Genomic DNA, 143,768 nt, shown 5'->3' with positions numbered 1-143,768 from the left:
CTTGTCATAGGATTATCTGAGATTGCCAGTAACATGTGCAGGTCATATTTAGTTTGAATTATAGTTTTCAAAGAGGAAGCTTCATTTGAATGGCTTCATATGAGCATGAAACCTGTTAACTATGAAAACAACCTATAACTAGTAAAGCCTGCCATGTGTGTAACTGAGTTTCATGACTATTTTGGGTGAAGTAAACAACACAACACATAAAAAATCACACTTTCCAATAGACTTTAGAAATGTATTCCTGTTTTCAATAAGCAGCTGTACTAAAATAAAAATGTCTTTGTAGTTGCATGGTTATTGGCCCTTACTCTTTCCTTTATTTCAAACAGTCATGTCCCATGAAAGTAAATTACTGTAAACACGTGAACACAAAGTAAATAACCGTATTGTGCTGCACAACTGTACTGTAAACAAGACTTTTCATCGTGCCTTTCTTCACTTAAATGGGCGCACATATTTTAATAGTTTTATTATCTGCAAGGATGTTGTCATGCATCCACAGTCGATCTTTGCAGGAGGAAAATTGTTTAGCAATAATTTCAGCGCCTTCATGTTTCATATTGTGTGTTTTTTTTTTACTGCTTCAAACATTAAAGTGGAAAAACTGTCTCTGCCTTTCAGACCATGAATCATCTTTTATATGCTCACATTTTTTTCTGATAAACTATGCTGTCATCTCTGGGAGGTAAAACCCGCTCATCTTCTTCACCCCTTTCTGGTGATTTCTTCCTCCCCTCCTGCTGTTGGACGGTAATCAGTTAACTCAAGACAGAATCTCATTTCCTTCTCTTTCCATCTTTTAGAATCCACTTTCAGGTTTTTTTTACAACTTTGGATCGGATCTCAGTTTGAATTTTCCATGGCTTTGTTTTGAGCGGCACACACACTAAATCCATAACAACCCGCTATGGCCAGCAGCTTTTTACCGAATGAGGTGTGTTTATCATGTGTATTTGTGGTTTTGTGACATCATTAAGAAAGTTCTATGTCATCGGACAGTGGTGCAATAATGGGTTTTGGTCATGACCCGAAGGGAAATGTTTCCTGTTGGTGGAATCTCCTCTATCTCAGTTTCTCAGGGAATTATTGTTGAGGAATTAGGCCACAGCCACTGCCGCTCAGTTTATCCTCCGATTGAAATAACATGTGTATAAACAAAGCTATCAGGGGAAGAGAAAGGCAGGGCAAGGGAGGGAGAAAAACTGTGGAAAGATCTGTGTTTGAAAAAAAATCTGTTTGTGTTTTCATGTGAAAGAAGGTCAGAATGTGAGAGAAACTATATTTTAAAGTAATGGATAAACAGTGTATAAAATATAAAAATAGCATAACTTTTCTCATGCTGAGTTTCTTAAAGACAACACTTCATTCACATCAGTTTAGTAATGAAACTAAACTATCTAAAACTAAATGATTTTCCAGGGCAATCTCTGATAAATACAACTACAAATCCACTCTAAATCTGTGTATCAACTGCCTCTCATTCCCTGCAGACTTAAAGCTGAGAAGATTGAGCCAAATAAGCAGTAAAGATTTTAAGTGATAAGACTCCGAGTTATCAGCAAGTAACTGAGGAAGCTTTCGTCTAACACCAAAAAGGAAACCGAGCTCTCAAACGCAGCTGTATCCATTTCCAGATGCCATGGCTATGCTTGAACTAAAACTTAAATATCCATATTTTCTCTATATAAGTTCAGTCTGTCTCACCCTGAATTACCCTTGTCCTCCTTATCACCCCCTCTCTATTTCTCTCTCTGACTAGCTTGCTTTGTCCCTCTCTCTCCTCGCTCTCTCCACAGATGTCTGCTCACCAGCTGTGCTCAGATGGCTGAGAGGAGCAGACAGGATGGGTTTTTAGAGAACGTGCACACACACAAACACCCACAAAGACACACACGCAAACACACGTGCACAGAGTCTCGCAGAGTGACCTTCTACAGCAGGGATCCGAGACTTTTGTCCCTAAGTTTAAAGATTTCTCTCTGTTCTCATTTTTCCACATCTTTTCGCTGTCTATGACCACATCAATATGAAACAGATGCCCCTAACTCACAAGTTACTGCAGACAAACACGGGCCATGGTCAGAGAAGGTCAGGAATTTGGCTGTTTGTCAGCTCTAATCGGATTAGTTTTGTGACTAATATGAAAGTGATTAGACTGTAGCTTTTGGCACAAAAGAATAAGAAAAGCTTGTGGTAAAAACAGGGTGAGATAAATGTGTATTAATGTCTTATTAGTATTTCTCTCTATTTCTAGAATCGAACATGATTTATCTTGGAGCTTGAGAGAAGTATAAGGTTAAAAGCTGTTGTTCATCTTCTGTATTCTGATGACATGCTAGTGAACTTTACAGCTGCTTCTTTCTCTGTTACACATTCACACACATTCACCATGTCTTTTTAAGTATCCCAATACTGCAGAGTTCATTTTATCACACTCACTGGTCACTAAGCCCTGCCCCCCTAAGTTACTGTTGCTATGTCTGTCAGGCTTTTCATTCTCACATGGCACATAAGAGGTTTACAAAGCTAACGCAGGCAGATTTACCTATCAAATTTCTTAGTGATTTTTCAAACAATGAATCCTTGATTTTATATAAGGAAGTACGATTAGACTCATATTTCACTCTAATATAACCGTTTTTGGATGCAACTTACTCGGACAGACAAGATAGAAGTTAGATCTATGCTCAGTTTTTTCACACAGTATGTTTTCACTTTTACTATTACAAGAGAAAGGGGTCTTAGAATGAAAACTAACTGGGGATGCCCCAATCAAGTTTTTTTGTGCCCCGATCTGAGTCCTTTAAAGCCCCTTTCACACATACAGTCCATCCCTGAAATATTCAAGAATATTTCCTGCATGGGGTCATGTGTGAATGGAAGCAGGGATTGATATTCAGGGAAATCTGTACCACCAATTTCCTACCTCAAGACATAGTATCATTTAAGAAAAAACAGTAATTTACTGGGAACTATATCTGAAAGAGGCTTAGGTCTTGAGGTGGGAAATTGGCGGTACAAATTTCCCTGAATGATGCCATGCAGGAAATGTTCCTGAATATTTCAGGGATAGACTGCATGTGTAAAAGGGGCTCTAGTAATATTTCGGGGAAAATGCCGGTACAACTGCAAAGGTTACATCCATCAGACAAAAGATGTTTTCATGTGGAGTGAGCAAACCAAGAGTTGGGCGGTGCTTTTCCATGGCATGTGTGAAAAGGCATAAGACGGAAATGTTACTGAATTCTTTATTTCACATTGAATATAACTGAAACTTTTTTTTGATTTACAACTTAACATATTATTTAATACAATAAAACAAATGAAAATAGCATGGGCAAAAATATTGGTACCCTTAACTTAATATTTTGTAGCACAGCCTTTGGAGGCAATAACTGCAGTCAAGCGCTCTCTGTAACTCTGAATAAGCTTTCTACACTTCTCCACTGGTGCTTCGGCCCACTCTTCTTGAGCAAACTGCTCCAGTTCTCTCAGGTTTGATGGGTGCCGACTCCCAACTGCAAGTTTCAACTCTTTCCACAGATGTTCAATGGGATTCAGATCAGGACTCATGGCAGGCCACTTCAGAATGGTCCAATATTTTCTTCTCATCCACTCTTGGGTGCTTTTTAATGTATGTTTGGGGTCATTATTCTGCTGGAAGACACATGACCTGTGACTGAGACACAGCTTTCTGACACTGGGCTGTATGTTTCACTCCAAATGCCTTGATAGTCAGATTCAAGGCACTCAGTGCCTGAGGCAGCAAAGCAACTCCAAAACATCACTGAGCCTCCGTGTTTCACGGTAGGCATGGTGTTCTTTTCTTTGAAGGCTTCATTTTTTTTCTTCTGTAAACATAGGGTTGGTGTGATTTACCAAAAAGCTCTAATTTTGTTTCATCTCTCCATCTGTTTCATCTTCTCCCAGAAGAACTGTGGCTTGTCAACATGCATTTTTGGCAAAAAACCAGTCTGCATTTTTGGCAAAAAACCAGTCTGCCTTTTTTGTGTCTCCCTCTTAGAAGTGGAGTCTTCTTGGGTCTTCTACCGTGGAGTCCATTTTCATTCAGACAGCGATGGATGACGCGACTTGAAACTATTGTAACTTGAACTTGAAGATCAGCTTGGATCTGTATTGAAGTTTTCCTTGGTTCTTTCTCAACCATTCGAGCAATCCTTCTGTTCAATCTCAGGCCAATGTTCCTCTTGCGACAACGTCCAGAGATGATGGCAGTAGTTCCATGGGCCTTAAACTTCCTAATAATATTGGCAACAGTGGTCACAGGAACATCAAGCTCTTTGGAGATGGTCTTGTAACCTTTACATTGGCCATGCTTGCCTATTACCTTTTTTCTAATGTCTGCAGACCACTCTCTAATTTTCCTTCTGTTTTTCATATTCAGTGTGATGCACACAGTGGCACAAAACAGCAGAGAGAGTAATTTACTCCTTTTAAACTGGCTGCATGAATTATTTTAAGATTGAAAACACTTGTGATAATAGTCTGCTTAAAGTCAAATGAAATCAATTATTTCTTACAAGTGCTAAAGGGTACCAATAACTTTCTCCAGGCCATTTTAGAACGTCTTTGTAGAATAAGCATAAGTTCAGTTAATTTCACAACTTTTTGTTTTGTTCCACTGCAAACCAAACATAGACATGTACTGATAATAAAATATCTTTTAATTTCAACACTGTTCAGGGTGAATGGTGCATTATTTTAATAAAATACAAGGGTACCAATAATTTCGGCCTCATCTGTAGCTGCATGTGTGAATAGTGAAAATCACTAGTGGTGCCTGAAAAGTTATCCCAGTAATTTACCAGGAACTATGAAAGAGGCTTAATATCGGGTATCTGTTGATCCCAAGTCTGAACTGATACCACAGTAAATATACATAGAGTCCATAAGCATAATGATTTGCAGTCTCTCTTTTTCAAGTCATTCATGAACCATAGGGACATAGATTAATCTTTCCCTGCTGAGTTCTTTGGTTCCATGTTTATAGCTTTACAAGAACAAAGGGATATTCTATGCCAACCTGCTGCTGAAAACACTACTGTCTCATTTCCTGTAATGGATAGCAACAAATGGGTTGCATACCTGTTTTCTGAAACAGGTAGTCCATGGTGAGGGGCCTAGGTAGGCCTAAGTAGGCCTGAAGCCTGACTGGAGCTACTTTAGTTTAGGAAATACACAGTGGATGTGTCATTGTTAACAGAGTTTTCTTTTAATGTAACCTGTAACCCCACAAAATATAATCTTCCCCTTGCCCTTGGACGTAACACGTGAAGTTGGGTTACTAATGTAGGTACTGTAGTAAACTAGATAGCTGGACATGCTAACATTTGCAACTTACATTTGAACAAATAAATACATTGTTTAATCAATTCTTTACATTTTTGTCCTTGTATTTTTTAGAAAGGCTGAAAAAAGAGACCACCCTCTAAACTCTACATACAAAGCTACATCCAAAGCTTGACAGGCACGAGGTGTCTAGTAATGGGGAGTGTGGCGAATGGTCATTTAGCCTTAGTTCTCACATTTTACTGCTAAAATAGTACTCTGTGTACCCAAACTGTAGTGTTTCCATGGTGACAGGGGAGGAGGGTGTGAGTGATGCCAGCCCTTCTAACCCTGGGTAAACTGTGACCAGACGTTCTGCAGGGTTTCCTTCTGGTCGACTTTTGATGGTGACATAACTGCTGGGGTCTTTTTCTTGACCTGCCAGCATCAAGGAGAATGTGTGTGTGTGTGTGTGTGTGTGTGTGTTGGGTAGGTTGGTAGGAGTAAATCAGGAACTGAAAGCGAGGAAAGGAAGGTTAAAGTGGGGTCATGAGGCGGATGGGATGAACAGGTTTCACAGGATGTGAAAGATGGTGGGCCTCATGTGTAAACATAGCTCCAGTGTGAGATGAGAGAATACTTCGAAGTATGTGTGCGTGTGTGTGTGTCTGTGCACATCAGGATTTTTTCCCACAATGCTCCAGTCCAGCTCATCTTGACTGTCAGTTTGGATTTCCCAACTTTAAGATGATAAGTAATCAGCCAAGATCATTAATCAGGACATGAGAGAGTTCTGGGCATGAAAGAATAAAGTGTTTGCTCAGATCTACACTTTTTTGCTGACTCTTTGCTCTTTCCTTCACGCCATCCTCTCAGCAGTCTGTCTCCCTTTGCTCTACCCTCACCCCTGACTTTTGACCTCAAAGCCCTTGCTGGGGTCATTTGAGAGCCCACAGTTGAAGGCCATAAATCTGTCATTAGGAAGACAAAGCAGATCAGTGAGTTTAGCTTCTGGACTTCACCTTCACTGACATCAGACTTCTCAGTCTTTAAAGGGTCACATTCATCAGTTGGTGGGAACCAGAGAATGGGCGAGAATAACTGTTTTTGTTATGAAAAGGATGATTATGAATTAGGATGCACAATAAATTATTTTTAACTTTTTGGACTGCTGCAGGTTTGAATTCAGAAAAATTACTTCATGATTTTCTTTGAACTTTCAAATAGACATTTGCTATTCAAGTCAAGTTAATTTATATAGCCCATTATCACAGTTAATGTCTCCCTTGGTTTCAAAGACAAAAAGAAGTAATTCCAGACCCAGATTGAGACCAAGCTCTCTATTAAAACAAGGAAAACTCCAACCAGGGACTAGGGATGTTGCATGTCATACCCATCCCCTGTCTTCACAAGTTTCCAGTATATTTCTACACTGTCAAATATTAAATAAAAAGGCAAAAAAACACAAAACTAACCCAAATTTTGATATGACAAATATTAATAAATAAAATAACAAATTTATAAAAATTCAGACTTGCTAGACACAGCACTGGTTTGAGCTACATGCTTACTCAATACACTCACAATGACAATGTTAACATGCCGATGTTGAGCAATGTTTACCATGTTCACCATCTTAGTTTAGCATGCTAACAGTTGCTAATTAACACTAAAAATTACAAAGCACTAAAACCATTACAAAGTCTTGTACAAATTTAAAGTTTGACCTGATGGTGGTGCTTAAATGAAAAGCCATGAGATCACCAAAGTTATTACAATTCATCCTGTGGAGAACATGAATGTCTGTACAAGCTTTGCTGGCAATCCAAATAATATTAGCGGAGTTGCAGAGGTATTTCAGTGTGGACTAAAGTGGGGGACCAACCGACAGATCGACCAACATTGCCATCCCTAGTGCCATACTGATAAGATGGCTAAAAATTGTTTTGGAATCAAAGATGGTGGAGGCTCAGCTTTTCTGAACAGTCAAGGAGAGAAGAGCAGCACAGAATCCTGGGAGGAGAGCTATTGCTAAAGCTACTCACAAATATGGTGAAACTACTTATGCCTGAGCTAAGCTTGAGCTGCACCTCCACTTCTCTGCACACTGAGTCTATTTAAATTGTGCATTCCCAAGACACCAATAAACGGGTAAATAGGCTTCAGTCCTGGATCTGAACATTGTATGGGAGCCAGCATCCCAGACTGCAGGTGGTAGTTTATTCCTGCCGATTTTTTAAAGTTCATGAGACAACAAGGAGGCCACTTGAGAACTTAAACCATACAAAAACATTAATACGTTAAGAGGAGCACTTTAGCAAGCCGATGCGGGGAGGTAAACACTGCAGTAAAGTTAGAATCCGCACTGTGCTATTTTGAACTGAGGATTTGCATGTCCTTTGTGTTTGTGCACATAACTCTCAGTAAAAACCCCAAACAACCGTTCTTTTAAATTTGCACAACAATTTTAGCTTCGGGCCAATTACTCTTGACATTTTACCTTCAAACCAGTATGAACCACGAAACATAGTTTCCTCTCCGCACATCAAGAAAGCCAATTTTCAGAAGGGAACACTTAATAAGCCAAACAAACACATACAGTTCTTTCTCTGTGATGCATACATGCCATGTGTGTGTAAAAGAAATTTACAAACCAACACAAAGCAAAAGAATAACTTTTTCGTAGATCTACTACCTTTCATTAGCCATAACCACCCATTAAATGACAGCGGGGAGGCAAAAGTGAGAGAAAAACAGGAATCCCCACAAAGTTAAATATAAGTGGATGGTGAGAACCAGAACCAGAAATAAAGAGTACAAGTTTGAGAGAAGAGAGTAAAAGAAAAAGAGGGGTGTTGAAATGTTATAGTCTGGGTAACTTTTCCTATTTTTACACAGAAATGCAAACATGTCGGTGAACTTGGTTTGAATGGCACAGTTGAATGGATATCTTCCGACCATTGCAGTCACACCATAGCTATGGTTTACTTGACTGCAATTGAAATGCACATTAGCATTCAATTAGTCTTTCTGTTTTTAAATATTTTGCTTTTTTAAATGCTTTGCAAACAACAAGTTACATCTGTTTCCTGAATTGGGTCAGTAACAGCACTGCATACAGACAAACATCTGACCAGACAATCAGAAAAGGAAACAAATTTTGTGCAGATTGGCAATGGCTGGATCAGAATAGCTGGTTTGTGTGACAGTTCAGAATGGGAATGTTGACATTGGCACCCTGCTCTTCTGTAACTAATTAATGGAAACTTCATGAATATAGGCTCAAAAATTGTTTTGGCATGATATCAACCAAAGAATAAAGGAAAAAAGAAAAAAAGAAACTGATTAAATATACTGACTGTACTGAATCAGGCATAGAAATATTTGTTTTGTAGCATGAAAATAGCTCTCAGCTATTACATATTAGTGTGTTTACAACATATTACTAATGTACAGTACTCAATGTGGCAATTATGTTTATCTTTCATCATGTTGAGCAACGTGTTTACACTGCTGGAAGTCTGCAGTTCCTAAAACTTAATTTGATTTATGAATAGGAATATTACCACCAACTTAGGATAATCACTTTGTTTGCTGTGCAAACATTACAGAGAACATGCACATGCAGTGGCAGCAACGTGTGCACACACAGCTCACAATCACACAAGAACATGCACACTGCAGGCTGTCCATGCATGCTGGTGCTTACCAAACACCAGGAAATGGGAGGTACATCCTCCTCTGTTCTGTGAAGGAAAACCATTACCTGTTCAGTTCTGCCTCTGCCTCAGCCTAAGTGATACTACAGCCCTGTTCCAACTGTCGTGACCATCGAAACACAAAGGAAAAAGTTGACAATAAATAGTTATGTCATTTATGTACCTTTTCCTTTGACTTTCTTTTCCTAAGGCAGAAAGAGGAAAAGATGAGAACACTGAAGGAAACTTTGAAGAAGATCTGAGATCGCCATGAGGTTAGCCAATACATTTCATTAATGGTAGATTAGGGAGAGTTGGAGTAAAAAAATAATGCCTTTGGCTGATTTTGGCTACACAGCGGACTACTCATATCCCAGTATTACCTCACTGTTGACAGATGAACTCTCTTTCAAACACATGTACACTAACAGACATAGTGATACAACAAAAGAGACACATATCCAAGGAGGCTGAGAGGGAGGTGTAAAATATATCAAAGCCTGCAGAAAAAATGCTTAAGCCTGGAATCCATGAAGTTTCTAATGAATTATAACTTTAAACCACAGCCCTTGTTCTCACCAGTGGTCTGTGCAACGTTTGATGTGTGACGTTTAACCTTTATTTATTTATTTTTAATTACAGTCCTTATCTAAACATATGAAGTGAACATGATATACTGTTGAGAAATGCTGTGTTCCATCTTTAGTTATTTGTGTTATTACAAATATCGATTTTAAATGAGGTTTTTCTACTTCTGGAACAGAACCTGGAAGCTTCAGTTTCACTTTGACTCTGTGTCGCCAAGTCTCAAGCACCGCCTATTTCACAAAGATGTTCGAATTAACTTTTGGTTAGTATGACACCTGGCTAGTATTGTGTCTCTTACCTACAATCAACGTTGGTTTCTTTGGTTGGTTTGGTTTTCTTTTAATGTGATCATGATCTTATCCAAATAGTTTCAGTTTCCTAAACGTAGTAAATGATTATGTGAACAGCTATTCATAAATGTTGTGGGTCATATTGGAGGGCACTGACAAATGATGTCATGGTTCCTTGTCCATCCATTGTTGGATGCAGCACATTTCACACCATGTTTGTATGTTTATACATGAAAGTTAAACACAAGCCCAGTAGTGTGACTTTGCTTCATGCATAATTTTCCAAGTCTTTGCAATGACTTATTCAGATCATTGCCAGGCCTCCACACAACAACTCAAAGAAAAGTTACAGAGGTCAGCTTTAGGTCTAAGATAAGTGATTTACACAGCTGGATCCAAGCTGTAAAAAAAGACACCAGAGATATAGGAGTTATCTTATAAGGGTCATGGGTCCATTTCCACACAGCATCAGTCCAGCACAAAGGCCTTCTACATTATATAAACACACCACACGTCAAGGTAAGTTAGCATTGGAGTGATAATATATATGGTTTTACTTTGTTTGTAAAGTATGCTCATGTTTCACAGGATAATTGCAAAGCATTTCTAGGATTGCTTTAGGAACATTAATTTTAGCTGTGGAATTTAGTTTTTATATGTAAAATATGTATTAGTAATATGTAATTTGCAGAAATCCTATTGCTACTGCAGCTGAACGTAATGCAGAACGAGCAGCTGTGTCAAACTGCAGAGCTTTGGATACGTTTGTTTTGCCTTTCCCCGGCCAGGAACATTGCTGTAAAACTGGTACAGACAAACCCCAACTCTGCAGACTTTGCAAAGTCTGCTCATGTTTTTCTGACCAGCAGCACTAATAATGCATAATTCCTCAAATCATTTGCTTGTGTTTCTGTTTGGAGACAAGCTGTTGTGACTAAGACTAAGTTTCTGTGATTAATTATACACAAGTCCTTCAATGCAGAGAAAAACAGCCACTAAAACATTTCTCTCCTTCTTAACAGTTCTATACAAGAAATTAAAAAAAATATTAATAATTTTATAGAACCTACAGAAAGTGATACCACATAAATTATCAATGTCATACAGATATATGTATATGTAGCTCTTATGATATATGAAGCTATAAAACTGAATACTATATGTATGCAGTCGTTTCTTGAGGCCAGTTATAACTTTCTGTTTTCCTTTATAGTGACAGAGCTATACTTAAACACATACAGGTGTGTTTTTGGCATGAGCAGCGAGCTGACAGGTGTGTTTGCTATTACAATGTGATAATGACTATCATTACAGGCCAGGTAAGAACAGGCGTGTAGCAGGAGGCTGGGAAGGAGACGAGAGGAAGGCAATAATGCTTTTACTAGGATGTGAGTGCACAACTGGCACTTCTGCACCTGACACACTAAACACATACACACATACACACACCAAAACAGAAAGAGATACACATATAGAAACTCACAAATTAGCACCTTGGTAATGTAAATTTAGCTCCAAATGAACCCTTCAGTGGGTATCTGTGCTGGAAATAAATGCCCATCACAGATTACCGTTATTTCATTGATGGAGGAAAGTGCAAACCAGTGTTTTAAACTATAATTGCTTGTAGATAATGTGCAGACTATGTGATAAGATGCTATGAACCCATGAACTGATTTATTTAAGTTTTCAGGAAACCACTTCATTCAAAAAAGATTTAAAAAAGATGAAAATGTAATGCAATGACCCCTATTACAATAATATATCCTCACACAGCACACACATACAGCACACACAAACACAGCCCACAGGACACACACACTTATATTTTCTCAGGCTTGCTCATTATTTCTGCTGCCTCACCATTTGGGGCAAATCCATCGCAGCATTTCAGTACCTCCTTGGGTGCTGTAAACAGGAACAACAGCAGATGTGTGCACACGTGCAAAAACACATATCTATGAATCACTATACTTGCGAGGGCCTTCGCTGACTATGTTGATGTCCTAACCACTCCCATGTTAGTCCTATTTCATGACTAACTTTAATCTTTTAAAACTAAATCCCACATTTAACATAAAACTAGTTTATAAATAAGTGGAGGTCAACAAAATGTCATAAGTTTTTCTTCTTCCTCTATAATTGCAAACACATTATTTTTCATAACTTAAGAGATGTACACACATGCACTTTAAGACCCGGGTATGTTGCAATCAGACTCCAAAGAAAATAATATTTTAAAAAGTGATGTTTTGATGAATGGACTCCGGGGCCAAGATAAATGAAATGGCACAATAAGCATCGATTACACCAGCGATAACAACAAAATTGTTTAATTTGATCACATTTATGGTAATGGTAATTGCAACAATTTCAATACCAATGTTTGTTATGAATATTTTAAGTGAGTATTATTGCTTACGCTTTGCACTCTTAGCAGCTTGTATTGTGTTTTGTTGCTGTTATGTTTTCAGAAAGTCATCATGAACTTTCATAGTAATACATCTGTGATGCATTGACATAGAATGTGACAATTTAAGGGTTTGCCCCATCGTCTACAGACAAACACAGAGAAAAATTAAAGGAAAAACCTGAATAAATGAGTGAAACATAACAAATGCTGATGCTTCCACACAGGTGCACTACATGGTACAATTAAGCAATTAACATCCAGTCATGCTCTGTGGCGTGTATAAAATGCTGAGCAGGCCCAGATGATTCTGGTTTTGTATCAAGATGGCAAGAGGAAAAGATCTAAGTGACTTTGAAAGAGGGTTCATAGTCAGGGCACAGATGGCAGGAGCTTCAGTAACAAAGACTACTCAACCGGCTGGTGTTTTAATAGGAACAGTGACCAAAGTGTCATCTGCATTTAAATCTGTGGGACAGACATCAGTAAATTGGGTCAGAAATAATGGTTGACAGTGCACATTCGATGACTGTGATGCTCGTGCATTAGTGCGATATGTAAGGAAAAACAGAAGAGCAACCCGTCCTCAGGTGACTGAGAATGTCAATGCAGGATGTGGTCAGGCTGTGTCAACAAGAACAGTCTGTCGACAATTACATAGAAAGGGATGTTACAGTAGGGTGGCGTTGCATAAACCCATCATTACAAAGATGAATGCATATTTGAGAGTTCACTGGTGCAAAAAGCATAGGTACTATAGGTATTCTTGACAAGTGGGCGAGTGCATGTGTGGCGTACACTAAGAGAATGGTACAGGTCTGAATGCTTGACCCCTACAGTGAGGGGATCCAGTGGCTCTGTTATGCTTTGGAGGGTATTTTGCTGGTATGATTTGGGTCCACTTCAATACAATCAATACAAAGTTGTCCTGAGTGATCCCCTTTATCCTATGATAAAATATTTCTATCTTGATGGGTCTCTTCCAGGATGACGATGCCCCCATCCATAGAGCACGAGGGATCACTGAATGGTTTGATGAGTATGAAAATGATGTGAATCATATGCTATGGCCTTCACAGTCACCAGATCTCAACCCAATTGAACATCTATGGAAGATTTTGGACCAAAACACCAAATAAGGGAATATCTTTTATAAGAATGGTTTTCATCACTCTAGTAGACTTCAGAGACTTGTAGAATCAATGCCAAGGCGAACTGAATCTGTTCTGGCAGCACATGGTGCCCCGACACCTTACTAAGACACTTTTCACCATCTGTATGTACTTTTATGCTCCGCCTTTTCTTCTCTTTACACTCTGACTATGTGCAACCTAAGTGCTACTTTAGTGGGGTTGTGTGGGATGGTGTGTGTGTACATTGGTGTGTGCATGTGTGTATATTTGGGAGCATTGTACCAGATGTTATTTTGCAGGAGAAAGGAGACTGGCCTGTCATTGCTAGTTGTAAAAAAAGAGTTGTTGCAACATTGATATGGTAAAATAAGACTATCTCTGAGGCTACAGTCAAGGAAAGTCTGTTTAAAAAAAACTGGCACATCTTTCTAATAAGAATTTTATAGGATTTTACAAGTTGTAACTATGGTTTTATTAATGGTTAATAAATAATTTAATAATGCTTCAGATGATATTATTAAGATCATCTTTTGAGTTGTCACATTGTTAAAAATCCCTTTGCCTGGTGTTTATTCATTTGGCAATACCAGTGAATAATGGCTTTATCAATGGCTTATTACAAAATGTGAAACTCAGGAGCATTTATTATTGGATTAGAAACAGCATTATTGCCAAACAGAAGGGATAGACACCAGTCAAAGGGATTTTTCACAACCTGGCAACCAGTAATTACAGAAGATTAAAAGTCTACAGCCATGCTAGCAGCTCTGTGAGGCTACACAGCAGTGCTTTGAGCTAAATGCTAACGCTAGCATGCAACATGTTTACAATAATACTGCAAACATACCAATGTATCACCATCTTAATTTAGCATGATGACATATGCCAATTATTAGCACTAAACAAAAAAGTCCAACTGAGGAACATGGGAATGCTATTAGTTTTGCAAATATTTGGTGAAAAACCAAAGTATTGGACAAATTCAAGCTATGACCTGATGGTGGTGGTAGAGGAAAAGTTAAGGGATCACCAAAGTAATTACAATTCATCCTGAAAGGGACATAAATGTCTCAAAAAAATATCCAATAGCTGTTAAGATATTTCACTCAAAACCACAAATGTGAATGCCATAGTGGTGCTAGAGGAAAAATCAGGGGATCACCAAAGTCTTTAGGATTTACGATCTGGGAAAAATGAGTGTCTGCACAAAATGTTGTGCCAAACAGTAGTTATTTAGAGATTTTTTCCCCTGAAAAAATCAGGGGATCACCAGAGTCATTAGGATTCATCCTCTGGGGACAATGAATTCAATCTATGTAGTAGTAGTAGTTGCAAAGATATTTCAGTTTGGACCAACAAACTGACGCTGCCATCCCTTGACCCCGGCTGCTAGCATGGCTGAACAGTGTGTTCTTAATAATGGCTTATAACTGATCTATAAAACATTAAAAAACTAAACAAAACATATATATATATATATATATATATATATATATATATATATATATATATATATATATATATTAACAAAGCAATTAGTTACTACTTACAAAGCCATGCCAAGCCAAGTGGCACCAAAAAGATTGATTAAACTTAACATAATCAAATTTAAAAGAATTTGCAACTTGTATTTTTTTGCAGTCACAGGCATGCGTACAATGAAGCAGTCATGGGAGAGATGCCGCTGATCTATTTATGGATTCATTACAGAGTGACTCCTGATCTTATCTAGAAAACAAGCCAATCATTTTCACTGCTGTGTGTCAAATTACCAGTCTGCCTGTCTCACTCTCTTTTTCAGTGACTGGCTTCTTCTCTTTAACAAGCCGATCTCTTTTCCAGCTCCGGCCCTGGTCCAGCTGGCCAAACTATTTACACTACCAGGCATAAACACTCAAGATTGGGGATCAATCTGATTTATTGCTACAGCCAGCCAATTGTTTGGCATCTGTTGTCTGTTGACTCTCTTGGTGATCGGTTTGTTCCACAAGAATGAATTATTATCATTGTGTTGCCTAATAATCAAGAGGATCAAGTTTTGCTTATGGCTGCTCTTTGTAATTTCTCAAAGCAACGGCGTCCACAGATGTCTCACGCTTAAAAGCTAGACGCTCACTCAAGTTTTACTGTAATAAAAATGTATAGACAGCAGACAGCACAAATACACAAATGCAGAAAAGCACACACTTTTCTTTTTCCATCTCACTTTATCTCTCTTGCTCTTTTCCACACACTCACACATAGACACACACACACACGTTTCTCACAGTCTCGTCTTGCTGTTGTTTAATTTACTCAGTGACCTCTGACCTTGGCTGGGCTGAGCTGGAAGGACTCTTGGCCCTGCTGCTGCTCCAACTGGTCCATCTCAAACATAACCCTGCATGTGTGCGTGCATGTATATGAGTGTGTTTGCACGTCTTGATACAGATCTTCACGTAGTTTCAATTTGCACTTGTAGCCAACATATGTCAACATATACATTTGCTGTGTCACTCTGTGGTTCAGAAAATAAAAGTATTATGTGTAATTTTTTAATTGTCTGTGCTTGATAAAACACGCTGTTATTCTATCATTTTTTGATTTAATATCCGTGCTAACTGCTACTTAAATTAAGTTTTCTCCATGCTTGTCTACACAAATGAAAACCTTTTGTCAGCACCGTGCCTATAATTCTATGTTTTACAAGCCGCTAACTGACCTTTTGGTGCTATTCATTTCCTGTTGTTGTGAAATCAATTAAAACGGCAACAGTGATGTGACTCCCTCTAACCTTTTCTTGTGAAAATACACACTGGCCCAAGAACATAACAGTGTGAAAGGAAAGGGTTTTATTCATCAAAACACTCAATGACTAAACACACAGTATATAATAATTTAATGCCTATAAAAATAACCAAAATAAATTAAAGAGCACTTTACACGGACTATTGCAATTTATTTTATCAAAAAAACTTGTTCAGTGAATTGAAAAACGATTGAGCTTCCTTTGTGCTTTACTTATCTGTCACACCACAACTAACCTACTTCAGATCTCAGTTCACATCTGTGTTATGTTTGCATTTGGTTAGATTTCTTTTTCATGGCCCTTACAAATGTGATTCACAATTGGGATAAAAAAAAAAAAACATGTCCTTCAAGAGCTTTAATTTTAACTCTATTTTTTTTTTAAGATAAGAATTTCAGGCTTTTCACATCTATTTGTCAGGCAGTGTAGAGACAGGAAACACAGGGAGGGAGAGAGGGATGTGACATGCAGCACTTGTCTCGCAGCTGGTGGTCGAGCCATGGACATTGCGGTTATGTGTTATGAATATAATATTAATTGGCTCCGACATGTCCTTCAATGCAACGTGGCTATTTATCATAGCGTCTGTGTATCTGTCTCTCCAACCTGAATTAATGCCTGGAGAGCTAAAATAAAGAGTGCAGTGATAGATATAATATCCTCCTGGACTATAAAACATAGAAAAAATCTGCAATAAATAAATCTGTCAGCACCTCTTTGTACAAAAGGAATCGTTCCTCAGATTTCTCTGATGGCGCTTCTGAAAGCCAATGCTGTGTTATTTTGCTAAACAAGTCTCATCTTTGAAGGCTGTCCATAGCTCTGAGTTTTTAAACAGATGTGGGATTCCTGCTGTTTTCTCCTTCACATGTAGGCTACAGGCCAAAATATTGAGTTGATAAAAACACTCATGGTGGGTTACAACTTCTCAAAGAAATAGTTAGACATTTTGGAGAGAGTTTGATGAGAAGGTCGAAGCACTCTCGTTAAGCTTAGCATGAAGACTGGAACTAGGGGCACCAGCTTGCTTGGCTCTGTTAACAAACTCCACCTACTAGCACCTCTAAAGCTCACAAACAACAAAATATACAAGATATACAACCACAAAAGACATTATGTGTTAATTAGTGAGCTTTGGTGGTGCTGGTAGGTGTATTTTGTCACCTTCAGACACAGCCAGGCTAGCTGTTTCCTTATTTCAGTCTTTGTACTAAGTTTAGTTAACTGCTGGCTGTAGCTTCATGTTAACAGTAACTCTCTAATGTTCCTCTCTTGCCTATAGGCAAAAATCTAACTATGCAAGAAAACAAATGAGTATATTTCCCAAAATGTCGAACTTCTTACATTTTTTTCCTAAATCACTTGATTTATTCCAACAAACTACTGTTTCCCTTCTGAAGACAATAGTGTACTTTCCATGACAGGAACCAGGACTTTTAAAAAATTTTCATTACGTTAATATAGAATCAATACTGAACACTATCTGATCACAAAAATTTGAGCAAAATTATTGTATAAGTTTTGTTTTAAAGGCATATTGAGAACCTATGAAGTTGTAACCCCAAAAGATGGTGCAAATCTCCCTTTTCTACAACGTTCTCTGTATGTGACCCTCCTCAAAAAATACATGACACTCTTCCTCGGTTGAGCCCACCTGTCTACACTACTTTCAAGCACTATAGTAACACACTTCCTAAGCTGCCTCTGTTATTGGGTTAGCTCTTTTCCTTGTTGTGCAACACACTAAACGCCTCAATCCCTTGTTCTCAGTTCCCTTTAAGCCCTTGATAAGGAAGTGGACTGAATTTTTGTTTTGTCCTTTCCAGCGAGAGTGACCTAAAAGACGGCAGGAGATGGGGGAGGTATGTGTTACAGTACAATAGCCAGCAAATCTCTCCACAGTAACCACACCAGAGCACCGAGTATGCTTATGGAGGGAGGGTAATCAGCTTTCTGCAGATGGGCTAATGTCCTTACAGTGGCTGAGAGGGGGGCCTATATTTAGTGTCCACTCTCTCCCTCTTAACAGGGGATAACATTGGCCCCGTTCTCTTCTCCATAGCTCATCTCTCTCTGCTTAAATTCATCAAGAAGCTCATGCAGGCAGTAATGAAAAGGAATCAATGGGGTAAAGAAAAACAGGGGTATAGATGGCATAAAGCTGTGTGTTCAAATGACACAGTGAGTAAACAGACCAACCAGATACAAGTAGTATCAGAGTTGCACATATCAGAAGCTTATTAAAGGCAGCGTGTTGGTCAAAGACAGAAGGTTAACCTCAAAGGTAGAGAGAAGACAAAATAAGCAGGGTGACAAAGAGACAGGCGGAAGAAAGAACAGAGATGAAAGTAAGTAAAATATTTTTTCTCAGCGTCAGCAGGGAAAATGACATCTGGAGGCTGAGGCCTCCGGGCATTAGAGTGATGCAGACCTGGAGCCAATCCACTCAGTCAGTTGCCATATGTCTCTGGAGACCATGGCGCTGCTGGTAGTGAAGTCTGAGCATATACATGATCTGCCTGCTGTTGCAAATAGACTCACTGCTAATGAGGTCTGGCAAACGGGCACAATGACGACAACTGACGGTTGTTGACGCCTGTCTGTGACGTCTCTTGGAAGGGAAACCCGTCACGTTCAGCTGTCACTTGTTGGCAGCACCAGTCGTGTCCACTGGGATTGTGCGGGCACCTACCACCTGATGAGGACTTTTCCTGTACCTGTCAAAGCCTGGGCACCAAATCTAAACGCCCAGGTTTTCTGTGGTTGTGCAAGGTAAAGTGTCAAAGAACCATCATGGAGATTGTTATTATAGATGGTAGCGTGTGTGATGAGAGTGATCAAGAAAAAAACTGACCAGATGAACTCTTGTCTGATAATCTTTTTTTTTTTACTTTTAATTATGAAGTCTGTCAACTTGAACACAATTATCAGATCATTATTTCCGTGTCCAAACAGGATGGCAGTTAAAAACACAATGTAACAGTGAAACAATCTCTTTAGAGCAACAGAAATCCATATGAAACAGCTCACATATGATGATCACAAAGTTAATCAGCATAGCCAAAATAAAACAAATTCGCACACATCACAAAAAATATTCTTTAGACTCAACAACACAGCTTTGGATCTGCATGCTACATCAGCCAAACACAAACTGTACAAAAATAGAGATTGGTAGAAAAATAGGAGATCTGACAACATGTTTGAGAGAATATGCTGAAGATCTTGCACTTAGAAAATATGACTCTTACACCTGTTATTTTCATGATAACACAAATCTCTCAACTCTGTCTTATTGCTGTTCAAATATCCGTGTGATTGTCTTTATCGGTATTTTACATTTTTAACATTATTTCCTCTCTATTTGGTACTTTTCCACACTGGGAGGAGATAAATTTCGACAGCTGTCAACTGCTCACGCAGCCCAAATTTCCACACATCTCAAACTTTGACTGCTTTCCATAGAAATATAAAAGAATGATGAAATATACATTGGCCAATATTCACATAATCGTTCAACCTTTCCTGGCTCAATGTAGAACATTTTTTTAACGTTCTCCTCTGCTGGGTATCTGACTCTTTCCATTCAAAAATTGCTCTGCTGCAACATCACTGCAAAGACAATCCAACCTCCACCCCTCTGACAAACAAACAGCTTGTTAGATCGCTGTGAGGTCTGCGGACAACAAAGATGCATGACAAACTCACTCTCTTGAACTATCCATCTTCCTCTCTTACAAATGGAAAGGAAAGATATTTTTCTTTTACATGAAGTACAATATGCCAACATCCCTTTCAACTGGGTACAAACTATGTAAAATATATATTTCAGATGAAGAAGAAGATATTAAATAAGTTTTTTAAAACTTTCCAGTGTAAATTTAGAGAATGGGTTGTTCCTGTTTCAAAATGCATTCCAAACACTGTCTGTCATATCTGCTTTACTTTCTGTTTAGCACATATTTGAAACTTAAAGGTGCCCTGTTGAGTTTTTGACCACTAGTATGCGCTATGGAGCAATATTTTTAACAGTAAGTGAGTTTGTATCATGAATGGTGGTAATGCACAAAGCGTTGTAATGCACCAACAAAGGCAGTAGAGAAGAAGACTGCAAGCTAGCAAACGAGGACGTAAACAATGTACAATTTATAATATTTTAAAAAAGGGACTTGCAAATGTCTTATGAGGAAGATAAGGAAGTGCTCTCTGCACTTTTTGTTAGACCTCAAGGAAACACACTATGTATTTTAGAGATGAGAAACCGAATGTAAACAGAACTTCTGTCAACAAGAAAACTCATCAGGGCACCTTTCAGTTACACTTCAGCATACAGCTCAAATGTTCTTCGATAAAGGTCAAGATGTAATGAAATAGCATTTTGAAATCAATTTTGGTCTTTTTTTTTTTTTTTTTTTTTTTACATGTTTCAAATTTCTATTCATCATTTCTATTTTTTTGCATGTCATCCACCGCAGATGATTGGATTATCTTCTGTATGTGATAAATTGCTTTTTGGTTATCAATAATTTCAATAAAACTGCAGATAAGAGCAGAGTTTCCATCCAAACTCTCCCATCTGCTCTCTTTCTGACAAACCTCTCTCTCTTCTTGTTTATTCTGTATACCTCATAATTACTCACCATCTATTTTACTGTTATAAGCATTTTTGATCCAACCACCATCTTCCCCCTTTCTCTCTCTACAGATGATGAGATTATGTTGTTACTTCCTCTTTGGTAATCAGGATGTGCTTTCGTCCAGCAGGACTGCAGATAAGAACGGAGTCTTCTACTAAACATTGTCAAAAAATAATTTGGTCCAAAAAAAATCCCTCAGTGTAAGAGACCTTACTCAGCAAAGGTAAACTCTCTGTTCCACAATACATTCATTATCACCTTGCAAACAGTATTGCCAATTAGACAACTTTACAGTTCTGTACAATAAACAATCACAAAAATATCTCTTCCCTTTCAGCTTTATCTAGGCACTTAAAAAAATTATTCCTGTACAGAAATAAAGCATGCATTGTTTTGTTGTTTCTTGTGTATTTTTTTTTTCAAAGTAGAACTTTGGATTTGTAAACAGTATCCAGTTCCTCATTCTGCATTGTCTGTGAGTCCTACATAACAGTGCACATCGAAAGGTCAGAAGAACACTGTTATTTGACCATGAATCAATATCTTCAGGACGTCATGTGGATTTTGTTTTGTCCTCGTATCTCTCTCTAATTCCTTGTGGCTTTATGTGAGTGTCTGTTTTGGTTTGTAATGTTTGGAGGTTTGTGGGTTTTTTAAATGTTCATCATTTGAAATGTGAGTGGCCAGTTTCTGTGAGCTGCAACTCTCAACACACGAGGAAAATATCATCATATCCAGACTGTTTGGTCTCTCCAAGGCTGAGCTCAACCTGCGGTTTGCTCTACCAAGAACCCTAAAACTGATGGGTCAGCCTCTCTCATTGGCATGTCTCCCTGTGTGCTCAGCTCCTCCTGCTGTGGCACCCTACCCTAGGGAAAAACCTTCCCCTGCATGGCCCACTGCCTTGATCCAGGTTCCTTGTCCTCATTTCCACTCCTTCCTTTCTTCTCCTTTTATCTGCACTCTTTGTCTAATTTTGACTCCTGTGTTTCCTTCTCTCGTTTCCCTCAATTTTCCATTTCAAAGAAGAAATGAAAAAAGATCTTGATTCATCCCTTTTAAGGGTGCATGAACTCCACCGGTTACACAAAAGTGCATGAATGTACACAAAGTTTAGTTACAGGGTAACCAAGTGGCATACATGGGATGTTGCGAAGGAGGAAGGTACTGCTGAGGAGGCGAGGGAGGACAGGAGTAGACAGGCTGAACCTGCGCTACATAATAGTTGCTGAAGTTGCCATTTGAGACATAAGGAGCCGGCTGGTAGAAGCAGGTGACATTGGCAGCATTGGGGATGGCGTTCTGCTCAGCCAGGACCCGCAATGCCAGCGACGAGATGAGGCTGAGCGTCTGGCGCCTCTCGTGGCCCATCAGGCACACCGTGCTCTCCTGCACCACATCATACAGCGTAGCCAGATAGTCATACTTCCTGTCCTCCAGGTCCACAAAGTGATTCTGCAAGTAGGACTCTAGCTTTCTCCTCTGCTCACCCACGTCAGGAAAGTCTATGAAGAAGCGTGAGCACATGTATCGCTGCAGCAGTTTCATCTCAGTGTCAGAGGCTGCACGGAAACCTCGCACCAGCAAGTGACAGTACTTCAGCAAGCCCCCACCTCGGATCTCCTCGGGGCTCCTTGTGCAGATGAGGCGCTTGCGAAGGTGATCCAGGGCGGTAGGGAAGTCGCCATAGACACTCTCCCCAAGGATTGTAGGGTGGAAAGTGGCAGCCATCGGGTGCTCCGAGCACTCATAAAACAGTAGAAGTGAGTCCAGGCGAATCTGGAAGGAGTCCACGCTGAACTCAAACTGCCGTCGAAGAGAGTCCACAAACTTGAGCTCCACGTTCTTGCCACGGTTGTTAGAGAGTGAGATGAGACTCCAGCGGTCTGAGTCATTGCACACTTTCACCATCTTTTGCACATAGGCCTCCTGAAAAACACAGTTTAAACATTAGTTGTCATTCCAAACTGGTAATAAAAGTGTTTATCTACATATGTCCATTGTATCTCATGTTTTTGCAGGTTTTAAATTCAAGTGTCTATCAGTGAAAACTGAAGTCAAAAACATTGGACACTGTTGTAACAGAGAGCATTAACACCTTGATGTAAACCCTTTATATTCATACTCACAACCATAGAACACACAAAATCATTATATTAAAAACATTTTACCTACCTACACTATACATACAAAGAGCAGTAATAAATACCATAAGAGCAAATAATAGGCTATATTTGACTGGAACTATTTTTACATTTTTAAGAAGAATATGTCACTTTTTTCTCATATTATACAGAGGCCTTCTCTTGTTATGTTACCCAACTCTGCTTTTTTCTCCTTTCAGAACTGTAGTGGAAGAATAGAATATAATGTTAGTTCTTGCTGCAATAGCCTATAAAAGACACCTCTTTATCTTATTCTTCTGAAAAGCATATCACAGCTTGTTATCAGAGAGAGATGTCTTACATGGTGATCCTCTAGATAAAAAATTAGTCTTGGTTTAAGCAGGCTTCAACAACCAGGCATTCATGCTAATTTGCACCAGATAAACATCTTGATTTTGTCTCTAGTCATGATGTTTTGCTGGTCACATCTGTCGGAGGGCCATTAGTAGCCTGGATAGTCTTCGGTATCCAGGTAACTGAGGGCCGACTGATTAATGTGGATCCGACTCCAATTGGATTAGACTGAATCCTCTTTGAATTGGAAACCAACCTTTTTACTATTTGAAGGCTTATATCCCTGTGCTATTTGGATGTATTGAGGGCAGATCTTAGTCTGCTTTTTCTAAATTGCAGCCTATTTATAAAAGTTGCACTTTTTATGAGTGCATTTTACCCACTGGGAATGTGTACACTGACTGGAAAATGCACAAACTTCAGCAGTGTGCGATATATAAGTAAGTAAATTTAAGGAAGATGATGAGGAAGTTCTACAGCATGTGCTCTGTCTTTCCTGGTTTGAAAGTTTGAGACAACATGTAAATTTCTTTTTGAAAATCATATAATATTCAAATGATAAAATGTCATATACTACCTTTAAGGTCACTGGTGTGATCTTTTCTTTGTTCACTCCCTCTGGCAAGAAGTCTAGAAGAGAGTCCAGAACTATATCTTTCACTATCTGAAACTCCATCTCTCCTTTCAGGTCGGCGCAGAATATTAAGTCCAGATCTTTCCATCCTAGACCGCTGTCCTCATGCAGCACGTAGCTGGCCGCGGAGCCGTTCAGTCGCACCTCCCGGACATGTATCCGCTTCTCCTCCATGCGGCTCCGGACCACCTTGACGATATCCCGTGGCTTCACCTCCAGAGTGGGGAAGCTCCACCGGCCGTGGATGGGAATGGAGCCGGTGAGGATGGCGTCCAGCCGCTGCACTTGCTCCCAGTTGAGCACGCTGAGGTTGATGCTCTCCCCGTCCGAGCAGCTGTCGGTCGCAGGAGAAACAACATTCTCGTCCATCTTGATGAGAGGTAGACAGTAGAATGTAAACGACCAAACTTTCCACTAACTCCTTCTGGAGTTGTGGCATCAGCTAGTTCTAACTTTCTGTAGAATTGACCCTTCAGCGCTGATGTCTGTCATAACAACAAGATGTTGGACGGCAAAGCGTCTTCACGCATGACGGAAAGTACTAGTTGGGCGGCGTTATACTTGTCCTACTTCTTACATAAAGTCTGCAGTCCAGACAAATTAAATTCTTGAGCTTCCCAGCCGTAAGGCTTACACTGTCCAGCATCTGCTGCCCCTCTGCGCGCTCCGCTCCGACCCTGTCGCCAAACTCCGGAAAGCAGACATCAACTTTTAAAGTCGAATGCTTGTTCCCCACAGTGTCAGCTTTTCGTAACGCCCCAAAAGCTCACTGACTCATCCATTACATCCGAAAAAAACGTTTCATCCACCGCAAAAGTTTTACTTCTTCTGTCCTCTTTGGCTCACTTTTACGCACAGACGATTGCGCGTCCCTGCTGCGTAACAACAACTTTTCTCGCCGTTTTAGGACTGCTACGCTTTTCCACTGCACACCTACTTTGAGAAAGTGGTGTATGGTTGCTTATCACTCACATTTTGGCCGCTTGTCTCTCGCTGATATTGCGTGATGCCACAGAGGTCCCATTCCATAGCTGCTGGAGAAGTTATGGTCAGTATGCTTCCCGTCTGAGAAGCGTTGGGGCGGGTCGGTTTGATTGACAGCCCACGCCTACTAATAGCTGCCGCTGCTTCCCATAGTTACAATGAGTGGCTGCAAATTTTGGAGACTGAGGCGTGTCTGTAGAATAGGCGTTACGAGAGAAGAGACGGATTAGACGCTGAATCTAAACTGCAACCCGTCCTCGCTCTGAATCGATGTCCATATTCTTCCGGAACGCCCACTTGTGTGAACACTCCCATTTCCGCGGGGATGCAAATACCCGCACTTGCCCTACATTGTGCATTATCAATAGGGATAGGTAGACCAACTAATCCTCATTGTCAGTTCACTTTGATCATTGCAACGAGGATCAACTCACTCAGACATCTGTGCGTGTTATTTTAATGCCACCAATATGTTCTAAAGTTAAGAAGAGTGTCATGAGCTTCATTCACAAGATTTGGTTGCTGCGCAGTCTTCACTTAACTATATAGTGCTGTCTTGTCAGAATCATGAATAACAACCAGTTAGTCTGTTATAATTTACTCTGTATAACAGAATCACAAATGTCACAAATATAAATCATTTCCCCCTTATATTACAGGTATTTGTTACAGAGTTTTGAACATATACAGGTGAGGCATGCATGTAAAGCCAACGCCCCCTGGGGGTGGTTTTTCACCCCTCATTACCTGGCCCTGTAGACATGTATGAGTGTGCAACAACTTTTCTGAGGTAACTTTGCAAACTTGCAGCAAAAGTGCAGAACACATGTACAAGTGTAGTACCTGTACTGTACATCTAATAATCTGTATCTGATTAACAATTAAAGTGATCCCCCCACTCTGTGTGACTGTGATGACCACTTCTGTCTTGCATGACCTATCTGTCAGTATGTAGGGTATAGGCCATACAGCCTTTGCAGGTTAGTTGTCATGGAGAATCTATCAGTGCAGAGCTTGGCGCGTATACCTGCGTCACTGCAGACGAGCCCATAAACCAGCTTACCACAGATTACCCTGTATGTGCAGTGACACACACATTCACACAGACATACACCCACACAAGCATGCTCAGAGAGACATGCATGCACACTCACACGTCTGCAGATAACGCACTGCTTATGCTATTTTATGGTGGTATTGACTCCATGTTCTGTGCATGCTCAGATCTTAAAACATTCACCGTCTGAAAGACTGTAAAACGAAAAGTTTTAATTGAAGCAATGCCAAAACCAGTCCAAACCACAAAATGACAAACAACTGTCAGTTGTCATTTATTGTAAATATTTTAACACATTATTGTAATAACTGAGCTGCACACTAACTTTTTTTCAAAAATTCACTCCACCCATTCACATATGGTGTGAAAGCTGAAAGCCAATTTTGAGTAGGAGATACATGACTGCTGGTTATTTGTCTGAATGTATTTTTGATAAAACATCACCTACTGTATTGTATACACAAAGCATAAACATCACACGCATCACTGTGGACATTTTCATTTCAATACGGCAGGATGCATGACGGTCAGTTTCACTGTAACCAATATTAGTTACAATAAACTGTCTATGGCATTTCTGTTTTCAATGAAGTGAGTGGGGGCTGCTTTCAGTTCTTGATATTGCTTCAGTTCTGAGTGTCATGGGCCAAACAGGAGCCAAAGCAGCAGCTTCAAGTGTTACTATAAATTTAAGTCACTCTAATAAATTTCAAATTAATGATACATTTCAGAAGAACTCAAACTTGAAACTTAATCAGAGCTAAGTTACGGACAATCTGGTATCAATATTTCCACACTTAAGATTCAGACCATGCAGCTCTGTAGATAGACACAAGACAGCAGGTCAGTCACAGGCCTCACTTTCCCCATTCACCAACTGGCTCAATGTCAGGCTTACTGCCTGGGATTCTTACCATGAAGCAGCTACTTACCTGACCTCTGACTTGTCAAGTGGATGACACCGGCTTGGTTTCCAACGTCTGACGACATCAGAGGATTGGCGAGGGGATTTCAGACAGACCCCTTGTCAGGCTGCCAAAGCGATCTCCACATACTGAAACAAATTAGTGTGTGTGTGTGTGCATGCTGGACTTCACTTTTATGTCTTCAATGTTTATGTGAGTGTGTGTACAGCTTATGTTTGTGTAGTTATTCATTGTGCAATTCAATTCCTTTTTGCATATCATGTGCAGACTTTCCTCTTTCTACACAGGACCATGACAGTATTGAAACCAAGTGCTTCATTCAAAAACTGGAAGAGAAGTCAGACATTTTTGTCAGCAACTTTCTGACAACAGTACATCCGTGAACCCCCCGTCTTTCACTTTTAAACCCTTATTTCCTCCCTCCATCCCATCCCACTCTTCCTCTCTTTTTGCTCATCCTCTTTTCCATCTCCTTTTTCACCATTCCTACACGTGGAAGTTCATTAAGAGATTACAGTGAGCCCGTTAGCCGAACATGTTTCCGCGCTCTTCATCCTCCTCTTTCCCACCTCGCTGCTCGTACCTCTACCATTTTTATTCTTTTGTCTGGATTTCCTTTAAGTGGGAAAAAATCCTTCTAAATCTTAGATTACATGTTGACCTGTCATGCACTATACACTTACTATAACTCTTCCAATTGTTGTAGACTCAAAAAATTATTTTACAGCTGATGAAGGGAAATAGAGACCTTTTTTTCATTTTTGAGCTACCTATCAAACTAATAGTTATAAATAGAAATACAATTTCTTGTGAAACCATCCCCCATACTTCCTCCATCCTCAAAGTACATGGTTCAGCCTTGCTGTTACTGCTGCCCTGTAGCTCTACTGTCCCTATTGCTCCATACCTTGACTCCTGTGAGAGGAAAATCAGGAAAACCAGGACAACAGATATGATTCCTGTCTTTCATATTAAAACAATGGCTCCTTTAAAGGAATCAGTTTGACATTTTGAGAAATACACTTTTTGGCTTTCATGCTGAGAGCTAGATGGGAAGATTGACACCATTCTCATGTCTGTAAATACGATGCTAGCATCAGAAAAAAGTTATCTTAGCGTAGCATAAAGATGGGAAACAGCTAGCCTGGCTCTGTACAAAGGTAAAGGTTGCACTCATACTGATTCATGCTTTTGAACTGTTAACTTACACTTTCTGTAAGCACAAGTAATGAATCATCTGCAAGCTATTACTGACCTTCCTGTTTCTGCAACTGTGCATGAAATTGACATTCTCAGTGTCCGGCCGACAGCCCTTTGACACATATACAGTAGATGCAAAGCACATAGTAGTTAATGACACTATATCCAGCCAAAGACAAACCTCAACAGTATTTCCAATCAGTTTTAACCCTGACCTTAGTAAGAGACCTTGTTGACCCCAAACAACCTTGAAGAGTGCACTCAATAGTGTAAGCCCCCACTAAAGTCTTCCACAGCCTCTAATGAGATTCGCTGACGTGCCCTGCACTGTAAGCCATGCTGCAGCGCTCCTAGAAGGTGCTCCGTGTGTGAGCATGTTAGTGGCAGCTGTAAACTGTAAGAATATTGTATTTAAAGGGAGACAGAACAATGAAAGCAAGATTAAACTGTTGCTTCTTGTATCTCATTCTTCATCAAAACTTTAAACTGCAGTTTCAGGGAGACACACACTTGTAGACAAAATAGACAAAATGTCCGTCCCTGAATTCAACTTTCACAAGATGTTGTTTCTGCAATTATCAGCAATAAACATGCTGATAATTGTCTGATTGCACTTTACTTTGCACACAAGTTCATAGACATGTATTGCTCAAGAAGAAACAGACACATACACACATGTATTGCTCAAGAAGAAACACACACATACACACATGTACTGTATATTTAATAAATATGTTAATAGAACATTTTAGTCATAGAATAAACAGGTTTAATTAATCTATCATTAAATCATCTAATGTATTATATGAACAAAAACACTTCATAAAACGAACTTAGTCAACTCAGTACCCTTTCCCCCAATTTTTATCAGAATGCTCTGCTGAACTGTTATGACTTAGAACAGCAAATGCAGCGACAAACACAAACAGGAAATGAATCGCTCTATCTGTGACCCAACTTCCTGCATGATAACTGTGGCCAGCCAGAGACCACACTGATACATACTGTGATCTCTGTCACATGTAAACAGACATGCAGACCTACAAATGCACAATGAGAACTTACTCCTGGCCCACAGCTGTGGCTAGATGTGACTTTTGTAAGCAGTCATGTTGGCGACAAGTTGGTTAAAGACTGGCAGATCATCAGATCATTATCAGACAGAGCCACTCACTAAACCAGCTGTTCTCAACCTGGGGTCGGAGCCTCTGCAAGGAGTTGCAAGTTAATTCTGAAGGATCCTGAGATTATTAACGGGATAGACATTCTTTTTATTTACTTTCTTCTTGCAAATTACTTTTAATTTACTAATTTACTAATTCTAGACATCTCAAGCCTTTTATTCCAACAAAACACGGAGTAAAGTATAAACCTGGTTACATCTGATAAGGAATTCAGCTGGGCAAAGTGAGCAACTTCTATGGGACCCAAAAGCTCCAGGTTTTCTGTGTCAACTGGTTTGTGTCTATTTAGTTTTTAAAAAATGAATGTTCCTCTGTGAATGTACCACATCAAGTTTAAGAGTCTTAAGTCAAATCTGTATTACTAAGTTTCATTCTCTTTTCAAAAACAGGTTCTGTGTCAAAATCTAGTTTTAATATATTCACTCTTTCAGTTTTATGTGTATATGCTGCATATTCTTAAGTTAATTTGGTTAAGCAAATTACCACACAGCAAATACTGGCCCAGCTAGTATTCTAGCATAGAAATATTGTACACAGTTCAAAAGATGAGATACTAAAAATATAGATACTATTTCAATAGATTGTGAGTAAATTGTAGTAACTTATTCTTGGGAGATTTACTTTCACCGTCATTAGACATTCTTCCAGTTTCATGGAGAAGCTGGAAAACCCCTGAATAGTCTCAACAAAGGTCACACTCACAACAAGAAGGAACCGTAGTGCCACCTGCTGGATTACAGCAAACAGTCTGTGTTGTACTTGGACACACTGACTGTAAAAAAGTTCCTCTTCCATCTCACTAGGTGGCGCTCTTTTCCTACTGCATATAGTTCATTACACACACACACACACACACACACACACACACACACACACACACACACACACACACACACACACTTTCCATCTCTCCTCTCCTTTATTCTCACTTTCCCACACTTCAGACTGTACAGAAATATTAACACAAGTATTGGTACAGCTGTGTTGGGTAAACAGTGTCATTGGAGAGCCAGGTTAGGTCATTTTATCCATAAATATGCGGTATTATGATTCATTTATAAAAAGCTGAATTGGTTAAAAAAAAATGCACTAAATAGATACAGCATGTGCAACTATGACAAAATCAGCAAACTTGTTATCAATTACTCAGAGTATCTCCTATGTGCACATATGTGCAGAGTGATTTAGGGTGACACACAACCTTTGTTCGGTTTGAAATAATGCTGACATCAGAGTTCTTGTATGTGTCTGCTGTGGGAAACCTTTGCGTCATGCAGGCTGTATGACCTTTGTGTCTCAGCAATTAAACATTTCTGTTCTCTGCATTTTTTGTTTGTTTGTTTAACTGTTTTTAGTAAGCTCTGTGTCATCATTATTATGTATCCACAGCAACCGCTCACAACTTTGTCTGTTCCTTGTCTGTGGGATAATGATGACTCAAATAGCTTGTTGCATGCTGTGAAGCAGAGGTGAGTGCTTAGACTCAGCTTTGTTTTGACTCTCCAGAATGCTTTATGTCTATAAATGATTCAGAAGTAGAAATGAATGCTTTTGAAAGTTGAGTGAGAGCACATTTCAGAGACCACCGTTAGTGTTATTGATTATTCACATCATCTTACAGTCTTTGTCTTCTGCATGTACAAAATGGCTTCTACTGTGCTTCCTCTGAAGCATCTGCAACCTGTTAGCTACCATAATGAGTGAGAAAACATACTCTCCAGCTGCAGTCGCACAGAATGTTGAAATGGCACAGCAACAACAACAAGATTAAAGCAGTATAGACACAAACACACACGTGCAGTCACACCCTCCTGGTGATGGCAATTAATCTTCCAATGGGATCAACATATCACAGTTTACAGCTCAGGTCAGGTTAAGGCCGGTTTTTGTAAGAGCAGCAAGTGTCTGGCTCCAGAATAACAAAGAGGATCTTAGCGGTGAGATCTTGAAGGAAATCCACCCCAGTGTGGTTTAGTGAAACCCTGTGCGAGCTGCAGCTGCAGGTGATGTGGCAGTAATTTTGCACTGTGGTCATTCATTTGGCTCTTCGCTCTATCATGAAAGGTTTAGGGTGGAGCTCAACTCCTCTTCTGTCTCTACACGTCTTTTACAGAATGACCTTGGTGAATGGTGATTTAGGGTAAGGTGTGCTTCTATTACTCCCACCAACAGCAGTGACTGTGAGTGTTGGGAGGGAAGAGGAATGAGAGATGAAAAGAAAAAAAAATGCTGTCTGGTGTATAATTGAGGTGCTGGACAAAGAGACAGAAGAGTGAAATTAAGAATAGAATAAGTCTGCATGGAGAGATGATGAGCTGGACATCAGGGAAGGGTGGGGAAGAGAAGGGAAGGAGATGGGGTTGGAAGGCATAAACAAAACATTAGAAGTAAAAGTGGATAGATGATGAAGAGCCTGAAATAAAATAGCTAACTCAAGCCCCAGAGGACCACATCAGCATGCAGCATCCAGCCAGCAACACGGGCCCATCCAACCCCGATGTCACATACCACAGCTTTCTCTATTTACCTCACATGAAAGTGCTTTGCTTCCACGGCCTACTTCTCACACAGGCCTGTGCTTCGTCTTGACTTTGTTTGCCTTTTTTTTTTTGAGCACTCTCAACGCTTTTCTCTCTCCTCAGTTCCTGCCTGTATTTCCTCTGTTGTTTACTCAGAGAGGTATTTATTGAGTCAGTAAATAATGTGATTAAAGGAACGTCCAAAACAGCTGAGGGATACGATGCAGGTTTAACAACTTATATAACACACATATGGCACATAATAATTGAAAACCCAGAATCCTCAAAGACACTTTTAACCATCTGGATGAAATAATATTCCATCTGTTTCACTATAAAAACGGTTATAAACTTGTTTCTCAAGTTGTGATTCTATTTCCTATCAAGGTAGCTGGAAATGGCATATCTCCTTGCTCTTTTTGTGAAAAAAAAAAAAAAAAAGTAAAAAAAAAGGTGCAACTTTTTGTGTCAAGCTGCAGAGCATTTTTTTAACCAAATGGTTAGAGTCTTTGAGGATTTTGGAAAAGTTCAAAGATCTTTTTCAGAAAATCAGATGCTCTGTTACTCAGATGTAACAGTTAGAAGTGAGAGACCCAAACTGCTTGTATTAGCCAGTTATTTCCTGTGTTAACAGGTTTGTGTCATTATTTCAAAGTGTGTTTGTGTGACTGTTTGTGTGAGACTGTAGGATTGTAGCCTAATTGCAAGTTGCAAATTTTATTTTTTAAAATATACACTAGGGTCCAAAAGTCTGAGACCACTTTCCAATGGGAAAGTGGTCTCAGACTTTGGGACCCTAGTGAATATTTTTACATTGAAATTGGGACCAAAATTTGACAGGACCAATTGTTAGAAATTGTTATGGCTCAGTTGTTAGAAACGTTTGTTTCTGGACTGTGTTATAGGGAAAGTATTTATTGGACTGGATTGCTGTTGCCTCATAAATAATTCTTGTGTGTTTATAATCACAACCTTTCCTTTTTGGGGCAGAGAGAGAAGAGACTTTAAGGAATATTGTGGTCAGAGAGAAGTGTGTCTATGGGTTAGGATCGGACAAGAAGTGGTTAGCGTTAGAGGAAGTCTCCAGGATGTTAATGTAAGTCAATGTTAACTCCTAGTCAATGGAAACACAAATCTGTGTGTGTGTGTGTGTGTATTGTTGTCTTTGCATGTGTGTGGTGAGTAAGTCACCAGATGGCATATCTTTCATCAAAAATAATTAGTTGATGACTTTGGCATATGTTTACCAGTGCATGTTGAATTGGCCTTGAATTTCCTTGAATCAGTTCCAGTTCAAACAGCTGATTTAAAATGTGACTTAGTGATTCACACTCTAAGTATCACCTGGCAAGTATTTATGCCATGAGAGATGAGAACTCCAGCAACACTTGTAGTATGAAGAACAACTTTATTAGTTGACCGACGCGTTTCGGCTTGTGGCCTTCATCAGGGTCATCAGTATTTATGCCATCACACCTTTGTCAAGCTACAAAACATTTAGGGCAATATCAATATCTCAAAATTCAATCAATCAAAATGTCCTGCCAGCTGGCGGATGGTGTTTTTGTGAAACCCGATCATAGGAATGTGAAAAGCCAGATTAAAATCAACAGCTGCATGTTATTTCACTTCATTATTATTCTTTCTACAAAGCTTCGGCCAGCTACAGTTCATGTATGTGTAACTGGTGTAAAGAACATGTTGTTTTGTTCTCTCTCTGCTGTAATTTCATTCCTTCTCCCTCTGTACAATCTAGTAAAGATTACAGTTTGTCTTTTCAAAGTTGACAGCCACACTGAACTTGGGCACAGCGTGCTTTGAGCTAAATGCTAACATGTTCATGTTGACAATGCTGCAACAGACTGTCCTGTGTTTACTATGTGTTTCTGTATGCAAGGTACTGCGTCCTTCTGAGTTGCTGTAGGGCAGGAGTTGTTGGCGGACTTCTGCTTAAAGCATGTGTTTAAAATAAAGAAGCGGTTGTTGCTGGACATGCTACTACATCTCTGTGTAACATTTATCATTTTCAAACACTAGCTGATAGTTGATGGAAATGCCATTAGTTCTACAGGTATTTAGTCATGAACTAAAGTATTGGACAATCTGAAAGTTTGATCTGATGATGGCACTACATGAATAGTCAAAGGGTCACCAAACATAATACGATTCATTCTGAGGGGACAATACATCCTGTAATTGTCGAGACATCTCACTCAAAACCATAAATGTGAATCTCATGGGGGTTTATTCTCTGGGGACCATGAATGTTTGTACAAAATTTCATGTCAATCTATCCAGTAGTTGTTGAGATAATTTGGACAAAAGTGATTGACTGACCAACGGACCGAGTGACTGACCGGCTAATGCTGCGATCCATAGAGCCATGCCTCTAAAGCTTATTAGTAGGTTTAATATGAATTGTGAGAGGTTGAGGCTCAATGATGATTCACATGGAAGAAGATAACAAGGGGAGGACATAGAGAGGTCATACAGGGACGCATAAAAATGAAGTGGTAAACTGACATAATCCCTGGCTGTAGATCCAGTTGTTTGTGTGTTGTTCAAATTGGCAACAGAGCTAACTATCTTTTCCATACAGATGGATCCAGATGGAGACAAAGACAATGAAGAAAGAGGAAAAACATAATGTAGATACCGTAGGTGGATGATTTATCCATGTGTCATTATGTATTCAGTATGATGTCTTTGTGTTGCCAAACTGTCTCACACTATCTCAAATGACGGAGTGGAGTTCTCTGCTCTCTCAAAAACAGTGAATCCCCCTATTTAACAAGCTGGAACGCTGTCAAAGTCTACAGCATGGTCGGAAAAAAGTGCAAAACACAAAGAGAGGGGAAAATGTCAAAAAAAGAAAAGAGAGGGTCTAAATTTGGTCACATAGATCATAGATCGTTAGTCATATATAATGTAAAATATTTATATTTTAGCCATCTGCTAACAGAACACAACTCACAGAAACCATGAGATGTGCCAAATCTTCCACAACCCAGTTTAAAAGCACACTCTCTTGTTAATAGACACAGGAAACAGACACGTGGCAATGCTTTAAACATTAAAATTAATTGTAAATGGAAACGCTTCCACAGCAGTTGGTTGAAATCGTCAGCCATCCACTCTGTGTTTAACATGTCTTTTGATAGAGTTGAAACAGAAGCAACATGCTCTGGAAATACAAAGGGGTGTGTGTGTGTGTGTGTATGTGTGTGTGTGTGTGTGTGTGTGTAACTTCTGCTAAATCGCCTCCTTATCTGAGAGATTCACCGCAGCAGCTAGAAGGCGTCAAGTCTGAAGCGAGATTACTGTGCACCAAAATTGCACTTGATTTACACTGATGCATGTTTAGCATAGATTATATGAGGTAGTGTCACTTTTCAAGGCTCTAAATTCTCATAATCCTGTTCACAACATGTGTTATTTAGTGCCGCACCCTAGACAAAACGCAGTTTAGCAAGAATCTCTCTAAGACAAATATTGGATGAAAGGCCTCCAACTCTCTAACAAGAAACAGTAACCAAAAGTAACCGGTTTTCATCCTGGATTAGTTTCTAAAGAAAGTCCGAACAGACTCTTGTTTTTCCTCAAAGATTCAACTTATGGAATGCATTTAGCGCATATGGTTTTAATGTAATGCACCGACTTTATTTTCCAAGATGTCAGATATTGTAATTACACCAAAACTACAACTCCATGGCTGATGAATTTTAGCTATAGACAAATATGGATTCAATTAACTCTCCATTCTTGCAGGGCAGGAGTTAGCAAATTGCCTGTGACTCCAGTGAATAACAGTGCTGATGGCTTAATCAACTTTTTAAGCTTTTAGCAAACATCCAGAGAACCATAACTAGCAAGGTGGAAGAGAGAGGACATGTGGACATGCAACATTTCACCAACACAGCATGTGATTATTGAACAAATCTTTTCAAAACCATGGGCATTTATTTGCTGCCATAACAGCCTCCGCCCTGCTGGGAAGGCTTTCCGTAAGATTTTGGAGCCAGGCTGTGAGGATTTGCTCCTATTCAGTCACAACAGCATTAGTGAGTTTGGCCAATGATGTTGGGTGATAAGGCCTCGCAGTCTGTGTTCCTCCACATCTGACTGGTAAAACCATTTGTCATTAGACCTGTCTTTGTGCACAAAACCACTGTCATGCTACCCAAACTGTTGTAAAAACATCATCAGACAGGGGTGTCCCCACATTTTTGGCTGTATAGTTTAGAACAAAAAACATAGTTCAATTTATTAGGACTGACAGTTTAGCACTGTATTGGAAAAACAGCCTCTTGTCAACCTTCGGTTACTCTTCATGGATTGAAAAATAGGCTTTTTTGCAGTCTTTTTTCTGTCTTTCTCTTTTTTTAAAAAAGCCAAAACTCTCTCAAGGTCAAACAATGTAGTGTCAGCTTGCATCTGTAACCAGAAAAGAAGCATTGTGTTTGAGTACTGTCTTGACACTAGGCTTAAACCCATTTTTCTGGTCAAGGAATACCTGGACAAATCAATATCCAGGTTCATGTAAGGATTACAGGTCCTCATAACTGTTCACCTGGTAGACACATGGTGTTCTGTGTCAGATTTGTGAAGTTGAGTGATAGAAGAGAGTAAACACAACAATAACACAAACAACCCTCATCATGGCAGAAAGTCTTAACAGAAAATTTGGACCACACACATGTGTACTAGAACAGAGGGCAGAAAAACACACACACACACACTTCAACAACAGACCAACAGCAGGACAGACGTCCAAGCCCCACAAACACACGCCTGCCTCCACAGACACACATCTGTTTTGATTTGGCATAAATCCTCCTGTTGGAGTGATAACATGATGACAGATCAGCGCACACGTTGGCTTGTTTATCAGAATTTTATCAGAACTGAAGGCTCTGCAGATGTTTTTTTGAATGAAACGTCATCATATGTTTTGATTGTTAATTTTATTTTAAGTCACCTTCATGTGTATGAAGACTAAATCACCTTAAGGAGGATAGCGAGTTCACAGCATCTTGATCTAGTATGCACCAGGCATACATGAAGGCAACTGCAATTACACTGTATTTCATTAAAGTTTGAAAATATCTTTTATGTCCTTTTGTGACCTCAAGATTAGAAAATATAAAATTAATTACCAAGACAGAATTGCAGAACTATCAATAATTGATACCTAAATAACTAACCAAAACGATGGCATGTATTGGTCAGAAAATAAAGCTCTTATAAATGATTAAAACATATAAATAACTTGCCAGTGTTGGAAACTGTCGTACCCAGTCCCATGTAAAATAAGCTCTGCTTTTTAATAATAACATAATCAGGTTATGATTAGAAGTAATACTTCTTTTATCCATAATATGTCAGTAACATAATTCACTACCTAAAATCATACAGGTATGACTTGTAACATCTTAAAGCCTTTGTTAAGTAGTGTTGTCTGTAAGACTCTTCCACCCCAGTGTAGTCCACACAGCACACCATCATATTACCAGCTAAGTAAACATTCACCAGAATTTCTACAAAACAGCCCTTCCCTTGGCCTGCAATATAAATCCTCCACCGAGAGTGCAGAAAGCAAAAAACAGTGAGCTCAAATTGTCCATAACACTGATGTTCTTCATTAATTTCAGAGCTGTGTGAGATGTTGTTTATCTCTTTTGAAGATATCTGTGAAGTCAGCTAATGTGGGAAATGCACTGTTAGATCTTATTCAGGAAGTCAAGCTGAAGTGATGTTTCAGAAATGTCAGATCTCATTCAAATGAAAACAAGAGGTTTTGGCAAGCTGTGTTACAGTACATTGTGCTGTTGCCTGGACTACTTCAGGCTAATGCATACTGGCTTTTCAGCTACATGTAGGGCTGTTTGTACTTCCTTTCTATCAGCCAGTCTGAGGTTTACAGATGTACCTAAGCTGAGTTAAACAATTTAAGTTAAATTAAGTGCTGAACCTTCTCAGCTGAATAACCTCACTATTACTTAGTGTAACAGGAGCAGGTGGTTCAAAATAGAGATTCACAGCCGTAATGAGATAATACTGTGGGCTTATATCACACTGAAAAGGGTGCACATGTTTGAGTGTAATTATGGCCCACATGCATGTATACAAATGCATGCACATGTGCATTCTTTGTTGTGCATCAAATGTGTTTTCTTAATGCAAGCGCATAAAAGCCTGTAAGACATTTCCACAGCCTGCAAGTTGAAATTCAGGGAGATAGTTTTATGCATGCAATGTGCAGCATGCTGTCATCCAGAGCATTCCCTTGCACCACTATTTGAGTTACTTGCATTGGCACCTGCTTGAGGCCATCATCTGTTACAACACGTGTGTGCATTATGTCTTGCTTCATTTGAGAAGCTATCGTAGTAATATACTTGTTATAATTACTCAATGTGGAAGTGCAAGAATGTTGTAATTGTGTCTCAAACAAAACTGTGGTGTCTTCTGTTTGGCACATAATGTTATGGTATAATTATAGCTTTCAGTGCATACACTTTAATAGTTGGTAGTATCAATGACTTTGCAGCAAATCACTAGGAAAACTGTATAAGACAACTCACCCAACAACGTGTTTGCAGGTGAAGAATCAACCAGCTTGTTGCAGCTCACAAATGTTTTCTCTCAAACAAATGTTCAAAAAGAAAAAAAGGCATGACCTGATCTAAACACTACTGATCTACAGTCAGTCACTATATTTATATAACTGTGTTGATTTGTACTTGCAGCTGGAGATCTCAGAGCATCCCAAGACCAACATCACAAAACTGACTCGGTAACACTGAGCCTGAATATTCTAATTAGATTGATGTCGAGGGAGGAACTTTCCACTTATCTGCAGAATTCCTCTAAAACAAGACTTACTGTTGGATAGGAACCAGTAAGGCTCCATTACAAGATACAGGGAGGTTGTAGAGAGCCAAGATAAACCAGCTCCCCTCCTCACTCATGTGTCTGCACCAAGCATCTCTGTGACTACTGCTAGCTGGAATAAAAACTTGGAGGAGTGGAGAGAGAGAGAGAAAGAGAGAGAGAGAGTATGAAATTAAGAAAAGACACACATGTCTTTTAATAAAACACGCAACTTATAGTGACAGGGAGAAACTAGATGTATTAAAAGAAAGGACAGGACAGGACACATTGTTGTAGGATGAGTAAAAGGGAAAGAGACAGCAAATCCGAGATGCGTGAGAAGAGAGGAATGAGCAAGCAACAATGAGTCATCTACCATCTCAGGGCAATAACATACTGTTATCACTAGTTCTCCATAGACTTGACCCAACTTTAAGAAATTCTTATTATGTTCCATTATCAGCCTTTTTCCCATTGCCTGTTTCCCACATCTTCAGTTTAATTTAATTATATTGATCATAATACTACCAATTTTGAAATTTAAGTTGAAAGTATTCTAATTTGGATGTATTAAAACCAATATTTTGTACCCCAAAGGAACACAGATAAGCCCTATTAAAAGGATAGTTTGACATTTTGGAAAATGGGCTTATTTGCTTTCTTACTGAGGCTTAGATGAGAAGATTGATACCACTCTCATCTATTTTTTTGTAAAGTGAATCAGTATTTTTCCCAAAATTCTGAACATTTAACATCAAAGATAAGGTTTATTTAAGAAGTAGAGCAAAAACAAAAATAAGCTTTGTGTGTATTAATATAAATAAACATTCCCTGATTATACGGCTTCATCAGTGAGTTGGAATTTATCGCGGTGCAATCTGAGTGAATAAATTCTCATTATAATTTGCACAAAGTGTTGGATGTGATTCATAGACATCATAATAATTACACCATAATTCATGCTTTGCATAAAAAAAATAAACATCTGCATCTCTTCACCAGGTTGCATCTGGTGGGCCACACTGACACAGGAGTGATAAAAAATAAAAATCACCCCTTTAGATAAGATAAAGTTTTAATTTGTTTTCATGCTGACACACGCACACAAACCAGCCTCTCAACACGCATACACTTAAAGTTAGTCAGCCTCAGATGCTCTCTCCCTTTGTCTGCCAAGGGTCATGATAACCCCCTTCTGATGACAAACTGTGTGTTACAGATCTTGAAATATGTAACCGAGCATCTTGGCAGGAGAACATACACTGAATGTAGAGGAGAAGTCATCCTTGCATGGGAAAGGGATGCTGTCTTTGTTGAGAACTAGCCAGAGAAAACCCTGCCTGGGCCCAAAGGAGCAGCTGGGGGAAATACTGAGGCACAAATAGACAAAGTACACATGCTCTCCCACAGCAGTCCTGGCCCCTTGTTGTATTGTTTTTTTTATTAACAGCGGTGTCTAGACAGAGTTCAGCACAAAAAGGGTTATACATCGACCCAGACTGCTGTCCACACAGCCTGAGGAGACTTGGTGTTTCCTTGGCAATTGAGGGCATGACCAGCAGAGTTACTACAGGAAAAAGCTTCGCTTGTCAGCCACACAGCAGAGGAAGGACCTCCTGTTTCACCAAACATATCAAAGTCTATCCGGAAATTAATGAAAAAGAAAGCACAAAAGGTGAAGGCCTGAAAGAAGAAAAAGACAATAAAAACCGCAGTGATGAATGTAACACCATGTAACTACCATGAGACACTTCAGTAGAAGAGCATCACTGAGCTTTCCTAAGAATTATCTGACCAAGTATCGTCACACAGGCAGCTAAAAACATGAAGTGAAACCTTATATGAAAAAGAGAAGTTCATAAAAAGTTATCTTTGGATTAATGTCACAACCGTGCAGGATGTGAAAGATATGCCATCGATAAGACATTACGATGACCAATTTATGAGCACCCCCCCCACACACACACACACACACACACACACACACACACACACACACCAAGACATTGAAAAGTAGATTAAGACAAACTTCAGCATGTTATGAAGGCTGTTAAAATAAAAAGGCCCATTTCTCATCCTTTTCACGAGAGAGATAATGCATCATATCACTTTATCATGCTGTTGTATGTAATGTGATGTGTGTGTGACTGTAGTGTGTAATGAGTTGTTAAGATCTAAAATTAGAGTAATATCAGTAGTTCAGCATTATACATACAGTCATAAATTTTTGAAAACAAGTAAAGAATCTTTTTCTGACCAATTTCTATTTGTTTCTATTTGTTGTTTTGTTTACTAAGATAAAGGGCCAGTTCTGCCTGTCCAAAAAGGATGTTAATTGATCACTAAAAACATCCTAGTACTTCCCTCAATAAGTGAAATGAGAGTAACAATCTACAAAAATGAGTAATGGTGAAAAAAAGAAAGAATGGATTGATGGATGGATGAATAAACACTCTTTCTTCTGTCTTTCTGTCTGTTCCTATCTGCCAAACAAATGGAGACACACGGTCACTCCTCTCATTGGATGTACTCCAACATAAACATTTATTTAATCTTTTCATTAATTGTTATTTCCTCTGACCGGATTCCTCCCACAAAAGCTAAGATCCCAAGACAGGCAATGTCATTATCAGACATGACACAGTGAAAACTTTTTTAAAAATTTATTATTTAACAGTGTAGAATAACACACACACAAATGACATATGATATATGTGAAAGTAAATAGTAAAGATTATAAGCTTAAGATCATAAAAACATGACCAAACCTTAATATAAAGGAAACAAGAAATCAGTATGTATTGTAAATTCAATAGAATATAACATTTCCAGATAGTTGGATCTTTTGACCTTTTGTCTGATTCATTTTCAGCAAACTTCTCTTTTTACAGCTCTGGCTGAGGACCCGCTGATTGCTTAACCTCAGAATTCATCATTAAACCACAAGTCATCTGCAGCTCTCTGTGAGAAATAAAAGCACCACACCCTCAAACTCTGTATCAGCAGGGGAGATGATTCAGAGTGACTGGAAACACCTTTTTCAGGTTTCTTACACAGTCACAAAAGCAAAAATAATGTCTTTAATCATAATCATTGAGCACTTTGCACTGATATCTGGTGGCTTTTATTTAACATATGACAAATGATTTGACAGACTTGCTGGAACTGTGAGCTTTTGCATTAACAACAGCATTTATATTCAGAGTTCTGGCACGCACACGTTATGCACATGTTTTGAGAAGTAAACGCATAAAGGAATGGATTCAGGCAGCTATGCACAAATGTCAGTGCTCTAACAATGTCCCAGCTGTCCTTACAGAACTTCAACAGGCCTTCATTTCCAAGTGAAACAGCTGCCACAGCAAGCACATTAATTGTATAATATGGAATCCATAGGACAAAAAAGACAACAACGATGCTGGTGATCAGTCGGGTTGTCTGTCGATTGTTGAAGAAAGCTGCCTGGTTCACCTTTCTGTGGAGGCGGATGTATGCAAATGCCACGACAGACAACGAACCAAATCCCATCAAGGACTCTGTCAGCAGCACAGCCATCTGCTGGGCGTTGGAAGAGTAGTGACCTTTACACTTAGTTATACAGTCCTTATCTTTGATCAGCTGTCGAACCACTAAAACAGGGCTGGACAGGGTCATTGCAACGAGCCACAGCAGAATCAGCATCTTCCTCTTTACCACCTGATCCAGACACTGCTGCAGGTACACCACCTGCAGGCAGCGCTGGACACTCAGCGCTGTGACTGTCAGCAGGCTACCATGAATACTGCAGTACACCACATACGTAAGGATCTTGCAGGTCACCAGGCCGAGGGTCCAGCTGTAAAGTAAAGTATAAATCCAGAGGGGCACGGTAAGCAGGCAGAGCAGGTCTGAAATGTTCAAATTCATCATCAGACACTGACTCAGTCTGCACAGGTGCTGCCAGTTTGGTCTGAGGATGATCACGGCGATGTTTCCAGGAACTCCCAGCAAGAAGCAGATGCACAGCATCACCACAGGAAGCAGGTTGCTGCTGTCCCAGGAGACAGGAGATGGATTCTGAAGAGTGGGGGAGTTGTTGTAAGTGTCGTTAGTGCAACTGAGTTGTTCCATCTTGCTGTCACTGAGCAGGCAATGGTGGTGTGCAGACAGAACAAAGTGCTCCCCACTGATGTACTCAAAGAGGAACAAATAACAAACATACACAAATTTTTCATGCAAATGATCTGATATCCTGCACAAATGTTATGGTACATCATGGTAATTTTGTTTTATCTGATTCATTTGCCCATATTCTATGTCCCACAGAGGAAACAGATCACCTTTTCACCTCAGCACTTCTGTATAAATAAATGTAACATTTATAAAACCTGAGCACCAGTTTTGTACTGCGGCAGTTAAGACGCCACGTATTTGGATGACAGATTTGTCAAACTTGATGTCATAGTAAAAGCATTTTTCACACAGTAATCCCTCTATCATATTTATAACAGTAATATATATAATGATATAAGACAAGTGTATTTTTATATATATCCTTCTTCCTATGTTTTTTTTTGCTAAAAGTTCAACTTGATAATGATAATTAGCAAGTATTCTGATAAAACCTTGCATTTTTTGACAAAATAATCTCACCATGAGGTTCATTTCTGGAACTTTTGATCATAGCACAGTTAGCACAGTTGTAAATTGTAAATGTTCAAATTTCCAAGGATATGTCATTCATGTTGGAGATTCAAAGTTCATTCTCGACCTCGGAAACAACAGCTGACACAATAAAGACTTTTTTGTGACTTTTGAGAAGCTCTGAACATGCTCTTTAAATTTGATCATCTCCAATCCCATGAAAACTCGGCAAACTCCATCTACTGATGAAGATCATGTGATCTCCAGAAAGAATTATTATCTAAGCTTTCATTAGTGTGTGTGTGTGTGTGTGTGTGTGTGTGTGTGTGTGTGTGTGTGTGTGTGTGTGTGTGTGTGTGTGTGTGTGTGTGTTAGAGCATCTAATCAAGGAGGAGTTCTTGCACTGAATGAAAGGCAGCAGCACTGAGCAGAGAGGTTAAAATACAGGTTCCTCAGATCTGCAGGACTTGAACTGTGTGTGTGTGTGTGTGTGTGTGTGTGTGGGTGGGTGGGTGGGTGGGTGGGTGTGTGTATGAATGTGAATTTGTGTGTGTGTATGCGCACTTCAAACGCCACCTGTCCTAAATCTAAACTTACACTTTAGACCGCGAAAGCACCGGATAAACACGAACTCAAAGGCAACATTTTCTCTCTGTAAATAGCGTCACATCTAAATTAATTTATTTTTAGTTGAAGGCATCGCTGTCCTGTACTGTGCGTTTTTTCTCCACATAATAAAAATATTTGCGGAATCCGAGAGAAAAAAAAATCTCTCCACGTGGCTCCACTTTTAAAATGTCATCAGATGCTTCATTCATGCACCTTCACAGGCTCCCCCCTCTGTCTGGTTGGTCATCACTGTGTTTATTCTGCATCAGAGTGGGATGTAGATCCCGCACACAGCTTCTCCTTGCGGTTTTTTTTTTTTTTGTTTTTTTTTTTTTTGAGCCCAGGAAATGATGGAGTCCAGTCTGCTGGAAGTCGTTTGGATGGAGTGTCTTTTTTATTAATGAGAAGGAGAGCGTATTCTGGAGGTTGTTGGGGTGTTTTGTGAATGTTTGCAGGTAGGAACGTCTTTTGACTTTGTATATTGTAGATATATTTGCCAAATGACACTTTATTATCAGTTTATGCACGGAATGACTATGCTTTTAAAATAAGATCACCCATTCTTCCCTCTTAATCTATATCTATAAAATCTACGTTTTCTCAATGTATTCTTTTTTTAACCAATGCTGTATCTTAATTATCAGGAGTTGCAGACTTGGCTGATTTATTTTACATGGTGTAAGATCCTTTATATAGGCTAACAGAAAAATATCAGTCTCATAGTTATCTGACACGCTATTTTCTTGTTTGTGTTTTTAAAAAATGACATATAAATTATAACTTTACTTGCATTTGAACTATTTATTCAATCTCAGACACCTCAAGTCAATTTTAAATGTATATATCTGAGGGATAACTCAACGCTGCTCAGTGATTGTTTAGAAATTGGGCTTTTGCGCCCTCTGCTGGCCAGATAATCTATGGAAGCAACTTGAAAACTACTAATGGGAGTTCAGAGATCATGCACAGGGTTTCTCTCTCGTCATTTCTTGCCAGTCTTAATTGCCATTTCATTCCCACTTCACTATTTTAACCACTGATAATTTCTCTCTTTGTCTTTTATCTTATCAGTGGGATGGGCCTCAAACATCTCCTGTGTTTGCTGCTCTGTGCGGCTGCCCTGACAGTTTCAGGAGTTTTTGGTGAAGATGAGAGTGACGAGGCGTTCAGGTGGAGCAGTCAGAGCCTCCCGATGCTGCTGGACACAAACACCGAACTTTTAAGCAAACCTTTGTTCAGAGGGCAGGAGGAGGATGAGGAGAGAGGGGGGAAGAAGACACTCTGTGGGATAGAGTGTCAAAGCGGCCTACCGCCTATAGACCAGGCTGAGCAAGAGAGGATTCTGGGATATGAGACCATGTATGAGAATGGCACACGCACACGTACAGAAATCACTTTGCTTGGCTTTAACAAGACATCTACGACTATGACTGCCCACGCTCAGTCACGTTCTCGCAGGAAACGGCAAATTTACGGAGCAGATGGCCGCTTTGTGATCTCCGACTCGCACTTCGTTGCCAACTACCCTTTCTCCACTGCAGTCCGCATCTCCACAGGCTGCTCTGGAATTCTAGTTTCCCCAAAACATGTGCTAACAGCAGCTCACTGCATCCATGATGGCAAGGACTACCTGGAGGGTGCCAGAAGGATCAGAGTAGGAGTGCTGCAACTCAAGTCCAAAGGAAGAAGATTGGGTAGAAGGAGAGGATTCCGGAAGAGGGTTGGGAGGAAAGGAGAGGGGGAGACAGGTGCGGAGCAGAATAGTATAGATGGAGTTGTAGTGAGAGGGAGAAAGAGAGGCAGGAAGCACAGAGGAAGAAAAGAGGACAATCAATTGGCAGGTGATGATGAAAACACAAATGAGTTAGAAAGAGGTAGAGGGAAGCGAAAAAAGGCCGGTCTCAACCGCACACGACGCAGTGCTGAACCCAAGAAGCAGACTGTCTTTCGTTGGTCATCAGTCAAACAAACCCACATCCCTCAAGGATGGATCCTCCCCGCAAGCTCCACCAACTCTGTGGCCACCAACTCTGTGGCCACCGACTACGATTATGCTCTTCTGGAGCTGAGACGACCTGTCAATAAAAAGCACATGGAACTCGGAGTGGCACCCTCTACAACGCCCCTGGCCCGTATCCATCTCTCAGGCTATGACGCTGACAAAAGCCTGCTGGACGGGCGTGGAGACGAGAAGGTGGTCTACCGCTTTTGCTCAGTGGCAAAGGAGTCTGACGATTTGATGTACCAGCACTGTGACGCGCAGCCAGGCGCTACAGGCGCAGGTGTTTACGTTCGACTGAGACAGAAAGCGGGAGATGCAGGCAGGAGAGGGAAGTGGCAGCGGAGGGTGATAGGGGTGTACTCAGGCCATCAGTGGGTGGACGTGGAGGGGGGCGAGCAGAGGGACTTTAATGTTGCAGTGAGGATCACTCCTCCCAAATATGCGCAGATCTGCCACTGGATCCATGGAGATCCCAAGCGTTGTAAAGAGGTTTGAACTACAGAGCAACACATATACAAAAGAAAATGATCTGTTGTCTCTTAGGAGGCTCAAAGATCAGAGCAGATATGTGTAAAACTTCTAAGAAACGGTCTTAAGTATCATAAATTTTGATTTATGAGTCAAAAAATTCTTGGTGCAAGTAGGACTTACAGTAGACGCTTTGTATAAAGAAGCTGAAAGTAACTTTTAGTAAAGTAATTGTGAAAAGTGTAATTCCCACAGTAAGTGTAGACTGCAGTGACTCTTGAGGACTACAATTGTAATGCCCTTCCTCTAGCACTGAAACAGCCAATAGCACGCCTCCATAGGTGACATGTCATCATATTAGTCATCACAGCTTCATTGCCATCCTTAAGACTACACATCATTCATTCAATCTAACATTTTATACACTTCAGTATTTTGCAGCATACAAGACGTTCAGTTATGACTATTTGGGACATTATTCATAAGAATCTTATATGAGTTCAAGAATGATATAGTAAACATTTTCAGTGATGCTCATCTATGGAGGTCATATAAAAAGTTTGTATATTATTTAAATACATGTTTAATTGACCTAGAAATAAAGCATTTCCTTCATAAGTTTATTGGCATGTTTATGTATTCAGGAACAGTTTAATTTGTTATTTCTGTGTTTTGCTATTCATTGTCTTGGTATTCACTCCTTGTACTCACAGCTTAGCTAATATAGTAATTATTGCACTTTTTTGTGATTAATTTACAGTAAATGGGGGTAATATGAACATTAGGAAGAATCAGACTAATAAGTGAACATTTGATTGTATTCATGCTGGATCCATCATGTCATGAACTTTTTCATGTAATATAAGAGTGTGAGAATTAGGACAGGTGTATCTTTCATTAATTTATCATCATACATTTCCAGAATATGGTAAATTTGTAGCCTCTGCATCTGCAGCTCTGGAATAATTGGACAACAGAGATCAAGACTTTTTATTCTTAATTGTAAGAATTACAGCAACATTTTTGAATTTCAAGATTCAGTATTTATTTTACTTTGTTTATTTAGTATAAATAAAGTATTTAAGACCAACATTTTATCCTGAACAGCTTTATACATACCGGCTCAGGAATGCTGATCTGAACCAGTCTATTTTGTCATTTACTGTTTGATTTAGAGACTGTAGGAAACCACAGGAAGCTCTAATTACATGTAAAAGATGCAAATCCATTGTCACCTCTTCTAGATACCACAGTGGTTTGTATGTCTCTGAAACACTTAAGTTATATGCATCTGTAAGTGTAATAATTATCTAAAGGAAAAACAAAACCCTTCTCACGTAAACACCTTGCTGTGTAGTGTAGCCTGTTAGTCCTCATTTCACTTCATATTTAAAGGGAATAATGTGTCCAAACAACATATGTATGTGTTTTCTGATGTTTGAAAACTGTTAAAATACAAATCTGTTAATGTCTGAGTAACAGTACCTTGTTTTGTGACTTTTGTGCGTTATTAGGAGTGTCTGTGCCACAAACACATTTACTCTCAAAATATACAATTCATGCTGATAGCAAATAAAAATGAAATTGAACAGTCTGACAAAAGCAGGACAGAGATAAGTGATGAGCCGTGAGGGTAGTTTGTATCAGTGTATTTGTATTTTATTGCATCTCATTTGGACTCACATGCAGGTGGGGGCGAGGGAGGGAGGACGATGCCATCCATTATAACCCCCCGAAAAAAAAACAACAACACAGCCTTCATATGAATACTTAGCAAACATTATTTATCCACATTCTTTTTGTTTTTATGTGTCATAGTCATCTTTATTTTTCTTTCAACACTTTGCAATGCCACAATGGATTAAGATACAGTCACTTTTGGAAATAAACAACACACAGAACATCCAGCGTATACTTCAGTGCTTTACAGTGAGAGTCCTCAAGACTTTCCAGTGACAGCACACGAGCAAAATGTACCGATCGCTGCGTCACAAATGACCCACAGAGGACTGAGGCCAATCACATACACAGATGCCTCCTTGTGTCTTTGATTTCCACCTGAACATTAAGTCAAATGTCAGCATGTGTGGAGACAGACAAGGAAAGGAGCTCTTTGAGAGTATTAGAATGCATTCCAGATTGACCTGTGTTGCATGCTACGATGCAGCGTCACTCCACACCAGCAGAGGGCGCAACCGTAAACACTCATGGCCAAGTTTCCTTTCAATACTGCCTCTGATAACAGACTGAGAGGTATGTACAAAGAAGGCGGGAAATTTTTGAATCTACTTGCCTTTTTTTTTTCCAACTATATAAGTTGACATAACTAAAAATATATGATACATTTTTTTTCTTTGAAAATAAAGATTAAAGAAAATATGTAATCTATCATCAAAAATGCATATGTTTGAACACAGTTTTTGCATGTTTCATACAATCCCTAAAAAAAAGATAAAGTAAAAACAAAACTGAACAACTGTTTGAGGTGTTCGATGATAAGTCCAGATTTGCAGTGCAAGTTATTTTCAGGTAACGTTTTGATTGAAAGTTGTTCTCCAAAAAAGTAGACAGGCGGGAGGATGGACGGCCAAGCAGATATAGGTACAACCAAGTTTTAAATGGCATAAACATAGCTCAGTATTAGTTCGGACAACAGGGATAGAGGAGTCGGAGTGGGGGTTGGCCAGTGAAGTTACACACACCGAACACAGTCCACATTTAACAACACAGTCCTTGTCTGGGAGATGCGCAAAGAAACCAACACATATCCATCATTCCAAGTCAGCTGATATGCGGAAATCCAGAATGAATCTAAATACACATTTATTAATTTTTTTTGTTCATTTTTCAATAGTATATTAAGTAAAGGTTAACACTGATTTACACGCACACCCACACACACATAAACGGAATTTTGTTTTTCTGTATCTAGGGTTCACATTCACAGTTGTGCTACAACATTAGATAAGGAGGGCAGATTGTTTCAGGGGCTGCGGCTGGTAGGAGGTCGGAGGGTAAAGGTCGTAGAGATGATGGCTGAATGGCTGAAGGGCTGGGGCATGACTGAGGGAAGGCAGTGGGGAAGTGCAGACATCCACATCCACAGAGCTCCAGACACAATGACAAACCTGCAGAGAGAGGTGATAGTGATAGTGATAGTGGGGGGAAAGAAAATTAGACTTGATGTTGAACAATTAGTCTCAACAGAAATAGATGAAGTCTGATTATATATATATACTCCTACAAGACAAACAGAGAAGGAGATTCATAAACATAGAGACAAATATGTTCAGACTGGCAGTCTAAGTCAGGTTTTTTTTGTCATGCAGCTTGTTGTCAAATGTCTTTTCTTGAAAGAAAAGGCAAAAACAGCAAAAATCCCTAAGGAGTTACAATAATAAATGGTGATATCGTCATTAAAATCCAAGTTCTAAACATGTGTCTTCACATCATTTGCATTGCAACACATAACTCGAAAGCAGTGGTTCCCAACCTTTTTAGCTTGTGATCAGTGCATTGTCAACTCTATTTTCACAGGTTATGGCTTTAGTGTGAACATGGCCTGTGAAATAATTTTTCATTCTCACATTGTTTAATTTGTAGGCTTGAAAAAGTAAAAAATATCCAGTATTTCACATGAAAAGAAATAAAAATTCAAGAAAAGTCAGTCCCCTTTGTTAGCTGTCCATGACTGCAGCATCAAAGTTGTCTGATGCAACAAACTATTCTGCACAATGACCTTTGCTATGGCATGACAAGTGGAAAGTATATTAATTCTTAATTCTTGCTTGAAGTTTTCTGTTTTGGATCAATAAAGACCAGACAGGTTAGTCTGTGCATGTAAGCATGTCTACTTACCTGCCACAGCAACCAATACAGTACACCAATAGTACTGTGGGCTGGTATTGCAAATCCAAACCTGGTCACTTAAAATGAAACTGATCTGAACATACTTTCAACAAAGTGATTGCACATGTACCTTGGGGGTTTACGGGTCAGTCAGTCTACATGAAGTCCTTAATGTTAAGGTCATCCAGAGCGTTCCTGGGTGGTGGAGGCTTTCTGGGGCTCTGGGCCACTCCAGGAGACATCTGCAGACACATCCATTCTTAGCACTCAAACTCTCTTTGTCACAGCAGCTGTCAACTTTATGTATGAATGTGTAAATCCATGTGATAATCCATTTAAGAATGAGCGAATTACCGGTGCTCCAGGGGTCGCTCCGGTGGCAGGGAAGCCTGGCCTAACCATGGGCATCATGGGAGCTCCAACGCCTGGTGCCCCGGGCTTACACAGAGACAGACAGAAAGAAAAAGAGACAATAAGACACAATCTCAGCCATCAGAAGGATGTGTTTGTGTGTGGGACACCTAAAGGGGTCATTGTCCATCACTTTCCAGTAATGTCCAGACTGGTTCAGGGACATTACTGGACTGGACTGGTGGTCTTACCATGCCGAAGCTGGGGTGAGTCCCCATAAAAGGAGGAACACCCATGGGTACGGTCTAAAGGTGTGGAGGGGAGGGAGAGGAGGAGTTGGGATCACTACATATAAGACAGACATACACAATGCAAGACAATGCAAACACATGTAAAAACAAAAAATACACAATGCATTAATGTTTTCTACAACACAAAGTAATGGACAGACACACTGATATTGGACAATAAAAGGTTGGAACACAACATATAACACATAAAGAAACAAACACGGCACAACAAAAACCCCTAATTTAACCTATAATTCTTATAACTGATTTACTCATGCACAAGGACTAAGAGAGAAAGGGGAAGCTTGTTGCAGACAGCCTTAGAGGTGAGACAATTCCTCTGTATGAAACTACAACTAGATCTGTTGTTGCCAAAAACACGAACTGAAATATCCATAAAAAAAGCAAATGTGTCAATGATAGGGGTGAATTTAGCTATGATGGGGAGAAGTTAGTGGCTTGCCTTAACTCTATCAGGTTTAGAGTCTATCAGACTTAGAAACTTCAGAGAGGAAGAAGCTGTTTCCAAGCAACAGCTTCTTAATTTGGCACTATCATTTGTCACTTCATCACTCTCCAGTAGATATTCCAGAAATACTTTGAACCAGACTGCATGTTGAAAGCACCAGGTTTTGGTAATTTTCCACTCGTTTATAACCAGCACATGAGTTCTGAGCATGATTAGAGGTTCTATGAGATCCGTCGGCTGACTTAGACAATGAAGTGTCTTGTCTCCTTTCTTTCTTTCCTCACTCTCAGTTTCCTATAGCTCTATGATTGGACCTGGAACCTGGAGAGCCAGATGAAGTTAATGCATGTGATTGCTGTTATGCCCTGTCTGTCGCTGCCATGCCAGGCTCCACTCCATGCTATAAAACACAGACAACATTTACCATGGGAGCACCCCAACTGGGGGGAGCTACCTGTGGGGCCGCTGAGGTTCCCATTGTGAGATCTGAGACAGATAAAGAGAGAGAGAGACACAAAGAGAGGTTCTGCAAAATTACTGTTTCCTTTAACAAAAAAGTTGAGGGTTAGAGGGTGAATTAAAGCAATAGTTCAAAATTTTGGGAATGCACTCACTGGCCAGCAGTAGCCTCACTGTGGCAACAAGACTATTTATAACACATAACTCCCCGTAAAGACACAAATTGTTGTTTTTACATGCATGTTCAGTGGCAAGGTTTTTAAAAATTAGGTACAATGTGTTAATTAGCAAACGTTAGAGGTGCTTGTAGGCTAACAGTTTCCCTCTGCCTCCACTCTTTATGCTAAGCTAAGCTAATTGCCTCATGGCCCCAGCTCTGAATTCAACAGCATGGCCCCAGTCTTGTGTATTTCCCACAAAGTTGAACTATTCTTTTAAATTGATATCTATGGCATTGCTTTAGCTAGTGTGAGTGACTACTTACTACTTGCCATGTTAGCCATGGAGGTGTCAACGTCACCCGCCTGAGGGGTCACAGTGGGCTTCATTACATCCCCTAGTCCATCAAATACTACAGGGAGGGAGGGAAGTGGGGAGGAAACATAGATGGAGAAGGAGGGGAGAGGAAGATATTAGCTATCCTCACACTCTACCAGAACCCAGTAGCAGACCTCCTTACTACTGGGGATTGCCATGACAACCAACAGATGTCTCCATGACAACAGAGAGAGGAGAGAATGTGAGCTATAGAGTAGATTAATATAAAATAAGACATTAAATGACAACTATAGTAGCAAAATAGCCATTTTCAACACATTTAGATCAATAAGAATGTTTTGTGATTTTAGTACAGAATCAGCATACAGACTCTGCTACAGGAGACATCTGTCAGTCTTACTACTACTAATACTACTACTAATTACTACTAATAGTAATGTGCAATCTTTGCATAGGGAATAAGAACCAGACCAACTTTAAAAGACATGTATGAGGGGTGAACAGTATTTTGAGCAAAAACACTGTATTTTACATCTTAAAATCATATACAGTGTCAAGAATATATTTCCAGTGCTTATTGATATAATTCATGATGAGAGCAGAAGCTGGGATATTTGTTAAAGAAGCACTATAATACTACTACTACTACTTTGCACTCTTTGTAACCATCAAGCATCTGGTGGTGGAAGGGACAGTGCAGCTGAGCTTGCACCACTGCAATGCAGCAGTGCACTGTGGGAAATTAGCGTGTTAAAGAGCAAGGAAACTCACCGAATCAAATGGCAGGAAGCAAGCAATGAGCCAGCCCAAGAGCCAGATGGAGAGAGAGAGAGAGAGAGGAAAGTAAAAAAAGCACAGATGCCAGAGAGAGAGAAAAAAAGATGCGATGAGGTTTTAAAGGAGCGGGTGACAGTGAAACCATTAGAGGTTATTGCGTGAATGAGAGAGAGAGAGGGGAAAGAAAGAGTTAAGCCTCGAAGCAGTAGTATTGCAGACCGTCAGTTACATAACATGAAGACCAACGGCACAGGAGATGACCAGGAACCAGGTGAGGAGGGGCCCATGTTGCTATGGTTACAGTTACCACGGATACCAGTTGCACAGTCGGGAAAGGTGGGAAATATTGAAGGAATTCCCTGAAGACTAATAACTATGCACATGATCCAATGATGACATTACCATGGCTTTATATGGACTTTGATACTGAATCAACAGCAAGCAACAGTCAAAAAACAAGACAACACCCAAGTTTAGTGTATAAAGCATCTGTATTCTGTACAATGAGTGAATAAATGATATAAAAAGAGCAGCTAACAGCAGACTATTTCATTAACCATTACCAAAGTTAATAGAAACAGTGACTGATAAATCCATTGCCACAAAACAACCATCTTCAGCGGCAAACACTGTTGTAATTAATGGAAGATGTCACCAAAGTGGCTCTAACAGTATTAGTAGGACTAAAATTAGACAGCATGCAATTACTGAGTTAACAACACAGCTACCGTACAATGTGCTGGGATGAAATGGAAATCTGCAACATGTCCATATGCCCTCCAGCATGCAGAGTGGCTCCTCACATTTCAGAGGTTTTACCTGACATGAGCTCTGTGCCGGGGGCAGCAGGAGCAGCAGCGGCAGCAGCAGCTGGGGCATCTCCTCCTGTGGACTCTGACGGGTCAACCAAACACATACCAAACAGTATCGTGCCAGGTCAAAGCGGGCCGAGGCGTTTCCATCGCAGCATGAGGGCAAAGAAGGGGTAATAGTCAGCCTTCGGCTTCTCACTGCTAATGCCAAACAAAGTGCTTAGAGTTAGACGCGGAAGGTGAAAGTATGAATACACAATCGCATATATGTAAGTTAACTGGCAAACATTGCTTTTAAATTTTAAGGCACACATACACACATCTTATCATACTGCCAAACACATTGAACAGTTGCAATCAAAGCATCCACACATTTTCCAATACACCTATGATCATACAATATCCATTGGAAACATACATGCAAGCTTATTTGATGCAATAATACTGTAGAAACGTTGGATAAAAACGCTAAAGCCGGGAAGAAAGAGGAAAATCTCCAGGTCTTAAGTCGTAGCTTGCAATTCATAAATAATTTGGCAATTTCAACATGACCAAGCTTCATCTATATCTGCTTGTAATACTCCCACGAAATAACCACAAAGAAACATGATATCATGATATCATGATATCTATGAGAACATGATATCTATGAGTGTAAATTGACAACACAAAATGACTAATGTGTAGGAGAAGTACAATATGCAATAACAAACCCATCAGTTATGACCATTAAAAATGCTGTACTGGTATTGTAATATCAATTGTTTAATTTGATGTTTTTCACAGATACAACTCCTCTTCTTTGATGATGCTTTCATGAACAGGGGGAGACAGAGTGAGAGCAGGCAGTCATGTGAATTACCCACCACCAAACAGGTTCATGATGGCTCCTGTGTCAATTTTGGGTGGGGGTGCGGAGGTGAGGATGGGGGCAGGGGAGCTGAATACATCTGCTGGGGAGGGCAAGGTGGAGATGATGTTTAGATCACACATACATACATAAACACTCACATGCACACACAGACACACACATTGGTATTGACTGTGATTCATTATAATGCATGTTTATCACATGCAGTTGCAGTGCACGCAGAACATGCTGGAATGGGAAAGATGTAAGAGTGATTTAGTAAATGTTTCAGACAGCTCAAGAGCTTTTAGCTGACCAATAGGAGAGCAATCTCATTTCCTTTTTTTCCTTCCCTCATCAAAGCCAAGGGCAAAGCTGAAAAACAGACACGGCAAGACAGGATATGAGAGTGCGAGCACACAAGAGATGGCAGAATGGATGCAATGGGGGTAGCTACCTGCTGTAAACAAGTCAACACTGGAAGCGGGCTCTGCTTTGGTGAAGCTTGTGTCTGGCATTGAATCAAAGAGGTCTACAAACACATACGCATCCAGAGACAGGAATATTAAAATGTTCAAACACTATGAAATGGTGATCACACACAGCAGCCAAGTCGAAGTGAAAGATGCCTTCAATATGTGCACATTAAGGTCAATATGAATAAGAGCGCAAGATAATAAGATTAATGTTGAACCACACACATCTCTAATGTTTACCACTGAAAAGGTCAGTTGCAGGGTTTGTGGCGCTGGGGGCTACTGGAGCTGAAATGGTTGCAGTGGTGATGATGGTGCTGGATGCGGAGGTGAAGAGCGGTGAAGGGGAAGCAGAAGGGGAAGGCTGGGGCACCACAGAGCTAAAACAGGCATCCAGCGAACTACCCGGGTTATTATTCTCCACTGTCATCATGCTGAAAAGGTCTAGACCTGAAGATGTCGCGTTGGTGCTACCATCTGAGGAAGCGAAGGGGTCTTTTGGGGAAGAGGTGGGGTGGTGGTGAGGAAGAAATGTAACACATGGAAGGGAAGGGAGGATGTTAGATAATGATGTTAACACAAGACAGAGTAGACACATATGTTTCATGCGATGATGTGATAAAAATACTGCTGTAATCATAAAAGATGAGATGAAGGAATGAAAAAGCATCTGGGAGTTTTGATAGTAGAGACAGTGCAGCTCCAACCCACTCCTGTTGTCAGTGGAAATGGTAAAAGACACAAAATAGTATCTGTTATGGTAAAAAAAAAAAAAAAAGCCAAACAACTGAAGGGAATATTGTACAAATTTGCACTACAAACCTCTGGAACAAACCACAACTGAGTCTACTCTTAGAAAATATAACTAGTCTGCAACAGAAAACCTAACCAAACGATAAAAGAGAAGCAAGAGTATTGTCCTCAATCACCATGGCAACAACAATAGCACTGTCCAGACACCAGCAGTAATAAAGAGTGAATCTCTACGCCTACTGTCCGCACAAAGCCTCGAGATGAAACCCCGATTAAAGCTTGAGACCAACAATAAATGTACAGGTATACACATGTACACAAACTGAAACATCTTTTCATCCACAGCAGTGGAAACAAGTATTCAGATTCTTTAAGTTTAAAGTAGCAATACACACAATATAAAAATACTACATTTCACTTAAAAGTCCTTAATTTTAAGTCTTATTTAAGTGAAAGTACAGAAGTATTGTCAGAGTGGTATTCATTTTCTCATCTAGCTCTTGGCAAGAAACCAAATAAGCATATTTCCCAAAATGTAGAACTGCTCCTTTTTAAGTATCAAAGGTAAACGTACTCATTATTACGCCATGTTATGAGCCTTTTTTCACAGCAGATATTTTGACTTGTCAGATAGGAAAGAGACAAGTGTGCTTTAAGGTGTAACGTTAACGATGGCTCTGTTCTCTTCAAGTGTCCTGGTGAGCTGTTACAGTTAGCTATAAGTAATTTGAGCATTTACACCTGTGCTTTATCTACTGTGACATGTCATATTGTCCTCTGTGAAAAAGGCCTGCTGGGTGATTGCTACAGATTCAATTATTAGCATAATCTTAATGTTGTAGGGTTGACTTAATTTTAACTACTTTATATCCTTTTAGGTAGTTGAATCTATAAAAAATCTTATATTCTAAATCTAATATTTTATAATATGATCATGTGTTTTGCATGTATGATCTTAATCTATAAAGTAGTAACTAAAGCTGTCAAACAAATGTGGAGTAAAAAGTTACAGTGGAGTAAAAGTAGGCCTATAAAGTAGCATAAAATGGAGATAGTCAAGTAAAGTGCAAATACCCAAAAGTTGTACTTAAATACTATGACTTAGTACATGTTTAGCGACTTTCCACTACTGACTCACACACACACACACACACACACACACACACACACACACACACACATACACAGATTTTCAGTCACCCACCAGCTCCAGTGTTGGCGGCTGGGGCGGACGTAGCGGCAGCCCCACCTTCAGCTGCTGCTGCAGAGGCCTCAGTGGCAGGAGCAGGTGTTGCAAAGGCATCTGAGGTTCACACAAACCCCAGTAGAAGACAGAGAAGTCCAGAGAGACACACAGACAGGTGCAGAAATGAAAAAAAGAAAAAAAAACGAGAGAGAAAACGGAATCAGAAATATGAGGAGGAAAAGAGAATATCAGAAAAAAGCAGGTAAGCTGAGAGTGTTTTAGCAGAAAACAGAAGATAATCAGCCCATGTTGTTACACTAAGTATTCATCTGTAAAATAAAATGCAGCTTACAGCATTGATATGTGATATTAATGACTGACAGGTGGATGGACAAATGGGAATACAGACAGGAGGCACTACAGCAAGGTTTTACTGACTGCACAAAGAACAGAATAAGCCTAAAATCTACATAAGTAAGCAGTGACTACAAGTGTTACAGCTCCCATCTGTAGCTGTAGCCATGTGACAGGGTTTGATAGAATTGCTTTTCACTGCGGTCACGAAAAGCATGTCTGCCTATCAAACAAGACGCATGTGGAGAATGAGTGTACAGCAGTATGTTCATGTGCAAGCCGAAGGTGAGAGTGTGGCTGTGCATACTTACATAATGAAGAAATATCTGTGTGAGTATTTGTGGAGGAATATTATATGTGAGGGTATGTGAGTTATTGTGTATCATCAATGACCTGCAAGACTTATTTTACGGCAGCTGAGAATGATGGAGATGTGTATCAATGCGTCACTAAGGCTTCATTGTTCTTGATGATGCAACTTTGCTTGCAGTATATAGACAATATAAGTGATATATCAGCAAAGTTTGGTGGTAACGCTTTAGATTACAGCCATGAACTACAATGTAATTCTTTAGTGCATCAAAAAATACTTAGTGTACTTAAGTATAAGGGGAAAATACAAAGGTTAAGGAGTACAACTTTCTGCTTAAAGATCCCCTCCAGAAATGTATTAAGACATGTAAAAGTACTCTGCTTGGAAAATAATGTATATCTGATATAGTTTTTACACAAAAAAAGTACAATTACCATGTTAAAATCCTTAACATGACATCTACTCTTCTTCCTCTTTAAAAGTTCCAAAATCTATGAATATGCAAATATTTTTCATCTCAACAGCTGCGCACAAGATGTCTGTCCATTCTCAGTGTATGTGGAGGCTTGCACTGCACTTGCACTGGAGGCTTCAAGGTTCCACATCACACTTGCGTAAGTTGCATACTGGACCACGATTGGCTACAAACTAGTTGTGATGTCACAAATCATGCTCATATGCCCACCCCTTAAACTCAGGTTTGAGCTCAGAGAAACCTTTCACTTGCAGCAGATGAAGTGAAAACAGCCTTCTAGTGTCAAACTCTGTACATACATCATTCTGCACAGTGACGCTCAAACATCCAACTGAAGTAACAAGAAGAAAAACATATTTATGCGTGGAGAGGGACTTTAATAAATACTCAGTATAATAATGTTATTACTGGGTGACGAGACAAGAAAAATGGAGAAAACGGGGCAACAGTGTTGATATTGCAATGAAATAAGTTGTGATTATGATATATTTACAAAATTCTTTAGGAAATTATAATGGCAGAAAATTTTAAATATGGAGAACTTACATTTCATTATCATTCCTGCTGCTGATGATGTTAGAGAACAACCTACAGCAGCTTTTAGGTCCTGTCATATCATAACCAGTTGAGGTAAGTACCATCACTTTTAAGTAACACCAGTACAAAGCATTGAAAATGTGGGAAAAAGTAGCCCCTTGTTCACTTTTTTTATACTCTAAATACAGTTTGCTGCCAGTATTTCATTGGTAACCCCATATGTATAAAATATTTACACTATAATTTGCAGGCTGTGATATAAAGCGTTATCAGTTTGGTCTGCATACTGTATGTGTTTGAGCATGCAGTCATCTGTGTTATCATATTGTGTGATGGGTTTTAGGGTTGAGCTTCCCAGAGTGATTCTGTCGTAGAGAATCCTCTGGAAGCCCACTGACCTCCCAACAGATCCATATTGGTGGCGCCGGGGGAGGCGGCGGCTGCTGTGCTAGTGGGAGGAGCTAGAGAGACTCCAGGCTCTGCCGCTGCAGGAGTGGGCGTTGCTGCTGCAGAGGAGGGGGCGGGCTCTGCCGTGAGGGTGGGTTCGGATAGCAAGGAATCGCCCATTTCTGCGAGTACCAACGGGGTGTTTGAAATCCCCAAATAAAGGTACCAAAATAAACCCCAAAAGAGCAACCAAAAGAACCAGTTGAGTCACCATAAGAAGAAAGCAAGCGAAAAAACAAAGGTCCAATTCAAATTAAAGCCCAATGAAGATCATTTGGAATCGACAGACAAAAGCAAAATCCAAATTTTAATCAAATTAAAGTTGTAAAATTATCCAGCGCCATCCGGTCATAATCAATAAATAAAAACCAACCAACCAAAATAGCCCACGTTGTAAACCAAAAACAGACAATGGAGTATGTGGAGGGAGGGGAGAGAGAAGGCAGAGAGAAACAAAGAGACTACTCAGACTAAAGAGAACAGCTTGAGGAGACAAACAGGGAGGTAACCATGTGATATTGCTATTTTCTAGTTTATCTGCAAGGATTAAAACATTGACATTGTTTCCAGGTCAGCTCGATTCCAGATTACAGTTTTTTGTTAGAAAAGAAAGTCAATGACATCGAGGTAACCTGGAGGAGGATTTAAGACTACACTAGTCTAGAGTAGAGCCAAGGGGTGACGTAAAGAGCAGGGAAACACTCACCTGATCCAAGAAGGTCTGTGGAAGCAGAAAGTGAAGGAAGACGGAAAAGAACTTAATTCATGAGCAGCAGATCAAGAGTCAATAGATAAAATAATTCATGATAGAGTTGATTAGCTTACTCTCAAAAACTGAAAAGTTGATTCTTTTACTTTAGATGTAATACGTTCTGTTGTTTACTTATTTTCTTGCCAGTCACAGTCATGGCTAAATATACTGTACATGCTGGTAAATGGATGTGCGTTTTGGTTCTTACAGATCAACCAGCAGGTGATTTGACAAAGAAGGAGAGAAACTTACCTCCCCAGGACGTGGGGGCAGCTGATGTTACAGAGGGACCCGAGGAGGAGAGTGGATCCAGGTCCAACAAAGAACTGGAGACAGAAACAGAGACAATGAATCCATCATCCTTTGCAGAAGATAATATTCCTTTACATTTGTTGTTCTAAACACCCAGTTGTAGGGTGGTTTTTCCAGTTAAAAATCCTATGCTGCATATGTGTTGCATATATGACATTGGCTGATGTCTTGCTGTGAAAAGAAATATTAAGCATGCTTTTCAAAGTGACCACTTATTACCAACAATTTCTGATTTTCAGATGATTTGCTGCAACACTGTGTAGCATACTCAGGTATTTTAGGTCAAAATCAATCACAGAGAGGCTACATGAGGCGGTCACTTACTCTTCCGCTGGCTCTGGGGCAGCTGCAGCAGCAGCAGCACTCTCCCCAGGAGGAGGCTGCAGTGCAGGAACAGCATTTGAAGATTTGGCTGGAGTCGACGTTGGAGACACATTGTTTGTCGGAGACCCCTGGAAGGTAGACAAGGAGGCCTCTGATCAGCGGTGCATCAGACTGGAAGAGCTTTGCAAAAATATAGACTATTTCAAATGTGTGTCTTACCTTTGTTGGAGACCTGAAGGAGCAGGAGAGAAGGAGGAATTGTAAGTTATTTTGAATGAAATAGGCAGATCGGCTTGACTCAGACTGAAAAATATTTGATGGTTCTACTTTTTAAGGTTAAGAAATCAAATAAATATGTGAGACAGGTTGCATCATATGTGATCATATGAAGAGTTAATCCCCAAAGCAATACAGTGTGTTGCTTCTAATTGATTAAAATACTTAAGTAATATTTAAATTTTGCGCTAATGATCAATTTATAAGAAATAATTTCACTTTGGAGCAAAAACCCTTCATATTCTGATTCACATTGCGTGTCGGGATGTGACGATACACATGTGGTGACTTACTGTTTTATTGAAACATGTGTCTCTTGCAGAATGCACACATGTATTCAAATCAACACGCACAAATTCCCACATGTAAACCTGCATAATGTTTCTATTCACATGGGGATCACCTGTATAATTCACATGTGAATAAAGTGTTACCTGGAGGGAAATGACAGCAAATATATCTACACTAAGAAGTTAGTAAACTCCAAACAAAACATACAGTATATGCTCACCCTTCACTGGTGATTCCAAATGAACATAAAGGGGGATAAAAGAGAGGAAGGGTTAAAGGAAATTATATAAATATACCACCTGCTTATGCCTGTTTCTACCAACATTTCTCTTCCTTTAGATTCTAAGTGACACAAGTCATAATAAACAAAAAGGGAGTTTCTCAGATTTCAGCCTCTTTTTCTTTTGTTATATGATCCTAGTTCTTCTATTCTAGCTCATAAGGGTTTTGTGTGTCATACTACAATGAAGCAGTTGAACTGACATTTTAAAAAAATGCCATTAAACAATCTCTTACCCCTTCTTTCCACCTTTTACATCCTCCAAACCGTTCATGTGTGTTTCCAGAGACTCCAGGATACTGCTGGGAGCCTGACAAAAAAATCAAAACTGGAGTAATCAATAAAAAATCCTTTCCACGTGTCTCCTGAATCGTATCATCAGTCTGTGCATTATTACGTCAGTGTTTACATTTCAATTCAAGCCGGAAAGCACTGAGAGTGACAGGGCTTTGGAAAATCTCACTACAACACACATCACACACACACACGCTTTTGTCTGGCGTGTTTGTCAAACTGAATTAAGCTCAACATGCCGACACTCCATCCCGCAAACAGGCACTCAGCCAGGGCACCCTGTGTTTCTGCGGTTACCGGCTCCTCAAGAGGTTTAAAAGGACAGTCCTCGTCGTCTGAGTCTGCTAGATCCACCACTACCCCCGGGTGGAGACACTGGGTGGGGAGATGGTGGTGGGTGAGGCATGGGTGCTTCTGTGCGTGCATATATATGTGTTTGGGATGGGTGGCATTCATGTGCATTATATTGACCATCTTCAAATCTCTTTTAGGAGAGATATAAAGAAAATGACAGCCACAATGTGTGGCAACTTACATAGTTGATGTCAGGAATGTCGTTTTTGTCAACTCCAACTGTCTGTTGAATGAAACAGAGTTAAAAAATCAGCATTGCAACGTTGCTCTGTCATGATGCATTATGACAGCCATGCTAAGGACTGGCAGGTGACCCTTACCTCAGCCAGCTTCATGAATTCCCCAATCTTTGTCACCCTGGTCAGGAACCTCTTGTAGATCTCCAAGGCCTCCTTACAATCACTCTTCTTCATCTTGAAGTATTTCTCTGCACACAAAAATAGGAAGTTTGCAGATTCAGATTCACTGTGATCTACAGTAATCTGCAATTTATACATGTTTATTTGTTCATGGCCTACTGACCTAATAGGTTGATGATTCCGTCATTGTAGGATGCAAACAGTTTGACCAGATCCTTGAAGAGAAGCAAGAATGCAGCATTGATGATCCCATTGTTCAGCTCCTTGGGATGAACCTGAGAGGAGAAAAGAAAGAGCTTGCCGGTCATCTTATCATCAGTTTAAAGTGAAATCACCGGAAAACAAATAAATGTACAAATCAAGCCAATGCTGGACTCACATCAAACTCCAGGAGTGTGTCAATCTGAGTCTGCAGAACAGGCATCCCTTTCAACAGCTTCTCAGTGGTCATGGTCCTCATCACACCCTCAGCACTGAATGGACACAACAGAGAGAGCATTAGATGCTTCACAGACACAAGACGTAGCACAAGATAAGTGACAATAACTTAAAAACTGCATTTGGCCAAAGTCTTGGATAAATACAACCTCTGAATGACAAGGATGAACTGTGTAGAAGGCAGTGTGTAGAGTTACAAGGCCTCTTTAAAACACCATGTTTGACGTACCCCTTCTTGACTCTGGTGAAGTCAAAAGCCATCTGGCGGTAAGCGAAGGCTTTCTCGTTCAGGTATCGTCCATACCGTCTGATGAATGTAGACATGTCGTAGCCTAAACAGAATAGATTTCTGTCAGAGAATACTCAGAGGAAGACTAGCAGTGTCAGCTTTAGTCTTTATTTTTCCTTATGTGATACATATTACAAACTTTCCTTGTCCCAAAAGCACAATGTTTTCTGCAAGCTGGGGTGAACGGTGTCTTCTTGCAAAAGGAAAAATAACACATTGTGGATGCATGAGAACATAAAATCTGGCTAAAAATCTGTTTAAACTCATCTGTTCCTCTAAAATCTGCATATTTATTCATGGAAAAAACATTTTAAAAAATCCCCAAATGAGTCTTAAAATCAATATAAAACAGATCACAGAAGACATCTATCCCAAACTTCATGAAATTCAGCAGAAACCTTGGCATTTGTGACAATCTCTGTAAATATTTTGCAGGTGCTGGGTAACAGTTTTCAGCACAGAAAAAAAACAAAAAAAACAAATCTTGTTCCCCATTTCTTCTTTTAATCTACAAGGACAATATTTCAATAACAAATGGTAATTTTCATGAGAGGCAACACCTTTGTGTCATTTTCTTCAGCAGATCTGAAATTAGGTTGAACAGTAGATTAATGTCTTGTATATTTGTCTAAACATGCTGTTTCTTGTTTAGCTTGCAAACGTGTCTGTGATTAACACAGAAAAAGACACAGCAACACAATACAGCTCTGTTGACCAAGAATGCAAAAACAAATAATGTGTGTGTGTAATTTGTGCCATTGGCTCTATTTGCCAGATGGCTCTCTTTGTGTTTGTCTCTTCCTGTTTCTTTTTGCATTGTGAGATATTGAGAAAGTTCAGTAATGTGCCAGTATTCTCACCTGGAAGACAGATGATCTACATATATAATTTACAGAAAAAACATATCATCATCATCAAACTCAGGTGCTCTTACCGTGAGAGCCCGTTTTGTCAATGAAATTGCTGAGGTTGAACAGGGAGGTCCTGGAAGCCAAGTACTGAATAAACCTCTGAAGAAGAGAGAGAAAACACAAAAATCTGTCTCACAGGCAGTGGTGGAAAGAAATTAAATTAAAGGTAAACAAACACTTCAACATCTATAGCTGGGACTTGTCTTGCTGTACTTGCTGAACATTTTATTCCATTAAATAGCACTTCCAGCAGGTCTGAATCCATGGTTGACTGCTCGTACACTGGACCCACAGGACTCCTTTCATTCATTTGAGGAAATTGTGGTCAAAGTCTCTATTTATCTGTGAGACATCAAGCCTTTCTCAGCACCACACAGAACCCTCACTTCACTCAAAAAGACCAATTATAGCTCTCCAAAGTCATAACCTCACAAATTAATTGTCAAGACACATTTGGACAGGATGATAATTTGACAAACAATTGAATCCCACTAAAATACACTTTGTATTTAAATAAAGCTGGCATAAAATGAAGCTCGAATTAAAGATGATACCAGGGTCCCACCCATGTACCTCATTGCCGTGGACACACATGTGATGACTGGTGACAAGGGCCTTGAAGACGACCACCCAGCTGGCATTGGTGGCCCGTTCAAACAGCGTGTCAGCCATCTGAGGGATGTTCACGTTGGTGGTATTGGTGGCTGACACCAGGTCTGTAACACAACCACAAAGACAACCACAGACTTGTTAGATCAATCCATCAAAAGCTTCCCTCTCATTAAGCACCACAAGACCCTCTAAGGTCTGAGGAAATTTCATACTTTATGGTTCACTATATGAGAAGAGTCATGGTTAGTTTATTCTCAGACAAATGTCGACATAATTTGACTCACTCTGATTAAAGTTTGATTAAGTGAGCAGACTAAGTGTTCGCTGCAGAGCTGCTCTAGACACCCATGAGAATATTAAGCTGGGAAGAAGACCTGATGTACATACAAAATTATATCAGTGCTCCCACACACACACACACACACACATACTGACGATGCACAGAGAAAGAATAATGCTGTCTCATCTTCCCTCCCATGGATGCCAGGTCAGAAAGGCAAACAGGGAGGTCTCAAACAGTAAAAGTGACGAGATTTTTGTCTAAATACAAGATGGAATACAATAACTTGTTTTGTGTTACATTACTTTAGCAGTAATCATACAGATAAATACAGTGTTAGTGCAAAGGAAAAGTGTGATGCATATGACATCTCCTGACAAACTCTCCTGCTCTAGCAGTAAACCAATGACTAAATAATCTCTTTAATTTCTTATTTCATTATATAAACTACACATTAGGAAGCAACCTACATTTTTTATTCTGTGGGCACTACTTTTTATGGCTAGCATATACACGATTTGAGTGTACCCATACCAATTGCAACATGAACTCATTTCCTCTCGCTCATATTGACACAATTCAGTTATGAAAGGAAACACCCATTTGAGAGTTCCTGTGGGACATTTGTGTGTAAGAAGTGCACACAAATTGCTTTTGTAATTTACCCGATTACCTGAGTGTGCTGTCTTAGCATCAAAAAAAAAAAAAAGAAAGAAACAATCAAAATATCTAACATTTTCCGTATTATTTGTCTGATGAGGATGGGTGTTTTTTTTTATTAGATACTGGGGTTACTTCTGCAGGGAGCCAGAGAGAGTCAGGCAGGCAGACAGGCATACAAATATAACGAGATAGAGATTTGGACAGAAACTGCAGGAAAGAAAGTGACATTGTGAGAAAGGATGGATGATATTTTTCGAATGAAGTACATCACTGAATGTTTGCCAGCCCTGCAGTACACTAGAGGCCCTAAAATGTTGACATTCATTGCACATAAGGAACAGTTTGGTTACTTTTCTGTCCAGCACTCTGACATTGATGACTCAACAACAAGGGCAGGACTGAGTCTATCCACGGAGAGTGCCAGAGAGGAATGCAGCAAATATTGGCAGGCATCTCAGATAATGGAAGTAGAGGAAGGCCGTTATATTGAACGGGCCTTGGCTTTGCCTTGAGCTGGTAGATACCAAATTATAGACCAGACCAAAAATGCAACAGGAAGGAAGAGAAAGAACAATACACTCAAAAGAACAGCAGTTGAGAAGCACAAAGGTGGACATGAATGTGTAAGAAATGAGGAGACATGCGGGTGAGAGCAGGGAAGCTGTTCAAGGTCATAACAGGGTGGCCGGCTGGACGTGGGGGTTGGGGTTTAGGGTGGCTGGGGGGTTGTAAACAGATTATTACTAATCACTGTTCCTGGTCTTTCTATGGTAGCTGTCTCGCTGCCCATCCCCCAAACTGCACACACACCTGTCTCGACACAACCTGTTTTACACCATCTAACACATCTCCATTATCAGCTTCCTGTCGCCCGTGTTGTAGGTTGTAGATTCAGTTTTATCCAATTATCTTTATGACACATCCTGACAACTGAGTAGACAGGAACTGTGTCCCAGTTCAGTGGCTGCATCCTTCAAAGACTGCATTTGAAGACTGAATGTGTCACAGCAGCGCAACAAGGCTGTCCCATTTTGAAGGTTCCTTCAAATGCAGCTAGATCCTTCTGCCTAACCTATCCCAGAATGATTTTGCACCAACCGGCAGCCATCACCGGGCTAAAAGCTGTTGTAATTTTTAACTGTAGGACTGTTCATATGTCACTTTATTACGTTTTAATATTTTTTAAAGCGAGAAAGTAACCATTTAGATTCCCATTATGTGGTCAGTTTATCCAAATAACACCTGTTTGGAAATTTGCTCTGACATTTTCGGACATGTGAGGAGCAGCTGGCCAGGTGAGACCAGCCAGTCATCTCAGCTGCTAGCAGCCCGACTCCTGAGACGACTGGCCGGTCAGTGTCCGTTGCCATCCCGAGGAGAACATGATCCGATGAACTGATCTGTGCAGCTCTTTGGTAATTTACCACCGGCTCTAATGTAACATTTCATATATGATATAATTCCTTTTGGAAGATAAATGTTGGTCTCACAGATGAAATCAAACAATCGTAGCTGCCACATTAGTTTGTCTGAATGTAAAGGTTATTTTTTGTGAGAGAAAAAGTGTGAGTGGAGCTTCGAGTTGATATTTTGTCATAGTACAGTCAGGTAGGTGTGTTGAGGCTGAGCTGCTGCTGTCAGCAAGTACACTGCTGCAGAGAGAGTTAGAGGAGAGGAAAGCAGAGAGAGAATGGACAGGCTCTTCTCTCTACTCGAGAGATTAGTTGAAAAATAAAAAATATTGAATGAATGAATTAAAGTAATTGTTTAATACATCGTTTATTTCATTTACAGTGGTCTCAAGTGGTGGGTGTCAGGGTCCTTAAAAAGTCTTAAATTATTAAGTCTTAAATAAATATTAGGCCTCATAAAATGTGTTTATGTATATTTTGGTTGGCTGAGCAGGGAGTCCCTGGTGGTGCTGTTGGACCTAGATGCCGCCATAATAATAAAATTAAAATTCCTGGCTCCATTTCTAGTAGCTGTGTCCCAATCGTCAACTGCAGCTGTCAAGATTGCTAGGCTACAGGTAAGGGCGGGAACAGATGATGACGCAAATAGGAAATCCTCCGTAGACCAGACCGTCTCATTTAACAACACTCGGTTTGGCCTTTGCAGTCTTTATAGACCGGGTCCTTCAAAGGACACAGCCCCTTAATTGGGACACAGCTAATATCAGCTTTAATGATTAAAATGAGGATTAAAAGCAAATGCTTTTTTTCCCTGGTTTTAAGTTAATCACTGGTCTTCCTCTGATCTTTATGTAATTAATTATGCTGCAGTCTGTACAACTTGACCAGACTGAACCACACTGATGATGTCTGATGTTTTTATATTTATAAAGGCTGACGTCACATTAATGACTTTTCATCTATGGCTCTTGTTTGCATTTATATTATTTAATAAAGCTTTATATGGGCTATTGCTGCACAATATTCTATCTCTACTACTGCATTTTTTTATTCTAAAGATTAATTTTCTTCCTTTCACGTATTTCAATCATTTCCATTTGCTATCCATCCGCTGTTTTTTATTTTACGGACTTTATTCTGTTCCTCATTTAGCCTCACTGTAATATGGCTGAACATTACACCCGCCTGCAGCCTTTCTAAATCACACACACACACACACACACACACACACACACACACACACACACACACACACAAACACACAGAGAGAGACAAGGTCCACAATGGCTGAAATGTGATTATATAATATTATCATGTCACCAGTGGCAAAGCTACGAGTTCATATTCATTCACTCATTCAGAAATCTTATCGTATGTGTTTACTGGTGTTTAATGTGTTGCCATACGGGCCATGTCACAGGCTATAATCCATGCTTTCTGTTGTGATATCATTACCTGAAGCAAACACACACTGACATACAAGTAGTGTGTGTATGTGTCTATATGTGTGTCTAATGAGGATTGGCCGAGCTAAATAAAGACTCTTACGGTAATCCACGGCCAACAGGAGCGTTCAAGGAATGAACTGTGAGGCCTCACACTGTGCAAGTGTATGTTTGTGTGTGTCTAGTGTCTGTGTAAGTGTCTTTTTCCGGTCCGTCTGCTATAATTGTGATTCGTAATTACACAACAAGCACTCTAGCGGTAGCCAGAATATTAGACGGAACACACACACACACACACACGCTAACATTTCATCCAGGTTATTCTCGTCAGCTACTGTATGAGCTATTTGCGGTGACTTCCTGACAGCTTTAATCGGGTGATTTCACACCAATTCACACCTTAATTCATGTGACTCTAACAGCTCTCACGTGACTGCCATGTGACCTCACTGATTCTCATGTAACATTGTGGTGTAAATGACTCGCAGGTGTTTAAAAATCCAATTAGCAGAACTGATGAAGACTCTTGTATGAGTTGTTTTCAGTTCTAGGGGGGGGGGTTAATTTCAACTTGACATCCAGTGATACCAGTTCTGGCTCCAGCAGCTGTGACTCACACATAAACCCCATAATATATGTGGACTGGACTCATAATCTAGAGCTAGTTCCCAGTCTTTTTGGCTTGTGATCCCCTTTCACAGAATACATTTGTTTACCGGTTCAACCAAAGGGTGTTTGAATATTTTTAGCAGAAAAATTATCCAGTAGCTCAAATTTATATGAACATATTAAAACTTTTTGTCAACTTTTTTCTCTTTTCTTGTCCTGTTGATCATGTAGCAACCCCTCATATTTGTCTTGAGGCCCCTTGTGAGAGTCTTGTTGTGAGAGTAATTGAAATCACTCTTCTAGAGGTCACGTGACATATCTATATGTGAATTCCACTCTTCAAAACAGCCATTTCTTCACCAAGTGTATTTTCAACATGACCTCAGATGAATTTAAACCTATCGCCTTCGGTGTTGAGTGAACTCTTTCAGCTGACATAGAGAGGACCACATGCTCTGTAAAAATTCCCTCCAGTGCCCATTTTACTACCATTTTACTACAACATGGTGTCCAAATACGTGACTAATAACAGGGATGTGAAATTCAATGAACAGAGGAGGAATAATGACACCTGGGTTTCATTCCCTGCAGTGTGGGCTTCAAATACAGGCATCAACGAAACTAAATCATTTCATCCTGCACACATATTGAAACTTATTAGTTTTCATTTTGAGGATCGAATCATGGTTTAAAAAGCCATTTCTCAATGCAGGCGCACCTGTGATTGTGACACACCCATATTCACACACCTGCACCTTCCTCACATGCTCATCTTTTACCATTACAGAGGTTTTATAACTGATCAGAAATGCTTTTATAGCCAGTTATCTTTTTCCATATTCTAAAAGAAAACAATAATTTGTCCTCCTCAAACACACATCCATTGGAAAAGATAACAAACACCGATAAAAATACATTCAGAAATACTCGTCATTCAGTGTGTGAGAAAATACACATTCATCTGTGCACTCTGGAGGTGATAAGCCTGTCATTTGTCCTCTTCCTTATCACAGTCTTCCTTTGTCATTACAGTGCCATCCCCTGACACTCTCAATCTGTTACCACGGCAACTGCACTGCACCACCACCAACACACACCCACTTCCACCCCAAGGGTCACACACTGTGTCACCATGACAAAGGAATAAGACCACCGATTTATATATCTAGTGTTAAATACTTATATATCCAACATGGTGAAAGGTGGCCAATTACTTTAACGGCCTTCTGTCGCACTTATTTGACTTATTTGTTACTATTTTCAGTCGAAACTGTTTCAAGACACAGAAAAATAATTACTATTTGAATATATCTTGTTATGAATGGAGATGGTTTTCAGTTTTTTGAGGTTAGGTATTGCCTCCTGCTGAGATACACTTGCATGAGAGGCACAGTGGCCTACATACACGAAGCTGGTTGAATTGCCCTAGAAATGGATACAGCATAACCTAAAACTTGCAGGAAGACCACATGTTCATATGTAGCCTATGTCTTGTTGAATCATCTTTGAATTAAAGCATATAAGAATCCTTCCACGTGCCACGTGGTTAACAGAAGCAGTCTGATCCTTAGAGAAAAAGCTCAAGACTTGAACTAACGATGGTTAAACTGTCACACTGATGTGTTGCTCGACAGCCACACAAGTCAACGTTCACAGTTAAAGTGAAAGACACACACACAAAGACTCGGACAAAGCAGAGAATGAGGAAGCAATGGTCCCTAGGGCATGCTAGCATTAGCATTGTCACCTTTGGCTGTGTAAATAATGCAAGGCAGTCATTGGCTGATTATTAAATTATTCAGCAGGGGAGCGGATCACAAGATATAACGTCCTAGCCCAAGACACAGGACCAGCCCTGCCCAGCGACCACACACAGACACACACACACACACACAGACAACCAAAAGACAACCAGACCATCCATCATCTGTATGCAGTGCCACGCCACTGCTTTGGTCTGACACAGTATTTGTGGTTGGTGACAGTGATTAATCATGATTTGTCACTGCTGTCATCTATAGATGTGTCAATAAAACTGTGACTTTGATAATTTTATTCAGATGTGACTTTCCAGCCCTAGCAGATGAGCCAAAACTCGCTGATAGCTAATGTAAAACCCAGATGGGTGTCTACTGTATGTGCTGCAAGTTGTTCAGACAGCATGCATGCTTCGAGTTCACATTTTCACAAGTATTTGCACATGACATGTAAAGTTCCTGCTCTATCCAGACTTGCAGGGCTTCAGCACCTCTGTTGCAATAATAAGAAGTTAAAAAATGTCGCTTTTGCAGGAGTAGAGAAGGGAAATTAAATGGGCTGGTTGACTTGTCAGTCTACCTTAAAATATGACCTTTTCTCCCTCCCTCTCCCTCTATCCTACACTCTCTCTCTCTCTGGGTGTCCATCATCTCTACTGGAGGCTGACATAAAGGGTCAAAGAGGGGTCATCACCATGGCTACATCAATTCATTAAGGCACCACACCCATTTAAGCAAAGTGAATTAAGAAAACGACTGGTCATTGTATCACAGCTCTTGTGGTTGTGGTGGCATGTGGCCTGTGAGCGTGACTGCATGTGTGCATGAGGCCTATAGGCCTGTAAAACCATCCCATGCGGTGTGAAAGAAGAGGAAGAAGGGCTACACTTACACTCCAGGTGCTTTTTCTTGGGCGCCATCACTTCATGAGTGGTGGCTTTGCAGACAGCTCGGGCCATATCTGATCCCGTTAGCTGGTATTGCGCAGCGGCAATGCGATCCGTGAGCGTTTGCCCCGACATTTTCTCTCCGTTGAATCGACCACCTCAGGAATGTATTTCACCACGGGGCGACTTTAAAAAAAATGAATAAAACCCAGCTGCTTCCCGGTGGTTCAGTGAGCGGATCCTGGTGCTTTCCCCCGATTGATAGGCCTGTGACCTTCTGTGTGGGCGGAAAAAAAGCACAGAAAATGAGATCAAACCACTACATAAATGTTATTTTCGCATCAAATCGTGCGGTCACGTTGATAATGTGCGCTGTGACATGAGTAGACTTACGCAAGGCTGTGAATTCCCTTCGGCTCGTCCCGTTATAGCTGTCAGTTCAGCACCTTGGACAGCTAAAGCCACACGGTTATGTAACACTCAACTGGCAATGAAAGCTATTTCCTTGCCCCGCAGCAATATTTTAAAAAACAAGCTAATTAAAAAATGCTGAGCAAGCGAGGCTCCTCTGATTGTCCAAATATATTTTTTGCAAAATTAAGGGATGTAAATCAACTCTCCATAGGTCGGTCAAATATCCCGTTTGGAGAGGGCACCGGGTTTGACTGCCTCCCTCAAGCGCCTGTGCATGAAAAAATATTACTTTCAGAGAGAAAAAAACCCCCACAGTATCCCCTTGGTCTGTCAGACTGCGGTGTTTCTGTCCGCTTTGATCTGTTCGTTTGGGCTCAGAAGTGCCGCTTCAGATAGGCTACTGTCGTCCTCTCCTCGGATTGACAGAAAAAATGCGCACCGCTCCCCGTTGGTGTCGCCAATACTGCGCAGCGCAAGATGCTCGGGAAGAGGAAAAGACAGAATTTCCTATTCTCCTTCCCCCCTCCTCCTGTCGCTTGTTTATTTATTTGCCTATCTATATGTCCATCTAGACTCTCCTCCCCCCAGCGGGTGCTTGGACAGGGTTGGGTGACAGACCACGTCCCATCTCACGTCTCTTAAAGGGGAGTCGACATGGGGTCAATGTGCAGAAACTCATATCGCTGTGCATTAAAGGGTTAATATACGAGCGTGACTGTGGCTTATGCGCTGCTGCATGTAGGCTATGCATCACACAGGGTTGCACGCACAGCATGCAGAATGACAGATGAAGGAGGTGAAGAATATTCGTGCAGATAACTCTAATTTCCCAAATTGTTTGTGGTTAATCAACTGAGATAATAGATCTGGGTTATTTTGGCCCACATTAGGACGGGAAGGAAAAACAGAACATTAAATAAACGTGTCCAGACTCCATATTTGCTCTATATGAACCTATAACAGAGTTATTGTGGATATTTTTGCTTAAATTGATCTATCCAAATATGCTCTGAAAACAAGACGCCTTGTATTTTTTTTTATGAAAGTGCATGTAAAAAATAAAATTAAATAATGAGATGCCATATTTATATGTTCATTTGGCGTGGTTGCAGTATTGAGAACGTCCCCTTATCAGGGTATAACAGGAGACAATCATCCATGAGGAAAGGCGCACTGACAGGCACGCTGAGCGTAATCGCGTCACTTGACGTATCCGGAACTGTGGCCACGTCGTCAATCAAGCCTATTTTTTTCCCCAGGATGGCGAAGTCATGACCCGCCCTACGCTGCCTCTGATTGGCTAGCACTCATTTCCTTCATTGGTTGGGTTGGTTAGGTTTAGGAAGGAATATCAGGATAAGCCAATCAGGGGCAGAGTAGGGCGGGTTATGACTTCGCCGTCCTAGGATAAAAACATATCGCGGACCGGACAGGGACCAGAAAACCAGGAAGCTTTTCATTTGTTTTATTACTCTGCGGTACTCATCCCTCAGAAAACCAAACAGTAAGTGAATTAAAGACAACTTAATCCGCTAACAATGATAACGTTGGTTTGTTAGCAGTGTCTGTAACATTTAGCTGTGAAATCACCAGTTTGTGACGTGTGTTAATATAATTTAAGACAGTTAAAGTGAGTCAGAGTTAGTTAGGTTTGTCATTCAATGATATGCTTCAGTTTATTGAGCTTATCGTTGTACTAGACAGCTGTACATGTGGCTGCTGTAATTTGCTGCAAACTTTGCCCTCTTCTTGCTCTTTGGCATTTTATGGAAAAGTTTAGTCAATTCGTTGCTTTCAGCTGCTGTTTTCACACCGAGGAAAGACATATGTAAATGTTTTCATTCATATGTATTCTTAAAACAGCTGTGTTTTCTCTGGCAGAAATACAACTTCTATCTCTGCTTTGAGTGTATTTTAGTGACCATTCAGGGAGAAGATTTATCCCAAAACATTACAAAGCTCTTTCTGTCAGTCATAATATATCATATAAATCAATATACCCTCACTGGATGTGTGCAGAACAATTACATTATACTTCATATGTCTGTTTCAGTGAATCGGGTGTAGGACACGTAAAATAAACTTCCCAATAGTATATAAACTAGTTAGCTCTTCCTCAACCAGCTAAAACATCACACATTTATGCATCAATAATAATAACCCTATAACATGATAATATACTCTAACTTTGCTGTATGATGAATTCTTTTACATGTCAAAGTGGATGTATATTTTGCTGATAATACCAATGTGCTTTTGAGATTTTGAATGCAGGACTTGTACTACTTATGAAGTGTTTTTACATTGTGATAGTGATGAGGGCAAACAAAGCTTTCTGAAACACTGGATCAATATGAAGCAACTGCATTGAAAATGGTTCACTGTTTCGAAGCATTTGATACAGTCAAAATGACATCATCTGCTGGGCCGCTGTCGGTATTGCATTTGTATGGATAAATTAAATCTGAGACCGAGATGAAACCGTCAGAATATAAATTGTCTTACTGCTTTCTTTATAGTTATTTTGTTCAATAAATTCTATATTATTAGAAGTGATCACCTTTAAACATAGTCTACAGCTCTGTTCTTAAATACTGTGGTAGACTGAGAAGCACCCTGTATCTTCTTTTTTGATGGACAGCTTTATTGAAGCAATTATACAACAAGTTTACAACGCCTTATGTAGGCTATACAATTTGAGTTTACAATCATAAGTACGCCCGACGAGACTAAAGGTTGTTGTAAAAACAATAATAAAGAAAAGTTAAATAAATATCTTGTAAAGTTTACTGTGGTTATAAGTTTTAACAGCATTTTTGTTTGTACACTCAGATAATGAAGAAATGTATTGTTCGATATGGACAGTCAGCACTAAAAAGTTTGGCTTTTTACTTAAGAATTTAGATTTATGAACATAAAATATGGTCAAAATAATAAAAGTAAATTAATCAGATCGCACTTTGAACAGAGACTCCTGTCATATTCAGTGAATCACATCCTCTATCCAAAACCAGTGCCACACCTGTCTGATAAGAATGTGATATAACAAGGTCTCGTTTGGGATGGTCACTTGATTTTTAGCGTGGTGAAGCAAGACATTGAAACATCTTTGCTGCGATACTTTTGCTAATACATCCATGCTTTGGCTTTTAAAGGTCAATAGTCCGCTTCAATTGTAACATCACTACATTGTGGTACTGCTAGTTTTACTTAAATAAAGGACCTGAGCTCTTCCACCACTGACTGTTGCGTGTGTTTTGTTTTTATGATGTGTTTCAGCGATGGCCCAGTTTCAGGAAGTATCAAGACAGTCCAGCCTGCACCCTAAGCCTGCAGGGTTGGTTTTGCAGTATGGCACCGCTGGTTTCAGGACTAACGCCAAACAGCTGGACCACATCATGTTCAGGATGGGACTGCTGGCAACACTCCGCTCCAAAAAGACAAAAGCCACCATCGGAGTTATGGTCACTGCATCTCACAACCCAGAGGTGTGAGAGTAATACTAACTTCTCCTTCTGTCTCACCTATGATGGTCTATGATACATATTATGATAAGACATATTTTGGAATTCATGATGAACCTTTCTAGTTAAAATCTTTTGGCCTCATGATGTTTAAAATAGGCAGGATTCACCTCTAGCTGTCTAATCTTATGTGTCTTTCCTCCTCCAAGTAATTTTACATGATCCTACCAGTTTAGACTGTCATCATGTAATACTCAGACTCTACCTTTTCCTGTCTCTCTCTTTTATTTTTGGACTTGTGTAGGAGGACAACGGGGTGAAGCTCATTGACCCCATGGGGGAGATGGTGACACCGGCATGGGAGGGCTACGCCACCCAGCTGGCCAACGCAGAGCAGGAAGAATTGCTTAATGCTCTGAAGGACGTTATAGAGAAGGAGGCCATAAACATGAGCCAGGAAGCGAACGTGTTTGTAGGCAAAGACACCAGGTAATATGATGATTACTAATATTTTTTTCTAATTTAATCGATATACACAAATGACATTCAGGTAAAGGGTAAGACTAAAAAAAAACAACAGGTAGACTTTTTAAAAATGTTGTTGTACTGGCTCTCCTAAAACTTGAATGCTCTTCTTGACTAACTTGACTTTTGAATCTAGCGGAAATATAGATTTTTTTGCCATAACAGGCTGTTAAACCTACAGATTTTCCTCTCTTGGCATATGTCCTTATGATTAACTATGATGTGTATTCTCTAACAACAGGAGCAGCAGCGCCAGCCTTTCACAAGCAGTACTGGATGGAGTGTCTGCTCTCAGTGGTCACAGCAAAGGTTTGGTTTATTAAACTGAGTGTATCCTCTAAATTTTGTTGTTTGCTTGTCTAGTTTTATTAATTTCTCAGTTGCTCTCTTCTCACTATTTACCTGTCTTTTCATTCAATCAGACTATGGATTGGTAACCACCCCACAGCTCCACTTCATGGTCTGTTGTCAGAACACTCTGGGCAAATATGGAGAGGCCACAGTGGACGGATACTACAACAAACTCTGCCAAGCTTTCATTCAGCTCACCAAGAGTGTAAGAAATCATGGCGTGTCATTATTGTGTTCTTGTGCCTTCAATCATGTACTGTATGTTTGTGTGGGTGTGTGTGTGTGTTTTTGGAATTTATCCATCCACCAAGCAAGCAATTACTTCTTCCTTTCTCCTTTCATCCGTCTTTTGCTCTCTGGTAGGCGTCCAACCGTACAGACGACCAGAAGCACCTCTGTGTGGACGGTGCTAATGGCATCGGGGCTCTGAAGGTGCGTGAGATGGAGAGACACCTAAAGACGGAGCTGCAAATTTCCCTCTTCAATGACGGCAGCAAAGGGAAGCTAAATCACGAGTGTGGTGCCGACTTTGTCAAAGTGCAGCAGAAACCTCCAACAGGTGGGAGCGAGCTTTTTAGACACATGTAGAGGAAGTTTTTGATAAGCAGGTGCAGATGGAGGTGAACAATGTGTTAAAGTAGGTTTTTATCACCAACATCCTTTATGTGCTGACTAAGTATGGACTCATGAACAAACTATCAACAACAGCAAATATGATAACTGTTTGTGTGGTTTTCTTATTTAAAATCATAGATGCAGTACTTGACCACAAGTAATAATTTTTTTTTTTGGCATTTTCTCTCTCTCTCCCCCCTCCTCCTTCTGTCTGTGTGAAGGCATTAAGACAAACGCGGGTGAGCGATGCTGCTCATTTGACGGTGATGCTGACCGAATAATTTATTACTACACCGACTCTGAAGGACGATTTCACTTGCTGGATGGAGACAAGATCGCCACACTCATCAGCACTTTCCTTAAAGAGACGCTCACAGAGGTGCACACTCTCACATACCAACATGTAAACAATAAATAGGCACACACACAAATATTAAATTGTGTTTGTGCTCATACAGGCGGGCCTAGACTTGAAGATAGCAGTGGTGCAAACCGCTTATGCTAACGGAAGCTCGACACACTATCTGGAGGACACTATGAAAGTGAGAAAACACACACAAACCTGTATCTTTATATTTATTGAAAGAAGTCAGTGCTAACATACCTTCATGTGTCTTAGGTAATAGTGAGGTGCACTAAGACTGGAGTGAAGCACCTTCATCATGCAGCGCAGGAGTTTGACACTGGTGTCTACTTCGAGGCAAATGGCCACGGGACTGTGAGTAAACAGACACACTCAGACAAATGATGTCAAGCACCTATCATCACCATTCTAGCACCAAAACAATAGCCCTTTCTTTCTGTGTCTAAGCTGCGGTACAGTGTGTCTGTTGTCATTATTAAATTATTAATTAAGTTTTAACATTACAGCGTTTGATCGTGTGTTTGTGTTGTGGTCAGGTGTTGTTCAGCAAGGCGGCTGAAGAGAAGATCCAACAGCTGGCTGAAAATCCCAACACCGATGACAAGAGGAAGAGAGCAGCTCTCCTGCTGCAGAACACGATTAATGTCATCAACCAGGTAAACACACTCACACACACATCGAACCAAGGTATGAAAAGAAGCAAAATCATGTAAAGACTGTGTCTCTTTGTTATGCTGAGTAATATTTTGTGTTTTTATCTTCCAAAGACTGTAGGTGATGCAATTTCTGACATGCTGCTGATTGAAGCTATATTAGCCATCAAAGGTATGACTGTCCAGCAGTGGGATGCCATCTACAGTGACCTGCCGAACAGGCAGCTCAAAGTCAAGGTACATACACATTTATGGATCATTGTCACTTTTTTGTTTTTCTTTGCCCTTCACAACAAAACAGCATCACTCAAAGTTCTAACAGCCTTAATAGTCCATTTTTTACAGAGGATGTTGAGAATTTCAGCTTGAATTCTTTGTAAAACTATTGCACTAAATGAATCAATCAGCTTTCTCTAACCTTGGATCAGAACTTCACATCCTGAAGAAATACTTCTGAAACTGATACAGTGGCAGTTTTGAAATTATATTATTCTAGCGTAATAAGGCCTCTTTCTCTGACTTTGATCAACAGCATATCTTACTTAAAATATTATTTAAGATGAGTTCTCGAAATGTTCCAAACAAGTCCTTAATAGACAAAAAAAAGTACTTAGCACTGACTGCGATAACCTTCTTTCTTAGATCTAGTGCGGTTTCACTTCAGGGAACTGTAGGAGAGCAGATTTTTACAGCTTTTATGTGTGACTTTGAAGACTTTTATTGTACTGAACTTATCTGTACTCATCTTCAATGTCAACTGTGACTTTGTTCTGCAGGTGTCAGACCGCAGGGTGATCGACACAACAGATGCAGAGAGACGGGCAGTGAGCCCAGCAGGACTACAGGAGGCCATTGACAGCTTAGTGAAGAAATACAGACTGGCCCGCTCCTTTGTGAGACCCTCTGGCACAGAGGACGTGGTCAGAGTTTATGCCGAAGCAGAAACTCAGGTGAGAATTCCTCTTCTTCTGTGTTCTGGAAAATTTTCTGTGCTTGGCCTTTATTCTCTGACATATGCAGCTATAACCAATAACAAAAAAATACCTCTGAATAGAAGTTCAGTTGCTCTCATATTGTGTTTTTTGTTTCAGGAGAGTGCTGATGCCCTGGCACATGAAGTCAGCCTTGCAGTATATCGCATGGCAGGTGGAGTGGGAGATGAACCCAGGCCGCTGCACTAGAAACACTTATGCACACAATGTTGACCCATCAATATGTGATTTTTTTAAAAAAATGCAATTCCAGTTGATAACATCATTTTCTACAGTCATAATATATCAAAATATCATGGTTTTTATTTTGGTAAGGTGCCAAATCATTTTGTACTGTTAATTGCACTTAGTTCTTCACTCCGATTTCTATTTTTCTGTATTTCTATGTCAAGATATGGGGGACACTGGAACACAATGAAAAGGTTTTATGTTACATTAAGTAATGGTACTCTTGGCTTGTTATTGCATCTCAAACAGGCTATCATGTGCCTAAAAATAATGAGTTAATTTGTAACATAAATAAGCTGCTATACTGGATACATATATCATAATTATTAATTTCCATTCCTGGGAGGTTTTAATGGGGGTTTCAATAAACATTTTATCATACTGTAACTTCCTACTATAGTTGAAGTAAGGAATTTTCAAATTAAAATGGTGAAATTGAAGGTTTACATGAATGTTGGGTAGATTATTAAATAAATAATGCAAAAAGAGAATACAACACTTATGACTGCACGCATCTTTTGATTGAAATGAAAACCATAACCATGATTGCTTGTTGTTTATTTTTCGTTACTTTGAAAGACACATTCCTGACACACAGGAGGAGTTAAAGAGTAGAGAGGCTGACAAAGAGTTAGGCGCAGGCAGAGCAGAGCGACGGGACACAGTGCTTATCTATCTTAGTGAAAAGTCTCAGTGGAAAATGCAAAATTTCTTAAAATGGGTGTATGTTATTTGTGTACAAGTTGGAAATTCCTCTCATTGCTGCACAATGTGTTTTTTTTCTTAAAATCAATATTGAATTCTAAGATTTAAAAGCACTGGAAAAAACCTAAATAACATGACATGAAACGTGTACAGTATGTAGTCAGTACGGGTTGCTCAGGTCTATTCTTCTATATCGTCAGCTGCTCCAGAAATGGTGATGGTGCGCTCCTGTGTGTTGCTCTCATAAGTGTCCTCTTCTGTCTTAACTGTTCTGGGAGGATGGGTAACAGGTAGAGAAATAAGATTAAGACAGATTACTGTATCGGTTGGCTACTAATATTCAACTGAAAAGTGTTACAAATGAGTTGTTATAGACATTCTCTACCTGATGAGCAAAGTCTTCCTCTCAGATGTCTCAGTTGCCTGCTTCTCTAAGTTACCGTCTGTCTGGGTGTCTCTACTTGCACTTGGAGCTTTCTCTGCCCCTTTTCTGGCTGTGTCACCAACGGCGGAGACTGAAGCTGAAGCAGCATGCAGATTGACAGTGGAAGTCAGAGGCAGGGCTCCAGTCAAGGAAAGGTGACGGACCGTGGTGCTCAGACGGCTGTCCTCTCCCTCGATCAGTTTCCTGCCAAATAAAGAGAAGCGAGTGAAGTTAAAAAGAATGTGGTATACAAAACTAAAAATACCCTGTTTGCAGTCCGAGCTTATATTTTCTACTAAATGTAAAACAATCAGGATACCTTCTGGATATGGCATTATGATCTGCTTACAACCTGAGGCTGTGGTTTGTTTACCTGTAGGTGGTGATCTCAATCTCCAGAGCCATCTTGACATTCAGTAGGTCCTGGTATTCACGCAGCAACAGAGCAATCTTCTCCTTGGTCATCCTCAGATCCAGATTAATCACGTCTATACGCTCCTGTAGCAATAGAATAAGTTTTAGGATGAGAAAATGTTCAAAAATCATCCTTTATATTCATTAAGAAAATGTGATATGCAACCTACTGTGAAAACTGAATTGCATCAGTGCACCACCACATCAAGTCAGTTTACTTGCCTCCAGGTCTTCCTCCTTCTTCTTGTATTTCTCCACCATGTCATGGATCTGAGCTTTCAAATACTCATTCCTTGTCGTCAGTGTATCCAATTCGCGTTCCTTGTTGAGGATCTACAGACACATACACACTCATTTTTAGGTTAGGAAGAGGTATTACTATCCATGAACGAGAACAGGAAATTCTCACAATACTCACATCCTTCTTATAGCTTGCGATTTCCTCTCTCACACTGCGAACACTTTGGATGTGTTTGGTGGAGGCGTTGCTCAGGTCCTGAAACTTTGTCTTGTACCAAGTGTCCATTTCCTGAAGAAAAATAGTTTAATAATCTTATGTTAACTCCTATGAGTAACCTTGCGTATTCTGTCTTGCATGTTGTTTGTAGAGATTCAAGATTCAATACTTTGTTGCCATAAAACTTAGTTGTTCAGAATTTGCCTCATCGTGCTCATGACAGAACAACAATCACAGCATAACAGTTAAGACACATAATAATAAAATAAAAAACACATAACTCCCATCCCATAAAACATTACACACAGTCCAAGAGGAAAGTCTAGTGCAAAAAATAAAATGTCAGGTGCTTTAAAATACAGTTAGTGTTTTGATTTCATTAAGTGCTGATGCAGAATTGGGGAGCCATTTAGTAATTGAATGGTTCTGCAGTAAGTGCTGTTAAGGAAATGGGATGTCTCAGTTTTAATGGCCCAGAGCCTTTTTCCTGAGGGGAAAGTTATTAAGAGGGGGTTGGCAGGGTGTGTGGAGTCCTGTCGTCCTTTTAGACCTTTGCACTGTATGCGGGTCTTGTATATGTCAGAGATGGGAGTGAGTTTGCAGATGATGAATTTTGAGGCAGAGCAAACAGTTCTGTCTGGCTGCTTCCACTGCTGAGCTGTGGAGTTGCAATACCACAGAGATGTAGGAAAGGTGAGATCGCATCGCATTCCCTCTCAGGACACCCTAAACTTTTTGAGCTGGTGCAGAAAAGTCTTTGGTGGGCTTTCTTCATGATGCAGATTGAGTTGTCATCAGATTTTAGAGAGGAGAAGATTGTTGTTCCGAGAAACTTAAGGCATCAATGGTTCAAGATGTGTGAGCAAAGAAGAAGATTTGAAGTGAACATGATGTGGCTTCAAGGTTGTGCCATACCTGTAGGTTTTTGGCAGCGATGCTGTCGTACTGAGATTGGATCTGTTTGAGAGAAGAGGAGAGGTCTGGGAGACCAAAGCTCAGGGCCACTTTGGAGTTTGCTGAATAGATCTCCTGCATCAGCTCCTCAATTTCCTTTCAGTGGATCACAAACCACAGAGAGAGAAAGATGATGTTTTATACAACTTCAGTAATATAACTCAAAAGGTATAAAAGATGATTTTAAAACCACATGGGCACAGTAATTAAGCTGGAATGGGGTTAAGTAATGGAAACGTTGCTATATATTGTTAGGAAAGGTTCACTTCACCAATCTGCACTACAGGTTAATCACAGGTTTCCCCATTAGCTTCCTATGTGCCCTTCACACTATGCTGATAATTGCCATGTTTACAGTGTTACTCACTCTATCCATCAACAAGGTCTTGGTTTAAGTAAAACCTGTCATAACGATAATTACCAGCTCATTAAACCATTAATGACAAAATGAATGGCATGCCAGCCACCAGCCACTGACTCATATACACAGTGTGCTGATGGTCAGACAGGTGGACAGACACATGTTACCTCCTTATGAACTCTCTGTAGGAAGGCCAGCTCAACCTCCAGGTTTTCCAGCTGCTTCTCCAGCGCAATCTGTACTGAGGTGGCTTTATCCACATCCTAGGACATAAGGTTTGGGTTATGTGACATAAAAAATAAGCCTTCTCCTAAATTACAACTTTAGTTAACTTTTTGATTCAAAGTTGGGGAAATGCTAGACTTTCCACTGAGCCTTACCGGACGGAGAGCCTCAATCTCCTGCTCCATCTTCTTCCTCGCCTCAACAGCCTCATCATATTTGATCTTCAGCGTGTCCAACTGGCCCAACATAGCCTCCTTGGCTGCCAAAGACACATCCTGTATAGACCCGGTTGTTACAAGGAAAAATTAAGTCGATAATGGGGTGAAATGTTACCACAGAGACTGGCTTCTCAACTAGTCAGAACAACATGCCATGATCTAAATGTGTTGTAGTCATGATATACAGTCTTCCTCACCCTCTGGACTCTTATTTGCTCAGCATCCCTGTGGAGTTCCTTCAGCTGTGATTCGTATAGCTGCATGAGGCCTGATGGCCTGACATAGCGGCTCTTCATGTCCTCAATCTCAGCCTCCAGTCGCTTGTTTTGTGACTCCAGTGTACGGACCTACAGGAGGAAAGATATAGGTCTACCTAATGATTACAAGTTCATGTCATTATGGGCTAAAGACCCAAAGAGGTCACAGTGGGAAAAGCCAAAAAAGGAGTCAGATTTCAAAGTTAGGATGTCAAGTAATGAAAATAATGATGATTAATGTGATATTTAAGAAGTGATATATGACAGCAAATGTATAAATGTGTGCCTGTGTGTGTGGTTGGGGCTTCTTGCCTTTTCAATATACGCTGCCAGGCGGTCATTGAGAGCTACCATCTCCTGCCTCTCATTGGTTCGAGTCATCATAAAAGCCTGGTTCTCTGCTGCAGCCGCATCCAAGTCCAGCTTTGGCTCGAGCCCCATGGACATACCAACGCACAACGCTCCCATACTCACACTGCTGTAGACAGGACCAGAAAAGGATATTTAGACAATAAATTATTGTTTTCATTTTATGCATTTTTTTTCCATTTCAAGTAGAGTTTATTACTCAATGCGCTGCTTCACACACATTCACAACTTGGCGTTGCCATCTGAGCAGCTTAACTGTGGGTTCATGTGCCTTGCTCAAGAGCGGCAATTAACTAGTCTAGTCCAGGTTTTCCTGGCCAGTCTGTGATTAAAATTTCCTATATTATCCTCCCATAATTTCACTACCTTTTACATCAGTTGCTCATCACTCATTACTCTGTGCACCCAAACTTTACCAATATGAATCATCTTTCATTAAAGCTGAATAGTGAACCAAAACCTGATCACAAATGTAGTGATTTTCAATTAAGTAATTAATTGTTGCATAAGTTTTACATTCTAACATATATACCTTCACACCCTGCAAAGCTTTAATGATATAGGTGACCCACCTGGTCATGCCAGACTTGGAGGTGGCCCTGAGCCCCATTGTTTTGTCACTTCGGGTGAAGCTGGCCGACCGACGACGGGTCTCCCTGCGAGTGGGAGACGGACTAGACACCCGGATCTGGTAGGCAGGAAGAGCCTCCAGGGTGCCTTCGAAATGACGGCGGTATGAAGACATCCTCTCTGGACTGCGGCTCATGTTGACGCTTCTGTATCTGCTGTTACTGTAACTGGAGGCTGGGAACTGGTCACTTCCACTTTCAAGGGGTCTTTATAAGCTCAGCCCTTCCCTCAACACTACTTGAGAGGAATGTTGAACCTTCCCAACCCCAGAGTGACGGTCCTTGCAAACATCTATCAAGGTCACGTCAAGAAATGAACTTACTGCAAAGACGACTGCAAGAATCTTAATTTTACGGCGTAATTAAATTTAACAGGGGTTTACGAATGTTTACATAATTAAGCTGCACATTCACGTACAGTGGTGCGTGTGCATTAAGTCAGTGGTTCTTAAAGTGGGGTCCAGGGACCCCCAGGGGTCCTTGAGGGGGTTCCAAGGAGCCCCCAGCAAAAAGGGGAATCATTTATTGCCACTATAATTCCATCCATAAGTAACACAATGACAAAATGCATGACTATTTTGATCATGGGTTTCATACACTTACTGTAATAAAACCTTTAAAAGCAAAAACCTTATCAAATGGGGGTCCGTGGTCTTATTTGTGTCGGTTTAGGGGTCCTTGTCGTGCAAAAGTTCGAGAGCCACTGCATTAATATAAATGGAGCGGGGGATGGGGGTGATCTCATCTCATAGTATGTCCATTATTTTATCGATGAAATTATGAAAACGTGTCTTACGGGATTTAAAACAAAAGCAGACGTGTAAATATTTCTTTTGCGATAGTTTGACTGGCGGAAACAAAATTCCGGAACCATGCTATTAAGGCCGCTATCATTCACCGGAAGGTTTTTTATGTTACTCTAGTGTCTGCTTAGCATAACTACTTTATCTGTGATATCCACTACTTCTTTGTAGGAAAGTAATATAGATTTTAAGTGTAGTTCTCTACCTCAACTGCTACGATATGGCGGGAAACTTCTGGCAAAGCTCTCATTAGTAAGTTTTAATTAAAAATATGACGTGTTACATCTTTATTTTATAGACGATCATCTTTGTTGTGAGGCCTAGCGTTAGCCTCTGCGATGAACTCTTGCTACGATTAAAATGGTTATATAGATAAAAAGACAACTAAAAAGCCTTTAAAAATAAACACAATGTTTAAAACATCAACTACACTAGTTTTTGATTTACTTGTCATGCTTCGCGACAGCAAAATAGTTGGCGTACACAAACTAGAGGTCTGAATATCCTGTTGTGCTACCCGCTAGCTTGGATGTTTTCAGTTTCACTAACCAGCGTTAGGAGTGGGATAACTGATAATTACCATTATTTTATCTTTCAAAGTCTCCAGTGGGTGCTGGATAAGCAGGACCTAATGAAAGAGCGCCAGAAGGACCTGAAGTTTCTCTCAGAAGAGGAATACTGGAAGCTGCAAATCTTCTTTGCTAATGGTATTTACATTTGTCTAACTGTGTACATACTTGAGATTCTGCACTCATCAGTTCCAATACCTGTTACTTCCTTTATATTTAATAAAACAGTGCCATGATGTGTACTAGTCCAACTGGTAATTGATCAAGTGTATTATTAAGTGTGAGAGAAATGTAAAATATTCTGTGCTTGTACCTTGTTGACATTCTGTCGTTATTATAATCAAACAAAAATTATAGTTTAAACAAGTCAGTCTGTGTTATGTTAAATTATTCTCTTCCATCTCTCTCAGTCATTCAGGCTTTGGGGGAACACTTGAAGCTGCGGCAGCAGGTTATTGCTACTGCAACTGTGTACTTCAAACGCTTCTATGCCAGGTAAAGAAACAGAAGAGCATCAATGTGTCAATGTAATATTAAAATCTAATAATTTATAATATTAATATATGGAGTGGTGTCAGACTAGCCCCCTTTTGCCATTGCAGCTGCACTACATTTAGGTGATCTGACATATATCTGACTTTTTTGTTTGAATAGGTGAACATAAGTTCTACATTACTATGATTTTTTTCCTAAAACATTATCATCCACACCTACTTTAGATTAGAACATCATATAAATGCACTATTATATTGTCCAAAATATATGACATTATTGATTTTGAGGTATTTGATAATGTAAACATAACACAGGCCAAGTTGATGCTTTGAGCTAGTAGGCCCTTTTCCTTCAGTCAGTGTTAGATTATTGTAGCTCTGAGTATGTAGTAGGATCTTTATTGTGCATTTTTTTTCCTGACATTCCTAAATTTTACTCGTAGAATCCAACGGAAAATCAGACAAAAGCTTTATCTCTTTATGTTTGCAGGTATTCCCTGAAAAGCATAGATCCGGTGCTCATGGCTCCTACCTGTGTGTTCCTGGCTTCAAAAGTTGAGGTATGGACGCAAAACAAGAATTTTACGGTCGCACATTTTTAGCATCTGAAATGAATAAATTGTGAACAAAATACAAATCCATAGAGAGCCTGTGGTTTCCGTTTCTTTTACCTATTTGAATTAATTCCCTTGCTGCTGTATTTATCTGATCTGAGCTCAAACGTGTCCCTTTAGGAATTTGGAGTTGTGTCCAATACCAGACTGATCTCTGCTGCAACATCTGTGTGTAAGTGACATTCATTAATGTATTTTCCTAGACATGAAGACAGCACCAGTGTAACCCTAAGTACAAATCTCCCAAATTGTATTATTATAATATTATAATGTTTTGTTTTTCTCAAACAGTGAAAACAAGATTTTCCTATGCCTTCCCAAAGGAGTTCCCTTACAGAATGAATCATGTAAGTAAAATGCCTTTGTAACAGTTTAAATTATAGGCATTTAGATGCTGTTGTCCATATGAACTTACACTAAATGCAAAGTGTAAATAAGCATTAAAAGTAACATTTATGAAAAAGTAAATGCAACAACATACTGAAGACAAGTAAAGTAAAATCACACAGCTAGAAGTCATAATAATACAATGACAAGGACAAGTGCCTTATTAGAGTGTTCAGATGTGTGTTTGAGGAGTGCGTGTGACGACACTAATTGATTATTTTCTCAATTAATCGATCACTCATAAAATGGCACCATTTCCCAAAGAAAGACACAACCTAAAATGTCTCGTTTTGTCCCGATCAACAGTCCACAACCCAAAGGTATTCAGTTTTCTATCATAGAGGACTAAAGAAACCAGAAAATATTCATATTAAAGAAACTGGAACCAGAGAATTTTGGCATTTTTTCTTAAAAAATAACCCAAAGCAATTAATCAATTATCAAAGTAGTTTGCGATTAATTTTCTTTCAAATCTAAATCAAATTGTTGACGCTTTAAACTCAAGTACAGTGCACCCATGCTAAAACAGTAAAAGAAAAGTAGACATAATTCATTTGCTCAAATAAACCATATGTCAGTGAATCGAATGTGCTAGACGTTAAACACGTAACTGTTTTCCTGCTTCCTCTGCAGTTATTTATGCACTGCAGTGCCACATTACAGCATGCCAAGATCCCCTTACACTGTATCACAATGTTGCCACGTCGGTGTCTACCAATACGAGAGATTCCACAACTATTGTTCACACACCTACGATAAAATCTCTGTTGCTGTGGAGGATGGTTTCGGCCATGGCTGTCATCCAGCGTGAACGTATTAGTTCTGCGCAGCATCTCTCACTGTAGTATGAAGTGGTGTGCGCCGCCAGTATTTTATTTATCCCCCATTTCCACATAGTTGCTAGGACGTCACCAGGGCTGTTCTGACACACTGTCCAGAAAGCTGTGCAAATTATTATTTATAGTGAGCCACCTCGGAGCGATAAAAAGGAGGGAGGGGTTCACACAGAAGAGAATGAGTTAGCGGGGTGCTGCGACTCTCAAACATATTTCATGTCTACTCTCTGGAGACATAGTAATTGGGGTGGTGGCACCGAGACAGATGAGGGCCACGATAACAGCCGCAGTGTTTAAAAGGTTAATTCAATTTGTGTCAAAGAAGGAGGGAAATTATGTTGTCTTTCTTTTAGCAGTAGCAGACAACATATGTGACTGGGAAATGTTGTATCTGTGCTCCTTTTATTGATGTAAAAAGAAATTAAAAGCAAAATATAGATTTTAGTAGATCTGAATATTTGATATAATATGATTTAATGAAGTAGTGTTAGTGACACATGTTGTCACATGAAAATAGGAGACACTCTAAAGGAGACATCATAAACTGCCCAAAGAAACATATCATATATGAAACACTATTTTCTGACTGACAAGAGTGTATTTTTATGTGAGAGAGCTCAATAAGAAGCGGTCGTCTGTGTTTTCTTTCAAAGCTCGTAGAAATAGGGTCTGTTTAAACGTTCTGACATGTTGGATGTTGAGTATAATCCTGCTTTGTATCTTTGCAGATATTAGAGTGTGAGTTCTACCTTTTGGAGTTGATGGTGAGCGGAGAGAGCTTTCTACATCTGTTACCGTACTGTCGGCCGCATTTTCACTTGATTGATTGAAAGATTACTTGATTGTTGATGTGGTTTATATTTCAGGACTGCTGCCTGATAGTGTACCACCCCTACAGACCGCTGCTGCAGTACGTGCAAGATATGGGACAGGAGGACATGCTGCTGCCTCTGGCCTGGTAGGTTTTGTCTGTGTACTTTTTATCCATGTGTCTCTTTTGTGAGTAGAAATGACCTGGTAACATGAAAAATAATTAGAAGCAATTTAGCTATTTTTGTAGCCTTACTCTCTGGTGTCATCTGTCTATACCAGGCGAATAGTGAATGACACATACAGGACAGATCTGTGCCTGCTCTACCCTCCCTTCATGATCGCCCTAGGTAAGATTTGTTCCCATGTATTTCTCATTGCGGCTTCACATAAAATTTATCAGATGTAACGTGATCAGTTCTTCCGCTTTTTCCTCCCACAGCCTGTCTGCATGTCGCCTGTGTGGTGCAGCAGAAAGATGCCAGACAGTGGTTCGCAGAGCTCTCTGTTGACATGGACAAAGTAAGATTGGTCACTACTGCACATTTAGCTTCACTATACCTTCTTTACAACATAGATCACTGTTGTTATCGGTCTACTTTCCTGCATTGTAACTGCACTTTGTAGTCAAGGTTTTGCTTACAGCTGACTTCAGACATGAAGCTCATAGTGTCATACATGCACAGATTGAGCATTTATAATAAATAATGGGTATGTATAAATATTTTAACATGAGAAAAGTTGAATAATGACTGAATTGAAGAACATTGCGTTCCAGCCACACAAGCCAATTCACTATGACAGATTCATTAAACTAGTGGTGAAATTGTAGTGGAGGTGATGTGATGTGCCTCTGAAAATATGCAGTTAGAGCACTTGAAGATTTTTTATTGTTTATAGTCCAACTGAATTGGACTGAATATAGTTGAATTTCAACAAATAAAGTAGGTTGCTAAGTGAGACATGAGTATTGGCAGTAAAGGAAACATATTTTCACTATTATGTAGACAAGAGTGGAATTTTGTGTTTTTACAACAGTTTAAAAAGCAGCTGAGTCACTTAAACCTTAGCTGTTTTAGAAAAATTCATCTCTTTAAATGAATATGTTAATCTAAAGCATAAAGTTAGTGCATATTTATTATATAACATGTTATAGAAAGGGATCAATTTTGCTTTACATTTTCGAACTTCTTTTGTATGGAGCAGCGGCGGGTAAACCTGAATTAACTTTATGTGTTTTCTATTAAGATCCTGGAGATTATCCGAGTCATTCTGAAGCTCTATGACCAGTGGAAAAATTTTGATGACAGGAAGGAGATAGCTGCTGTGCTAAACAAGATGCCTAAACCCAAACCACCTCCAAACAGGTAAATCTGACTTGGTTGTGTACGAAAAGCCGGTCATCACATACAGTATATATGATTTCTTTGATAGATTCTGTCTTTTTCGAGTAAAATATACAGTAAATCAAGTCTAGTAATTTGTTTTAACCATATATAAACAGCATAAAGTTGTATTTACCTGATGTCAGACTGAATCAAACTTTAACCTACTTGCAGACAACCAGACTGGGTTTTTATCATGTTTTCCCAAACATGATAAATGTGACACATTTACAATTTATTCCCGACAGCTAAATTAATGTTATGACAACCAAAAAAAGACCCACTAAATATTGTGTACTGCACTGATGTGTCGTAATATAATGTGCATAAAGTTTTTCAAGAGAGAAATAAAGAAATAGTCTCTTTTAGCACTTTTTTCAAATTATATTTTACTATAAATGTGTAAGTGGCCGATTTAGTGAGGAAGTGTGCCACATCAGAGTCTGTTAATAGGTCTCGGGGAGTAACGCTGCATATATGACCAGGCTGTGGCATAAATTGCCTGAAATGATGTAAATTGAGACCTGTATCACGCTCCTCATCTCTGGTTGAGCTGCATTGTGGGTAATGTAGGCGTTATGACAAGAAGGAAGAACACATGGAATAAATAAAGGTTCTGTCTGGTTCTGCTGCATCAATTCTGTTTTTAAATTGTTCATCTTGAGTCCAACAATATTATGGTGCAACACTAAATCGATGGAGTACTCTTGTAAGAGCTCTCCCAGCACTATGTCGCTTATTTTGGGGAAACCTGACACTCTGTCATATATCTCAGTGAAATGTGTGTAATCATTTTCTCCATCTGTCTCGCTGTCCTGTCTCCAGTGAGAGTGACCAGAGCTCCAACGGGAACCAAAGCAACTCCTACAGCCAGTCTTAGCACGGCGCCTGTATTTCCCCTGGATTCCATAATGTCGATGCAGAGAGAGGTTGATCATTTTTTAAAACGTCACACAGCACAACCTTCGTGATGCCATCTTCGACTTACATCCCCTCCCCCCCCACCACCACCACCAACCAACTCTTGAGAGTCATGTCTTCACTTTTACCCTTCTCTGATCATTATGGGTTCATGGATTTAGGAAGCAGCCACACAAATGCCTGCAGTGAACGGCAGATCAGGCAGTTGTGTTGTCTCGATGAGGCCACTCTACTCTGCTCCAGACTTGAAATGAACTAAAACTGAGGAACAAAAGGGGGAAGAGGGGAGCTGGGAGTGTGGGGTAAACTGATGGGAGAACTGTGGGGGTGGTGGTGGTGGTGGTGGGGGGTTTACAGATGTGATGAATCAGTAGAAACATGTCATTGTGATGATCCTGACATCCTTGAACAGCCCAGAGGAGCAAGTCGTTTCTCATGGAGCTCCGCGGGATTCGAGAAAACTTGATCACAAGTACTGTGTGTGTGTGTGTGCGTGCGTGCGCGTGTGTGTGTGTACAACATGTGAGAGGCCAGTCTGGGTGGGTTTTCATTCCTCAGGGACCATAGTAGTCTTCTCTACTCGTGTCTGTACGTAAAAATGATTTGATACTGTGCTGTTTTAAAGAGTGGTTTTGATTGGATATCACCCCCGTACAACTGTGACGTGATTGGATATCCCTGCCCTCTGCGGTCTGCGCTGGTTGATCATGAACGGTGCGAGGAAAAATCCCAAGAGAGGCTCTTCGTTTAAGGTTTATATTAGCTCTTTGAATTCAAGATTTTACTGTTTTTGAATCATGACGACTCCACCTCCTCCCTCCCCGTTCGCTCTTTCATTTTGTAAATAGCCTTCCGCTTCTATTCATTTATTTTTATCGTTCATGTTTTTGCTTAATTAAGGAAAAATTCAATGGAAATCATGAGCTGGTTCTGCTTTGAACTCTGCGCTTCAGATGAAAGTGCCCCTGTTTGTTTCACTGTCATGATGCTGTTCGCCTGCTGCAAAGCTTTTTCTTCATTTTATTGTATTTTCTTTTTCATTTATTCCACTTTAGTTGTAGAATATGTATTGTGTAAATCTATTTTTTTGAAAACTTTTATTTCAGTTTGTCAGTAAAGGCAAATAACAATCGTTCTAAATTAGTCTGCTCTGGTTGTACATTCTTATTTGTATGTACCTCCTGCCATCTCTTAAATCAGTGAATTGTGGCAATATGTGTGTCTATATTTTTGTGATGTAACACGGTGAGATCTGTGTGTGTGTGTGTGTATGTATGTGTGTGTGGCTGTACTAAAAACAAGGTGCTTGAAAGCCTAACAGAATAATAGCTGCTGGTTACAGAGAAAACCCCTCATGCAAGCACATCGTCCCATTCAGGTGTAACATGTATCTTAGGGGTGGATTTTATTGCAGTACTTGGATGCATCTTGGATCTTTTTTTGTTTTCCTCAGTGGCTTCATATACTGTACACTTAAGTTCTATCACTGTTGAAAAAGCAAGCCGAATAGGTACATAAACATCTTGTTAACGGCCACTTTTTCATACTAAAGTGGAAGCCACTGAGGCGAGTTTGAAGCGTCCTCGTTCAGCTCTGCCTTCTGGCGTTTTCCTGCCCTTCAGCAGGCTCCATCTGTTACATGACTGTTCACATGAGCGGGAATACAAATAAAAGGGCTTCACCCCACTTAAATATTCCTTCTAGTTTTGATCAAAAAAATCACCCAACATTGTTTTATCAAATACTACTTGAAAGTCTATGTTTATCATTTTATCAATTATGGTAATAAAATGTATGGTGTGCGAAACAAAGCGGCTTACTGCTGTTGTGTTCATATAGTGTATGTAATGGACCTCATGGGAAACCTCAAGCCTGTTACAAAAGTCTCATACAGTTCGTTTACCTAACTTCAATGTCAACTCAATGTAGTGGCAGTGGTGGGACCCCTAGTGGTAAATATAAAGGACATGTCACAGATTACATATATTAGTTTTGATAGAAAAAACTCTGCATATGTTTAATAACAGAGAGCTTGTAGATGATATTATGCAAAATCTATTACAAAATGTGCTATTTTTACAGTTAAGAAATCTCAAGTACTTAATTCTCTGAACGGTATCTGAGGATGTATTTTCCAGTAGTTGCCTCTAGGTGTTGGTACCAAGAGGTACAGTCAGTCCCCGTGACGTCACTTTAGCTGTGTAAAGTCAGCTGAAAAAAACATTACTGCTTACTGCTGGAGCATTTCTCCATCAAAATAAAACCCGCTCTTTTAATGGTGTAGGACTTTCATCAAATGTCTTATAGATGGCAAAACGTATGGTAAAAATAATATCCGCAACAGTTTCAGTCATTAATAAAAGGCCATTAACATTGAGTTTTCTGAATAGATATTTACAGATTTCTGTATGAGTCTAATGCACATTTACAGATGTTTCTACACATACACAAATCTTGATAGGCTTGCAAAACTGAGTACACATTTCGCGATTTCATGTACATTTCAGTTCGCATTTGAAAATTATTTTACTGATTACACACACAGAGATTGACACATATTTACAACTCTCTCACACACACATTTGTAAATAATATTGCTACAATAATACCCCCCATAGCCTACTTATTTTGTGGTGGTCCAATAACAACAACCAAAATGAGTAAACCTGATACTTTTGTGGCCCCTGGCTGGTTTGGGGCTCCACCTGGAATCCAGGGAAATTCTGCACAGTAGTAGCTACAAAATGGGGAAAATGACATGTAGTGAGCAGGAATTGTATTTAAATTTAAATAATTATGTATATTTTTGTTTTTCACTTTGACATTTTGTGTTATTCAAAGACTGTCGCAACACATTATCCTCTGATCTAGCTTTACTTTGAAAGACAGCACTGGAAGCTCAGCTGGTTATTTGGTCTGACTTGGCATTAACAGGAGGGAGCTCCGAGCGGGCTGCGGAGGATGTCGACCCCGCTGCGGGGACAAGCTCCGGGCGGGATGCTTGTGTCCACACAGTCGCCCCGCACCTGGAGCCCTCGGCACCCATGAGGTCCCCGCTGATGAAGCCCCGAGCTGCCAGAGTGAGGCGGAAAGTGGCCGGAGACAGAGAGCATGTGCTGGCGCGTCGGGTTCGCCTGGACGCGGTCGTGTGTGGTTGATCTTGGCCAGAACCAGAGCTTCTCCTCCGGCCTGCCGGGCTCCGATGAGCAGCTCTCGTTTTATGGGTACATCATCGCCTACCCACTGCAGGACTGCGGCGGGATCATGTCAGCTTTGGGCTCGGACTCGTGGTGGCGGAAAACGCTGTATTTGACTGGAGGGGCTCTGCTCGCTGCCGCTGCTTATTTGCTGCACGAATTGCTGGCCATCAGGTACCAACAACAACACAGAGATGCTGTCAGAGGAGTCGCTTGAAGCTGCAGAGCTCATCACTTTCTTTGTGGCACCGCATAATCGATTTAAAAGCAGCAGCGGATCTTATTCTGTTATTATTTTCATTCAAAATCTCGCAGCTCTGCTGTATTTTCACTGGGGGCTGATATTACTTAATCTTGGCAGGTTGGGCGGGGTGAGAGCGGAGTCAGTGGAGAATATGGAATCGTGAGTGGGTGGTTGTGATGTAACGGGTCCCCCCACCCCCCCAAATCCCTCTCTAACAAACACACTCGTTAGATTTCCACGTTTATTGGCTTCTTCCTGTGGAGAAATGACACGGGCAACCTGCGACAGGGCCCATATTTCGGCCTTGATCAATCAAAACGATTAGAATTAGCCTACAGATTAATGTATATATTATTTTCTATAATATCTGTTTGAGGGGTTAGTCTGCTAGTCTGCAGGCCTGCTTCAAGCATCTCTCTCTTGACATATGAATCGAGTTTATGACAGTAGGTCACTTTCATTTGTCTGCATTTTCAAGGACGAGGCGACATTATGTGCAGGTTCATCTTGTGCCTGCTGGAAGCCGAAATGAAAAGGAAATAGTGATGTAATTTATATGATTATCATCAGTCATTGGCCGGGATGAGGATTAATTTGACTGTCTGACATTGTTGTCCTTAACATCTCGGGTTACCTGCAGTCCAGGCCCTGTTGTTGACGAACCACAGGCCCAAAGCAGCTTAGAAAAGTCATAGATGTTGAGAATTATATAGGCACTTAGCACTGGCTGATGCATTGTTAGTCTCATTATGAATAATACGAGGATATAAAGGTGATTTTAGCTGAACTGACAAGGAGTGACATTCTGGTTTATAGGCCCTGCACACAGTGTCCCGGCAGGCTATAATGATGCGGAGTCGGTTTTTATATGTAGGATATATGGCAGAAATAAGGCTGTTTGTTGTGCCGTAAAATCATTATTTGATGGTGTTCATGCAGACTGTGTGTAGCTGGCTGTAGTTTTAGGGACATGGTGTTGTTTATTGTTAAATATTGCAGCTCTTTTCTGTCTTGTCGTGTGCTATAGGTTTCATTTTTACTATCATCTCTTGCCTTTATGTGAAATATGAGTGCACTCGTGAGATTATTGCGCCAGAAAAATAATTGCCTTTTGTTAAAGTCAGCGGTCATTTCAGCACCACAGTGAAATGGACAGCTCCTCTGCTTGTTTTCACGTTTCAGCACTTTCACAGTCCGCACAGATCCCTTTATTTCTGCCCCGTGCACAAGCACGTGAATTTGTTGCCGTTTGTAGAGCACCCGTGCATGTTCATGAAGTAGCCTGTTTTTTCCATCCATGTGAATGCACCATAATCTTTGAGAGGATAAGAGTGGCTAATTGTTTTGACTTTGCGGTTTTCCCCCAGCTAGTGTTAAGGGCCCTACAATAACTTGATTTATTGTGTCACATACATACACACATACACACACAGTTGTGTTTACATTGACAAGGAGTTAACATTGACTTACATTAATATCTTAGCGATTTCCCCTAACTCTAACCTTAACCATTATCTTACCTTAACCTTAAACCAAGTCTTCACCCTTAAATTTCATGATTTATGTCATGGGGACTTATTTTTTGTCCACAAAAGGCAGGTGAGTCCCCATAATATGAGTATACAGATAACATGAGTAACATAAATACACACACACAGAAACAAACACAGACACACACGTGTTTTTGTCACTTAGGAGCACATGTATTGACGTATATTAATTCCCTGGATATTTATCTTATCATCATGGCCAGATTATACTGTTGGAAATTTGGTGTTTTGGGACTCTACTGATCCCCCACCTACTCCTCTCTTTGCAGTTTATATGTTCTTTGTTGCCTCCAAGTTCCCAGTAAGTCCTGTGCAACCAGTACTTCAAAGCTGGAATGATACCTAATTTGTGTTTGGGGTAACTTCAATATGTGCCGTGTGAACACAATATAAACAGAAAAAAATAAAGCTCCTAATAGTAGATTTTGACACAGCCCCCCTCTGCAAGACAGGACCCCAAGAAAAGATAGTAAGGCTCAACCAGTTTAGTTCACATTGTACTTTGGTGATGCAAATCTAAGGCTGCAACTGATGATTATTTTCATTATCAATTAATCTACCAATTTGTTGGTCGATAAAACATTAGAAAACAGTGACAAATATAAACAATATCCTCGAGCAAAAGTTGATGTCATTAAATGTGTTTTGTCTAATAAACAACCTCAAAACCCCAAAATATTATATTAACTATAATGGAAGACTAAGGAAGGCAGCAAAGTCTCACATTAAAAACCAGGAAATCTTTGGTATTTTTGCTTGAAAAATGACTTAAATGTACTTGAACGATTAATCTATCTAACTGTCATCAAAACCAGCTGACACACTTTGAATCTGGTGCTTTTGGGGCCCCTCAGGACAGTTGCACACTTTGCACAGTTAGTAATCCAGCCTTGCCTAACCACTACATGCCTAACCTCAACTCTAACCCAAAAAGTTAATGTTAAATGTTGTGGGGACAAATGTTTTGTCCCCAAATGTGAGACAGATTTATGTCCCCACAACATGACTAATACAAGCATGCACACATACACAGTTTGTTTTTTTTGAGCCTGTCCCTCTGCTTGATCTGCATTCTTTACTCCTCACAGAAAGGAGGAAGAGCTGGACTCTAAAGACGCCATCATACTCCACCAGTTCTCCAGGCCCAAAACTGGTGTCCCGTCCCTGTCCCCTTTCTGCCTTAAGATGGAGACCTACCTCCGCATGGTTGACCTGCCCTACCAGGTAATTCACAGGTTATGTGTCTTTGAGAGAAAATATGTGATTACTACATGTTTTTCACTTTTTTGTTGCAAACCCTAAAGATCTACTGACTAAGGTTGTCAAAAGTATCAATACTTTTCAATACCACGTTTAAAACGATATGATCTCCGTTGATTACACATTCGATAGTATTAAAAGTACTGAAGTTACGAAAAAAAAGATAAACAATCAGATTTTCAACTCAAGGCTGCACAGATGAAACAACGGGGAAGAAAATCAACTGGTCCTCAACCTGTGGCAACCTGTGGCCATTAGGGCCGTCTCTCCAGCAACGAATCCACCACGTGACTGGTGGGTCACCTCAAATTTAATTTAAAAAAAAGAAACAATTATCCTATTTTGTGTGCCTAGGACTTTTTTCTTTTTGCTGTGGTATCGGAAGAGGTATCGAATATCGTTTTTTTTATACTAGTATTGTACTTAGTTTGAAATTCTGATATTGTGACAACCTTACTATTGATTCTGTCTTCTAATGTCTGAATCAAGCGCTGAGGATGTTTTAATCCACATTTATTTACAGCAAAATCCTTAGCTGTCTTGATCCAATTCGATTCTCTTAAAAAGCAGCCACCAACTTTACCCCCCCCCCCCCTTCTTTATGTGTCTTCTCCCTCTCTCCTCTTCCTCTCTGAACCCCACTCAACCCTCCCTCATGCACATACACATACTCACCTCTTCCCATTCCTCTCTTTCTTCCAGAACTACTTTGACGGGAAGCTTTCACCACAGGGGAAGATGCCGTGGATCGAGTACAACCAGGAGCAGGTATGCGGCACCGAATTCATCATCGACTTCCTGGAGGAGAGGCTGGGCACGAGCCTCAACAAGAGCCTGACGCCGCAGGAGAAGGCCATGTCTCGCGCCATCACCAAAATGGTGGAGGAGCATTTCTACTGGTGAGGGACCAGCGAAGTTCAAACTGAGTTTTTTTCACACAGTAGTGAAGTTGAGGTATGCAGGGGAAGAATAGGAGGCAGAAAAGGGGTAGAATGGAGAAGGAGTCTTGGACTAAAATAGAGGGATGTATTGCACTGAGTTAAGTATTAACTTCTAACATTATTTAAAGGGGAAGAATGAGTGAGGTGTCACAGGCTTCGTGTTTATTTCTCGGTGAAACTGTTTCAGTTTTGTATGAAAACCCCTCAACACGCACTAGTTGATGCCAGACATGGATGTTGGATGTTTGCTTTTTTTGAGTTGTTTTTTTTAAATGCAATATATGATTAAGATTAAGTATAATGTTGCTACTTTAGGCTGTCCTGACTTTACATCAATGGGCTTGGAAAATATAATTCAATTCTATTTTAAAAAGCAAATTATAACTTATTGTCATAAAATTACATTGAACTAAGTAATATATTCTCTCAGGATCACATGGTGGACTTTAAAACGTATTTATCTCTTTATATTTTTTCATTTATTATACAGAAATTATAATTTTGGTTGAGAAATGTCAAGTCAAAAAAAGTTCTTATCTCCTTTTTCTTCTTCTAGCAGCATGTGTAGCAGCAGCAGCAGCAGCAGTCATTTAGTCAGTAGCAGTAGTCGTGGTAATAGTATTTATTCTGAAGTGTGTGTGTATGTGTATGTGTGTGTGTTGCAGGACCATAGCTTACTGTCAGTGGGTGGACAACCTGGAGGAGACGCAGAAGATGCTGTCAGTGAGCGGGCCGCTGAGTGACCTGCTCAAGTGGATCCTGAGTCACGTGACTGGCGGGATTGTCAAGAGGGAGATGTACGGACACGGGATCGGGCGGTTCTCCAAAGATGAGGTTTACGCCCTGATGGAGAAGGACATGCGCACCCTGGCCACCCTGCTAGGTGACAAATACGGAAGTTTTTCTTAAAATTTTATTTACAAGATTAGATTCTCTAACAATATGTAGACTTGTGATCAGACAGGAAAATTACAAATTAAATATGTATGTTTTGTTTGCAGAAAGTCAAGATTCATATTATCAATCAATGAGTTGACAACCCAGTCTTTGTATCCAAACAGATCTTAGGACATTCACTTTGTTATTGCAAATTTGTCACCATTTGTGGCATCTGTTCATATAGTTTGCCCTGAAAGCAGATCAACAGGTTTACTGAGAAAGTAAAACTATTGTTACACTTTTCAAATGTGTGTCTTGACAGCTACAATTAGCAACATCATGTTTGTACCTGCCAGAGGAGAAGGGTGGTTGCATAATAAGTCAGGAAAACACAATACTGACCTCCTGTGTTCAAGATTGAGCATTACAGCTTTTTTCACATTGACATCTTTTAAACTTCAACATCCAACATCTTTGAAAAATACAGTATGTTTGCCAACACAGTGATTTTATTTTTGTGTTGTATTTGACATCTTTTTCTCATTTCTGTGTGCTGTCACAGGTGATAAGAAGTACCTTATGGGCTCTAAGCTTTCAACAGTAGACGCTGCGGTGTTCAGTCACCTGGCCCCGGCTATGTGGACGCTACCAGGAACACGGCCGGAGCAGCTAATCAAAGGTAAGGTCATTAAAATGTGACAACATAATGCTAGTCACACTTAAAGGATCAGTTCAAGAAACATATTTGTCTTATGCAGAGTTTCCGTTTTATTTTCTCAGACTTCAGCCGCCACCCCAATAAAATTAAGGAGGATGAAACTTTATTTGTGTTTCTCACAGTATTGAAAAATAAGATAAGAAAACTGAAACTGAATCTACAGACCTCATTGTGAATTTCCTACCAAATGCTGAAACTTTTGAAAGCTGTGGACAGATGTACTATATATAAATATAAAAATATCTTGTCCTTTGCTTTTATATAAAGTATTAACCATCTTCCTCCTGAATCTATTTTGAGTGAAAACACGTTAAAGTCAACATTGTTGAATAAAATCATAACTCCATTTCTTAATGAGTGACTGAGAGTGACTGTGTTCTGTAGAGCTGCAACAATCAGTCGATCAACAGAAAATTAATCAGCAAATATTTTGATAATCGATTAATCATTTTAGTCATATTTTAAGAAAAAACTACTAAACCTTTCTTGTTCCAGCTTCTTAAATGTGAACATTTTCTGATTTTTTTAGTTCTCTATGATAGTAAACTGAATATCTTTGGGTTGTGGACTGTTGGTCAGGAATAGACAAGATATGTGAGGTTGCACATTAGGTTTTGGGAAACAGGAAATGATATTTCACACAATTTTCTGACATTTTATAGACCAAACAACTAATTGATTAATCAAGAAAATCATCAGATTGATCAATCTTAATTGTTAGTTGCAGCCCTGTTGTTCTGACATAATATTTTATTCATACTACTGTACGCTCAATATAGTTGTTATTTTTTCCCTTTAAAACAGTCAAACACAACTCTCGTTTTATAAGTGAAGACATCTACTAACATCTGGATATAGATTAGCACAAACAGAGAATTGAAGTTTAGATATGATTAACACATTTTAACTGAACAGATTTCACATAAGAAGGGACGAGCTGGTCACCAACAAACATGATCGTTTCTGTTTAGTTATGCCCGTCTGTCAATAACTGTAATCAATAACTTAATTTGATGGAAATTCAGCGCTATGTCTAGGATCAGTCATCCATTAGACATGTGACTGTGATAATATTAATATGACATTTGATATTGATTCAAGCAAGGAGGATTTCTCTTTGCTTGCCTGCTTGTAGGAGAAGTTCAATCGACTGAAAACATCAAAATCAGATCACACAACTGATAAAACATGTTGGCAGTGTTCAACTGGTCAAAACCGAAAATGGCAATTGAGTTTACTAATCTATGCACAGAAATGAAGGAATTATATAAATCTATTAAAGCTTTATTGTCTGCTGAGGATGAAATAAAACCAGTAAAGCATTAAGTGAAGCAGAAGCATGGAAGACTCTGATCTTTGACTAAGAAAGAGTGATGTTCTCTATCAAATTGTTTCATTTTAATAGTGTCTGATAAAGTAAAATTCATCAGAGATCTGAGAAGAGTCAGAAAAATAAACATAATTTTGAATAGCAGAAATGTTTTTCTTCTGTGTTCTATCTTGTTAATAGTCTCATGACCCCTAGATTTATCTTGCAACCCCCTTGGGATGTCTTCACTTCCACGTTGAGGACCACTGGACTAATTATGTTAGCTTTATTCATCAGTGGCATAGTACACCTCGCCCACTGAGCTGTGTGTGTGTGTGTGTCGCCTCCAGGTGAGCTGATCAACCTGGCCATGTACTGTGATCGCATCCGCCGGCGATTCTGGCCCGAGTGGTTCGTGGACCTGGAGGACTTCTGCTACAACGATGCCACAGAGGGCAGCGACTCGCCCTCCAAACTCCCTGATCTGGGCCTCTACTCCGGCACGGACACTTTCCAGGAGGACAGCTTACACACGCCGCACACTCACACACCGCAGGACCCGCCGTCGCCCGACAGCGACCCCACGGGCCACTCGCTGTATGACTCTGACATGGACACGGAGTGCTCTGAAATAGACCAGCTCAAGTGTTGACACAAAACATACACATGTAGTACGCACCACATAGCTACACACGTATACGCACACCACAGGTAGGACATGTTTCCTACCTGCACACATGCCCCCCTACCTCTTAGAACAGACAGTAACTGGGGAGTCCTTTCGGTGTCGCCTGTGTCGCTGGAGAAGTCGAGGACGTGAGGTTTAACTTGCGCACTGTAGTGGAGGAATGATTGCAATAGAAGAAGAAGTGAAGTATAGGTCAAAAAGTGGCAGATGGACAGAAAAAAGAATGAAGCAGCGCATAAATTAAAAAGTAGTGAAAACAAGAACTAGAAAAAAAGAAACAGGAGTAAATGACGCCGCTGCTGAGAAACTCCTCCACATGGGTCGGCATCATCTGCAGTCACAACTTCTACCTGTTGTCACGTCGCTGTAACCGTGGCAACTACGTGTTGTCCCCCGTAGCAACTCGCACCACCCAGCCTTGTGTGTGTGTGTGTGTGTGTGTGTGTGTTTGACTAACTGAACCCTTGACGCCTTGTATCGACATTGACACGTAGGAAACTATACAGGATTTACGTGAATTCAGTGTACATAGGTATATAAATGGATCTCAGATTAAATTTGATTATGTATGATTATAAATAGTATAGATAGCCTGCAAATATAGAATCATCCTCTGTGTCATAAGATGTAAATAATGTGGGTGTTTCTTCTATGAAATCCAAATCAAACTGTCTTGTAGATGTTAACCGTCTTCACAAAATACTCCCCTCTGCTAGTCTAGGATCAGTCTGAAGAGCCCTGTGATTCCTGGACTGTATGTTTCCGTCTACACAAACCCGGGATGTTACAGTAATGCCTGCTGCCCATATTTGAATAGTGCAGTAACATTTCATAGAAGGCCGAATAGTAAACTGCAATGCAATCTCCCACAAGCACTTTTAAACTATCTTCTGTCTTATAAAGACAATTATTTTGCCAAAAAAAAATTTAAAAAACAAAATTGTCAGAAGCATAATATGACAACACTGATTGTCAGCTCCTGCGGTTTGATTTCATTGTACTACATTTTATCATGTGGTTGCCGAATGTGGATCATCCTGTCTCGTTAGGGAAACTAGTTTAAGGTTACATAGATCTTGACATTTCACACGCATTCAAGCATTGAGAGCGAGTCAAACAATCATGTAGATGAAATAGATGTATATTTTGACTGAAGGTGCATGGCTGGTACGTGCCACTGAAAAATCTCCCTTTACACTTCATGTACAGTAGATTGTTTTATCTGTGTTTCTTAGCTGGCTTATTATGATTCAGGTTTGTTTTATTGTTGATGCCTCCGGCCAAATCAACCACACAAAGGATGTAGCCGAAGAAATGTTTTTTTTTTCCCTTTCAGTTTAGTTTTTATGACACACCACACCACACCACGCTTCTCCTTCCTCTGACTCAAAATGATGGATTGCTCAGAAATCGTTATGTAAAGCAATAAGAGAGCAGCAACAGGTCCGCTCTGTTCATTTTTTTAAATTTTATGGTAGGCTGCGTGTTATTAGGGGTGTGTGACGCTATGGTGCGGGTTTTATGTGTGTTTGTCATTCAGCAAATGCACGTACCGCCATACAGTGTAGAAGCAAGCAAGGGGTACGCTTCTGTCCGTGTTACGCACGAATGAGTCATCCTCTGTGTGCATAAATGATGGCACAGTGGTGACGTTTCACAGCTCGACCTTTCCTCCCTAACACACACACACACACACACACACACACACACACACACACACACACACACACTTAGAAACTGTCATGACTTCAGTGCTGCTCAGTCATCGTGTGCTGCTGCCTCTTATTCAACTTAAACATGTCAGGCTTGAAAGGCAATCTTCATCCAGCTTGTGAATAGTGAGGCTGATAAATAGTCCGATATTGGCTTATTGCAGATATACTGTGTGTCGGAAAAACTGCAGGACAGAAATGCCAAAAAAAAATGTTTGAAAGTTATTTATAGAGCTGCAACGATTAGTCGATTAATCAGTTAGTCAATCGACAGAAAATTAATTGGCAGCTATTTTGATAATTGATTAATCGTTTAAGTCAATGTTCAAACTAAGATGCCAAAAATTATATGGTTCTAGCTTCTCAAATGTGAAATCTTGGTACTATCAAATGTAATATCCTATCTTGCATGATAGTAAACTAACTTTACTATCTTTGGGTTTTGGACTGTTGGTCAGACAAAACAAGATATTTGATGACATCGGAAATTGTGACGGGCATTTTTCACTGTCTTCTGTTTTATAGACCCATCGATAAATCAAGAAAATAATTTTTCATAATTAATTGTTAGTTGCAGCCCTATTAAATTAGAATCAGGACATAATTTGCCCACAAGAGCTGCAAAATGTTCCCACTCAGCACATATCTGGGTCACAATTCTTTAATAACCAAATTAAGGGATCCTTATGAAAAAAAAAAAAAACTCTCAAATGTCGATATTGGTCTTTTAAAAAAAGTCCAGCATCAGTCAGGCTCTACTTGTGAAGACGCTGCACAAATATGAACTTGATGAGTTGAAAATGTAGCATTAATACGTAGCAGTATATTTACGAAACGAGAAGTAATAATATGACATCATGAGGTTATAAGGTGTCAGCATCGGTATGACTCTGATGTCATTTGTTTACGTAGGACTGTGTTGATGGATTAATGAGCTCAAGAAGTTAAGGATTTAATGATAGAAAATATCTATGTGGATGCTCTACCGTAAGGCGTGCATTCTGGGTTCCCTGTTAAAAAAACATCCATACGTTTGGCTGCACATCGAGGCCTAAAACAAGCCTTCAGGACAGTGACAGTAAAGCCTTTGTGTGTGTGTGTGCTGCAGTTGAATTTCAATATGGTGATATGATCTAATACTGTACTTTCTTTCTGTCTTAAAACCCCTTGCCTGCATGTTCTTGCCTTCTCTCATCAATAGTCAGATTTAGCCTTATGGAAAAGCTGTTTACTTTATACCAGTGCCAGCATATGACTTATGTTTTTATATGTCATATTTATTTATTATCTATTTATTTGAGGTTGTTTATAGTTATTTATTATTATTATTATGGTGGAAGTGCTCAAATGTAATTAATTTGCACAGTTTCTTCTTATGTTTACATGTGTTTTGTTCTATGGCTGAGTTCTTATCAAACTAATTTATTCATCTGTGTACTTTATAGATACCGTATAGATTCTCTGACTTCTGTTGACATGTACTGAACTAACTGCATATTTTCATGTCGCCAGTCATCGCCGTAATGTGCATGTATGTCCATGTTTTTAGATGTCATTTGGTAAATGTTAAAAGTCATATCATAATATGAGTGTCATCGTGTTAAAATATTACAACAGTTTGCCGAAAATTCAGCCGCCATCCAAATAAGGTTTCAGTTCAAAACATTAAAAAAAAAACCCACTGAAGTAAAACAGCAAACTGACCGACAGAACTCAGATCAGCAGGGCGAGGTCAGTCATCCTGCTGATCAGCTGATAATCAGAGTCTCCTCTCCGTCTCGTAAGCTCGCCCGTTACAGGGGAAAATTGCAAAAGTCACTCCAGATCAGTGTCTGTCGGCAACTTCATCTGTCTCGGTGTTCCTCAGCAGTTAAAGGTCAGAGGTCAGGGTTCGGCCCTGTCGCGGTATCGCTCCTCCCGCTGAGATTTCTGCTTGTAGACTGTAGAAGCCATATCGCATTGTCTCTTGGTGTTGTGTGTGCTGAAACACTTGTGAAATCTCATCAAACTGTAAATAAGAGAGCCAACAACAACAACAAAAAAAAACTAAATTAACAACCTGACATAAAAGACGACGCTCTGTAACATTTAAAAAAAAATTCTTATGAATGTATCATACCTAGAGATTAAAAAAGCTGTATGACAATGGATTACTCATAATATTTCATTAAATATAGCTGTTGTATTTTCCTCTTGTTTTGTTTCAGTTTTTGAATTCATTGTGTCATTGTGTGTGTTGTGTTCAAGTGCGCATGAAAAAGTCCCTTTTTACCTGCAGAAAATGGGTGTTTCTTCAAAATATCAATGCTTAGAGGTGGCGTATACTCCGGCATATATCTGTCTCATAATCCCTCTCCCTCTGTGCTTGCTACCATATGACAATACTAAGCCCACCCAACAATGCTGGAGGATTAGCTCTCTGCCCTTTTCTTTGTGCGTGTGCTGGAGCTCTGGAGAAATGGAGAGAAAAAGAAGGAGGGCAGAAACAGAGGAAAAGCAAGTTGTGGGCAGCATAGAGACGGACAGCGTGGGTTTGGGTGTGAAAAGGGCATGAAAAAGGGAAAGAGACAAAACAGTTGTGGACAGATGAATGATATTTGATGACTTTGGCTCATTGTATTTTTTGTAGCCATTGTGAAGAATCCCTGCGAGATCCCTTCTACACAAGACAGAGGAGACAATTCAGAGCTGACAATGACACCGGAGTATAAACCGTCTCTGGTGAGTCAGAGATGGCGTACAGTGTCAGAGGTAGCAGCTGTGTGTGTGTTGTGTGTGTGTTTGTGTGTGTGTGTGCAAAATACGAATAATGCAGAGGATGCCTGTAGGAGCATGAGGGCCGGGAGGAGGGCAGATGGTCGCCTGCTGATACGACAGAATCCAGGCAACAGGGTCCTCCAGAGAGCTGGGTTTTACACCTGGCTTAACACACACACACACACAAACACACACACACACACACACACACACACACACACACAGGCGCACACACGGATACGGACTTACACTCACAACCTACAAATATTCATGCTTTTTCCTTTTTTCTTTCAAATATCTTTTTTTTTTAGCCTGGATTTTAATGGTTTAGTTATAAGGCAATGAAATACTTGAGAGGAAAATTCAGTCCTGTTATTGCCTGATCATTTTGTTTATAAACGGATTGAGAGTAAATGTAAAAAATAAAAATGGAACTTTTTCATTAACTCTGATATTGTTAAATTAGGTTTTTCTATTCTTATTTTTATTTTCACATAGATTGTAGAGTCATATATATATATACATATATCCTAATATTCACTTATAAGAATCCTAAGTTTATAAGCAAGGCCTCAGCCTGGATTTTTCATGGTTACTTGTTAAATTATTTTTTTATATATAGTATTAATTACATGGGACACTTATTTCAAGGAAATTGCAAATTGCAAGGACGTTCCTAAAAAAACAGCATATTTTTGGACTCTCAACACAGCTGACGAAACTCAAAATAAATAGCTGTTTCTATTAACTTTATCACTATCTTCATTTTAATTTTGACCAGATTACATCATTCTTTCCAGAAAATGTCAAACCTGTAAAATAAAGTGTTTTATCTTCTAACATAATCTTGTAAATGCTGTCAAAGTTCTTCACGTGCTGCCAGGAAGGAGAAATACAGAATCCTGGGGATAAAAATACTGGTTTCATCTTAAAAAATGTGGATGTTTTTAACTGTAAAACTGAGTGTAAGTGACCCCATAAAAGCCTAAAACCAAAGAAAAAACACATACAACATGAACCAGACTCAGTGTCCTCAACAGTAGCTGCGCCAGTTAAGACTATCTCATCATAAAACAAAACTGATAGTATCAGTTTTCATTGCATATGAGACAATGAGGAATGGAAGGTATAATTTAACCTGCTCACATCCACTAGGTGGCAACAGTAGACTGTTTCTAATTTAGCCATTGATCTGCCTAAAGAAATATTAGACATGAGGTGAAAACAGTCACAGGAGGAAGATGTGCTGAACCAGTTTCCAGTAAATTTGACCAAATATTAAACTATTGCATCATAACAATTACAAATGTCTGGAAACAAGAGTCACGAGTCGGTTTTCCTTCAGTTTTTCAATTAACACTGCGGTCACAGGCTGCTTCTCTGATTGGAAAACGTATGATTATTTTTTATTATTATTTATTTATTTATTTATTTTTTAATTGTTTTTCAGTTTATTGTATGAACGGAGGAGTTTCAACTGATTGACAAAGACATAAAAGTACTACACTGTAGATTGTTTTCTAATTATTTCATTGTGTATAATTAGTAAAGGCAACAGGCCTGATAAATCCCATTTACAACACATTACATCACCTGCTGTCCTACCTGCAGTTGTTCTTTTATGTTGTGTGTATCCTTTAAGTCCTGCAAATCAATCAATTAAAGCATTTGTGCCGAATCTTTGAATTGTTTTGATGTTTTAAATTACGTATCGTCAGAATTGTCATATTTTTTTCATATTTATCTTAAAGAAACTATTAATTAATTGCTTTGGCGTGTTTTAATTTTATACCATTCATTGTCTGAACATCATGACAGATTTTTCTCCATAAAAACATGAGTGCACATCAGCGGCATTAAACACAACCCCCGAAACAAGTGAAGGACAATTTAAGCAACCGAGACGGATTGATAAAAATCATAATTATAATAAAATAATATGAATAATAATATAAAACATCTTGTTGTCAGAATTGCGACTTTTCCTGGAGCTTAATAAACATGCAAAGACTGCAGTGTCATAGAAAACAAATACGATTTAATGACAAAAAAGCATATAGAAATTGTGCAATCGTGGATTTCTTTTCCTCTTCGTTTGATCACAGATTTCAGGTCGGTGGTATTTTGTTTTGGTTTTGTTTTTTTGTTTTTTTCTTCAGAAACTCACATTCAGCTGAAGGATTTGAGGAATCTCACTTATGATGTCACTTATGATTACAAAAAAAAGGCTTTTGGATTACAGAAATACTGGGTCTGTTGAAATTATTATGTAATGTAGCTTTAAATAAGGCAAAAAAAAAAATGTCCTGCTAGGCATTATTACAAAACATCACGTAAAATATTATGCTTCATTTTTAATGATTAGTGATGACATAAATTCAATACTTTCGTTACGGACTTAATTTGACATTTTCAACGGGGCCTGATACATTCAGAAAGTTTTTGACGTGCAAATGTATTATGAGAAATTGAAATTATTATGCGTCGATTAAAATATTATATTTTCTCTCCAGTCAAATTCACACTCATCCACATTCTTCAGCTGCATCTGAGTTTCTCAGTGTCTGTATTTTCTCGAAATAATTAGTCAGAGAATTCATCTCCAACTACTAACATGGATACCCCCCCCCCCCCCCCCCCCCTCCACACACACACACACACACACACAAACAGAGCCTCACCTCCCACCATCAGATCAGGTTATTAATCACAGGATTTAAGTGGCACAAGAGCACGTGTGTGTGTGTGTGTGTGTTTGTGTTTGTGCTTTGGCACAGACTGACAGAGAGAAAACTGAACATACGAACAAACAAACGAAGCCATACAAAAACAAATGGAGATACATCCCACGAATAGTCTTCTCGGTGAATGAATGAGTCACACAGTTAGTGTAGCCGCTGCGGCCAGAGCTGGTACCAGGATATATTCAGTCTGTTGGGTTTTTTTTTGTTTGTTTTTTGTTTTTTTGTTGTTGTTTTTCTTTTTTCCTTCATAGGAAAGGAAGGCAAAAAATGGGCTGGATTGCTTTGAGTGTTCCAGCCGGACAGTCTCGGTCTTTCTTGTCACAGCATTTTGGAAAAGTACAGAAATAACAAACAGCAAAAACACACTGTAAACAGGCGCACAGAAATGTCGAAAAAGCATTAAAGTGAACCAATACTCAGTCTCTATGGGAACATTATTATTATTATTATTATGATTATTATTATTATTATGATTACTATTATTATTATTAGTTTTTATTATTATTCAGAAGGGACGTAAGAAATTCCATTATACGATATTAAAGCAAGGTCAATTTTATTTCATTTATTTAATTTAAATAAATGATGGGTGCAACTGACACTTGACAATCAATAGTCTATACATTACACTGAATTTAAATTAATCACCTGACTTGTATAATAATAATAATAATAATAATAATAATAATAATAATAATAATAATAATAATAAAAGTAGCAGTTGGCTGGTATTGGCTTTCATTTTTAACATTGTACAGCAGGTGTCTGCCATTTCAGCCCTCTCTTGCCACAAGCTGCGAAGAACCCCTGTTGCTTTTGTTATGATGGAAAGATGGCGTTTATTTACCCACACTGACTGCGACTTTTTTATATTTCCCCCCCTAGCTGAGCTGCGGACACCTCGTGCCCACATCACACTCTGCCTTTCTTTAATGACACGTTACATAATGACACATCTGCGCCTTTGTAGAAGATATAGAAAAGCATTTCAGTATCAATGTCGCTTCTTTTTTTTTCTTTTCTTTTTTTTTTTTTTTTTTTTTTTTTTTGGTTAGCACACACACCAGCCGTATCCCAATATGCTTGGCAGTTCCGCGGCATGAAACCTCTCCATACAGCTCTCTGCTATGCGTATTTTTAGTGCTTGGGTGCCACTGTATATTCCCACTGTGTGTGTCCATGGTTCCAACGTTTAAACTGGCTGAGGTCCAGTTCCGAGCGGTCCAGCACAGAGAATCAAACAAATAAGGGGGCATCATACCTCCTTAAGGGGTCCGCGTTCTGCTGAGAATGGGTCACTGCACAGGAGTTTGTCCTCCGTGATGAGGAGGGGTGTCCCCGTACATGTCCTCTCCTCCTGGTATCTGTCCCCCAGCGGGTGTCATCCTCTTCTCCTTCTGCCTCCTGTTACAAAACCAAACCCTCACCACCTCCTTCTCCAGCTGCAGGCTGTCCGCTAGGGAGTTGATCTCCGCTGCTCCTGGTTTTGGACATTTGAGAAAATGGCTCTCCAGAGCCCCTTTGACGCCCACCTCGATGGAGGTCCTCTTTTTCCTTTTCCTTCCCTGTGCCGCGATTTTGTCCAGGCTCGTGGGGCTCCCCGAGGTGGAGTCCGCCTCCTCCAGCCACTTGTTCAACAAGGGCTTGAGTTTACACATGTTTTTGAAGCTGAGTTGAAGCGCCTCGAACCTGCAAATGGTGGTCTGAGAAAAGACGTTTCCATACAGCGTCCCAAGAGCCAGTCCCACATCCGCCTGGGTGAAGCCCAGCTTGATACGCCGCTGTTTAAACTGCTTGGCAAACTGCTCCAACTCGTCGGAGGTCGGTGTGTCCTCGTCTGACTGGTCCTGATGGCCCCCGTGCTGGTGATGGTGTGAGAGAGACTGCTGGTGGGCCCCAGGGCCGCCTCCGTGTTCACTGAGGTGCGGGCTGTGGCTGTGATGGTCCTCATCCCGCAGGGGGTGGTGGTGCATCCCCCCTTGCTCTCCCCCCGGCATCAAACCAAAACCGGACTGGGAATACACCAGGCTCTGGCCCTCAGATGTCGCCATACCGGGGATGTGCGTGGTGGCTGTGCTGGTTCGCCATGCTCTGGCGTCGTGATGCGCCTGCTGGTGCGCTAGGTGAGGGTGTCGCTGTTGCTGCTGCTGCTGCTGCTGCAGACTGCTGGAGTTCTGCAGCTCCTCTCGGTCACTGTCGTGTAGTGCGGGCTTAACGTCCTGTTCTCCGAGGGGACTAGATGGCCAGGGTGCCCCGCTGTCACCGTGAGACAGCGCCGTTATCCACTGGTGCGCGTGGCTGAGCGGATGTCCACCGCCCGGTAACGTGCTATAGTCGTTCTGGAGCAGGGTGTGCGCGTCCCTGTACGCTGCCGCCTGCTGCATACTCCCGGACTCCGAGTGCGGCGGCGGCGCGCTGCTGGGGGTGGTGAGGACGCTGTAGTGGTTGGACGTTGCGGTCGCCATAACTATTGGAGCCAGAGTGATAGCTGGAGTTAAAAGGAGGCTGCCTTTGACAGTAACTCTTTTGCGCCACGGGGCAGCTAGGCGTCTCTCTCCAGCATCTCCCGGGCGCTGTGCCAAGGGGACGCAGAGGCGCGCACCTGTGGTCCGCCTCGCTCCGCTCTTTATTGGCCAAGAACGGTTGACAGATGTGGTTACCCCTGACAGCACCCCGCTCATTGGTCACGGGAGATTGTACAGAAACCCCAATCACTCTGCCCAACAATACTAGCAGTCCTGCAGCATGCTAGAGTACAAAGTGGAGGGAGTATTCAGGCTGCCGAGTGTAAACACAGAATAGACTGAGTAAGCTCAGCTACGAGGAAACGAAAAGAAATGTGAATGAAATTGAAAGAACTTCAATAACCTTGATCTATGTCAGAGGGTCAAATTTATCGCGTGGCAAAATGGTGCGTAAAAGTTGCACAAGATACACACATTAATCGATGTAGTGACCACACTTATGCGCTTATTTCAGGAGCCCAATACTAAAAAACTACCAAAACCTTTATTTCCTCTCATTTTAATGCATTTGAAGTAGAATATTTAGGTTATTTTGCGCCGGCATGAAATAGTAAGCAGTGATCATGGCGAGAAACTTCCAGCTGCCTTCTCTGCCCTCAGGACGCTGTCCAGAGAGAGGGGCTGCGTGCTTCCAGGGCCTCTGCCCCGTTGCCATGGCGAACGCGGTGAATGGAACAACAACGCCCACGTCACAGCTGCAATCGCTCCTTCTTTTCGTTCCGTTCCAAAGGGCTCATTGGGGGCCGCGCGCTCGGCCGTCGGGACAAATAATGGGGGGGGGGGGGGGTGAGAGGGGTGGGGGGGGTACGAGCGGAGAGGGCAGCTCGGGGCCAAAGAGAGAAGGCTGCAAGAATGGATCCTTCAGCATGCTCTGCGCCCCCTTCCACCTGCTTGTTGGCTAAACTTTGAGATGGATGCACCCACAGTGGCACGCGAGGTCCCAAAGCTCCAAGTAGCCTACCAGAAAAGCATGGGCTTGAATTTGGTGAATATTTATGGAACATGAGGAGAGAAAAAAAATCTAACTAGTGTGTTATTGCAGTGATGGTTCTGCTCTATGGTACTTTTACACCAACTCCACTACATTTCAGAGAGCAGAATACTGTATTTTTAACCCCCATACGTTTATTTATCTAGTTACTCCTTTGCATTTCATTTAATTTCATCTTATAAACTATGATTCATTGCTTTTGATTAAACTACCCAACAGTACACTGTACAAAGTTACAATTAGCTACACCATGACCAGCTACTACATTAAAATGTTACTTATTTATTGTTGCATCTTTAACTTTTATTTAACTTTTATTTTTGATATCTGAAATGTTTTTTTTTAATTTTATGAGATGCTGAATGCAGCGTATTACTTCTGATACATTAGTATTACTACTTTAATCAACTAAAGGATTTGAATACTTCTTCCATCACAGGACCAGAAAGGTGTTTACTCTCACTTAAAAAAATACAGTTTTGTCATCTCTGTTGGTGAGAAAATAAACGTGCCTCTGGTTGGTGAAAACTCATCAAATCCCTCATTTTGTATTATCTGCTGGTCCTATCTTTAAATGGATGCAATGATAGTGAAATTACACTAATCCTCATTCTGCTGAACCCCCCTCCGTCCCCCCCGAAACCCCCTCAGACCCCTGGGGGGTCCCTGGACCTACTTTGGTAACTACTGGTATTTAGGAAATGTGATTTTATTGGCTCAAAGTGGGACACCGACTGTAAAACATATCAGCAATTTAGAGGTTAAATGAACCTCGAAGGACAAAAAAATATCAGTTTCACCTTCAGATGGGGGTGCCACGCAACATCGTGGGCATTAACGGAAATATGTGTAAATATTTTGCAAATTTAAAGTCATAGTTATACCCCCCCCACACACACACACAAAATCCTTTGAGGACCAAACTACAATAAAATTCCACGTAGGAAGTGATAGGTTAATCAATAAATACTTTAACGTAAACTGATGCACACTGAATTATAGGGATCGAAAGAACACTGGCTTATGATTACGGTGTAATTCTGAGAATTACCAAATGTGTCGCCAGGGGCTCTTGCAAACCGTGTGTTGAGAGAGGCAAAACATATTACCCTAATAGACTAATATGCAAACTACTGGCTGCCCAATTACAGGACTTAATAACACATAAACGATGCGAGTCCTGTTCTTACAAGACGAAGAGGTCGCTGTTAATTCAGTCAAAGGACTGGGTACGCTGTCAACACAGGCGACGGTTACACACACATACTGTCTCTGTTTCCCTGTCCCTCGTTCTGTATTCAAGAGTGAGAGTTAATGATGGAGAATCTGAGCGTTAAATTAACAGTAATTATATGGCCCCACTGCTGTAAAGATTCAATTTCTTCGCGAGTCTAATGGGCCTAAGTGTCCCTGTGCGTAGGCAGAACTCTCTCTATGAGATATTTATGATTGAAACACACAGACAGCAAAAAAACAAACAAATACACACACACACACACACACACCTTGTACACCTATAGAATACATGCATCTGTGGCTTTTTACATGTGGATTTGAAGAGATTTCTGCAGGTGTAGAGATGCAGCTTTCTTCAAATCCAGATGTGAAAAGCCACTTTTTATGGGTAAATAGTGCCACCGTCTCTCCCACATTAGATCGAGAAAGACTGGTTCAAGTGCGAGGTGAAGCCATTTTATGTGAGTGAATGTTTACAAGCCAACCAGTGCTCTGGGTGCTTTCACTTTCTGTAGACCAGTGTGTGACCGGCCTATGTCCCTCCCCCATGTGGGAACCCTAACACAGGGGTAACTGGGGCAGGGGGGCTTCTTTATGCTGCCGGACACTGGGAGATAATGGCCATTCCTCCACAGCTGGCCCACACAATCAAAGGGAGAGGGGGCTCGGAGGATTCCAGCTTTAACCAGGCCATTGTCTGGGCTAATTACATCTGAATGCAGGACCCAGAGAACTCACCTCCCCCCCCCTGAGCAAAACCTGCACAGAATACCCCAAACAACCCTTCAGGGATGAGGGAGAGTGCACAGACACGGGACGCACACACACACACACACACACACACCGGACTCCTTCATTACCCCTAAACGTAAGCATACACGCACACGCACTCACGCACACATCCCCAGCAGGCTCTCATCAAAGTGTTGTGTCTCTCGCGCACACACACATACACTCACATGTGGCACTCGGCATTAGATCAGATCTCAGCTTGCTGCTCTCAGAAGAGATGAGGAGGTCTTAAAGGACTTAGGTTGAATAGAAAACACACCGAAGAGCCTTTCCCCAGTGCACCCCCATAATCCCAATCTATACACTCCCTCTGCCCCCCCCCCCTCCCAAAACCGTCAGTGCTCGGCTCCATCTGTAGCCGGCTCTCTGTTCTGTACAGTGCAGAGTGTGTTTGTTAAAACTGCAGAGTGATGTCAGGATGTCCTGTTTTGGTGCTGCAGTCAGAAAATACATCCCGCTTGTTTCCTCACACTCACTCATACATCGATTTCTTCAAATAAGAGGCGTGTGTGTGTGTGTGTGTGAGTGAGAGAGAGAGAGAGAGAGAGAGAGAGAGTGAGAGTTGTGTGTAAACCTATATTAGTGTTGTCCCTCGCCTCCATCTCTTTTTCTCTTGGCTTGTGTGTTTGTGTGTGAGAGTTAAGGTTTATATGGATATATGGACTTATACACCATTTTCCCTGGACACGTTTCACATCGTATGTGTGTGTGTGTGTGTGTGTGCGTGTGTGTGTGTGTGTGAGACAGTGTCAGGGTTAGGAGGTCTCACTGGTGCTCAGTTTAGCATTGATTTATTCTCTTTCTCCAATTTATTTCCCCTTCGCCTGATCTGCCTCTGGGAGGACAAATGGAGGAGAAACGCCAAGCACACTAACCATCCCTCACACACACACACACACACACACACACATACACACACACTCATGCACGCACACACATACAGTGACAAATGTTTCCACAAGCAGAAACGCACACTCAAATTCATATTTCTACATAGGGCTGGCAAGCAAATGCAAAGCTCAGGTTCTCTGTTTCTAGTGTTACTGTGCCGGACCAATCAGAGGGGTGACCATTCTGTGCAACTATAAATTCCCAACACTCTCCAAGTCCCAAGGCACCTGGGCTCCTATAAGACTTCCCATGTTGTCCCATATAACTGTCTACACAGAACCCATAAAGACATAAAGGGACACTCCTACCTCTAGGTGAGTGGTCATAACTCACCAGCAGGTATTTTTACCATGACATTGCTGTCGAGGTGCACAGATTCATCTTCTCTCCTGCTTTATAATGTCCTACACAAACTCCAGACAGGAGAAGCATGAGTGCAGTCGTATTTTACAGGCAGCTTGCTGTCACATCCTACTGTAATGGTTTGGTGTTGGAGTGTGTGTGCTCACGGGCGCATCCTTAACACCTTGCGTCACTTCTGCTTTGGGGTGTAATAACAAACCTCTCTCTTTCCTTCCCATGTGGAAAAAGGGTGCATCAGAAACAGGGGAGCGAGGGGCAGGAGGAGGGGCAGGTAGGTCGTTAAACCCACTTGAAAGCTCAGCGCCCTGATCGATAGTCTCGGGCCAAGCAGGGATTAAAATCGGGCTAAGTCTGTTCCAATCAATACTGATGGCTAACCCTGGGGTTAAAACAGGAGTAAATCTCCATACATGTCCATACACAAGTCCGCACTATGGCCTACAGTACAGATAAATCTACAGCTATTCATGCAAATGGACACACAATGGGTTACCGCGCGAATGTAGTCGATATGTATGAGTGCTGTATAGGCCTGTGACATATCTGGTTACATCTGTGTGGATATACACTCTGTCTAGTTAGGAGATTGAGGCAGTAAATTTGGGCTCATCGATGGGGATGAGCAGCGTGTGAGTAAAGCTCTTAGAAATGTGTTTGAAGAGATCCAAAAGAGAGAGAGACGCAGATAAACAGCTAAACAAACTGTGATTTTTATGTCTGCGGTTATACAGACGGCAAAGTGATAATAGAGGAGAGAGTGACAGAGAGCTGACATGCATGATTGACCGTTTCACACCCTAATGAAGGATGGACATCGCTGCTCCGTTTGATCTTACAAGCACAGGTCTGCGTATCAATTACCAATACAGATCAATGTAGCTATGGACAGACAGCAGCAAGGAGAAACTGTTGCACGTCTATATTCCGATCAGCTAATTCTTCCGGTGGAGAGACTTATTTCTCCTTCTTAAATGGTTACCTGTTTCCTCTAATTATCGGGGACAGATTTCTGAGAACAAAATAGGTCTAGTCTTCAGTCCAGAAATAAAGTAAAATTGATGATGTTTAAAGGAATTTTGGGTAATGCATTCATTCGCTTTCATGCAGAGAGTTAGATAAGAAGATCAATACCACTCTCATTTTTTTAAAGCCTGGTATACACTGTGCGATTTTGGGCTGTCCCAGACGAAAGATGACCAACATGAAAGAAACATGGCGATATGTGAGAGAGATTCAAAGATGACTGTTGTCACAGTCTTGCAACCAAAGATAGCCTGGGACAAAATTCTGACAGTGTCAGAAATTTAGGATAACCATCTCACAATGTGACTGCTGCTACGACCTACGTCTACTAATGAACCAATAGGAATGCAGCATGAAATGACGCATTGATCAATGTGACACTGGCGCTAAACCCAATGATGGAGGTAAAACAAGCAAAAACTAAATGTTTGGGATTCCAACAAAAAAGAAAATCTTGTTGAGTTGTGGCAGTAGAAGCCTTGTTTGTATCATGTGTCCTCCAGCTGTTATCATGACCAAGAAGGACATAGCAAGGAAAGTTCGATTCTTGCTTAGCTTCATTGTTTACCATTATAACGGCACTGATTTATGACGCACGCTGATGACGCACGCTGATGACATTAGCCTATGATTCAGTAGGTGTGATCATCATACAGTTTACGTACATGAAACTTGATGTCATACCCAAGTTTAATAGATCCATGTTGCACAGTGTGGCTTACAATAAACTTAGAGGACTGCTGAAATTTCACAGTCTGTAGGCGCCATTAGGAAAATGTGGATAGCTTAGCTTAGCACAAAGACTGGAGACGGGGAGAAACAGCTAGCTGGGCATAAAACCACAAATTGTAGTTTTTAAACTTGTTTTTTGGAATAAGTGAGCTTTACAGTGCTGGTAGGCAGATTTTGTTACTTTTGGCCAGCTGTTTCTTCCTGTTTCCAGTCTTTACACACACACACACACTTGGCTGTAGCTTCATATTTAGCGTACAAACGTGAGAGTGATATCAATCTTTTCATCTATCAGCAAAAAGCGAACATTGCTTCAACCCTGAAATATTACTGACGTACAAAATGTAATACATTTTTTGTCTGAATTGTTTACATGCTAACATCTGGATTTGACACACAATGAAACAAACCTGACAACCCTGTCCCAAACCCTTGAAACCAATCCTCCAAAAAATACAAGCCCATTTTCCGCTTTTCACTCAGATGGCAATTCTAAATCATACTCTCCTTTTTTTTCAAATACACAGCACACAATTCACTAGGCAACATTTGGCACAATCTTCATAACTAAAGTCTCTTGTGTTCATGCGGAAAGCATTGTCCTTCAACATGCAGAAGCGAGTTGATCAATTGGCCACACTGATGACTCACAGGTGCAAACACTAGTTACTAAATTGGTCAATTACAAATCAGAGCAGAAGGCTGAAGGTGAGCTCTCCTGTTTTTGGAGCTGAATAGATGGCAACATTGCAGGAGAGATTTATAGAGAGAATAGTCAGAGGTGGGAAGAGGAGGAGGAGGAACAGGATGGGGGTGGCAAATAGAGGAAGAGAGAGTTGCATCAACATCTTGAATGAGGTCTGAGCCACTTCAGTTAACCATGTTGTCAGTGACTGTGTCTGTGTTTTTGAGAGAAGCTGAGCAGGGAGCTCAACACAACCTGAGTCACTTCATTTTGCCCTTCTAAAATGAAAAAATGCAAGTAAGCTACTCGCTAAAATAGGTAATATTTTTTCCTCTTGTATTGCATATAGACCTACACATACGATATATAGCAAGTGGACAACTATAAACAGCATGTATTATATCATGAAGTTGGGAACCCGAGTACCTCTGTTCGGTCATTAAAATTGTAAGATACCAGATTGTTTTTTGCTCGCTACACTATTATACTGTTTTTCCAAGACTCAGACACTGAGCAGGAGTTCTCTGTAAACACGAGAAAGGCAAACAATGAGGGAAATTTGCAGCTAAACCCATATAAATTTTTCAGTGTTTCATTTTGTGATTTGGGCAGGCCAATAACATGCTCATCTTACAGCAGATAACTATACATACAATGGTTAATGTAGCAGATGAGGAAAATAGCAGTATTTTCCACTGAGCAAGTGTAAGCATTTAGTACTTAAAAGTTAATTTTTATTATTTGGCCAAAAATTCTACTTTAAAAACCCAAAACATGGTTTTCACAGGAAGATGTTTCCTTCTCCTGAAGCCTTCCTTGTATAATGTATAAATCAAGATGAAGTAAAAAAAAAAAAAAAAAAAAAAAAAAGGAATAAAAAAAGAATTGTATTTCTCTGCTTAAAAACTATCATCTGTACAAAAAAATCAAATGGGGAAAAGGTCCATGCTTGTCTCACAATACAGGAATAATTGTAGAATGTCACTGATACATGTAGGTCTTATATAAGCACATATATATGAACACACTCTTAAAGTCCCCCTCCTCCACTCAAAAATGTGTTTTTCTTCTTGTTTCCTTCAGTTGGATGTTTGAGCTTCACTGTGCAGAATGATATATGTGCAGAGTTTTACACTAGAAGGCTGTTTTCACATTCATCTGCTGAAAGTGGAGAGTGAAAATCTCAGTTGGTATCAGTACTAGATCAGTAATGGATCTATGAGCTTGATTTGTGACATCACAACTAGTTTGGAGCCAATTGTGGTCCAGTATGCAATTTACAATTTAAGTGTGATGCAGAAGCTTGAAGCCTCCAGTGCACAAACACTGAGAATGGACTTTACAGTGAAGTAAGAGACATCTTGTGTCCAGCAATTAAACTTTTGAAATGAACAATATTTGTATATTTAGGGCCTGAGCCCCAAAGGGGCAAAGACCCTATTGTATTTTGTGTGTTTGTCTCTTTCTTTATTATTACGCCACTTCAACCCTTAATTTGACCCCCTAAACATGCTCAGAAACTCACTAAATTTGGCAGGCACATCAGGGCTGGTGAAAAATTTGATAAAATGTAAAAATTATCCCCCAAAGTGCCAAAATGTGCTCTATAGTGCCACCTATGTATCTAATATGGCTGCCACGGCCCATAGGAATGTTGTAGAGAGATTGCACCAAAACTCAATTATTCGTCTCATCAAGACCTACAAATCATATGCTGACAATTTTGGACCCTCAACAAATGCTATCTCCTCCTAGGGCGTTAATAGTATCGGCTTCAAACTTGAATACATGACTTATGACACTGTGCTGAACAAAAGTTGTTAAAAACTTTGTAATAACGCAAACGGTTTAGATATTGTAAGCCCTGAAAGTTGTGGTGCCACATCACACCTTACGATGTAAACCAATGTGGAGGCAATCTCTGGGCATGGACTTTGTGTCAAACAAATGGTTCTGATGTCTAAACTATAAGTCTGACCACTTTGAAACCTGTATCAATGGATTCGTGATGAAATTTCCTACAAAAAAATGTGATTTTCAATGTAGGATTTGGCCAAAGTCATGGGATTTATGAGGATATTTCACAAGAAGAGTGACATTCTCCTCTCCAACTGAGAGGGAGAGAGAGAGAGAATAGGAGGGAGGCGATGGGTGTGGAGGTTGAATGGAGCTCATTGAGTGAAAGTGACAGTTTAGTGATAAAGTGCTGCAGAAAAATAAAATCAAAACTAAAATTTGTAGCTCTGTACTGCAGTTTTTCCTTTATTAGGGCCCAAGCACCTAGTGGTTCGCTCACACTCTCCATTCACATATATGAGTATTTTTCTGTGTCCAGCTGCAATTACTTATTGTCTCTACACACCTGACAGTACACATTTCAATCAAACTTTGACCAGGTCATGTGGGTTAAAAATCTTTCCTTTTCTAAAAATAAACTTGATGAAAATTAGGAAATTAATTTGTTTTACACACAAACTCATCAAGAGTTTTCTGTTTACTAATTGAAATTCAAGTGAATCAAGTGAATGGGCCCAAAACTTTGCATAATTTTGATGCCACAGGTGTGAGCAAGACAGACATGTCTCACCTTGCAGAAAATTCTCATCCTCGCACCGTTGAGATTTGATGCTTCGCCGTGATAGAGGAAGTTGCTATAATTTTATTGTACATGCTCCAGTCTGCACCAAACTTTACGTTTGATAAGAGTCCCGGCCTGAACACGTCTACATGACAATATTCTATCAGTGATGCAAACTGGTTGAATAGCACCCCCTATGAAATTTCAACGAAGCAGCCCCAGCAGTGGGCAAAACAGCGGACAAAGGAAGTGATGTTTATCTCCTTCTTGCATTGTCTGAAAACAGCCCTGGTCTGAAGACATCTGCATGCCCGTGACAGAAGACCTTCGATTGCGTCGTGGCCTGACGTGCACGGAGGCTCGAGGGCCCGTTTATCGCTGCTTGCAGCTTTAATTATAGAATCTGGATTTTTAATGACGGAGAAAGAGTAGACGTAATTTTAAGGATTTTAATGAGATCATTTAACTTTTTTTGTGGAAAAAAATATATAAGACACAAATTATTATTCAAAGTATTTTATATACATCTTAAAACATGTCTTGGGGGAGGTCTTTAATTTATTTAGTTTATGAGTGTGCACGTCCACCCCATTAACATACATGACAGAGGCAAAATATTAGGAACACTTTTCCGTGTAGTGCACTCCAGTACACCACCACCCACTTTGATCTCAATAATAAACATAAAGTAGAATTATCACCTTTCTGACAATGTCAACAAAAACTGAAAAAGGTCAGCTTCGTAACAGTAGAATTTATGGCAGAGCTGTTGTATTGCACAGGTGTTCCTAATAAAGTGCTCGGTGAGAGTATATAACATACATACCTGATTTTTTCCTAAATTCCTCAAAAAAGTGTGTTTTCTTTCATGACAAGACTTGGAGATCGTTAAATAATCCAGCAGTGCAGCGGATTTCACATCAGGTTTTTATTTTAGATTCAGAATACAATATATGGGTGTCTTTTTTTTAAAAGCAAAAATCGATGAGACACTGTATTATTTACTGTGCAATGTTATATGTTGTCAATTGTGTGTTTATCTTTCATCAACCACACTTTTTTCTCCGTTCCTTCGCCAGGGACCCCAGCTGTCCCTCCATCACACTGCGTTCTCCATCTCTCCTACAAACTGGGGGGTAGGGCAGAGAGAAGCCTATTCAACAGACCTCTTACTTTTGTGTCGCCTTTTTAAACTCCCCCCCCCATCCCCCAAACACACAGACCCCCTCCTCTAACCGTGCATCACCCACAGGCCTTAAATGTAAAGGCTGGAGTTTGGAGAAAGTAAGTCCAGTAAGATCCACTGTATATTCCCAAATTTATAAGGAAATTATGACCTGTAAAAATATGCAGAGTTCAAAAAAGTTCTACTTTTCCACATTGTATTAGTTTAAACGCCACACACAGTTCACCCCATTTATAAAAAAAAAAAATCTCAGTAACTTTACTTATATATGTGTGCACTCCCTGTAACTGTAATTAATTACAGTGCTACCAAAACTGTCTTTAAGCTTTTCAAAGATCAAGGTCAAACTGCATCTAAAATGTGAGATACAACAAGTCCTACTTGATAGTGAGGGTGTGAGGCTCGACTTTAACCACAACTACACTTAAAGATCCCATCCTGAAGCTGAGCCAAGATGTATGTCCAGGGATCGAACCAAGATGGATAGAGGAGAGACCTCCGGGAGCAATAATGGTTGTTCTCAGTGTGGTAATCAAACTAATCTCTGTCTTGTTCTCTCACTTGTTTTCTGTCTCTTAACACCCGTGCACAAACTGGGTACCTCTCTTTGTTATCACGATTTTTTTTTTTACTACCTTCTTTAAATGTATTTTTACTTGGGAGCAACAGTTTTCCAGAGTATCAACTCTACAAGTCTCCCCTGTTATTTCCTGTCTCTTGTTACCATGGGATACAGATATGCACAGATTCATTACAGTGTCTCTTAGCATGTGGAATTTGTGTGACTCCTAATGAACATACACGCAAACAAATTCACCTTTAAATAAAGAGTGAGGTTGCTGAAATGTTTCTGTTCGGGTATACTTTGTATATTCAGGGATGTGTTATCAGTCTATATGATCAAACAATTACATATGTACAGCCATATAACCCCTATTCTCATTATATGAGTGGCAGATGCACAAAAGTAAAGGAATGAAAGCAAACGTTGCTTTTGTGAAGGAACACTGCTTTACACGCCTTTTCCATGCATATCAAATGTGTTTCAGCAATTGGAAAGCATAATTTAGGGTGGAGGAAAAACAGAGGAGCTACTCTTGGAGGCAACCTAGCCAATTAATTTGCAGCTCAGATCTCAAAGCCTCACTGGAGAGGTGCTAGGCTACATACCACTAGGCTAATTTGTGTAGCAGGTCTGTATTAAATATATGCATGAGGCTAATTCAGTTAGTGTCGTAGCCCCTGTAGCTGTGGTGAGTGCGGCGCTAGCTCCCATTAGCGATGTTTCTGCCTCCAGTGGAAATCAACAGAAGTCGAGGCCGACGCCGCTTTTTTGCATAAAGCAAACAAAATTAAATTTGCTTCGCTAAATCAAAGTGTAGTGCCAAATGTGGGACTCTCTCTCTCTCTCTCTCTCTTTCTCTGCAAGTCCGTCTGTCTGTCTCTGTCTCTCTCTGAGGGATAAATTACTCCAGAATCATAAAAGAGTAAAAAATTACAGAGAGAGGGGAAAAGAGAGATTTCAGTCGAGTGGGATTCCCCCTCCCAAACAATCCCAGCATGCTTTTGCTTACTGAGATGTTGGCTTATGTGTCTCCAGCGTGTTGCAAGTGTTTCTCTGATTTGTGTCTGTCTGTGCATGTTTCGCTCTGTCTCTGTTGGTTGTATGATCCATGTATTTACAGTACTTGTGTGTTTTTTTCAGCCTGAATTTGTAGGAACATTTGTACTTGTTTGTAAGAAAATCATTACATGTCATGTTCTATGACTAGTACAAAAACAGGACCAGACAAAATGGGCTCATCCAGGGTGTTTTTTTACGTTCACTCAAGTGAAAGTAAACTTAATTTTAATCAAATTCTAAACATTCAACCTTGAATTGGACTTATGACAATAAGAATATGTTGGTTTTCCAGAATTAAGCAGTGAAGTAAGTTATTGGTGATTGATCCTTCGAGAATGTCATTTCATTATGCAGCTATGTGTGAGCTCATTTATTTTGTGTATTTTCTTATTGTCAGATTCAGGTGCCAGAGTCAGTGTGTGTAAAAACAAGAGACTGAGAACAAGTGTGTATGTGTGTGTGTATGAAAGAAAGAGAGATAATGAAGGACTGAAAGAGGAGAGAGCGAGCTCCTTGCAGTATACCGCAGAAAAAAAGGCCCGCTTGGCTGTTCCTATTGAACTTGACCTGCGGGCCAGATCAATGTATGTGTGTGTGTGTGTTTATGTGTGTGAGAAGACAGCCCTTATGTGTGTGTGTGTGTGTGTGTGTGTGTGTGAGTAGGTGCGCGGCCGCGGATGCGAGTGTGAGTGCGTGCTGCCAGATCAATGTGTCTCCGTGTGCCACGGAATGAGAGAGCACACTGATTACCCAGGGGTGGCGGGAGGGAGGGAAGGAGGAGGAGGGAGGTGGGAGGGATGAGAGGATGGCGGAGGAGGATGATGGTACAGAGGGGAAGGAGGGAAGGAGGGAAGGAGGGAGGGAGGGGGGTGATGAGATTGAGCGGAGGACAGAGCTGAGACCAGGATCAGGAGAGAAGCTCAGCTCATTTCATTTTCATTTTCCCTTCATTTCACTGCGAATCGAGCCGCGTGTCGGGGCATTCCACATGGATGGGGTGCCAAAATTTAGATCCACAGCCAGATGGCATAGATCAGTCGGGAAATAGCAACACAATCTGAATGAAATAGGATGGTTGGGGGTCAGTGATCCATGCTACTTTCTTTTCTTTTTTCCCCTTTCTTCCTTTTTTTCCACTGCAAAGCACCTGAACATTTATAAACCCCAAAACTCACATGACTAGTGTGATGTGCTTCTAGTTTACAAGGTAGACATAAAACCCAGCCAGCCTCAAGGCCATTGAGAATATTTTTTTATGTGCGTATTGAGACATTTGCTGTCTGTGTCCTCGCCTGTGTTTTTTTTTGATATTTTCATCGTTAAGAGTATGAAGGACTGTGGCTCAATCCTCAGCACTGCAGGGGCTCCTCTCATCTCTCTCCCTCTCAGTGTAGTTCCCGTCACTAGCAGCTCTGTTTGCAAACCCCTGCCTGTGTCCAATCAGCACGTAGCCAGTATAAAGTGTGTGTGTGTGTGTGTGTGTGTGTGTGTGTGTAAGAGAAGAGGTTACGAGTGGAGGTTGGAGGGGTTCTTGTGCCTTCTTTTTGAAGGGCTATATTTCATCTGTGATGTGTTTTGTATGTGTATATACAGCCCACGAGAATTGTACACTGCATCCTAAATATATAACGATGTAATGGTGTATGCTTTTGGGTGTATGAAGGAGTTCCTCTACCTGAAAGGTTTCAATTCAAACATAGATGTTACATTTAATTAAAGCTGCAGTGCTATGGAAAATCCTGTATTCACATGAAATATGCTTCCTAAGTTTTTCAACAAAATTGACCCCCCAAAAAATGGACCTCCATGACATCCAATGCCATTCTGACTTTGACAGTTGAAAGTTATGGCGTCAGTAGAGAAGAATGGAGGAGAAGCTGTGTGCGTCTCTGAATTCTTGGAATTATGTAACTCTAAGGGTCTCATATGTAGAACAGATTATGAGACCCTTTAAGGCAAATTTGTGCATTTGGTCTATAAAGGAAAGAAGAAAAAAAGAGTAGAGGACATCCTATGAGTCATGGTGTTTTTGAACAAAACTATACATATTACATGTAGATATAGGTTACTCATATGGTATCTCTCCATATAAAGCAAGGGATCTCTGTGTGCCTGTCTGTCTGTATGTATGTTTGTCCTTTGCATATCTTGAGAACTGTTCATCTGATCTACTTCACACTTGGTGGGTGCATTGCTGGGGACAGAAGGGAGTGCAGTGTTGAATTTAGTGCAATTTTGACATGCAGCACGTTTAATATGAATGAACTCTGAATAAACAACAATCAGCGAGCCGCTCCGCTCTGCAGCAGCGGGGTGGAGCTTCTGGGCTCTGTGACTACATGTCATGATCAGAGCTGTGCAACCCTGACATGAGAGATAGGAGGGGACGACAACTCTCTTCGTCTGATAGCGTTAAAAGTTAGGCTTTGATGTGGGTTTCCCCGACTCATTTTAAAAAAGACAAGAGAAAAAGAGAGAGAGGGTGAGCAAGCTGAGAGCACGGAGCGAGCGACAGAGCAACAGGCTGAAAAGTTTTCTCTGAGCGAGAGAAAGCCTGTGAATGACAGAAATGCAATGTTATTTTCTGATTGTTTCACGGCAGTTACGTTCTAAAGCACAAACAAACAACTCGATAGGTGATTTACTGAGGAGAGAGAAGCTCTTTTGGTGCAATGTGGACAAGCGACATGTTTATTAACCAGCTTTGAATAAATAAGCAAACAACAAACCGCTCAGCTCCGTGTTGGATTGCAGTGGGGGCTGTTTGATATAAACACTGTCACATCACAGCGGGGTGGGGTTTCTGGGCTCTGACTTGCTGAGCGGGACAAAGGCACGCACCCTGCTCAGTCAAACTGCCTGAGAGCGAAGAACAAGCGCACAGCGAGAAAGCGAGAAAAAAACATAGGCGGAGGCAGTAAAACTCCCCAATAGGAGTGCAGACAGATCATTTCAAGTCAACAACAACAGTCAGGAGCCCAAATGAACACTGAAACATTTTCTTGGTGTAACTATTCCCCCTGTTTATACTAACCATTAGAAGATCCCTTCATAATGCACAACCCTCCTTCTGTGCAAAAAATGTATTACAAAGTTTATTTGAAGCTAATATGAAGCTTTAGCCATTCAAATTATTCAAATCAAGACAATATCTCTCTTACTGTCTCTTTATTGCCAAATTTCCTCTTTGTTGCAGCTGAACAGGAAAACACGGTCTGTCTAGACACAAAGAGGAAATTTATTACTAGAAACCAACTGTGGAAGATATCCACTTTATCTGAAGCCTCATATTAACTTCAGATTAACTTAATTTATACATTTGGGCTCAAAATGAGGGCTGTTTATTTTGTCCCCATCACTTACATTGTTAGCGCATTTGGAGGGATCTTTTAATGGTCAGTATTAAGAGGAGGAATGATACAGAAAGCAAAACCTGTTTCAATGTTCATTTGGACGTTTTTTGACAGTCATTTTAAAACAGACAAAAAAAAAAACTGTAAGCCTATCTTTGAATCTATTTTTAAAGAATGATTTCCTATAGTGCGTGCTTTTGGCACATATAAATAATTGTGAAGATCTACCTGAACAGCCACTGGAGGGAATTTTTAAACACTACTAACAACCCTTAAGGGGGTGATGTGAGTAAATGTCACTATTCTTGTTTTTTGAGCTTTTCCTGTACACACAGAGATCATTACTGAGTTTACCAGTAGTGCTACTACTGGTGATTGTGAGGAGTGATTGGGACAATGGGTTTGATTGTTATAATTTTATTGATATATAATGAGAAATCAGAATTACATTAATTACAATCTTCCAATACAAAACAATTTACTTTGGGGGCTATTCATTTCTAAAGACAACACTTGGGGACCATTTCATTCATTGCACAGCTGTTAAAATCAGATCCCTGCAGCACACTCACATCTCAGATCATTGCAGAGCACAGCTATTTGAGAATAACTACTGATTAACTGTGAAAATAAGACACAAAAAAAAACATGTTAAAAATGTTCATGGTTTGAATTTTGTGAAGTTTCTCATAATGATCCTGTTGATTTTTAAAAATGTTTCCCTGTGAGGAAGAAAAGGCCTGAGAGTATAATTTGCGCAAAGAGGCGAATCACAATAGTAGTTAAACACAGCTGACATTGTTGGACGTTGAACATGCTGATGATATTCTTCGGTGACTTCATCTGCTTCATTCTGTCACATTTGTTTGTTATTTAGTTAATTCGATAAAGATAGAAATCCAGTTTATTTTAATTGTGTAATCGTTTAATCGCCAACGGGGCCATTTTACACACTGTTGAACTTGACGACGCCACACTCTCTGCTTCCTTCCTGCTGTACTGAGGAAGCACGTTGCTTTACACTGAAAATGTGTCATGTTGGGCACAGATTCTTTCCAGAGTTGCTGTACTTTTGCAACGAACTAGCTCAGCGTAGAGACAAATCAGTTTTCACTTTTGTTATATAATTATGCTTAGCGCTGATTGGAATGTAACGCATGCAGAGCAGAGCAGCGAAGCTTTAAATAAGATCTGAGTCAAGGTAAACCTTTACTAAAAGAAATACTGAGAAGTGGCAGACCATTAGACTGTCTGAATATAAACATCTTTTTCTGTGTGCTTCTTGTACATCTCAAATATTGCTCTCACTGATGCCATTTTTAAGTATTAAACTACGCAAAATTGTAATTCTGCCTTTATACTGTATATGTATGTTTATAAAAATACATGTAAGTACTAATACTTTAGATTTTAACCCCTTGGGTCATGTTACTTTATATAAACTTAAGTTTGACAAAATTGTGAATATTTCTGGCCTAAAATGTATTAAGAAACTGATTGAGGTTGACAATTTTCAGTGTTTCTTGGATGGCTGTAATGATCAGACCAATAATAACCAATGAGGTCATATGCAGTAAATCTCTGAAGAATTTTAAAATAAGGCATTTTTACGAAGGATGTATGTATAACTGTGCATATGTAAAACACTGTCATCTTGTTGCTGATTGGAGGAGCTTCATGAAAGCTATTATGAGGCTATTATTATGCTTTCTGTTGCAACTGTAACTAGTCCTCCAGGTCTGTGCATGTGAGTGTGTGTATGTGATCTCATACTCATTTATACACCACACACACAAACACACACATACATGTGCCCTCCTCCCCCTAACCCCTGTCTGTGTAGCTCGATCCCAGGAGGAAATTGAATTGGAGAGTTGACCCCACCTGACACGAAGCAAGCACCATTGATTTTTATTGAAACATGAGCCATCGATACTGAAATTGCTTTTGATTCACGGTGTACCTGCTTCCGTGTGTTTGTCCACCGAACAGCGCAATCTGGATCTGTCATTTCAGTCATCTGCTTGTCATATATTGAGTAGTGGCGTGCTTGTTTGCAAATAAATCCTGTACCTCATAAATTACATTAGAGAAGCGATTTCAGTTTATACAAATTAATATCATTTGTTTACAAAATAAAATTGGCTTGGGTTCCACTTATGAAACTATTATGCTGAAAGAAAAAAATAATGGAATTTGACTTTCATCAACTGAGTTAATAAGAATTCTTATTATTCTTTCTTTTTCTTTATTTGGATCCCCATTAACTTCCACATAGTGGTCGCTAGTCTTCCTGGGGTCCACACAAAAACAACAACAATAAAAACAAACAATAATTAAAATCATGCTGTATCAATAAAACAAAAAAGGAAAAACAAGCCAAATATAAAGATCAGAAAATAAGTGAAATGACTCTACATATGAAACAATTAATAACAGTAACCTACAATGAAAACAAAGACAAAATTGTCACAAACACACAACAAAAAGAAACAAGATTAGTTGCATTTTCTGAGGAAAATGTGTGTGAGAGTTAGAAGCTGTTAGCTGCTGCTGCTGCTGCAAGCTGCTGGTCCAACAGCAATTTTTAATTTTTTTTTAGCGCCACCTACAGGTGAAATTGTATCAAACACTACAGACTTATTCAGCATCCCCATCTGTACTACTCTGCTGAATTTAGATACCATTGAATAATACATTTAAGAGATATGGAAGTTAATAAGTGGTATGGTGGCTTTTAGACTCACAGGTCAGTTCTTAAATGCTTCTCTCATAGAGGCTGAGGACAATCTCCCAGGTTTCGTTGTTTCAACTGGTTGGAAACAATTAGAGAGTTTTAAAAACCCTGCATTGCAGAACCAATGCGAAGTCTTTAGGGCGGTCCTTCATAATGGGGCGCTGACATGCAGGTGACTAGAGAGGAGAATGAGGGGAGAGCATCATTTCCAGTAAGGTGTGTACTTGACAAAATGTAAGGGGCGTAGGTTTGTTAGCGACCGTTCTCGCCTCTATCCCCAGACTTCAGTAGACGGAGATCTCAGATTGTCTGGTATCACGAGACTAGGTAGTGTTTTATTAATGGTCACAAGGTGGGGCTATTGGTGCCATGCTTCAATATGTCGTGCACACTCTCATGGAGAAGTTGTGAACCCAGTTTCATTTTATTAGAGACAACTCAATTGCAGAAATATCATGTTTTAATGTTACTTTAGTGCGCACTCTGGTTACAATTGTATGAAATGTTACACACTTCTGCAGTGTGGCTGTATGTACAACATTCCCAAATTTGGCTGCAATCGAATCTAGCATCGAAAGTTATGGTCCTTTTAATGCATCAGGCCCTGCCTTAAAAATTTTGGTAACGAATTACAGACAAACAGTAAGTGATACCCAAAAACAAACTCTTAAGTTTTGTTCAGGGTCATCTACATATGTTATGTAGCAAGTTTGGTGAAGATAAGATCAAATATGTGCCAACAGAAGCAGAAAATGTGTGTACCAAAAAATCCAAAATGGTGCAAGAATTTTATAGGTGCAAATGGACGTGGCCTATATCAGTCAAATCAGCTTCATCCAAGGAACACACTGTGCAAGTATTGTTTTGCTACGCCTCATGGTTCATGAGTTCTTAGCCAAAATGTAAAACATGTAATAACTGACCAGACAGAGGCGCTATTGGTACCATGTTTTAATATGTTAATTATTCCTCATGGAGCAGCTGTCCATGAAGTATGAATACTTGAACACTTTTAGTTATTGAGATATTGATGACTATAGGTACACTCCCATATGCAGCCATTATAAATTTTAATATTTTAATAGCTTAATATCTTAAAAAGTACAAGTTATAAAAAATCTGAATGATAGCAGTATTATCCTTAAAAAGCTGCACAGTTTGATAATTGAATGATTTCTGTGGCTGAAAGTATGCAGAAGTTGTTAGCGACCGAAAAACGTACAGAAGAAAAAAGAAAGAAAGGATAAAGAGCAAAGATAATGAAAGAGCTTCTAGCTCTCACACTGAATAAAAACAATCAAAGGAAACAGCAAAAACCACAATGACATCTATATGAGATCAATCAATTTTCGGTTTAGTAACTTTTTAAAAGAAAATCTACTTTTGGTCTGTCTGATGTTGATGGGGAGCTTATTCCAGGCAGAAGAAGCTCTGTGAAGAACAGTTCTCATCATCCAATTTGTTTGTGGGCTTTGCACAACCAGATGAGCAGTATATGCTCGTTTTTCCACAAAAGAAGTGTGGTGTATTATTTCAAAAAACATTTTGCATGAATAACAGAAGACAAGATTTTAATTTAGCCTACACAGTTAGCCAATTGATAATCATGTTTCTCAGCAGCACTTGACCAAATAACTGAGTAATACTCCAGGTGTGACAGAGCAAGTGACCAAACAACAGGATATTATTTTTGAGGCCGTGTGTAACTATCTAATTATGAATTCTAGATTACATACTCATTCATTCCTTCATATTGAATATATAAATAAATTTCAAAGTTCATTTTTTTTACTGTGGAAACATTATGTCGACAAAACAATCTCACCTCAATGTCCGAGGCAGTAGCTATTATGGAGCTTTCAGTCATGGAAATTGCTCAGTCCATGGACTTGTAGATTTTCAAATTTCCATTTTTCTGAGCACTTTGAGGAAATTTAGAGCTCTTAGTGCACTGTACAAATTCTATTTGCTGCTGAGGAACATGTAATATGGTCAAAAGCCCCAGATTATCTTCTAAATGGACCTTAATGTGAGATTGTTTCGTCATCAAATCCAAGCAAATGTTCTTGCATTGTGTAGATGAAGATAGATTTAATAGATTTAATGATGCCTTTTGTGAATTTAAATATCTTCCTGCGATTAATTCAACACATCATCTAAATGTTTATTTATTTATGTGCATTTATTTGAATGCGAATATTTACCGTGTCATTACGCTGTGAAAATGATTTGTTTGCCTTGATGTTGAATTTGCTCACCTCTCGTACACACTGTCAAACACTTGCTCAAGTCATTAAAATTTGAGATGGTATGAAACAAATAATTGTATGAAAAGATTGATGCGATTTGTCATGAATGAAAACTGTGACTACTTTCAGCTGATCGTAGAAATACTATTGTGACTCTGGACAAAGAATACCACTCTGCCTCTTTCAACCTTGATCATGATTACGACCATTACGACCTCTGAGTTAATGGGGCATTTACACACAAATGCATATACATCAGACACACCCACACCAGTTCTTTTACATAAAATAAGTACAGACATACACATATATGATCTGTCAGCTCAGATACTTATCAATACACACTCTGGGTGCATTCCCATGCTACCAGAAAATGACTTACTATATCCCAATACATAATATGTCAAATGCAGTATGTCAAAAGTACCAGGATGTCCGACTACATCCGGTCGCATTTTGCAGTATGCAAGCCAGCACGCTTTTCTGGCTATTCTGACCAACAATCCTCTGCGCAGCGGAAAATACGTCACATCGACTGAGCCGCCAAGACAGAACAGACCAATAACAGCGCAGCGATAGTTCAATGACGGAAGCTGCAATGACAGATGAAGTAGTAGGTACCAATTGTATGCATAAAGCATGCAACCGTATGTACTTTGTAAGGGCAGCTGCAGTACGTAAAACAAGTAAAAAGTAGAATCTGTCTCCTCTCTCTCTCTCTCTCTCTCTCTCTCTCACACACACACACTCACACACACGCATATGAAACCCAGTGCAGAGAGGTTGTGGTGGTGCATATTGATGCCCAGCCAAGAGCTCCCTGCTGGGCTTAGCTTGATCCCAATGCACCCTTGGATGGCTTTACAACTCCAGAGACCTACTTAACCTGCAACATATATATAAATACATATCCACACACACACACACACACACACACACACACACACATATATAAACACACACTCCTTACAAAGCCCTTCACAGCTTCAGCTCAGGTATGTTTTATGAGGCTGAATTTGGCTTTCAGCACACAGCCACAATTCACTGTCACCAGAAAACAAAGCACAGCGACCCGTGTTCACACATACTGTATGTACAAGAGGAGTGTGTGTGAAGCTGTCAGTGGGACTCTACCTATTCCTCTCTCACTCTTTCCCTCTCTAACACATGCTGATAGACACTCATATTTCCTGTGGTAACAAGCATGAAAATGGCCTCATAAATCCAAAGTGGTTTTACAGAGAATACATCAGTGGCCTAAAGGAGATGTATTATGTAAATAAAACAACACGCCATCAGTAATACTGGCTTGTTGCCGCCACCAGATCATAATGACTCAGTGGGAGACTTTTAGCGGAATGTGGCAACACTTCGATTAGGTGTGTTGTCGTACATATACGAGTGTGTGTGTATGAATGCGAGCCCCCCACGCAGACACACTCCTCCACTACATAATTTGATATTTCATCATAAGTCTCTATCCCAGCATGGTGTGGTTCTTTGCAGCCCGCCATGGTCCAATGATCTGTCAGCAGAGCACAGGGGAAGGCAGGGCCGATCCACTTCCTTGGTGTCACGCACAAACACACACACACACACACACACACACACACACACACACACACACACACACACACATACACACATACACACTGTTTATTACAGGTGAAGGAGCGAGGAAAAGGTGCGCGCGCAAGCTTGCATACAAAACATAAAACGCGTGCAGCCGGGTGTTCAGCATGCGCTTCAGTGGCACTTTGATACACAAACACAACTCAGACTCACATATTCAGTCATTCACACACACACACACACACACACACACACACGCACACACGCACACACACACACGCGCACGCACGCACGCGCACGCACGCCCTAACGGCTCGCCTAGCTCCGACCCGTGATGGATTGGCTGCACTCCTGCCGTGACAGACAAGCGATGGATGGAGAGCTGAGAAGATGAAGGGAAGAAAGGGGAGGGAGTGTGTGTGTCTGTGTGTGTTTGTGTGTTTGTGTGTGTGTGTGTGTGTGTGTGAGAGGGCGTGTTGGAGGAGAGAAAAGAGCTGAGTGCAGTGGTCTTGGTGCCAGGGAGGATCTTACATGGGGCCAAGCAGATCATTTTCTCCTCGGCAGCACGTGTCATTTCCTCTAAACAAACAGCCCTTCTGTGGACAGGAGAGAGGCTGGAGGCCTGTCCTGTCAATCTCTCTCCCCTCGCCTCGGCCTCCATCTGCCCTCCTCCATCTCTCCTCTATGTGTGTGTGTGTGTGTGAGAGAGAGAGAGTAGGTGTGTGCGTGTATTTTTGTGTACGAATACCATAAACTAAACAGAAAGTACAGCATCAGTACTCTCAGGAGTCCTGTATGGACTCTTGGCCCCATAAACATTGCGCTAAAATTAATGCTGAAATGATTTGTCGATTAGTCAAGGGACAGAAAATCATTAAACAACAACTTTGATAATCTATTAAAGAGGCACTGCCCCAATTTTACACATGAAGATTTCACAAGAAGTCCCACTCATCCTGTGAATATAGTTGTATAACGTCTTCTGCAGCTCTGGAGGAGATTTGTAAAGTCTGAGAGAATATATTGAGCTAGATTCTCCACATGTGTAACAGTAAACTTGTGTTACAAACTAGGGGCATGGCAAGACGACAGCATTTCCCAGTAAGAGAGGGTTTAATTAGAAAGATGTTATGGAGTTGCATTATGGAAAATGTAGTTCCCAGTGTGTCAGGAGCTTGATCTATGCTGCATAGATATCTTCTTTTAAAAATCTGTTTCTTGCAAGTTACTGTACTTTATGAGTGCAATACTAAATTAAGTACCCCTTTAATTGTTTAAAGACCAAAGTTATAGCTACGTGAAAAAAAGCCCCCTCGTTCATTTCAATGAGATTACAGCATCGATGCAGCAGGGTGCTGAAGCAGAAGGCTCTAGCAAAGAAATAAAAAGAATTTCCAGCAAAAGAGCTGAACCTTGTTCAACTGTCGCTGCAGCGCCGTGCAATGTTATCCAACAATTTACTGTATTAAGAAATCATACACATGTAAGTGCTCATTCCAGGTAGATAACTTTGTCATACAAGTGCCGTATCTCTATGATTTACCTCGTGATCAAGGAGACAGATAAAACGGTTGTCACCAATAACTTCCCCGAGTTGTATAATCCTTCCTCATAGTATCAAAAATCTCTGTGCAGTGTTTCGGTGTCTGATAAGCCTTCTTACTCATCAAACTCAACTTCCTGGATTGTATTTCATTGTCTCACTGTTCACTGTTTTAATATGTCATTTCTCAGAAAATCAGCCAAACATTGTCTGGTTCCACAAATATAAGGATATGGATCGCTGTAAATTGAGTATCTTTGGGATGTCAGTTGAAGAAAAAAACAAACAATTTTTAATAGTCACTGTCAGATATCACTGTTCTACCATTTTATAGACTAAACGATAATAGATTCATCAAAAAAAAACAAAACAACTGTTTAATCGATAATGAAATTAATCATTAGTTGCAGCCTTACCTCAAATACAAATAAATACGCGTGTGAGTGTGTGTCTGTGCATACGGGATGTGCATGCAAGTGCCGATACCACCTGTCATCGCAGCAGTAAACGGCCATGTTAGGCATTGTGTCAGACATGATTTGTGTTTTCCAACCAGGAGTGTGTTGTGTGTGCAAACCGCAAATTACACTCGCTCCTAATTACACACTTAAAGACGTAATTAGGCCTGCCTGTTCCATTGCTACACAAAGAGATATTGCACACTACACCGCGGCACTCTGTGGAGGGAGAAGGTTCACACATGGGCAAGCAAACACGCATACACATGCATTTTAATTAACGTATTAATCGTGCACACTTAACATATATGGAAAACAACCAGGAAACAAATATAATGGCTTGTTTCAGGGTTTTATGTGCTTTGGGTTGAGTTCTTACAGTGGCAGTGAGAGCTCAGCACACTGTGATTTCAGAAAATGGATAAAAGACAACATCTTCATCAATTTGACAACGCATATGATGCAGAAACTGACCGTATATCAATGATGCTGGAAGATGAGCTTATGAACTTTATTCATGTTTACACATTCTGTGTAATTTCTAAATTATTGTAGGTATTTATAGGCAAATCCATGTGCACATACATTATGTTTTAGCCTTTTTCTATTTACTATTTACTAGCATGTTTATCACTATTTACCACCACCACAATGTCTCTCAGAAACCTGTGTGTTGTAACTCATTTCCAGTGTTGTGCATGATTTGCAGCCTATCTGTGTTTGCCTGTGTTTAATTTAATGTCAACATTTTTTCTAAATGCATCATATTGTACTGGATGTCAAAGTTGTAAAAATGCAGAAACACAACATTGACATATTATCACCTTGTAAAGTTGTTGTGGTGAACGTGTTAGCAAATGGTTGCTTATATCCAGCAAACATCATGTGTCAAGATTAGCAGTCATTTGGAGTTGTGTTTTTCACCTCCTGATGCAACATTCACTCTTCTTGTAGCTCTGTTATAGTTTCCATGTCTGCTCTTTAAGCGCTTAACTTTGTTCATAAGCTGATTGTTAACTTTGTCAATCTGCCACTTGGTGCAGGACAGGTATAGCGGTTTATTAGAGCTTTTGCACTGAAAACAGCCGCCTGTTGAATCTGGAAACAGCATGAGAGCAGTGAGAGAGTGTGAACCAAAACAGTTACGCTGAGGGCCACTAAAAAGCTCTATAGAGCTGAGGGGAACTGCAGAGGTGGGTTTGCCACTACAAGCGACACCTCCCACATTATAAATAGTAATTTATTGCATTGTAAATATAAAATTTTTTATTAGAGCAGCATCTATGTACAGTGCGTTTAGCTCTCTCTGCCACTGTAAAGAGGCCCTTGCATTGGTTTGTACTTCAGGCACTTAGTGTCCCTCCTTCATCCTCTGTTTCCTCTGTTTAAACTCCACTATCTTATAAAAACATCATTGCCTTAAAAATAACATAAAAAGTTGATAGATGTGATCACAATAATGATATGACACCCTGGGAAATCACAGACAGAAGCATGGAAACACACCTAATCGTTACCTCAACAAGCATGCTGGGGCTCCGAGGCACTGAGCTACAAGAGGAATGAGGCACGAGCCTTCGTCTGAACCTTGAGATATGAGCGATGTGTGAATGTGTGTGTACGTGTGTGTATGTGTGTGTGTGTGTGTGTGTGTATTTAGCAGCCCTCACTCTCTAGCTGGCTGCTTAAGAATCCAGTCACATCTCTTGCTAGCAGGCAGGCAGTAAGGCGCTTTCACGCTCACAGGTTTGCTTTGGTTGGGTCTAATACCCCTTTCTCTTCCTGTATGTGTATGTATATGTGTGTGTGTGTGTGTACGTGCATGAGCACACATGTGCCTAAATCTGACAGCATGTGTGTCTTATTCTGCACTTCTTTGTTTCTTTACTTTCTGTTTTGTCTGTTACTTTCTGTTCTGTGTGTTCATGTTTATGACATGTGAGTGTGCGTGTGTGTGTTGGCTCTCGGCGGCACTGATAAACCCACTTAGACTCTCCCCTGATCTGTTCGCTCTGGGCTGGCAGCCCCCTGCCTTGGCTGACACACACACACACACACACACACACATGCACAGAGCCCTCTGCTTTAGCTGCTAGCTGATCTGTGACGGCCTGCCACTCAAACGCAGCTCCGTTGAGACACTGCACAAAGGAGGAGAGGAGGCTGGGAGTGGAGGGAGGAAGGGAGAAGGGGGAGGAAGGGGTGGAGTGGGGTGGTGGTGGTGGTAGAGAGAGAGAGTATCAATGTCTTTCTTTCGGGTGCCTGCTAGCTGCCGCTCTCTGGCTGTCTTCTTATCTCCCTACTCCTCACTCTCCTCCAACTGACTGGCTTTGGCAGCTGCTCCTCACTCCACAACTCCCCTCCCCTTTCCTCTCCCTCTATTCCCATCTCTTTCTCTCTCCCCCCGACCCCCACCCCATCTCTATTTCCTCCTGCCTTTATTTTCCTACCTGACCGTATGTCAGTTCATCTCTCTCTCATTTACTTCTCAAGACAGGAAGACTTAGAAAACGATGAAAGAGAAAGAAACAGAGACAGAGCACGTCTGAGACAGTCTGCGAAAGCATTTTGCATACACACACACACATAAAAAAGCTCTGTATGAAACAGAGAAAAACATGGTTTGTCAAGAAATATATTGAATACACCAAAAGAGAAACAGAGTGGGGAAAGTGGGGAAGAGGTAACGACATTGGTGAAGAGCAGATAAAAACAGCGGTGCTCATAACTGCACAGTTTTTAGTCTGTCAGGGCTGTATCACTGGAATGCAGCTAACATACAGTAAGCCGCAGCCAGCAGCTCAAGAGTAACCATGCTGTGCAGCTCCCAGTGTTTGAATTTCTACAGCTTTCACCTCTGTACATCCACTCACTTACTGTTAACTAACAATGCCAGTAATTAAAGGATAGCTTCACTGAAACTACAGAAAAACAATTTTTTTTAACTTAATTCTACGTTATCTAGCCATGTAGATGGTTTTGCTTTTATTTGTCCAGGTTTTAAGATATCCAATACTGTGATTTCTGCTTCCAACACAATACATTGGAGGTGATTTGACGTTTGTCTGTGGTGGTTGCACACAAAAATTAACAGTAATTCTAGATATGGTGTATCACGATTACCAGAGAACAGTTTTATTTAGGGAATATTTGGTAGAATGTAGTTCTAGTGAAAACTATTGAGCATGAAGTCTTTGATTTATCCAGTGTGAGCACCACAAATCAAATCCTATTCACTTCCATTGTATTGGGGTGGTGGCAGGATATATATTACAGTGACAGATATGTCAAAACCTGAGAAAATAGAACCTAAACTATCTGCATGGCTACTTACCATAGAAGTAAGTGGGAAAAAAACCTGCTCTGCTTATACTTTTGCCACATGCCTGCTGCCACACGACTAACCCAAAGCTTTGCCGTCACTGCTGATGTTCAGTAGTGTTTCAAAAGCCACATCTCCACCTCAGCATCCACCTGTAGGCTCTGAGTCTACCTTCCCTCTTGGGGTAGAATAGTATCGTTGCTCCCCACTTCCTTCTGTGCTGAGCTTGATGTTTCCTTAGGGGAGTGATGAGGTCTAAAATGCCAAACATTAATGTACATCTGCATTTACATAACAATCTATTCCACCTGAGTTGACTGACTGAACAATATAGAATGTGAAAGGTGTCACTCATAAAAACAAACCCACAGACAGTTATTATCCAACAAGCATTTTAGCATTTTTCAGCTCATTGTTTTGGTTACACAACGCACAGCTTTACGGTTCAGTCTCACTGCTCTCCAGCGCTCCACAGTGTGTGACAAAGCAATCCAGATAGAGGAGGCTTATATGTGGCATTGCAGAGGGAGAAAGATAAAGGAAAGACACAGTGGGACAGAGACAGAAAGCACAAATAGACACTGGGAAACAGAAAAACAGGGGCGTGATCCCCAACAGCTGGGACGGATGACAGGAACAAAGTTGGCGTTGAGGTTGAGGTGAAGTAAAGAGACAAAGAAAGGAGTTTGTGGTGGAAGAGAAAGAGCGTGCTCAGCAATATGGATCCATAGCCCTAGGTTAGTGAAGACAGAGAGAACTCTTCATCAGCACCTCGACTGCTGCCGATATCGCTGAGTCATCATCGCCCCGATACAAAGCTGCAGGATTTGAAAAAAAAAAAAAAAAAAAAGCCTTCCTCTTCATCACCACCAACATCATCAACGCTTTCATTATGACTCATCAGCCTTGTCATCATCACAACGCAAGATAAAAGCCATCATGTGCATCATTCAGTATGAGAGAGCACAAACATTCACTTTTAATTCACTTTCTAAATGAATCAAACTGTTGGTGGAGTTCATCCCTTTAACTCTTCTTCCTAAAGCCTAGTGGGAGAAGCCCGGAGCTATTGGGCATCTTTCCCAGCACCAGCCTCGCACCTGCCCCTGGCAAAAACAGAATAACTATGCAAAACTCTCTTTCACTCTCGCAGGCTCCCTCTCCTTCCTTGTTTCCTCTTTCCCTCTTTCAGTTTTTAATTAAACAGAAGCAGAGGGCTGCAAAAACCTGCTACTAATTACACAGCCGCTGCCTCTCTCTCTCTGCCCCTCTCTCTCTCTCTCTCTCTCTCTCTTCTGTTTGCTTGTTTCTCCTCTCCTCTCCCTTCACTTCTCTCGCTGTCTCTTCCCTCCTCTGAGCTGGGCTGGAGCTCCGCCAACAGCCTGTGGAATCACTTACCAGCTACCAAGACGGGGGGAGAGCGCGCACACTCGCCCGTGTGTACGCACGCAAACACACAGATGCAAAAAAATCGCACGCACGCAGATGCACTTTGCGCACGCAGACAAACTCATTCACAAGTAAAAATGTGCAAAATGCAGACTCGCACAGGTCACACTCAAAGACATCCTGACACGCTCGTGCTGATTCACCATCCCGTTTAGCGGCTTTGCTTTCACACTGTAGCTCGGCATATGTGTTGTGTGTGTGTGTGTGTGTGTGTGTGTGTGGCAGGCACGAGGGTGATCAGCTCCCTAATGAGAGAGAACACTAATCATATTTCACACTGACACAAACACAATCACAACATCTGTATCAGCTGCGGCCCGCCCTCTCATTCCTCTCCCCCTTCCCTCCGATGCACAGTAGAATCCCCCCCCCCCCCCCCCCCCCCCCCCCTTCACAACTTTCCCTTCAATGCCCTGCTCCCCCTCCCTCCTCTCCATCATCTTCCTCAGTTTCCAGCCTCCTCCATCACTTCCTTTTCTCTCATCTCTCTACTCTGTCCTCTTTCCCTTTTTCCCTCTCTGGGGTGATCAAGCAGACACCCGTTGAATACACAGAGATAGAAGCTCGATATGAAGTATGTCTTGCACCGCTCTCCTCTCTTTCATCTCTTCCTCTGTCTCCCTTCATCAAACTATGTATCTCTTTTCTGCTCTTTCCCTCCTTTCCATCTTAATACAGCGCACTCTTATTTAAACATGTGCTTTAAGGGGGTGGCAGTGACACTGTAATTTAACAACAGGTCGTCCAATCCATCACACAGACAATGTACACACACTGCTGCCGTGCATCACCTGAGTCTGCAGGCGAGTGTGTGCATTCGTGTCTGTGTGTGTGTGTGTGTGTACGTGTGTGAGGAGGGGTTGATGTGTTTGAGTAAGAGGCAGCAAAAGAGTAAATCAGTGAGAAGCAAAAAGGGGGCAAAAGAGGGAAGCGGACAGAGAGAAAGGGAAGGAAATGATGGAAGAGATAACACAGAGTGTGATATAAAGACAAGTCTAGAGTCACATTCACAGAGGAAACACACAATCACGGCTCTGAGCAGTGTTGGACAGAGGAGGGAGTGATAAAACAGGAGTGGTAGCTGGATAATAGAAAGTAGAGGGAGCAGATAGAGAGATGCAGCTTTAGCTAAAGTAGCTGGACAGCAGGAGTGGGCGGGACAGAGAAGCCCCCTCTGCTGCAATCAAGCCTCTGTCACCATCTGGACGCCATTTTAAAACCATCAGCTCTGGCTCCCCATGTAAACAAGGGCGCGACCCCAAACATGCTCCCCTCACTAAATGGGCTCTTTCTGGCAGCTGCAGACCCCAAAATGGCTGACTTTGTGGGGTGAGAATTGGAGCCAGAATGGCTAACTGACTGTATTACAGAGGAGGGCGTTCTGTTCTCCATTACTGCAGCATTTCTGACTGTGTACAAAAGATGTTCAGTTGTCATCTATCCAAACTTATTAGCGGTACATGCAGCACTCCGAGAATCAATTCAATCATATATACTTCATATATAATCATATATACTTTACTGCTTGTGGGGTCAGTTTAATTTTACATTCACTCCAGTTTGAGGACAGATAAACAAGATATGAAAGATCTGCCAAATTATCAAGACAAGTCCATAAATCAGTGACTTTTAAATATTGAACCAATTAGACATTTATTTGTACAGACCTAATAAGCATGAAAATTAAGATAACATGCTAATAATATATTTTTTTGTGGTCTAAATCCAAAAGGTGATCCATTTATTTATATTTAGTGAGTAATAACTCTAATTAACTAATTAAACAGGAAGTTAGTGTAGTGATGTACAGTAATAAAGATTAGACTTTACAAAATATAGTCTCGCTATGAATACAGTCCACCTACTTCTCTAAAATAAAGCTTTGCTATTGTGGCCATTCTTCTAAGTATTAAGTGTTTTGATTTTAATTGGCATTTAGATTAACAGAAACAAATAAACAGACAAGGATTATGAATGGCAGATTATTGAAAATTAGGATGTGCTTACATGGGTGTGGGACAGAGATAGAGAGATAGAGTTTATGACAGTGAAAAACAGAGGGAGCATGTCAGAGGGATGTGTGTACTCCTATCGGGGATTGTGTGTGTGTGTGTGTGTGTGTGTGTGTGTGTGTGTGACACAGAAAGAGAAACAGTTGAAGATCTGATGCAAAGTTCAGATACACGCACACACGTGTGCACACACACAGACACATATCACAGGCAGCAGTATGATAATGACATGGAAATGATATGGTAATGATATGGTAATCTGGCAACATTATTCTGCCCACCAGAGACTAGAAGGGAGAAGAACCTGCCACAAACTGCGCACACACAGACACACACACACACCAATGCAAAGGGATAAGGTGAAATCTATGGACTGACATGGCTAAGGAGAGTTGGGCCAGCGTGGGGGAAGGGGTGCACAGTCGTCAAAATGTTGATGGTGGGAGGAAGTATCTTTTGTTGACTGCTATACTACTTTGTTGATTACGCATAAGATTTTTTTTTTTTTTGCAGAAAACTGTAATGTAAGATACTGCAAAATACACCAGTGCTGAAAACTTACAAATGAACAAAAATCTCTATATATACAGTTTTCTGTTTATATATAAAAAAATCTTAACTCAAGGTCTACTTACTACATTTCTTCTGGAGCTTTTCAATCTTATGACCTGTGATGACAACTGAGCAAAGTCCATCCGCTGATGAAGGCCACGAAAGTGTCTGAAAGAAATCAAGTAAGTGGATTTTGAGTTTAGAAAAACTATTATTTCAAAGGTCAAGAATGAAAATTCAAGTTTATATGCACAATTATAAATATACTGTATATATATTGTAGGAGAGGTATTCGATAAACCTAAAGACAAATCTGAAGCATTAAAATAAAAAAAAAAGTTGACAGAAAAGCATTGGATGGTCTGAACCTAACACTGAATACAACACTGCCACCCTCTGGATAAACATCTATACTACAGTATTTCCAGCGTACAGTACAAACAATATAGTGATTGTACAAAAAAGGAGACATGACTGTAACTTGAATAGTAGTTAAATTGTGTTATTTAGGAATTCAGATCATGTGACTTTGTCCATAGTGTCTAAGAGATGCCTATAAAAATATATAGTGGTATTCAGTTTATCATAAAATAACCTAATTAATGAACTTGACTGAAAAATCACTATTACCTAATCAATAT

At 40.3% G+C, this 143,768-nt stretch overlaps 9 protein-coding genes across 17 annotated transcripts; 4 read left to right on the top strand and 5 right to left on the bottom strand.

The window, feature by feature from the left end:
• Positions 1-19,065: 19,065 nt before the first annotated feature.
• LOC122965466 (terminal nucleotidyltransferase 5A-like) lies at positions 19,066-25,795 on the bottom strand. Its single transcript, XM_044329567.1, has 3 exons — positions 24,905-25,795; positions 23,876-24,301; positions 19,066-22,768 (listed from the first exon to the last, which is right to left on the bottom strand). The coding sequence occupies exons 1-3, from the start codon at positions 24,959-24,961 to the stop codon at positions 21,953-21,955; spliced, it is 1,299 nt and encodes a 432-aa protein (XP_044185502.1). The 5' UTR covers positions 24,962-25,795; the 3' UTR covers positions 19,066-21,952.
• A 15,689-nt stretch (positions 25,796-41,484) lies between these two features.
• LOC122965505 (C-X-C chemokine receptor type 2-like) lies at positions 41,485-42,825 on the bottom strand. Its single transcript, XM_044329626.1, has one exon. The coding sequence runs from the start codon at positions 42,783-42,785 to the stop codon at positions 41,856-41,858; it is 930 nt and encodes a 309-aa protein (XP_044185561.1). The 5' UTR covers positions 42,786-42,825; the 3' UTR covers positions 41,485-41,855.
• Positions 42,826-43,984: 1,159 nt separating this feature from the next.
• On the top strand, positions 43,985-47,850 carry LOC122999851 (serine protease 23-like). Its single transcript, XM_044377162.1, has 2 exons — positions 43,985-44,362; positions 44,979-47,850. The coding sequence occupies exon 2, from the start codon at positions 44,983-44,985 to the stop codon at positions 46,402-46,404; it is 1,422 nt and encodes a 473-aa protein (XP_044233097.1). The 5' UTR covers positions 43,985-44,362; positions 44,979-44,982; the 3' UTR covers positions 46,405-47,850.
• Positions 47,851-48,010: 160 nt separating this feature from the next.
• LOC122965493 (clathrin coat assembly protein AP180-like) lies at positions 48,011-72,887 on the bottom strand. 7 transcript variants are annotated; one of them, XM_044329613.1, is made up of 25 exons: positions 72,211-72,887; positions 71,823-72,094; positions 64,726-64,868; positions 64,176-64,251; positions 63,182-63,284; positions 62,894-62,987; positions 62,678-62,789; positions 62,476-62,582; positions 62,337-62,378; positions 61,744-61,817; positions 61,448-61,453; positions 60,880-60,892; positions 60,661-60,788; positions 60,277-60,350; positions 59,980-59,994; positions 59,225-59,395; positions 57,166-57,264; positions 55,449-55,703; positions 54,749-54,835; positions 53,890-53,964; positions 52,280-52,366; positions 51,761-51,822; positions 50,581-50,664; positions 50,357-50,468; positions 48,011-49,505 (listed from the first exon to the last, which is right to left on the bottom strand). In XM_044329613.1, the coding sequence occupies exons 2-24, from the start codon at positions 71,950-71,952 to the stop codon at positions 50,382-50,384; spliced, it is 2,124 nt and encodes a 707-aa protein (XP_044185548.1). In that variant the 5' UTR covers positions 71,953-72,094; positions 72,211-72,887; the 3' UTR covers positions 48,011-49,505; positions 50,357-50,381. The 7 variants fall into 7 exon arrangements, with proteins under 7 accessions (XP_044185548.1, XP_044185541.1, XP_044185542.1 ...); XM_044329606.1 differs by lacking the exons at positions 54,749-54,835; positions 55,449-55,703 and having other exon boundaries at positions 72,211-72,885; XM_044329607.1 differs by lacking the exons at positions 54,749-54,835; positions 55,449-55,703 and having other exon boundaries at positions 51,791-51,822; positions 72,211-72,884.
• A 742-nt stretch (positions 72,888-73,629) lies between these two features.
• Positions 73,630-79,921, top strand: pgm3 (phosphoglucomutase 3). Its single transcript, XM_044376602.1, has 13 exons — positions 73,630-73,735; positions 75,511-75,719; positions 76,000-76,184; positions 76,462-76,529; positions 76,643-76,776; positions 76,935-77,130; positions 77,408-77,565; positions 77,645-77,728; positions 77,806-77,904; positions 78,087-78,206; positions 78,318-78,440; positions 78,980-79,153; positions 79,295-79,921. The coding sequence occupies exons 2-13, from the start codon at positions 75,513-75,515 to the stop codon at positions 79,382-79,384; spliced, it is 1,638 nt and encodes a 545-aa protein (XP_044232537.1). The 5' UTR covers positions 73,630-73,735; positions 75,511-75,512; the 3' UTR covers positions 79,385-79,921.
• ngs (notochord granular surface) lies at positions 79,435-99,210 on the bottom strand. 3 transcript variants are annotated; one of them, XM_044376605.1, is made up of 11 exons: positions 99,126-99,210; positions 83,751-83,916; positions 83,379-83,528; positions 83,119-83,238; positions 82,906-83,001; positions 82,339-82,473; positions 81,385-81,495; positions 81,189-81,299; positions 80,926-81,050; positions 80,514-80,756; positions 79,435-80,399 (listed from the first exon to the last, which is right to left on the bottom strand). In XM_044376605.1, exons 2-11 carry the CDS (start codon positions 83,904-83,906, stop codon positions 80,309-80,311), a joined length of 1,338 nt encoding a protein of 445 aa, XP_044232540.1. In that variant the 5' UTR covers positions 83,907-83,916; positions 99,126-99,210; the 3' UTR covers positions 79,435-80,308. The 3 variants fall into 3 exon arrangements, with proteins under 3 accessions (XP_044232540.1, XP_044232538.1, XP_044232539.1); XM_044376603.1 differs by lacking the exon at positions 99,126-99,210 and adding an exon at positions 84,380-84,961; XM_044376604.1 differs by lacking the exon at positions 99,126-99,210 and adding an exon at positions 84,380-84,961 and having other exon boundaries at positions 80,293-80,394.
• On the top strand, positions 85,040-93,066 carry ccnc (cyclin C). The gene is made up of 12 exons (XM_044376609.1): positions 85,040-85,491; positions 85,840-85,946; positions 86,219-86,303; positions 86,793-86,862; positions 87,037-87,088; positions 87,208-87,263; positions 88,868-88,903; positions 89,006-89,097; positions 89,232-89,299; positions 89,392-89,471; positions 90,198-90,316; positions 91,160-93,066. Exons 1-12 carry the CDS (start codon positions 85,460-85,462, stop codon positions 91,212-91,214), a joined length of 852 nt encoding a protein of 283 aa, XP_044232544.1. The 5' UTR covers positions 85,040-85,459; the 3' UTR covers positions 91,215-93,066.
• Positions 94,007-105,943, top strand: faxca (failed axon connections homolog, metaxin like GST domain containing a). Its single transcript, XM_044376607.1, has 6 exons — positions 94,007-94,626; positions 97,335-97,470; positions 98,209-98,405; positions 99,113-99,330; positions 99,889-100,005; positions 101,704-105,943. The coding sequence occupies exons 1-6, from the start codon at positions 94,367-94,369 to the stop codon at positions 102,003-102,005; spliced, it is 1,230 nt and encodes a 409-aa protein (XP_044232542.1). The 5' UTR covers positions 94,007-94,366; the 3' UTR covers positions 102,006-105,943.
• Positions 105,944-109,160: 3,217 nt separating this feature from the next.
• Positions 109,161-112,086, bottom strand: pou3f2a (POU class 3 homeobox 2a). The gene has a single exon (XM_044376606.1). It carries the CDS (start codon positions 111,933-111,935, stop codon positions 110,550-110,552), a length of 1,386 nt encoding a protein of 461 aa, XP_044232541.1. The 5' UTR covers positions 111,936-112,086; the 3' UTR covers positions 109,161-110,549.
• Positions 112,087-143,768: the final 31,682 nt, after the last annotated feature.

The sequence above is a fragment of the Thunnus albacares genome, chromosome 16, assembly GCF_914725855.1.
Source record: "Thunnus albacares chromosome 16, fThuAlb1.1, whole genome shotgun sequence".
Classification (NCBI taxonomy): domain Eukaryota; kingdom Metazoa; phylum Chordata; class Actinopteri; order Scombriformes; family Scombridae; genus Thunnus; species Thunnus albacares.
Note: the sequence above shows the minus strand (reverse complement) of the source record. Positions and strands in the feature narration are given on the sequence as shown.

What these genes read in the sequence shown, in the direction of transcription:
- LOC122965466 (XM_044329567.1), bottom strand. Translation starts at nt 24,961, where the DNA reads ATGGAATGGGACCTCTGTGGCATCACGCAATATCAGCGAGAGACAAGC. An exon ending in GAGAGACAAGCGGCCAAAAT is followed by an intron (nt 24,302 to 24,904) that starts GTGAGTGATAAG and finishes CCTCTCATCAAG; the next exon opens with ATGGACGAGAATGTTGTTTC. An exon ending in TCACACCAGTGACCTTAAAG is followed by an intron (nt 22,769 to 23,875) that starts GTAGTATATGAC and finishes TGTGTTTTTCAG; the next exon opens with GAGGCCTATGTGCAAAAGAT.
- ngs (XM_044376603.1), bottom strand. Translation starts at nt 84,573, where the DNA reads ATGAGCCGCAGTCCAGAGAGGATGTCTTCATACCGCCGTCATTTCGAA. An exon ending in AGATTGAGGCTCTCCGTCCG is followed by an intron (nt 83,002 to 83,118) that starts GTAAGGCTCAGT and finishes CTTATGTCCTAG; the next exon opens with GATGTGGATAAAGCCACCTC. An exon ending in TACAGAGAGTTCATAAGGAG is followed by an intron (nt 82,474 to 82,905) that starts GTAACATGTGTC and finishes ATCCACTGAAAG; the next exon opens with GAAATTGAGGAGCTGATGCA.
- pou3f2a (XM_044376606.1), bottom strand. Translation starts at nt 111,935, where the DNA reads ATGAGCGGGGTGCTGTCAGGGGTAACCACATCTGTCAACCGTTCTTGG.
- ccnc (XM_044376609.1), top strand. Translation starts at nt 85,460, where the DNA reads ATGGCGGGAAACTTCTGGCAAAGCTCTCATTA. An exon ending in TCCTGGCTTCAAAAGTTGAG is followed by an intron (nt 86,863 to 87,036) that starts GTATGGACGCAA and finishes GTGTCCCTTTAG; the next exon opens with GAATTTGGAGTTGTGTCCAA. An exon ending in TCCCTTACAGAATGAATCAT is followed by an intron (nt 87,264 to 88,867) that starts GTAAGTAAAATG and finishes GTATCTTTGCAG; the next exon opens with ATATTAGAGTGTGAGTTCTA.
- LOC122965493 (XM_044329613.1), bottom strand. Translation starts at nt 71,952, where the DNA reads ATGTCGGGGCAAACGCTCACGGATCGCATTGCCGCTGCGCAATACCAG. An exon ending in GCCCCAGAGCCAGCGGAAGA is followed by an intron (nt 60,351 to 60,660) that starts GTAAGTGACCGC and finishes TTCTGTCTCCAG; the next exon opens with TTCTTTGTTGGACCTGGATC. An exon ending in GAGCGACCCCTGGAGCACCG is followed by an intron (nt 50,469 to 50,580) that starts GTAATTCGCTCA and finishes ATGTGTCTGCAG; the next exon opens with ATGTCTCCTGGAGTGGCCCA.
- faxca (XM_044376607.1), top strand. Translation starts at nt 94,367, where the DNA reads ATGTGCTGGCGCGTCGGGTTCGCCTGGACGCGGTCGTGTGTGGTTGAT. An exon ending in CACGAATTGCTGGCCATCAG is followed by an intron (nt 94,627 to 97,334) that starts GTACCAACAACA and finishes TACTCCTCACAG; the next exon opens with AAAGGAGGAAGAGCTGGACT. An exon ending in GTGGAGGAGCATTTCTACTG is followed by an intron (nt 98,406 to 99,112) that starts GTGAGGGACCAG and finishes TGTGTGTTGCAG; the next exon opens with GACCATAGCTTACTGTCAGT.
- LOC122965505 (XM_044329626.1), bottom strand. Translation starts at nt 42,785, where the DNA reads ATGGAACAACTCAGTTGCACTAACGACACTTACAACAACTCCCCCACT.
- pgm3 (XM_044376602.1), top strand. Translation starts at nt 75,513, where the DNA reads ATGGCCCAGTTTCAGGAAGTATCAAGACAGTCCAGCCTGCACCCTAAG. An exon ending in TTTGTAGGCAAAGACACCAG is followed by an intron (nt 76,185 to 76,461) that starts GTAATATGATGA and finishes CTCTAACAACAG; the next exon opens with GAGCAGCAGCGCCAGCCTTT. An exon ending in GCAGCAGAAACCTCCAACAG is followed by an intron (nt 77,131 to 77,407) that starts GTGGGAGCGAGC and finishes GTCTGTGTGAAG; the next exon opens with GCATTAAGACAAACGCGGGT.
- LOC122999851 (XM_044377162.1), top strand. Translation starts at nt 44,983, where the DNA reads ATGGGCCTCAAACATCTCCTGTGTTTGCTGCTCTGTGCGGCTGCCCTG.